The sequence below is a fragment of the Vanessa cardui genome, chromosome 3 (genome assembly GCF_905220365.1).
Source record: "Vanessa cardui chromosome 3, ilVanCard2.1, whole genome shotgun sequence".
NCBI lineage: Eukaryota > Metazoa > Arthropoda > Insecta > Lepidoptera > Nymphalidae > Vanessa > Vanessa cardui.
The window spans coordinates 10,334,587-10,478,765 of NC_061125.1; the positions used below are offsets into that span (position 1 = coordinate 10,334,587).

At 31.6% G+C, this 144,179-nt stretch overlaps 3 protein-coding genes across 3 annotated transcripts; 2 read left to right on the top strand and 1 right to left on the bottom strand.

Moving 5' to 3' along the window:
- The first annotated feature begins 10,563 nt into the window (after positions 1-10,563).
- Positions 10,564-75,922, top strand: LOC124543766 (spondin-2). Its single transcript, XM_047122064.1, has 8 exons — positions 10,564-10,768; positions 47,312-47,581; positions 67,148-67,347; positions 70,539-70,643; positions 71,975-72,154; positions 72,482-72,699; positions 73,093-73,277; positions 73,756-75,922. The coding sequence occupies exons 2-8, from the start codon at positions 47,395-47,397 to the stop codon at positions 73,965-73,967; spliced, it is 1,287 nt and encodes a 428-aa protein (XP_046978020.1). The 5' UTR covers positions 10,564-10,768; positions 47,312-47,394; the 3' UTR covers positions 73,968-75,922.
- Positions 75,923-92,894: 16,972 nt separating this feature from the next.
- Positions 92,895-95,997, top strand: LOC124543812 (trans-1,2-dihydrobenzene-1,2-diol dehydrogenase-like). The gene is made up of 5 exons (XM_047122116.1): positions 92,895-93,100; positions 93,408-93,699; positions 93,926-94,172; positions 94,812-94,965; positions 95,489-95,997. Exons 1-5 carry the CDS (start codon positions 92,896-92,898, stop codon positions 95,590-95,592), a joined length of 1,002 nt encoding a protein of 333 aa, XP_046978072.1. The 5' UTR covers position 92,895; the 3' UTR covers positions 95,593-95,997.
- Positions 95,998-100,890: 4,893 nt separating this feature from the next.
- Positions 100,891-105,676, bottom strand: LOC124543727 (trans-1,2-dihydrobenzene-1,2-diol dehydrogenase-like). Its single transcript, XM_047122002.1, has 6 exons — positions 105,498-105,676; positions 104,353-104,557; positions 103,834-104,125; positions 103,503-103,749; positions 102,491-102,644; positions 100,891-101,062 (listed from the first exon to the last, which is right to left on the bottom strand). The coding sequence occupies exons 2-6, from the start codon at positions 104,555-104,557 to the stop codon at positions 100,959-100,961; spliced, it is 1,002 nt and encodes a 333-aa protein (XP_046977958.1). The 5' UTR covers positions 105,498-105,676; the 3' UTR covers positions 100,891-100,958.
- Positions 105,677-144,179: the final 38,503 nt, after the last annotated feature.

Here is a 144,179-nt window from a genome sequence, read left to right on the forward strand (position 1 = left end):
TGGGTGAATTTTTTCAGAAGAATAAAACACCATGGTTTGCGTGAGTACTAGTCGGTAATTCCGCAAAACTATTGTTAATCAATACCAGAATAGGATACCAGGTAATACAAGAATAGGATCATGAATGATACTCGCCAATATTACTACCCATTACCTAATTAAATTATGTCTGGGTTGTGTTAGCACATGAAATATTGTTGTAAAACATTTATCAAAGTCGAATATATTACGAGTAGGAACTTTTGAGAGACTATGTTTAATAAAGTTCTTAGAAGCTAGTTCTTTTTTTTGTAGTATTGTGTAATGTATGGGATAAGAAATCGCTAAAAAGGTTGTTTTTAGTAGCCTTGAGACGCACTACAGACTGCGTCCTGTTTTAAATGGGATAAGGGTCAGTAAATAAAGAAAAATGTCTAATATTGAGCTGACATATTGGAACAAAGAGAGGTCAAGAATTTTATTTCAGTAGGTATTGTAGTGGTTTTAGTAGTTAGGTAAGAATCCTATGGTACCAGGTCAACGAGCCTGGTAAACAGTCTTTGATACGTAGATGACTGGTCTCTGCTTATACTGTGTTCAGTCGTCAAAATTTGTTTAAGGAAACATAACATTGTCGTACATTTTATTAATCTATATTTTAGGGTAAAGCCACAGGTTCAATGTAAATGAACCTCTGTAAGAATATAGATCATATTTTTTGCCTGACAGTCGTAAAAAATCTGTCTGGATAAATTATATTTAGTCACGATTACAACATTTCTGCTATTTTACGATTTCGCTTTCTACATTATTTATTTACAATGTTTTTCTGTACAAAATTTCTTACTTTTCTGATTTTTCTTCAGGAAATTGCTCATGAAGTTCATATTGTAAATCAGTTTAAAACCAGTCTTAGATTTGTAAATAAATATAAATATGTTATAATTGAAATGTGCTTGAAATTATTGCACTTATTTATATAAATAAATATACAGGGTTATTGGTAACTCGACGTATATCCGTTAGGAGGTGATAGAGCTGACTATTTGCAATAATTTAAAAAAAAAACTAAAAAACGTGATAACTCAAAAGTGGTTCACTTTTGCACTATGCACATGGGGGTTTAAATTATTGCAAATAGTCGCCCCTATCACCTCCTAACGGATATACGTCGAATTACCAATAACCCTGTATATATTTTATTATAGTTTAATAAACACATAATAACATCAACATACTCTTAATAAAGTTTTTATATTTGAAGTAATTACACAATCTTTAAACGAAATAAAGAATTTTGTTATAAAATTAGATACGATACATTGATATGGAGTGTCTGCATATGTTCGCTGGTGTGATTACTATTTACCAATTGGCGACTACAATTTATTGTAACAACTCTTTATTCAATGCTAGTTTGTAATGTCGCTATTAGGTCACCCATTAACATGTATATATATACACCTATGTGCAATATCCAACAGATGCTATTGTCAATAGTACGCAGCCTAAAATACTTCCAATACACAAACATTTAAATGAAATTGTTATAAACGACAACGATTGTTACAAACGAATCGCATATGTTACAACAACGTAATTAAGTCGCTTTGAAATATTGTACGCGATCGCTACATAAATAAAAGGAAAAAATGTACGTGAAAAAATGTGTCAATTGTTTTCAACAACAATGTCCCTGTTCATGGTGGTGACGTGCTCCGAATGAAACAAAGGATTTCGTGTAAAATGCATTACTGGAACGACTCTTTATCTATTTGTAAATTATATAGCTGCAGGCATGTAATTGGCAAGTTTGTTGCAACTGCTTCATTGGTCTATCGACTTGTTTTGCTGTTGGTTATGAGGTTCCTGGTTTTATCCTTATTACATAGACATTGATAGTTATCAGAAGACCTCAAGATGTACCTTCAGAGAAGATGTTCCATTTTTAAATTTTGATAAAGAAGATTTAAGTATAAAATAACATGCTTGACGGTGAGGATAATTTGCGAGTGTTGGTAATAATACCATTTGTAACCATCAATACTTATTTGAGTTGTGTGTTAGAAAATGCTCCAAACCTTCTTTGGCCCGGGGAGAGGAGGCGTTTTTACAGCTGTTGCTGTTTTGGAATAGAGCACTAATAACACTTATGATTTATTTGTTATTAAGATACGTGAGCTATATACATTAATTTTATATGGACTTTCTGCTAGTTCGTGTTTAAGTCATACATCATACATATATCCTATCGTCAAACAATGATACTTAGTATTCTTGCGTTCTAATTTAAGGATGTGTTAACCAGAGTAACTACAGGCTCAAGAGACATAATAGATTACTATAGGTGGCGCATTAGCAATGTAAGGAATGGTTCAAATATTTACGTTGCCAATGTCTATGGGCACTTGCCATCAGATAGCCCATTTGTACATCCACCTACCAATGTTATTAATATATGTATATGTATCAGAGGTAGAAGCAAAACGATAGCCTTTAGATTACTCTAACAATTTTCTTTCAATCATGTATTATGACGTCACGATACAGATGTATCTTGTCTATAGTATTTTAAGCGATTGATATTTTCCTTACAAATAAATTATAATTCATTTATTACAAACTTACTGTGTATTCAATACATATGTATTTGTATTTTGTAATATATACAAATCATAATAATTAATACTGAGATAAGCCTCCTTAGATCATATTCCACTGCATTGTATTTACAAACCCTTCGACTGAAGCAAAATATGTTTACACAGGCAGAAAGTGGATTGCTCGTTCCTAATTACTAAATTACACACCAAGCTAAACAGGCATGTTCCTACTGAAACGGAACTATCTCCTAAATAAACATAGACAATATAAACAAGTCTCGATTCATTCAATTAACGTTGCCAAGCAACGGATCGACTCGTGAAGGTGTTCATTTACTTTAAACGTATGGGTTACATGGCAATTCATTAGCCGTTTGCAGAGAAAGTTGCCTGTGAGCGAGGTAACAGTATTTAAGGTCTTCGTACAATGCACTGGATACTCATGTAAACTATTGCTAGGAAAATAGTCTTTGGTTCATTAGAGTTATTTATGACACTGTAAACTAAAAATACAACGTGTTATTCAATAACTGTTAGAATATTTAGACATGTTTTTAATGAAAACGTGTGTCAAATATTGTATTTATATCAGAATTAACTTTAATTCTTGTTCTTTAAATATAGCCATATTTATATAATAATGATTATTTATTCTATGGCTGTGTTTTTTTCGTTGTTTTTTTAAGGTATATTGATACAATATTAAAAGCTTAAAATATCTTACATGCAATTGTTGGCCGCGTATTGTACCTATTTTCTGAGAATTAGGCTTCACTTACGATAAAGTTGCTCATTTGATGGTCTGATGTTTTTTTGTCAACTTACCTAGCATTCGTTGAGTTTTATTTTGAAAACATCATCGGTATTGAAAAGAATGGTCTTATTTTTATATTTGGAATCAAAATCAAAAGTAATATGTTTATGTAGGCTTTATAAAAAAATAAATTAAAAATTTTAAAAACCCCCGACACAAAAACATAAGCTACATTTAAAAAGAATAAAATTATAAAAGAAAATTAATCCTAAAGTACCTATATGTATAAGTATGTATTAATATTAAAAAAAGTGCACGTTTAGTTTAAACGGCTCAATCGATTTTCATCAAACACGTCTAAGAACACTCGCCCGTAAAACGCCTGTAATACAAAAAAACTAAATTGAAATCAGTTCATTCGTTCGGGAACTATGATGCCACAGACAGACAGACACGTCAAACTTATAACACCCCTCTTTTTGCGTCGGGGGTTAAAAAGATGATGAAATTTGTCAGCCAATATAGGAATACAACCACACCTAAATTCAATAATAATATGAACACAAAATTTAGATATTTTTGAACAAAGAAATTAAATATGAATTAAAAAATTTTTAGAACGATCTTTCATAAATTTATATCATACATTTTATTCAGAATATAATAATAAAATAAACCAGTTTAAACTAGTTAGAAGCGTATATGTATAGAACAATATGTATGGAATATTGTATCCTTTGCAATATTCCTCTTAATTATCAAAGCCTCAGTATTAGGCGCAGTATACCTGACCAGTGCAATTAATGTGACAATCAAGTGGGCATTTAAATGCATATGTCCTGCTCTTTGTAAATTTATTGCATTAACTGTCCAAAGTTAAATACCATCATGTAGATTATTAATTTCAAAAGAAAAAGACCTTTCTATAAAGTCGCATATTAATTTAAGATACTTAACTGAAAATTGTAGTATTTTCTTTTTAAAAATATGTAAATTAAGCTTCTTAAAAGTATTAATATTTAACTACACATTCCGAAATCCCGTAGGTTAAATTATTTCATCGCATTATATATGTTTTTTTTTTGATATAAGTAGTTATGATCAACTATCTGTACTATAATTATGAAGATATATACTAATACATTTTCGTATATATTTTTCCATGTTATTATTTAAATCTTGTCTATTTAAAATGACTAATCCGAAGAACAAACTTTAAACGATATTAATTTGTTGATTATTTATAAAAAACAAAATCATTCAGCGTTGATTTCCCAGTTCAAGCTCTCTAGCGTGGATTTTATAGAAATATATGTATACTGAAGTTTATAAGTCGGTTTTAATCTAATCCGATACTTGCACGCGTTGCGGGAAAATCGAATTTACGTACTCCCACACGCACACTACATACTACGGGCGCTGATAATAATTGATCATGATGGAATCCAGCAGATATATATCCTAGTGATATTCATTTGTTTTATAAGATTAAAAAGCAAGCGACAATTTGATTTGAATGAATCGTCCATTGAAACTGACACTGCAGCTTGGTTTACTTGATGGGATTTGAGCAAACCCTTTGTAGGTATATACAACCTATTTATCATTTAGCAACTGTATTTAGAGAATTATTGTGTTCTCAGTTTAAAGGGTGAGTTAGGCAGTAAAACTTCAGTTAGATAGCAAGGGCCGTGATGCATTGGTAATGTAGATAATTGATGATGATTTATATGACACATAATATCTCTACGGGCTGTCGTAACCATTTACCATCGTGTTATCCGTTCGTCTACTTTGTCTACCGTTTTGTATTGCATTGATATTGGTGGTAGAATATATGTGTTAGCTATCCAGATGGCAGAGCGCATAAAATATAAAGAATATGAATTTGAGTTCTACATGAAATTCATTGTTATTTCATAGATAAAGCTGTTGCAATAATTTGCTTACATTCCATGGCCATAAACAAACTATATTGTTCATAGCACGTTCTGAACCTAGAAAATTTCCCCACGGACAGCACTGGACGGTGCATATAAATTCTAATCCCAACAAATGAGCGGTACACACAATTTTAATTCTTATACCTAATGCAATTCAGATCATAATAAGTTGAAAATATTTGTATATAACAATTCTTAGTTTAGTTGTACAAATCTTGTTGACGGCCGTGCTTTTTGTCATTTCGTTACTTTGTCTAAATATTTATTAAGATTTATATAGCAATATTCGTGCGAATCAAAAAAAAAAATCAATACAATTAAAAAAAATTAAACCACGATTAAGTTTAAATGTAAGGTCTCCTTGCATTCGAAGTTTGAAAGAACGTTGACAGATAATACCAAAACCTTTTTATCAGTCGTATCTGGAATTCGAACCCAAAACATCGGTCTTGTAAGCTAGCCACGTCAACAATGAAACAGTTTCATCAAATATTTTCGAAACAAAAGTTTCAAAGATATTATGCGATATTCTTTTATTCAGAAAAATTTTACTCACGGGACGCGTAACTTCATTTTCATATCTAAATTTCTTGCTAACGAGTTCGCTTTCATAGCATTTTTAATATATTTCAAATAGAAACAAACACATTCAATCATCTTTTATCAAAGCAAATGAAAATATGTACATAATAATCGAGACTGTATTTGATCAAAACACATTACCATAAGAGCTTGTAGGTTTCGGGAGTAATTTGCATGAAAAATTTTTCAACGTATTCACAGACGACAATGAACTGCGGTGCTATTCTGTAAGAATTGTTTTCGAATACGATCCTAAAATGACAGTATATGATATGCAACATTGACTACAATAAATATTATGTTACAAGTACATACGCATCAAAATAGCGTAACAATGTCGATATGCTTATAACATTTTGTAATGCGATCGGGAATCGAATGCTTGTTTCATACAGAAGAATTTTGCATATGTATAATCAGTTCATAAATTAGTGACATTTGTTTCTACTGACATCAATATATATTATTAATAATCAAGAGCTGATCACTGGTAAAGTTTGTGTGCAATTGTTTTGAATCAATTTTGCGTAGTGGTAAGTGAGCCAGTGTAACTAAAGGCACACGAATCATAACATCGTAGTGCCCAATGTTGGCGGCACATTGGTGTTGTGGAGATTGGTGTATATTTCTTACAGCGCCAATATCTTTGTTGATGATGACCACTAATCAACAGATAGGTATCATCCGTATAATTATTAAAAAAAGAAGAAAAAGAAAAATATAGTTTAAATTGTTCAATATCATAATAATGTAATTTATCGTTAACACCAAAAAATAATGTTACTGTTACTGTTATTGTACATAAAAATAATCAAGTTATAAACCGTGTGGTTGTTACAAAAAGAAAATTGGCTTATTTTAAAAGATCTAGTTCTGAGTAATAATTGTAAAAGTGACAACGAGACAGGCAAAGCCATTTTATAACTACGCTACTTGATAATAAGTGTAATATCGCGTACTTACTGACAATTATATGGACTAAGTAATTTACATATACCTCGTGCAATTAATTTCTATCTCGCCTGATTGCTTTTAAATCGTAACACAGCAAAGTTTTTTGCGGTTATATATATGTAGACTTATATATATTTCTAAGTGCTTCGTTACCAGCAATTCTGTAACCGCATTCCCTTTCAAAACTTTTAAATGCTTTGTTCTTTTGAAGGTGTGATGTAATTGCTGTTACAAATGACATTATATATAACACTTCTGATCGGCAGAACATTGTGTCCAAGAAGTTTGTATTTCTCGTAATATTTTAGTGTTTAGGTTACATTGATTAATGTAAGTATTCAATTTGCTTGATTGAATTGCTTAAAAATGATTGCTTAAAATAAATTAAGAAAAAAATTTGAACGCCTAAAGTCACAACAATGAAGCAGATAATTTTGTTGAGATTTTATATGTTTTTTTTTCATCCGTTCAAATAATAATATCTCATAAATATAACTATATATATTTTTTATAGGTTTGATACTTCTGCGCATATAATGACTGATCCTTTTCACTTTCATAATCTTAAGGCAATAGAACGCAATCTAAGTCACGACCAAATTCCCTATCGCCGCTTTTTAAAAACAAAAAAGTCATCAGTTTAGTATTTTTGACGGAAAAACTATCCAAAAAGGTTTTGCTGTCTCGAGATTTGCAAACATTATTAATATTTTTTTATGTGTAGGAAAACAAAGACATTTGCAAGTAAGTGGTCTCCTACCGCCGCAGTAAAAAACATTCGTAATTTTTTACATCACCAATTCTCTATTAAACTTTGTTATGTATCATAGGTCTGGTTACAGTGGTTTACTCATTTCAAATCAGAATACATAGATACTAAGTATTGCATTTTGTAGAATTTATTATGAGTGACACACAGACTTGCACAAAGCACAATACCGTGTATAGCTAGCTACTTAAATTAAATAAGCAACGTTTATAATTATGATGATTGTTTCAATAATAATTCGTGAAATTGTTAACTAAATGAAACTAAAAGTTTACACCTCACGGCTCTCCTTTCTTGTAGGCATGATACTTTATGCTTCGATAAAAACACTGTGCACGTTTTCGCCTTTCATTAATATGCATGTAATTCAGACCGTATTGAACTTGACTTAGATGTTGGTAGTGAGAATTTTTAAGCAGTCTTTTTCGTGTTGTGTTAATGAACTTTATTTCGAGAATTTTCTATGATTCACAGATAATAATGACATCCAAACAAAAAAAATGTCACATTCGCACAATTACTTGGTGGTGGTACGCGCTCTTCAGATATTCAACCATCAAGAAACAATACTCAGTTTTGCTGTATGCCATTTTGAAGCGCGAATGAGCCAGTGTAACAACAGGCACAATAAATATAAAATTATAGTTCTCAAGGTCATTGTTGATCTAAAGAATGATAAAAATAAAAATTTAATATTTTTTACAGCATCATTGTATTTGAACGGTGTTAAATAATTACCACCAGGCGGTTCGTTTTACTCATCCAAAAAATCACAAAGAAAAAATGTATGTAAATACACAACTAAAAAAACTATAAAGTTAGTGAATTTACAATAGTGAGGAATACATCAGAAAATTATCACATAAGACCAATAATAGATTCCATTTCAATGATTTCAAATTATACAGCATAATAAATAATATTAAGTACATAATTACCTTTGAATATTCGCTACATTAAACGGACTACCATTATGTATTATTACATTTACTAGCCAATAAAACCATTCGCACCCAACACTGAACATATAAACATTTAAAGAGTAACAGTAGTAGTGAATAAAATTTTATACGAACGATTATCGTAGCGGATTCGGCGTCAGAATGAATAAAATAATCCCAGCCTCTGATCCAAGGTTACCAGATGATCCGAACATCCGGGATTGTCCCGACCTCTTTTGTCTTAGATTTAGAGTTCCCTGAAATTGTATTTCGTTTTAATTCTCACTTTGTTAAAATATTGAAACGTCAGTTTAACACTGGAAAATCGAAAAGCATATCAACCAGTGAATGATGCCACTCAGACAAGTAACATTTAAATACGGTAAGGGAAATCAATAGCAAGACAAATACCACGAGGAAACCTGAATATTGAACTTAGGTATTAAGACCATTAAAATCTATTTAATGAATCGCTAAAATTGAGTTACCGACTGGCAGACAGTACACATCTTAAGCTGGGTGCATAAATTGCATAAAATGCTTAACCTTTTCCTCGTAATATTAGGCGAGTATTAAAAAAGTTTTTCTGCAAAAAATTTGAAATAGGAATATAAGTTGTGTATGGCTCTTCACTTTTGGGGACATTAGTATGGAAAGTGGTTTTCAGTTAAGTTAAACGAATATAAGAGTAGCTAGATTAAACTATTAAATATGGATATTAAAATGATCTCGTCTGTTTCTTATTTTCATAGAATGAAATCCTTGTCGTTACCAATTGGTAAAAATAGGGCAATTATACCATGATACAGAAAAAAATTCAATAATTGAGCAAAATCTGATGGATTTTGAGATTTTGCCGATTGAAAATCTCATAAGCATACCCCTACAATGATTATGTAATCAACAGTCATTTGTCCTTAAAATACCTCACTAAATATGCAAACCCTATCCTCCTCTATTTACTTTATGCATTCCACACGAATGATTTTCGCTCCAAGTTAATTTACTGTCCATTATATTAATGCTGGGCTCGGATGGATTCCAATGGTATCTTTTGTTTTAAAATTAAATTTCTTTTATTGAATTTGTCAACTCCTACCCGAAAAATCGGTAAATTAATTTTAAATTTGGAAGGCGTTTAGAAGCTTTTCGTTCTCAATATTTTCCTTCTCTTGGAACTACTTACCGTATAGTCAACCGCCAGATACTTGGTATTAGTAGTATTACTTGTTCCGATTTGTAAAGAGAGTAAGCCAGTGTAGCGATAGGTATTGCTTATGCAAGGAATAATAAAAAAAAAATTACATTTTTTACAGGTTGTGATTTGTGTACCATTTATCTTGGTCTGTCTGCTTACCTATAAAAAATATTTATTCACATTTTATACTCAGAAGTAAAAATCCTTTATAGCAATTAATGATTAGAATCACTAGAAATCAACTTACTAGGAAATTAAGTCGTTTATCAGAGCAATGGTTATTCAATACTAAAAAAAATGTGTATGAAAAATATATCTTACTGGTTTTTCATTGGAATCTTTAATATTCTAGAAATGTTAAAAAACCTTTTTGATTAAAAAAAAATATTACGATGACAAAGCATTGTACATGTTAAAATGATGTCATACAAAGCCTTTAACGACCAGCGAAATAAAATAGGCCACAGAGATTTTTATTTCAATAAAACGAAACCTAGAACTGTAATGTGGCTTTCATATTCATAAATAATTTATTAATAACTGCTTAACGGGACAGCGAGATAAAACAAACAAAAGATAATGTCTGTATGTAAACGAGCTATTGTACTAGGATAATATGAAGTGGAAGAGCTAACAAAAACAAGAGATTGACACTCGAAACTACTAAAAAGCTCTCACACACAGCTTCTGTTATCCTATTACACGTAGCCCACAATAAACATCTAATTCTTTTCTGCGCACCTCTGCACCCGTTTCCGTCCTTTTCTTTCGTATATTTTCTTCCCTTTCTAATAGAGTTCGGATTCGGAGCACAGTGAGCTCCCTTCCCAGTTTTGCCCGTGAGCTCGTGACGAGTGGACGTGGGGCTTGCGCACGGTGTTACCGATAACACGTATCGGGCGTGTTTTTGCCGGGCACCTTAATGAAAAATTGATGAAAAAGCGGTCCTAACGATCCATCCTCGGTCCTGGGGTGTATGTAGACTGTGTTCTAATTAAACATTGTGAGAAGGATATTGGTAATGTTACCGGCTACGATATGACTGGTGAGTGTTACGTTACGGTGCCAATTACAGGTGGATGTTGTATTTTTATTCGGGATATCGTAAAACAGACACATTTTAAATTACTGCAGCTTTACAATTATATTCTATATTTAAATTTATAGCATTATTTTTTTTGATACCAGTTCTTTTATTTTAAAAATAAACACGTTCTTTTTTTAAATGAACCTTAAATTTTTGACTTACTACTTCGATTTGTTTAGTATTTAAATATTGATGATATGTATGTAATTTAAATAACGAGATTTTACCTGACGCTTTACTTTTGTCAGTATTCATTATTTAAGCGTAGACAGTGCATTGATGTAATTTATCAATGTTAAAGCCGCAACATTGTTAGGTGTTCAGACAAAAATATAGGGCATAAGCCTAAAAGTTACGTTAAATTTATTAAATTTATTACAGTAATTTAAAGTTTTAATAATTTTTGATTCGCTTGAAATTTTACTTTAATCACTAGTCTAAAAATTAAAACACAAAGAATTTTAAGCTTAAATTATAAATATGCTTCAGACCTTCTCAGAAAAAAGGGATTGGATATTTTCTAGCTACTTTTTGTATGCTGTATATTTTGCAATAAACTAAACAGTTATGTGGATATACCTTTATCTATACATTAGTCATGTCAAAATAATGTTTGTTGCATTCAAATAAGTTATTATGTAATAATAAAAATTATATTAAAAATGTAATGTTATGGAAACGTTTTACATAATATAGTGTTTCAATCAAAATCAAAATCAAAGTATACTTTATTCAAGTGGGCTTTTACAAGCACTTTTGAATCGTCATTTAACAATTAAGTGAAGCTACCTAATAATAATAGAAATAAGTGATTCATTTAAACACACCGTATGATATTGTAATCACATTTTTTATCAAATTCCAATGTACATTGAACTACATAAGCAGGAACGAACAATATTTACCGCGTAATATGTATTTTTATATTAATATAATTGTAAAGCTATATGTTTGAGGAATCTGCGATTAATATTTTTATTATTCATATTTATTATTCATAAATATAAATTCGTACAAAAAGCAATTATCATTTATATAAAACAAATCTTATATAGTATAATAGTAGGTTACAAGTTACGTAGACATATTTTATTTATACTATAATATTAAAGATATAAAGAACAAAGTTGTGTACACAGTACAACAATAGAAAGAAAATAATACATTTATTTATTTTATACGTATAAAAACCAAATTTGAAATATGAATTATTACTGACATTATCAGTATTTTATTAAAATATTATCTATTTACATTTTAGCATGGAAACGTGTACGATTTTTTAAATATGGAGACAAGGATTTTGAAAAATCAGAGAAGTAGGCGTCAAAAATTTAAAAGTCACGTTTCAAATTAAAACAATATACTATTATGATATTTATAAAACTAGGAAATAATTTATTTGTTGTGCTATTAATTAATTGCATACATAATAAAAAATATTGCAAAGTTTAAGTCGAATCAGTACCCAAAAATAATAATATATTCTCAGAAAACGTAAACTACATTCCCTGTATTTTAAAATTGAAGTATATTATATTTATATATTTTTTAATTATCGTAGCATTAAGTTCGTATATGTTTGCAGCAATGTCTTCATAGGTGATTTCTGTATATCTGGGGAGACGTTTTAATGGTACATTTAGAACTTTATTTATTAAGGCTTTAATACGTAAATATTGATCGCTCATAATATGTACTCCATTTTATATTTACAATATATAAGCATTGAAATACAAGTTAGTAAAACTTGTGTATCTTAATAAAAAAAAATCGAATCTTATGAAAGAAGAAAACCGCTTAAATCTCCTAAGATTCCTATTACAATGGGATTATATCATATGATACTCTTCATTTTGATTTTCAAAGAGTCTATTTAAATGCAATTGTATTTTATCAACATATATTTTTTTAGAATGATTGGCCACATTAAATTAATTGATTGCCTTGCGTATAACCCAGGCAAGAACCTCTATATATATGTGCTTAAATTGTGTTTATAATACATCTCGTGCTCGGCGGTGAGGGAAAACATCGTGAGGAAACCTGCATGTGCCTAATTTTATTGAAATTCTGCCACATGTGAATTCCACCAACCTGCAGCGTGGTGGCATATGTTCCAAGCCCTCTCCTTAATGGGAGAGGAGACCATTAGCCCAACAGTGGGAAATTTACAGGCTGTTACTTTACATTCTGCGTATATAGTGGTTAGTTTATAAGGCTGCAGATCCCGTAGTGCTGTCTTCAAACTGAATTTTCCATAGATTAATTCTTACTATGTCATACAGATTATGTCCAGAGTCAATTTACATTCCGTTGGTGCTGCACCTGAACTCTTTCTGACTTAGTTCCAGAATAGAAGTATATGTATGCACATTGCAATAACTAGATTCATTTGAGAGTGAACACTTTCATCGATATCGATCAATAAGACTTCATTGTTCATCAATTGAATTGGTGTAAAAGAGTAACATATAGAAACATTGAGCGTTTTCTATCGACTGTATCACGGCGAGTGCTCTGAGGAATTATTCTCTCTAATTCCTGCTTCCCCTTTCCTTCAGAGATCCACGCGTGCTGGCTCGCGATGTCACCGTTTAACTAATCTATCCCAAAGCGCACAAAGAAATTTGGCAACTCTTTTATTTTTCGCACCGCCAAAAAATGGAACTCTTTACCAGCACACGTATTCCCCTCCTCTTATAACGTGGGTGCTTTCAAACGAGGCGTGAAAGGCGTCTTGCATGGCGAGGGTGACTAGTGCAGCTCATTCTTGCTGTGCGTACTAGCCTTCTTCGCGTGTGGATTCCATTTCCACTTACCATCTGGTGGAGTGGAGTCATATGCCTAACCGGATATTATAAAAAAAAACATACCATAAGTTTTCCACTGATGAGAAAAGACTTGTTTTCACTCTTGAGGAAAAGGTATTGGCGCTTATTTCAGTCTTACATACATGCAGGTTTCCTCAAGATATTTTTCTTCGTCACTGAGCGTGGATTCATTGACGATGACGATAATGACACGCATAAATTAAGATCAAGGAGACTCAGTGAAGCTAAGCGAAGCTAAATCCTGGCGGGATTTGAAGCTGCAATCAAATAGTACTTTTTGAATAAATACCTCCCGATAAGATTCTGATTCCAACACAGGATTGATTAAGTAATAATTGTGAATATTGTCTATGAGCATCTTGCTGTTTTTTATTCGAGGCTGCATTTCAAAGCAGTAGAGCTAAAACATTGTATTTAGTTGTTACAGAAAATTGATGTAACATATTTGCAAAATAGTAATGAAAAATACGTGTCCTTTTTTACTAAGATAATATTATTAGTAATAACAGAGAAATAAACAAAATTACATATAAATACTGATATAAGTAGTACTTGGAGACAAATATTTTCTGTCATGAGATAGAGTACGTTAATAGAAAAATATAAACCCCTGTTACATTTAGACAGATAGATAAACCTTTAAAATAACGTCATCGATATGGTTATATATGTATCTGGCTCAAAAGATGGATAAATATGTAAATGTTTCATTTATTTCTTAAAACGACTTCTTTTATACCAATGAATTTTACTTTAGCAAAAGTTATCCATTTCCTGGTTTCTTTTGTCAAACGATTTAAATCCTAAATTAGATTCGTAAAATGGGTTAAAAAAACTATCTCACTATTTTACAGATAAAAAGTCGCTAGTAGAAATAATTTGTCGGATTAAATTCTCACACGTGTATCCGCTAGCCCGTAAAGTAGGGCAGTTGATTAGGCTTGTAATCGTTAAGCTTAACAAGAATAGAGAATTTCATTAAACAGAAGAATAACAAGGATTGTTTCTTGTTGCAAGACAGACCACATGTGTTACGTTTGATAAACACTTCAGATTAAAAAACGAATTTCCGACTGCGTCCGTCTGACTGTATGTTAGCGATAATCTCCAAAACTACTGAACGGATTTTAATGCGGCTTTCATTAATAGATAGAGGGATTCGTAAGGAAGGTTTAGATGTATAATTTATTAAAGTTTTTGTGTAAATAAGTTGAAATAGAAAGACAATTGTTAAAAATATAGGAAAAAAGCAACCAAAAAATATAAATAAAAGGTAAATAAAAATATTTAAAAAAATAAACTTATGTCATCCCTACAAAGCCGGGTCAGACCGCTAGTCTCTTGATAAGATAATGTCTTAAATGCCAATCTTTAGCATTTGATAATCCGATCATTGTAGATGGTGTTAAAAATTAAGCTTAAAGTTGTAACTTAAGCAATATGATTATATTTTACTTTCGCGTACAAAAATATTTGCCACTGCTTACGTGAAATGTATATTTTTTATCCATTCGAAAAACAAAATATTGATCTTGAGAAAATAAACTTCTCATAATATTTTTCATACACTCGAAGTTCTGAAAACATCTAAAAAAATAAATGAAACAAAACTATTCCATTTAATAATAAAATAGCTGAGTAAACCCAAGCAACTGGAGCATAAATTTCATCACCCCACCTGTCGTAGCCGCCGGTACCGTAGAATTTGTTCATTCTACGTCGCTACGTCATAGCTACGAGGTTAACGTTCGTTCACAGTGTGAAAAAAAAGACGACGTTTTCTCTGTAGCATTTATTAGACTTTTTATACACTTTATACCTTCGCTTGTAACAATTGTGTGACTAACAAAGTTCGAATGTATACAAATCTGCAAAGTCGACTTTATTCTATTCTCATATTGTATTATACATATATACTACATGTATATGTTTGAAGAACTTTCAAGTAACGATACAATCATATTGTTCTATTGACCTGATCGGGTAACTAATTAGTAGATGTTGCTTGTCGCTTCTTAGGAATTAAATTTTGAACCGGCTTTAATTATAGAATAATTTAAAATAACAACTAAAATACGGTGTTTTATTATATTTGGAAGAGTATTAACGCTATGAATTTCTGCGATAAGAATAATTTAAGATAAAATAAAACAAATATTATTTTATTAACTCGAAGAAATATTGACCTTGCATTAAATGAACTGTTTATATTAAATATATTTGTAAACATAATATTAACATGTGCAAACCACAACTATCAATTTAACTTTACTATTTTTACATGTCTTATAACATAATAATAATAATATGAGACAACATCACATACATTACTCTGATCCCAATGTAAGTAGCCGAAGCACTTGTGTTATGGAAATCAGAAGTAACGACGGTACCACATAATATATAATATAACAGAGAAGTATTAAAAAGTATAGTTTCAGTTGATAAAACTATCGTAAGAGCCTACTAGAAATTCCCCAAGTCTATTAATCTATTGAATATATAATATACACAACCACATGTATTTTGAAGGGGAACCCACCAACAAAAGGATGCCTAATGACAATCATCGTCAGGCAGGCTGCCGACCGTTAATACCTGTCAAATCCTTATTCATAAAGCTTATTAAGTTTGTCGCAGATATAATGATGGTTATGTAATATGGTACTCATGTCCTATGTATGCTTTAAACGGTTTTAAATATATTGTAAGATAAATAAAAAAAAATAGATGATATGAACGCACCTCAATATTCTTGTAACATAACTATTTCCATTGAATTTCTTCGCGTGCAATGTATTTATTTCAGTATGAGGCATTTATTAATTCTTCATATAAATACATGGTATTTAAAAAGAGTATAATTTTTATATCAAATTCTAGATATTGGATAATAATAAATGTTGAAACACGACACCAATTCAGTAGTATGTATTAATAAAGTATAGGATATTTTAAATTCCATGTTTAATTTAATATGTATATGTAATAGTGGTATCTTGTGAGTACTATGGATTTTTTGCTATTATATATTTGATGTATGAAGAATGAAATATAGTAATTCAGTCGGCTATTTATGGTAAATATAAGACTACTTCATTACATTGCAATGTGAATGTCTTGACAGATACGTCCAATTACTTTCTACTGACTCGATTCCATGTCGAAATCTGAATCTTTAAATTCCCAGTCTTATAAACCAAGTAATAAATCAAAATGATAAATATGCTTTAATGGACGGTTAATGTTTTTATTAATATGATTCAGAAATTCAAATAATTTGTAAAAAACGTTAATAAAAATACCTATTGATATGTCATAAAAAAGCGTGGTATGTGTTGACTTACCTATGTAATTCTATTTAACTAACAAAACTTTGTATTTTAAATATTAAAAAGAGTTTCTAGCCGGTTCGGTTCCTGCGGAATCTGTTTTCCGAACCGGTGTTAGCTTTACTTAATGTATTTTGTAAATTTAAATGATGATTCAAATGTTTATGTCTAGGTCAAATTAACTTTCAGTATTGCGTGGGCCACATATACGTAAAAGAGGCCAGACTAAGCGATACCCGAAGTTTTGAACTAGAGAACCCTAATTAACAAGAACCCGGACTTCGAACAACTGTTATACTAAACTAAAAAACATTGGGGTTTTAGACGCCCGTCATTCATTATACAGTCATAAACTATTTACCAATTAATTAAGCCAGCCCTATATGGATATACTTGCTATATCCTGCGGTTTTACCCGCTTTAAATTTGGTTTATACATGTATATCTTATACAGTTTGATTACAAAATTGGTTTATGTTTATGGTTAACGCTACACTCCTATGCTACGACGCGTAGCGTGAAATTATATAACCATAAAACTATGTCAATAAACGGAATACTAAGGCAAAAGAGTTATTAAAATCGGACTAGTATGTCCTGAGGCTAGTGAGCTCCAGAATAATCTGGCTTAAATTGTGTAAGTTCGTAATTTCACTGTATGTTATGATTATATTCTGTTTGTGTACCTATGGATAAACAAATAAAATAAAAGAATACATGGTGTTCAGTTTTTAACATTAAATATAAATTAGTAGCAGACGGGATATTATATATTTGGTAATTCCAATTTCAAAACTTGGAATAGTATCGAAAATCACAATAGGATAGCAATATTTTAGTGAAATACTATGAAAGAATTGCATACAATTCAATGCATGAAAATATCACATTAATCTCTTGGGGAACAAAGAGCGAACATTCCGCATCGCGTTTTTGTTCATAAAAATTTACGTCCTTTGAAATATTTTTTTCAATTGAGCGAAAAAATGTTTAAACGCGCCCACTTTCCATTAGCTTCTGCCATGTACAGTGATTTAAGGTTGCCAGCCGTTGAATTATTGTCATCATAATCTTTTTATTTCGCAACGCCATTCGAGAGGAACTTTATTGTTATTTTATTACGCGAAAACCCTAATCTGACTACTAAAAATATTATATAAATTAATGCTGCGTTCCTTATTATACGTCATTAACCGTTTTTGAATTATGAGCAACGAACTGTGGAAGTACTAGTTCTAAACTTACGTAAAGATTAATTTAGAGAATTCTACAATTCGTAAACAAAATATATGTTTTTTTGTTATATTATCCGGGTAGCCACGTGACTCCATTCCACCTAGTGGCAAGTGGAAGTGGAGTCCAAACGCGAAGACGACTAGTACGGACAGCAAGAATGAGCTGCACTAGTCACCCTCACCATGCCAGCCCGCAAGATGCCTCTTCACGTCTCGTTTTAAAGCACCCAGCTTATAAGAGAAGGGGAACACGTGTGCTGGTAAAGAGTTCCATTTAGTGACGGTGCCATAAAGAAAATACTTGCCAAATTTGTTTGTCGATTTGTCAAAATTTCAAAAATAATATAAAAATCTGTAATCTGTAAAATATATTTGTTATTTAATATAGTGATCGTTATGTCTGCAGTAATATTTAATCGAACTATTTACATGTTTGTAGAGCTGCTTCATTGCTCACTTGCTTCTACGATAACTATCTTTATGTTAGTATTAAATATGAATTTGTACATGACGATCATTGCCGGTTCACTGACAGTTCAGCTTGCGGCGGGCCTGGTAGTTTGAAACGTAGTTAAATACAAGCTCCGAGAAATTCGTATTTTAACAATTCGCTATGGCGTGTAATTCGAAACAAACCTTAATTGGCATATCAAATTAGGCGCTATCCGTCGAGATCCTAACAATTACAAATATTCTACGCTCATTTTGACTAGCTTGGAATTTGCACCGGCAGGTTTCATTTTAGTTGAGACTCAAGGTGACTGAAAATATAAAATGACCATTAAAAATTATCAGTAACAATGACATCCGTCTCAGTAGATGTCAAAATACTTTTTATCTCATTTACTGTCAAAACACTTGATTACTGGTGAAATAAGCTTCATTAAGTATATCATCTCACCTTATGGCCTTCACTGGTGTCAGGAGGGCTGGTTCGTTTTTAGCCCAGAGGATCGGAATTGTGATTCAATTCACGCGGACGAGATTTAAGACATTAATAACATTCAGTATGTTATAAAATCTTATATTAATAAAAATATTTCATAATAGTACTTAAATATTGACTATGTAATTACTTGGATAACTATAGGTAATTTACCAGAATGACAAGATCGGAATAAAATGAGGCCGGAACAACGGTTTCGATCCCAGAACTTCGTAATATGTAGTTCCACTTGGACAACTTGAGGTGTCTAAAACCACAACATTAATCTACATGAGCTTTTGACTTATAATTAGTGTTAGGGCTTTGTGCAGGCCCGCCTGAGTAGGTACCATACACTCATCAGATATTCTACCGCTAAACAACAGTATGCAGTAGTTTGAAGGGTGAGTGAGCCAGTATAACAGTATAACAGGCACAAGGGACATATCATTTTAGTTCCCAGGTACCAACCTTGGAACTAAAATTGGCGCATTGACGATGTAAGTAATAGTTAATATTTTTTAGTGTCATTTTCTATGGGTGATGGTGACCACTTACCATCAGGTGGCCCATATGCTCGTCCGCCAATCTATTTCATAAAAAAAAATTGTTTGTTAAAATCAGTAAGTTACAATTAAGCCGTTTGAAGCACGTTCGAGAGAAAATGCGGCTTCTAAACGACATAGTTATTATGAGATTATACTTCAAATACTATCTTAGATTACAGATTATATTTCTTAAATAAAGTTATTAAGAACTTGATTTTTCTTTCATTTCATTTTTAAATATTTTCGTTTGAATGACATTTACGATGACATAAAAAATGAACACAAATAATTGCTTATCTTAATTGTATAAAATCTACTTAAGAATAGAAGGCGGGTAAAATAACGACGAAAAAATACTGAAGATAAAATATATTTTATGTAAAAATTGAAATCGAAATCATGAGCGGCTTTTTCTATATTCAACCTAGTTTGCGCAAGGATTATATAAGCTTATAACATCAAGAAGAAGCACGCAGAGATATGCAACAAAAGCAGAACTAGTAAAAAGTGTTCGGTACCAAAATCTATTTAATTTTATCGTGAACTGAGTGTGAAGATTAATGTTTTCGTAATTCAATTGAAATTATTTTCGATGAAGTATAATTTATGAAAAGACAAATCTTTAATTTGTAAGTAGTACGAGTATGTTACGACTTACGGTTCCCAATATTTTAAAGGTTACTAAGGGTATGTACATTTTTACAATGTAATATATTTATAACAGACTTAATATTCTTTCAAATATTTAAAGCAATTCATACACGAGATAGGAATAATTAATTTCCCTTTTCCATAAAATAAAAGTTTTTACAATTTGTTTGAAGTCTACCTACACTATAGATTCAGTCATAAAAACGACCGACGACGACGTCAGTCATACGAAACATAACATTATTACTGTTTCAGTACTAAATATGATTTTAATGATACTGAAGAATGAGGTTGTTGACCCCTAAAAATAAAAATTCAAATAACGAATATAAGACATGGGCTGAGAAAAAGTTCGCATTTCGTTATAAACATAGTACATTCGTATGTCTGTCACGCGCAAAACAAGCAATAAAGCGCTTTCAGCTGAAAATTGAAAGTGACTGAAGCTGTAAAACGTAGGCAAATAAAAAGGCTGCATGAAGGCTCTAGACTTTGAAACTTGATAAGTAATTTAGATATTCCGTTGACGTTTCTTTTGAGGCTTAATTTTCTTTTGAAATCGTATCATCTTTTTTGTTTTGTTTATGGGCTTTAATTTAATAGAAATAATATTATGATGTCACCTACATTTGAATACAAAATAGGTTGACTAAATAAAGTTTGTACAAATTAAATTATCCTTAAAATTACTGCTTTGTATTACTAAAACATAATTTTAAGTTGAAATACAGAATATATTATTAGAATACAGAATGTAAAGTATATTAAATTTTATTAATTTAAATAACCTTTTTACCACTATAAACAAATATTAAAATACACAATATTACAGTATTGATTGAATAGACTGTAACATCAGACAATTTAAAAAAACTTTCTATCATATCTTTAACATGGATCAAGTTAATTTTACAAAGCTTTTGTAGTTAAATATCATTTTTCAGACGCAGCCTTTCAAACGCTTTGTACTAGCTAGTTATCAAAATATACCAATAAGGTATTAAATAATTCTACAAGTCTCGAACTATAAGAGCTGTTTTGTACTATACTCTTAAATGAACGACGCCAAGGGAAAAATAAATTAAAAATAATTCGCTTTTAAGATAAAATATAATACGATTATGTTAAAAGGCGAAAATTTAGAATCATATTAAACCTAATTTTAAACACAGTTCTTATCACTAAAGAGCAATCCGATTATAGCTTGGGATTCAATTATACAATTTTTTTTCTAATAAAATAATATTCTTAAACGTATACAAACTTATTATAGTCGCTTAAGTAAACTATAATTAGCCAAAGCAGACAGCTGCTGAAGTTGGCTCTGCTTTTAAGCACAATCATTCTTGTACCTTTCAAGCCTTTATATGGTTTGATTTGCGTATAAAGAAGATGCTTATTAATATTCCACTAATCGTAAAATATTACTCCTGTTACTAATAGTGTACATTCGTCACGTAAAAATATTTAACTACAACCGATGTGTTTAAAACCAATTGAAAGAACGCCTTGTAAAATAACAATTATACACCATTGTTTATTCAGATATAATAACGAAACTTTAATTTAAAATCCACTTATTCTGTCAACTGTACTTGTAATAAAAACTTTTAAAATTATTACCGCAATCGTCATAACCAGAGCGACAACTACTATTATATAATTGGAATAACTTGGAGTCCTTAAAGCTAGAATCACGAAGTGTACAGGAGTGCTCTGACGATTCTAGATTTTCGCCTCTCGACGTTAGAATATTCGGGAAACGTCGAAGAAGGGTGTTCTTTAAAACGAACCAAGTTGGATGTTCGCTTCGTTCTTGCGAAATAAGGAAACTAGATTATAAAACAAAGTTTATTTAAGAAGTACTTTAAACTTCGTAGTACAATAATTTTAATAAACAATAAAACTCATTATTAAATATTACTTATAAAGTTATATTAGCATTTTTGTATTATATCGTTTAACGTTTCCGAATATAAAGATGAAAGACCTCTTATAGATAGGCTATCAAGGTTATTATATTCATAATCAGCTTGAGGGTTCTACTTAATTTTACTGTAGCAAAATTCCGGCCTCATAGAGCTATACAAATTTAAGATCTCTCTCTTTTCGCATCGCTGATTTGACATTCGTTAGAAGAAGACGGCATTACTTAACTAATTACCACTTAAACAACATACATATATACATAAAGCTGTTACTCTCTATAACTTACTAACTTTAATTAAATCTCGCTGGCTTAATTCAACGCGTAAGTTTTTAACACAAGTAATGTATGAATTCATAAATTGTTTATTTATAACATAATAGTTATAAATAAACAAATTGCTTACGTATTTATATATTGCTTCAATTTTTTATTACTATTATATAATTATTCACTACTAATCTGTATGTTTGTCTGTTGCTCTGTCACGGATAAAACACAGAAATAAAAAAAAAATCGGGGCATTTTTGAACCCCAAAGACAAAAGATACTTTTTATGTCTAGCGCTTAGTACCATTAAAACATGAGCGAAAGGCTTGGGTGAAATCTAGTTATAAACATATACACGCTAGTGAAGATTGGCTGGCAGAAATTTACTATATGTATGTGTTTATTAAAAACAATTTAAAATCATTGTCACTAGAAGATATTTCCATCTTTCTTATATGACCATATATAAATACACTACATGCCCGTGCCTGCTCTTGTATGAGTTTTATCAAACCTATTAAAAAGAAATAAAAATATAAAAAGAAACAATTCTGCGCTTAAATTTTGTACGCCATAATTAATAAAAGTTTCCCATCTATTCTGTATATATTTTATAGAAATAACAGATTATTTCGTAGAAAATCAGGAGCGCGATTCCTTGATTCTATTTTTTTATTTATATTTCTTTTAGTTCTAATAAATTCTGATTAGTGAAAAAAACGATACTTCCGTAACTAGAAATTTATCGATTTTCTAAAATTGTTGTTTTATGAGCGTTTCGAAATTGCCTAAAGTCTAAAATGGTACATTTGTAATGTAAATGCTGTGCTTATTATAAGTCTTAATCGCATAGCAATAAGATCCGAAATTGAAAGAAAATTTACCGTGTTAAATCCTTCAGAACAACATATTGAAGCGATACTGACGTACGATGACCTACTTAATTCTATTTTTGAGCTTCACAAATATAGTGGAAAGGTTGCTTGTAATAAAGTTGAAGAGACATATTGGGCAAGACCTGTAACTTTGGAACGTAATAAACAAAAGTTTTACGTTAATATTCATATTGTTACTCATACTTTATGCAATATGCTCATCATTTAAGCTACAATAGCTCAACGCTAGCTTAGTGGCCACATGAAACTTAAATACTGTTCCCGAGCTACATCATTCTGTAGAAATTAATGAGTTTTCTTGCTTATTTATTTAGCTAATAGGACAATTTAATACAATAAAAAAAAATGAGATATCAAATAAGAATTGTAATGAATACAAACGGAAGGCTTGTTCGATATTTTTTTAATGACTAGCTTCATGCTTGCGATAAAATTTTGCGATTATGATCAAATATGTTTCAAAGCAAGTCGTTTACCTATTTATAGACTTCAAAGCTTTTTAAAATGTATGGTTGATTCTTATATCCTTTGGACATATGGATTTATTTTAGTCTGCGCTTCGATTTAAAATTCACATATTTCGAGAATACTTGACGCCATTATTCATCTCTATCGACACGTAAAATAAGAAAATATTTTAGACAGAGTTTACAATCCAGATCAATATTGAATTAAGTTTTAATTAATAAATTCAAGAAATCATTTCATTTGCATATATTAATTTATCTTTGAAACTATTTCGGTGTTATGAAGTATAACCTTATTTGTTCTTTAATTTTAAATATTGATTTATTAAAAGGTTTATTCCAATAGCAAACACTTGTAATATTTTTAATGTGTCTCTGTACACATGTAGTTGAAGTATCACGGAACTTTTTTTTAATTTCTTCGTTGTGAGAAAATTTTTGGAATTATTTTTATATTTATTTATATACGTTCGGAACTTTGTAGTTTAAAGTGCGCTACTGGGGCAGTAGAAAAATAGCGCTCGAGAAAGATTTCAATACAAAACTTTTCAGAATACATACATACGTCTTTTACATTCAATGAATGAGGCGAACATTTTTCTCTTGAACATTGAACATTAATTTGTTTTTGTAAGACAGTATGAAATGTAATTAATTGTGTATTATTTTATACTCGTACATTTAAAAGAATTTTTATTAAGTGTTTTAAAAGGAAGTTGATTAACTGCGCGATATTATTCCAGTGAAATATAAAATTCTTTATAACATTATCAGAATTACAGGCTAAACACAAATTTCTGCGAATCGAGTGATTCATAAATAGTATTTCTAAAAATATTTTTGTGTCAGTGTGTCATTACTGTATTGTCGATTTCTAACAAGGTTATTCGTTTCTAAATGATTCATTATTAGAAAATAAAACGGTGATTGCGTGTTTTGTCTCGTTGTTTTATGTTGCGTATTTGTCTCATAGGCACCGACTATTACTTCCTATGGTGAGAAAGGGAATTCATCAATATTCTACTTTTCTGTATTGCATTTTTAATATTGATTTACCCTGAAAGTCAATGGCGATATCAGGCTTTAGGTTTAACTGGAGTTTCTTTTCATTTTAGATATAATTCTTGTTGTATTAAGAGTCTGAAGAAAGAATGATACTACTTCCATTACAGTATTTGGATGAAGATACGTTAACAATTAAAAAGAAAACCTGTTTTTTTTTTATTTTCTAAGAAAATTAATAATAAAAAAGATTCTATTATCATTACTGTATGGCAATTTCTTGCTCGTATCTCTATTCTTAAACGGGCAGCTATCTCCGTATAAATCGTCCCGATTATTATCGATATTGACTAGTAATAACACACGACACTTAATTGTCCTAACCTCATAGTGTTGTCAAGCGTTGAGATGTTATGAATAAATTCTTTATCAAAATATTTTCTTAAGTATACTTTGCAAGCCTCTGAAATATAATTTACTCAAATATAAAAAAGATAATTTTGACTCCGACTAGAAGTAACATGTTACTTTTTACTTACAAGTAAGAAAAACGCAACTTTATGTTTTGTCTTGAAGGTACTACACTAAGGTTGATAAGAAAACGCAATGAATATAACCTTGAAATTGTTGTCTTAAATTTTCGCGATTATTACACATTTAAATAAAACTAATTATAACGGATTTGAATCGCGTATATTAATTATTTTTTAAACATCCCGACGTTTCGAGCACTTTGCAGTGTTCGTGGTCACGGGTAGACTAAGATGACATCTTAGTTAGTCGATTCAAATCCGTTACATTTAGTTTTATTTAAACCTTGAAATTATCGTTCGTATTTAATTATTTTTAATATTGTTAATCCAACCGCAGAGACAATACAATATTGTTAATATGGTTTGTTTTAGTAATTGTTTTCAAATGATCGATAAAATTAATGTTCATTAGAAGAATGTGTAAGGTCATGCTCAACGTGATTTTTAGATATTAATAATAAATAAGTAACGTTACACCCAAAATTCAGCCTTAAAATATCACTATTAAAGTCGAAAAACGTTTGATTAGATCATAATCTGAATATATGAACCCCTAATACAATGTATGAATTGTATTCTATATCTCGAATTTGATAAAGCACCAATCCGACAAGACATTAGTCAGTTAGAGAATTTCTAGACAGCTTATGTTTCGTCCAATACCAACATAATTTGGTAGGATTAATTTGATATAAATCCTATTCTCGATAAGTCTTTCAAACTTAGCTTCGATTATGACGTGAAACTTTACCAGACAAATAAAATATTGATGAAGTAATCGTTTTTGATATTATTGTTTGATAATGTATTTACAGAAATATCTAGTAGAGTTTATTCAACTTTATTATCCAAATTTATAATATTAAGCTATCTTAATTCTATGTTGTGCACGTAATAAATGGCGAATATTCAAAGGGTTCAGAGTTGTCTTGACTGATTTATAACGCATTAGTATGTGTGCACACAAATGCAGCCTTAATTTCTGACTTTCATTATCTGATAGGACTCACTTCTTTTTTTAGGAATGTACTAACTTCTAAAGTCTAGACCCCGGGCTATTACTGAGAATTCAAACGAAATTTTTTTTATCGACCTGCTCTGGAGTTTGGATTTCGAATCTATGGGCTTATATCAATTACTTTAATCCATTATATGATTTTAAAATTTTCAACGTTCGTTCTAAGAACATTTTTTTTTCGCATACAAATACTCAGAATATGATTTTCTGTTATTGTTATAAGTTAGTTGTTATGTAATGTTCATATGTAAGGTCGATTTACCAATTAGATTAAATATATATTATATATAACAACCGGGCGCCCACTTTTTAAAAATATTATTTGCCCGCGCTTTTACGATGTATGTAACTAGAGATGACAGATACATAACTACACAGACAATATATATTGATGTAAAATATAAATCTAATAATCAATAATATTATGTTATAGATCTGTGTACACTACGGGTTTAAAGTTTAATTAATTCGTATAAATTTAATATTTAAGGATAATAACTTTATGCTATGTATATAATATTGTTAGTGTCTATAATATATTTTGTATGCTGACTGCACCTTACAAATCGTACACCTTGCAAGCAATGCTATACTATAAACATTTTATTTATATATCTAGATGTGGTGTCCCGTTATATAAGAACAACAACAACAGCCTGTAAATTCCCACTGCTGGGCTAAAGGCCACCTCTACCTTTGAGGAGAAGGTTTGGAACATATTTTACAGCGCTGTTTCAATGCGGGTTGGTTTTCCTTCACCGCGGAGTAGGAGATGAATTATAAAAACAAATTAAGCACATGAATCAGCAGTGCTTGCCTGGGTTTGAACCCGCAATCATCAGTTAAAATGCACGCGTTCTAACCACTGGGCCATCTCGACTCTTTATATGGATATAAGAACAAACGATCCAATTTTACTATCTTAAATAGCGTGACAGTCACGCTTGACACTTGACAAACGTCATATCACATTGAACAGCGTGACTAAACTTTATTTATTTTATTTGAAAAATCGAACAATCAGACAGATAAATACATTTCATAACTATTTGCTTTTGCGATATAATAGTATGTGTATTCAGTACACCTAAATGGTCGTTTACTATAAATTTTCACTTTGTATTCATATTTTACGTTTGAATGACATACCAGAATCGGTTTCAGAGCCCCCAGCAAAGGTGGTCGTTAAGCTTCAATGACAATGGGACATTTTCTAATACAAGAATAACGTTCTCATTACAATACAAACGAAAACCGTCTCTAAATGCCATGCCATAAAGTCTATTTTCGGTGTAATTTTGAAAATCAACAGTTGTTTGTAGATGTGTAATTTATTCATAGGAAAACTCACAGTTGAATGAATTGCTCGACGCGTGGAGTATAGTGAGGCAGAACCTGAATTCTTTTCTTTTCAACTCAACTTGGTCTCGTTTTTTATAGTTTCTTGTTGTTTTATAATTGTTTTGTGTTTTTAAAAAAGGAACACTAATTACTATTTCTTATAATTTAATTATTTTTATGTAGACCTTCATTCTGCCACATGTGCATTCCACTAACCCGCATTAGAACAGGGTGGTGGAATATGTTCCAAGCACTCTCCTTAATGGAAGAGGAGGCCTTATCCCAGCAGTGGGAAATTTATAGGCTGTTACTTTACTTTACTTAATTGATATCCCAATATGAAGGTGCAGTTCTTATCGAGAGATCAATTAGTAAATAAGCATCTATCTAATATTCATACACTTTTACTTAGACCTAATTATATATAATGATACAATATGAGCGATATATTCGCGTAAGAAATATATTTAGGTCGTCTGCTGTAAGCGTGATTATTGATACAAATCTTGAAATATTTTGTCATTGATGGTTTGTTTGTTCGAGTTCAAATCACAAGATTTATTCATCAATTCAATCGTATAGGATGTTGCTTTTTCGACGCAGTCTTTTGAGTTTATAAATTTAATGAATGTTGGCTTAAAATATATCCTTCAGGAATATACAGAACATAGTAATGTAATCAGTTTGTGTTTTTTTAATATATATATTTTCGTTTAGATAAAAACAATACAATTACTCGCTATCAATACTTTTATTTAATTAAGCAATCAAAGCATTAAAGTAGGTCATATTCTAAATTCTTCTTACAATAGACAAATTATAACATGTCGAAAATAAAAGAAAAAATATACCGACTTTATTTTTTGTGTATGCTTAATCATCACCCACGCATTGACACAGATCAAATAAGATAGATTTGAATGAGCCAATTAGTATAAACGCCAATTTATAAATATTATATGGATTGTAGTAAAAAGTCTATTTAGAAAATAGGCAAGTCGATCAATAACTCAAATCAAATCCTTGTCGGTACACGACAATGCTTTTACGGACAAATGATCGACGGGCCATTATGACAAGTAGTTTTATAAATGTCGGATATTGTTTTTGTTACTGCCAAAGGATGACATATATAGACAAATATATATATAGTGGATATTGTTAATGATACCCAAACTATTATTATAAACGCTAAAGACTGTTTATTTGTTTTGTTGGTACGCTTTCGAGTCTTAATTGCTCAAATGATCATGGAATTTCTCACACATATTACAACGGTACACAGCATACATTGTACCCCTATTTATGAACATAATATATTTATCTCAAAGAGTTACTAGTGTTATTTTTCTTATGATATATGTATGTCGAAAACGAGAAGGAAGCTCGCCTGGTGGAAAATGACTAGAATCGCTTTATAATTAATGAAAGGGCTCTATTCTTGGCTGTTTCAAAGACCTATCATATAGGCTTAAAAAGATCACCCGTGATTTTATGAGAGAAAATATTAAATAAATTGTATTGTTGTGGATTTTTGAATAACGTGGTAATGTGAAAATGCGGTGCATTTCCGTCTGCGTGTGAATAAGAGGGGAGGAGGTCAATTTCATGATATTCAGTTGTGTTACTAAAATATCAAAGTATAACAAACAAACAGACTCATTCTTATTACATATTTACTGATATTACATATTAATAAAGATAATTAAAAACAAAGTTATAATACGGAAAATACTTGAGAATAAAATAAAATATAAGGTTACATAAATATAAATTAGAAACAACAAATTCTCGTATTACATTACAAAGTCGTTTAAATTTATCTCAATCGCTTCAAATTCGAGGGTTAAAGATCCCCGTTCTAATAGTGATAAGAAATACAACCCGAGAAAATAATGCTTCAAATTCACGTCCATCTATTACCAGAGGGATCAAAATATTGTCTTAAGAGACCTTCTGTACAGCGACCCTAAATAAAGTTTCCTTATCAAACACAATACGAGCCAAATCGAAATGTTGAATAAATAGATTCTACTTTGTTGCCGACACTTCTTAATATCTAACCAGCTTATCGACTTCGTTAATTAACATTTCAAAGCGTGATGGAAATGCTACGAAAATGTTTAAGATCGAAGCTTGTTGATATAACGCAAATGAAAGTCGGTACATAGTTGATTGTTTTTATCAGAAAAAATACCTATTCACCAAAGTCTACATTGTACATAAAACAATAACTACTGACTTTGTACGTGAAATTATCTGTTGTGTCTCTATCTTGAACAGCCGTAAAATACTCATGATACTATATAATATTACAAGTAATATAATTATGTAATTTAAAAATAAATTACCATAAAATTATTACGATTAATCGTAACAAATGCTTTGTGTCTAATATATTTTTATATTGAAGTAATTAATATGAATATACTATACTATACCTATACTAATAGACTTAATTAAATGTTGCATTATAATAGTTATTTCTAAAATTGAATGAAATAAATCTATAAAGTAAGATGTCTAAGATATAAGTCTCGTTTTATTAAAATAAGGTAAAATAGTACAGTAGAGTACACATTATGTGTATATGCAAATTATCGGGTTAAAATGTTACTAAAACATTTAACCCAAACTTTGAATATGTTGTAAATGAAAAGTAAACTGTTAGAATTAGTGTCTTGAATTATTTAAACTTCATTACACTCCGTAGATGAAATTCAGAAACTTCAAGTAACTTCAAGTAGCTATATTTATGAATAGAATACCAAAGTTTCTTAGTGAGCAATGACTTACGTATTTCCCTTGGTTCGTGGTTTTAATGAAATCGTTGAATAATACGAACTGTTACTAGACAATACAGTTATAGAGCAGGAAATTTAAATCTGAACTTTGTGGACAAGTCTTGAACTTACAATAAGTACATAGACTACAAGGATGTTCAAAATAAATGATTTATTTTTTAAAACATTTGTTTTATATATGTAAAAATATGGTGCACACATCCAATTGTCTTTTAAAAATACGTTTAATAAAATATATCTAGGAAACTCTTCAAATTAACATTGTTAAATTAAGCATAATATGTACAACTTCTATGTTAACCAGATACCCCTCTCAGCTTGCGTAGGTAATATAGGGAGCAACGGTAAACACTTACATAAAAATAAATATTACTATTTAATAATAAAGGGTGAAAACCTTTTTTGCTATGAACAGAACAACCACAGTTTCATTACAATTGGATAAAATATTTGTAAGCCATTAATAACAAACAAAGATATAATTTTGTGTAAACAGATGAGATGATGAGCATATACTATTTTAACAATTTCATAATGATTTCATTTAAATGCAATTATTCAAGAAAATAAAGTAATAAGATTTATATGCACTTAATATCTGAACTTGCGGCTTTATCCACGCAAAATTCGTAAAACATAAAACTTTCAACCCTCGTTTTACCCCCATAGGGGTGGAGTTTCGTAAAATCCGATCCGATTCTTAACGGATGTCTTCCCTCTATACGGAACGTACCTGATACATTTCAAGTCTGCACGTTTTATATAGTATATGAGATATCGGGATTAATCAGTGATTTTATATATGTAATAATATCGAGTATACAATAGCCTGTAAATATCCCACTGCTGGGCTAAAGCCTCCTCTCCATTTGATGAGAAAGTAAGAAGCATATTCCACTACACTGCTCCAATGTGGTTTAGTGAATTCACATGTAACACAATTTCCTTGAAATTGGCGTGCAGGCTTCCTCACGATGTTTTTCCTCCGCTGAGAACGAGATTGTAATTAATCATAAAACACAGATTAAGCACATTAAATTTCAGGGGTACATACCTAGATTTGAACTCGCCATCATCTTAATGTGATCTTCTTGTATGTCCACTAAGATATAGAGCGCACAAACTTTTAATTAATTTACACGTACAACTATTATATAAATTAAAGTAATACAAACATACAGTTGACAACGTTCGACATCAAAGCCGCCCCGTCAATTCATTGTACCCCTGGGTTTGTCTACAAAACTCCATGCTCAATGCGTGGCTGAAAAACAATGGTCTAATCGAATAATCTGCCCGGAGGGGTTCAAATGCGGTTCAACAAAGCGAGTCATGCTTACAAGGGTTTAGGGAGTAGGCTTTGTATGAAAAGTGATGGGTAAATGTATTTTCTATGATAAATTGGAATTTGTAAAACTATTTTTTTTTTCATATACTGTATCCATTTATACTACAAAATGTTAATATATGCAATTGCTACTTAATTTTAAGACAAATCTTGTAACTTTTTTTATAAATAGGCAGGCAGATGAGTCAATCGACTATCTATAATAAGGAGTCAATACAACTCATAGATTTCGCGTTGTAAGAAATATTAACCATTCTTTACACCAAAATTGGGAACTACTTACCGTAGCTTATTAACCCTTCAAACCATAACACAATAATACTAAGTATTTCTTTGGTATAACAGAAAAAATACTGATCTAAATCAATCTTCTTTAATTTGATTGTTGAATGATGGGACAATCTCTTTGATTGCGATGTCAGTACGATTCGTAAAAGTCTTATAATCTATCAACTCGCGAAGGTGCGCCCTCTACGTTAAATCATCGGTAGTCGTTAGTATGAATGACGCTCGTGCTTATAAGATATCTCAGGTGCGTGTTATGATTAGCATGATAGTTAAGAAAATAAAAAATACAAATAACAATATACGTCTATCTTTATTTTACATTTTTGCGTGACGTTTAACCCGCTCACTGCGGGTTCAAACCCAGGCAAGCAACACTATATATATATATATATATATATATATATATATATATATATATGTGCTTAATTTGTGTTTATAATTCATCTCGTGCTCGGAAAACATCGTGAGGAAACCTGCATGTGTCTAATTTCAAGGCAATTCTGCCACGTGTGCATTCCACCAACCCGCATTTTAACAGCGTGGTGGAATATGTTCCAAACCCTCTCCTTAATGGAAGAGGAGGCCTTATCTCAGCAATGGGAAAAGTACAGGCTGTTACTTTACTTTACTTTACTTACATAAGCTCTTAGACAGATTTGGAAATAATACAAGAAAATCGACAAGTCGTAATCTATCGGGATTAATTAAGTGTTAGCTTCTAAAAAGTTTAATGCGCACGTTGTACGGTTAATTTGTTGCCAAAACAATGGGATTTTCCGACTAAAAAAGGATAACTGTGTAGCTTGTTAATATTCTGTCAATTTAGCTCAAATTATTCCCATGCAGAATTAAAAGCCCAATTCGAATGTAGGCCGAGAAAATTCACACAATATTAAACGTTGAGACTACTGTAATTAATCCTATAATACTTTGCTGACGTAAACAAATTCACCCGGCTCGAATACAGTGGAAAGCTTTTAAAATATTTGTTATTCTTAACGTCAATCGAGTTTTAATTACCTTGGGAAGACAATAAAACGTTGCAACTAAATGTCTTTTCCGCGCAAATTGTGAAGTTAAAAAACATTTTCAATGCGAAGGCTTTAATTGGTGTTTTCTTTTTACAATTGCTGTAAAATAATTCGTATCGCTTTCTCTTTTTGATATTTATTGAAATTCGATTTTTAAATCGGTTCTAGCTTTTCAAAATATATTTTTATTTACTGTAAATTCAACGATATTCAAATAGTTTTTGAGATAAGCTTATATAAGCAATGAAAACAAATCAAATGTAAAAAAAACACTGTTAAATTTATCAGTTTTATCCGTGTGTTTATTACTACTTTTGACAACAAAAATATTTACTATGACTAAACATACACATTTACATATTACTAATGAATAATAATTTATAACACTTTACAACTACTTTTTTTGTCAATATGATTAGTACTTGGTACCGATCCCAGATTGCCTTCCATAAAGCCCTATCGTCAAGTGTAGTCTATAAATATTTAAAAAACTTAGTTGACATGTTTAAAATAAATTTATTATTCTAAAGTTAAATTTATATTTGTTTTTATAATTAATGAAGCTCAAATGTACACGAGCTCTTAAAGAATATGTAAAGAAACTCCTAACACGTAAGTACATCACTAGCTATTAAGCTGTTATGTCTCCTGTGTTTAAAACAACACTGGCCTACTCACTCATTTAAAATACTACTTTGAATAGAATATTAAGCCTGAGATCTTCAATATAATACCTCTTATCCTCTGGACCATTACGGCTTAGATCCTCATGATTCCATAAATTTCAATATATCTTCAGCAATTTAAACACTGATTTCCTCGTAGTGAGGATTTTTTTACATTTCAGAAGGGTACGTTTTAGTTCTTCTAACTTATTGTTTTAATTAGTTCCCCTTTAAGAGTTATACTTATACAACAACAACAACAACCTCCAAATTTCCTACTGCTGTGCTAAGGCATCCTCTCCCTTGGAGAAGGTTTAGATGTATATTCCAACACGCTGCTCCAATGCGGGGAGGGGAGTGGATTCACATTCGGTAGAATTTCTTTGAAATTAGACCCATGCAGCTTTCCTCACGATGTTTTCCTTCACCGCCGAGCACGAGATGAATTATAAACACAAATTAAGCACATGAAAATTCAGTGGTGCTTGTTTGATTTTAAGCCAGAAATCATCAGTTATCTATCTCTTATCTATTTCGTATTTATATGCGAACTGTTAAATATATTTAATTGAAATATCGCCCTATATTTTTTAAAGAATAGTACCAAAATTCCAAATTAAGTTATGATTTACTAATATTCCTATTTACCCCTCTTTTTAAGGACGACTTTGGGGACGACAATACCTTTGGGCCATTATTATCGTCCACTCCTAATAGTCAGTATTGATTCTATAAGTGCAATGTTAAGTTAAATAAGCATTAATCATTACGATCATATAAGATATATAACTCAGACCGTTTTTGTCCTATTACTTGAAGTTACTTGCGACTATTACTGTTATTTATTGCTAGATCATTGTATTATTCTATCATGAAGTCCCTTAGGTACAAAGGAATTTACTACGACCGATAAATATAACTTGAGTTTTATGAAACGAGTATAATAATATTAACAATAAAAATATTTCTTTTCTCATTAATTTGATTTGATCTGTAATTCATTATTATTCCAATTTCAATAATATTATATACAAATTTATTTATCAAAAAAATAATCGATATCAGAAATGTATTAAAATTATTTGAATGTGTATTATTTATTACGATACCTATATATGTGTGTAGTTTCATAGATACTACGAATGTAACACACACATTGAACTTTCACACGTAGCGTACCAGCACATTACTGAGACCCTCTGAACATATCTTTCTTATAGCCGAATACAAAAATAAATGATATACAGCAAAATTGACCTGCGTCAGCTGTCATTTTTCCCATCGGGTATTGTAGAGAACGAACGTGACCGGCGTTAGAAATATTCGTAATAAAAACAATGGAATGATACCTGAAGGTGATTCCCAGCGACACTCATCTCATTAAAAATTATTATTTTTTTCTTTTGATGGAAAAGTCTACAATAGAATATTGATGTTCATTTGTATTCAAAATATAATTTTATAATTTAAATTATTATTTAACATTAAGTTTTAGTTGGCATCGCTGATTAAATTTCATATTTCCATAACAACATAAATAAATAATATTTAGTAAAACATTATATACTTATAATGAGTACTGAACAATGTGGCGGTGAAAAATGTTTTTCTAGCAGTGTATACGGACTTTTTGAGCAGATTTGCTTGTCAGAACCATTCAAAATCAAGATCAAAATATTCTTTATTAAAAAAGGCTTATATATATTATTATATATATATATATATATATATATATATATATATATATATATATATATATATATATATATATATATATATATATATTTAGTAGTTACTCGATTTTAACATATTCTATATTAGAGTTTGTAACTACAGTACCACCCCGTACCATTGCCGGCGTACACAATCGATTATAAATAATTAATTCTTACAGCGGCAATGACTATGGGTGGAATCGATCGCTTGACTACCATACGGTATTTTTTAATACTATACGACGGTCATGTGAGTCACGTGATGGTAAGTGGTTAACACAGTCATAGACATAAGAAATAAAAAAAACATCCCCCATATAATCCTTCATTGTCAATCCGCATGGGATTTTTGTTATTAAGTACATATAGGAATTAATCTACAAGGTATGAAGTAGAATACTGTAACTATAGTTATTATAAATAATATAAAAAACAATGCTAAGCAACTCAAGTTCAATGAATTTTAGAGAGCTATGTCTTGTGCAAGGCATAACCAATTAAATATGTTGTGAAATTCATAGCATTTTTAACCTACACTATCAAAACCTTACACGTAGTTCCAATGTAGACAAGGCAACAGCTAAGTTATGTGAGATAATTGTTTAATAGAGGCAGTACAACGCAAGCCTGGCATTAGCTAGTAATTATATTATTGTTCTTCGTTATAAGCCTTATAAGACCAACTTGATGCCTCTCATGTTACCCACTTAACATCTCCTTTTTATTCCTCACTTATATTTATTCCTTGATAAGTATTTATGATGATGTTGTTAAGTATTTTGGAGAAATTACCTATATCTATAGTTATATAGATAATTTGTCGATGTCATCTTTATCGGTAATCTTTTTAATTTTAAAATATTTGTATTATAAAAATTTGTTAGCCCGTGTAATTGTACTTGATATCAGCATAGTATTGTGAAAATTAATTTAGTCAAATTTATTTACTAGAACAAAATGGTCACATGATAACTTGCGATCCAAAGATAATAAAATTTTGATACATTTTTACTTTCAAAAAAATACCAGTCAATGTAAAAATGTATTTCCTATCTGTATTTTATGGTATTAAAATACAGATAGCAAACATCGTAAAACGTAATACGGAAAACCCTAAATAAAACTAATACTATAGAACTCCTATCCACGCAAGTTCAACACGCATATCACCGGCTTTTTTATATAAATTATTGTGTGAAATTAAATTATTTCTAACGTGTTTTAGGGCCCTGTTTACGAACATAAAACTAAACTATACACGATGCCTTAAACTAATTTGTAAATATATATCGTTCAAAATTTGCCGATGTTCGAATATTAAGTTGTAAATTTATAGCCTGCGTTTATATTACTTCTTCTCTCTTCATTCAATACCTTCATGAATACCTTTTTGTGAACTCTTTTTTATAATATAGGTAAATGGTCAAAAGTGGATATCTCCGAAATGTACATTAGTGCTGTAAAAAGTATTAAAGATTTTCATTGACAATGCACCAACAACTTTAGGAGCTAAGAGGTTTTTTTCTTTGTCTCCATTTAAGCTGGCTTACTCACGGACACAAAAATTGGTACAGTATCAAATACGATCCTTGGTACCGTCAACACGCCTCTAACTTTTGTAAATGAGATGTTAAATGCTTTGCATCTGTAGTTATACTGACTCAATGACTATAATACTATGTCCTGCTCTTTGACAATAGAACACGTGGATGAGTGATCGATACCCAAACCCAGACACATACAGCACCCAAATAAAATATTATATAAAACAACAGCTTTCGACATAGAACAGAATTATCTCACTTTACACAAAATAAATGACGTTAATATAGTAACAAGGAAAATTTGATTAATAATGTTACGCGTGATAGCTCTGTACGAGCATTCATGTCACGATCGCTCTCGTTCCTGGCCCTTGAGTAATTGAATTGTTCCCGCGTAAAACGTATTGAGTAGCGATTGCCTATATACGCGCATACTCACGATTTAGGGAAAATTGAAACGACATAAGGTGATACGGTTCATATTTTAAATTTCTATACAAGCTGTTCTGTGAAAATAAGCTCGAATTTCACAACAGATCATTGACTTGAAAATATGAACATTGCCTAAAATAATTATAGCATTTGAAATGTTTTCGCATCAAAATAGGTTATCATCTATAGTGACATCATCATCATCACAAGTGAGAAACAAAATGAACTCACATGTGATTCTCGAATCGATTCCATTTTTGAAATTTTTACAAGTGTCCGATTTTAGTAAAAGAAAAGAAGATTATAGAAAAAAATCAAATGCGTATGTGTAGCGTATACCATTGTATACTTATTATATAAATATATAATCGTATATATACTGTATTCATCGACGTATTATTTTGCATAAATCGAATATTCACCAAATATAATATTGAATCCAATATAATTTCATCCAACTCCATTTGGCTGATGAATATCTGACCATATGTTAATGGAATATCGCCAGTTCGTATTTTCACAGTAATAACTTTATTTTAACAACAGAAAAATATTTTATTAAGATCTCAAATAATAAGTTGATAATGTCAAATAAATCATATAAAGTCCAATTAATATTTGACAAACGCCATATATGTCTAAGAGAAATCTGAATCCAATAAACGGCTCAAATATTCGTTTCTAATTTTGAATAATATCTTTTGCGCAATATGCAGTTGAAATACTTTATCTTGTAGTTGAGGAGTCGAGATGGCCCAGTGGTTAGAACGCGTGCATCTTTAACGATGATTGCGGGTTCAAACCTAGGCAAGCACCGCTGATTCATGTGCTTAATTTGTCTTTATAATTCATCTCGTGCTCAGCGGTGAAGGAAAACATCGTGAAGAAACCTGCATGTGACAAATTTCATAGAAATTCTGCCACATGTGTATTCCACCAACCCGCATTGGAACAGCGTGGTGGAATATGTTCCAAACCTTCTCCTCAAAGGCTCTCCCTTTGAGGCCTTTAGCCCAGCAGTGGGAATTTACAGGCTGCTGTTGCTGTTGCATCTTGTAGTTGTTGTGGAGCAAAACAAAATCGAAAAGCTGTAACACTTCATCTTATAGCCTCGACTGGTAACGCCGGCTAGTTCATATTTCCAAGAAAATCGCGATTCGCAGTTTAGAAAGGTATTCTGTTATTCATTTGCATTTTAAGTACGTAGATAGATGGGTTGGAAAATAGGTTACCATATGGGACGTGTAACATAAACCATTCTACCATTCCTTCGTCGCCAATACGTCCAAACCTTCGGAGCTAAGATGTTGATATTATGTCCCCTGTGGACAGTTACATTGGCCTACTCACACTCCAGACTCGAATACAACAATACGCCAACTTACACAGCACTCTACCACCAAGTTACCTATTTAGTTAAAATCTTTTATGTTAGTAATCATTAGTTTATCATTAATAGTCAACCTGAAATCTTTATTCAATATAAAAAAAATACTAATGACGAAAGATATACTTATGTTATGGAAAGCCCTTAAGCACTTTTTGTCTTTGCTAGTCATCATCAAATATTTAACTCTATTCATACTAGGATTTAAAATAAAATATATGTTAAAGAGTACCTAATACATGTTTCTTAATTATATTATGTAGCTCATTAAAAATATGTTAAAACTCGGTGCGCCGTACAATGCTGATAGAGCTAAGGTATATTTTAACATTTTATATTTTGCATGTTTACATACCCGTATGCAACTATGAGCTAATATGCACTTTATATCGTGGATCAGTTACTTTTTATCTAGTAGTTTGATAATAAGGCTCCGAGGTCAAGCTTTAAATCCTGGGTTGGATAATAAAACGGTACTTGTTTTATATTTTGGATACAATTTCTCTGTAGTAGTCCGAAATTTGACAGTGTATACACTCTTATGCCAGTTTAAAATTTGTATTTGCGCCTGAATTTGATTGAATCTTTCTAGTTGTATTATTGTACATTATAATTATGATCACAGAGTAAGGTGAAAAATAATTAGTTAAAGGGACTATACCTGTGTTTGCACTTTGATCTTTAAGCTAGTTTGAGGTTTGAAAGGTCAACGTAACCAAAGTGGGTCAAACCAAAGAAGATAATCATTATCATAGTAAAGCTTAATTATAATTTTAAACCATAATAATAAAAATATTTGAACTCTCACCACACTACTCGGATTATTAATTAATAATTAATTATTGCGTGTTTAAGCGACCGCATTATATACGAAATTAATGGTTAATTTACTAAAATCAACTGGCCTCATAAATTAAATTTTACTATATTATAACACTGTATTTTTATTTTGATCGGGTTATGAACAAAAAGTTATATATGATCTATACTAATATGATAAATGCGAGAGTTACGCTAAATGTCTGTATGTTACATTTTTATAGCCAAACCACAAAAATATTTTTTTTATGGTAAAGGTTGGCGGACGAGCGTATGGGCCACCTGATGGTAAGTGGTCACCAACAAACATAGACAATGACGCTGTAAGAAATATTTACTATTCCTTACTACGTCAATGTGCCACCAATCTTGGGAACTAAGATATTCCATTGTGTCTGTAGTTACACTGGCTCACTCACCCTTCAAACCGGAACACAACAATACTGAGTAGTGTTATTTGACGGTAGAATAACTGACGAGTGGGTGGTACCTACCCAGACGGGCTTACACAAAGCCCTACCACCAAGAAATGAGAAACAAGCTATAATTACAAGAAAGGATATACATTTCTGTTTTATATAAAACACCTGACAACCTCTAAAATCGAGAAAAGTGGACAATTAATTCCATTTATTATTAGACAGTTTATATACATTATATAAAATTTGTTGAGAACATAACATAAGATTAAGTTAAATACACATCATACTTGTCAAGAGCAGAGTTTTGAGAGCGAATTATAATTTGATAGGATGTTTTATCATCTTAAAGATGAGAAATTTATTTTTAACCCAGGCAAGCACCACTATGTATATATGTGCTTAATTGGTGTTAATAATTCATCTCGTGCTCGCCGGTGAAGGAAAACATCGTGAGGAAACCTGCATGTGTATAATTCCATCGAAATTCAGCCACATGTGCATTCCACCAACCCGCTTTAGAACAGTGAGGTGGAATCTGTTCCAAACCCTCTCCTTAATGAGAGAGGAGGCCTTAGCCCAGCAGTGGAAAATTTACCAGGCTGTTACTTTACTTTACTACACAGGGAGTAAAGAGGGCCGTTGGAGAGAAAGAATGACATTAATTAGAGAACGTGATGTTTACCGTTAAGTCATACGATAAGATCGATTGTAGAGTAAAATCCCAGGACTTTCAGACCTACGTCATTTTAGCCATGCTGTAATTTTGAGGATTTCTAGTCTTACAAACGAGATCGCGGGGCTTTTCACAGGTAGCGCGAATTAAAGATGTATAAAACGTTTACTTACTTTCTTTAGTAAAAACGCCCATATTTTAATATGTTTTTAAAAATATTATCAAAAAACATTAATTATTATTTTACTCCCACCAGACGAAATAAAGATTGTTCCGTATTTCACGGTAGACTAATACTATTTATGTTGAAAGTTTTTGATCATTGAATTATCAACGATGAAGACGAAATAAGAATTCGGTGAATTACAAAAGAGAGGCTAAGTCATGGGCATATGCTAGTATTACACTTTGTATTTCCAATTAAAATAAAAAATATCTCGAATGCCAAACTATGAGATTATTTAAAAGCTTATGAATTTGTTAAAAAGTTGAACACGTGTTTGGGTAAAACATATTTTTCGAGAAATAGTTACTTAACACGATACTTCGGAATAAATATAAACGTACTTCAAGCTATTTTCAATGTAACATTATATAACAAATGGTGTTTTAAGCAGTTGTAGGTGTTTACTTATAAGATTTATTCTTATGATATAAAGGGAATTATTAAGCGACTAAAAATGAGTTGACTTTTTTAATTTCAAAGTGTTGAATTTTTTCACTATTTCTCGTTTATGACGCGATTTATATATTTATATACTGGTACATATATATCCTATGGAGATTCCCTCGCGTTAATATTAATGTTCCATTGTACGTAATTATTTAGAAACTTATAAACTATATTTTATTTGCTATCCATTATTAATCTTTTTAAATTAGGTATAATGTATTCAAAATTTTCTCTTGTAATAAAAATATGACTAACTATAAAATTACAACTCTTAATTTGTACTATAAAGACGTAGATTATAAATCCCAATTCATGATCACCTCAACATTGATGTTCGCACAGAATATTATACTGAATACAAAGTCAAAAGCAAAGGCAAATTAACGCTAGTGTGTGCGCGCGTGGCAGCTTTAACTCATTTACAAAAAGATACCGTCGTTTCGCACGTGTCCGAAAATATTACAATTTAATTTAAGAATATGGCCATGAAATAAAGTTATGTGGGGCGGATAAATCTAAAAGTTATGATAATATCGAAGTTCTGATATAAATGTCTTTGGATGTTAGTTCCACTCAGATTGTACAATATTATTTTATTAACAAGAACAAGGTCGTAAGACAAATCATACCTTTTTTATACTACTTGTGCTTTAACACAATAAGATGTGGTAATAAGTATTGATGCACTAGAAGAAAGATTATAACTCAGGAAACAGAGAAGGAAATTCCTTACCTTGAATATGCTTAAGAAAAAAGAGACAAATGAGCATCGCAAGTAGCGTTTTCTTTCAAGGGCTGCCGATGTCGAAGAGCTGGCCTAATTGTACGTATGTACAGAACTATCCGCTACGAGTACTTTATATGTACCGTTAAATTATGACCAAATTACGTACAATCATAATAAATTGTAGTTTACGTGTTTTTCTGATGTATATCCTATATTATTGTAAGATTACATTCAAATCCGTCCAGTAGGTTTTTTCGTGAAAGAACAACAAATATACAAACATACATCCCTACAAACATTCGCATTTAAAATATTAGTAGGATTAGTAGTATAAATAATAACTTTACAAATGTAACATACATTTATTAAAACGAAATACATTTAATCATTTAATAGTAATTAATAAAATATGCAATCGAATTGATTGATCGGCCAGAATGAACTCTAATTTACTAACAAAATAATTTTAAGTGAATTATGTATTTTTGGAGTGAAATATTATTAACATAAAAATGACAATCTGCCCATCAGCCTTTCAGGGGCAGACACGAGGACGGACCGGATAATTTATGACGCATTTCAGTTTCCTAAGGGTCGTAGTTTATACTTATAAAGTAGTAAGAGTGTATCTGGCAAGCGATTATTTAGGGCGAGTATGTTCTACGACTTAGTTTGTTTGCATCTTGAATATGGTGTGTTCTCTGTGGAAATCTACGTATACTCATTCGTATAATTCATTTTCATCTATATAATTTTCATTGAATATTATAAAACAAGGTCACTTTCCGCTGTCGGCCCCTATGTATGCATAGATCTTTAAAATTACGCAACTGATTTTGATAAGGTTTTTTTTAATAGATAGAGTGATTTGAGAGGAAAGTTTTCGTATATAATACATACATGGACAATATAGTAAAGTAACACTGATCATTTTAGAATTTTCTAATGTGATGTCGTAAATAAAAAAAAACTGTAGTATATTTAGTATGAGCATTGCATCGTGCGAATTGTACGAAGCCAGGCCGGGTCGTTAATTTATCATGTTATATGACGTATTTATAAGCTTTAAATTTATTTATTGGCGAATAAACTCTTAACATTCGGCACTTAAAGCTCGCGGCTACACAATGAGGGTTTATTTGGCGAACTCTTAAGTTTCGATTGTTTCCAGCTTTGACCTAAATATTAAGGAGCTCAGTATGAATAAAACGAATATATTTAGTACCTCTTTTTTTTAAATTGGTTCTTACACTTGGTGATAATGCCTTTTCATACCTATTTTCTACCACCAAAAATCATCTCCTTTTCTTAAAGTCGGTTCCTAAAAAGAGGCCCACTTACTCGTTCCCAAAAATCTTTATGACTTATGATCTCGACGTTAAACCAACATATATCTCCATTAATAGTATTTCTTAATAACCTAACAGTATATTAAATATGCTTCGATAAATATAACGTTAATGTATAACTGTTTTATTTCGAGAGCTCAGAAGAAGCTCCTTTACATAAATAAAATCGCCGCTTTAAGACCGATATCAATGGAACGATTCCCAATTAAAATGTCTTATTCTGAAACCTTATTGAAATGTAAGACGTTTAATTTTAACTTCCGACAGAGAGACATACTTCACCGACTTGGATGAGCTTCAGCTGACACTGTTGATTCAAACGATTTTGCACCTCAAAGGGACTGAAATAGACAAGGATCGTTGACCCCAAGAAACGTCATAAGATATTTGACTTACGTTCTCATTCACAGCTTTCAATACGATCATATTTTAATAGTAAATAGTTACGTTATTCTAACTGAATTAAAATTAACATTTCATTTTATTTGGCACTGAAGTGAAGGCGTTTTTCTTTTGAAGATTGAATAAAATTAGTACACTACACTAGATAATACACCGGCTCCAAATATACCAATAACTATAACTACATTATATAATCGTAAATCGACTTTTAAGTAGTCTAATATTTTTCATTTCATTTAACTTAGGAAGACTCTAAAAAATATGTTGAATACGCAATTATTCTTATTACTTTTTAGTGCATATTCATTTGTTTTAAAATAGTGTTTTGTTTGAAGTCGGTTTTACTTTTCAACCGACTTCCAAAAGGAGGAGGTTATCAATTCGTCTGTATTTTTTTTTTTTTTTTTTTTTTTTTTTTTTTTTTTTATGTTTGTTACCTCATAACTTTTCACTGGGTGGACCGATTTTGATAATTTTTTTTTTGTTTGAAAGGTAGTGCTTCCCGTGGGGTCCCATTTTTTTTATTTATTTTTCCGATGATGGTATCCATGTGAAAACGACATAAGTCTTAAATTTGCATTATGTATATGCGCGACAAATAGGTGAATAACTGAAAATCACGTTAACCAATTTTGATAATTGTTTTTTTATTATAAAATATATAATTCAAGGGTAATTTGGTGAAAGTTTGGTAAGGTTCTGAGCACAGGATCCATGACAAAGTGACGGAACGGAAGGGAACGGAACAATTCTGAGGAGCACGTTAGCGATACTCGGTCGAATCTTTTATTTATAGGTTATTTGGATATTTGAGTCACCTTCCGTAATGTGGTTATGTTTATGTAATTATCATAGTCGAATATTATAATCAACTAGCTACCCACCCCGGCTTCGCACGGGTGCAATACTGATACTAAATATACTACAGAATTTGTTTATATACGACATCACATCGCAAACTTCTAAAATTATCAGTGTTTCTTTACTATACTGTTCATGTTTTATATACACAAACATTCCCCTTGAATCACACTATCTTTTAAAAAAAACCGCATCAAAATCCGTTGCGTAGATTTAAAGATATAGGGACAGAGAAAGCGACTTTGTTTTATACTATGTAGTGATGGAACTCCTATACGGCTCGCAGTTAGGGTGCGATATGGGGCAGAATTTCTTACTATCTTTTATCAAATTTTGTGTATGTGATGTGATGTCATATGATGTACGAAATATAGTTGGTCTTTTTCAAAGTTTTTTTGCTGAGTTCGATTACAGCTCTTTCGAGGAATCCTTGTAGTTTACGCCGCGTGACGTATTAAATCCGCATTTTCGAAAGTCTATTTTTGTTTTATTCGCAAGTTTCCTTTGAAATTGTCCTCGAAGTAGTTTCTGACTCATATAAACGGAACGTTTAATCTATCCATATTAAAAAAAAATTAGTTAGTCAACATCAGCTTCACTTAAAATCAAAAAATAAATAAAATTTTAACAAAAAGAAAAACCGACTTCAAACAAAACACTATTTTAAAACAAATGAATATGCACGAAAAAGTAATAAAAATAATTGCGTATTCAACATATTTTTTAGAGTCTTCCTAAGTTAAATGAAATGAAAAATATTAGACTACTTAAAAGTCGATTAACGATTATATCATGTAGTTATAATTATTGTTATATTTGGAGTCGGTGTCAGCCAATAAAACCCTACAGTATATCTATCAAAAAACAATACGAGAATACTTTAACAAATATGTTTTTTACAAATTACCTTTTACACAATAATATACTGAATCAATCAAGGGGCTCGTATCGCTTCTTTCTTTTGATTGTTGGGGCAAGGGCACCGTGGCTGACACCGGCTCCAAATATACCAATAATTATAACTACATGATATAATCGTTAATCGACTTTTAAGTAGTCTAATATTTTTCATTTCATTTAACTTAGGAAGACTCTAAAAATATGTTGAATACGCAATTATTTTTATTACTTTTTCGTGCATATTCATTTGTTTTAAAATAGTGTTTTGTTTGAAGTCGGTTTTTCTTTTTGTTAAAATTTTATTTATTGTTAAAATTTTTTTTTATTTTTTGATTTTAAGTGAAGCTGATGTTGACTAACTATTTTTTTTAATATGGATAGATTAAGCGTTCCGTTTATATGAGTCAGAAACTACTTCGAGGACAATTTCAAAGGAAACTTGCGAATAAAGCAAAAATAGACTTTCGAAAATGCGGATTTAATACGTCACGCGGCGTAAACTACAAGGATCCCTCGAAAGAGCTGTAATCGAACTCAGCAAAAAAACTTTGAAAAAGACCAACTATATTTCGTACATCATATGACATCACATCACATACACAAAATTTGATTAAAGATAGTAAGAAATTCTGCCCCATATCGCACCCTAACTGCGAGCCGTATAGGAGTTCCATCACTACATAGTATAAAACAAAGTTGCTTTCTCTGTCCCTATATCTTTAAATCTACGCAACGGATTTTGATGCGGTTTTTTTTAAAAGATAGTGTGATTCAAGGGGAAGGTTTGTGTATATAATACATGAACGATATAGTAAAGAAACACTGATAATTTTAGAAGTTTGCGATGTGATGTCGTAAATAAACAAATTCTGTAGTATATTTAGTATCAGTATTGCACCCGTGCGAAGCCGAGGTAAGTAGCTAGTTGATTATAATATTCGACTATGATAATTACATAAACATAACCACATTACGGAAGGTGACTCAAATATCCAAATAACCTATAAATAAAAGATTCGACTGAGTATCGCTAACGTGCTCCTCAGAATTGTTCCGTTCCCTTCTGTTCCGTTACTTTGTCATAGATCCTGTGCTCAGAACCTTACCAAACTTTCACTAAATTACTATTGAAGTATATGTTTTAAAAAAAAAAAAAGAATTATCAAAATTGGTTAACGTGATTTTCAGTTATTCACCTATTTGTCGCGCATATACAAAATGCAAATTTAAGACTTATGTCGTTTTCATATGGATACCATCATTGGAAAAAAAAAATGGGACCCCACGGGAAGCACTACCTTTCAAACAAAAAAAAAATTATCAAAATCGGTCCACCCAGTCAAAAGTTATGAGGTAACAAACATAAAAAAAAAAAAAAAAAAAAAAAAAAATACAGACGAATTGATAACCTCCTCCTTTTGGAAGTCGGTTGAAAAATTATACGATTTCTTTGAATACTAAAATAGTTTTTTATTGTTTCAGATTAAAAGCCGCGCGTGTGTAACACCACTATGACTGTGAATACCTAGTGTTGGACAGTGTTGTGTTTATCGATTATCGACATAATGGCTTGGTTGGTGTTGATGTTGCTTCCGCTCGTCGCGGCAGCTCTGCCGGCGACTGACACGGATGCATGCAACCCCGACAAAATGACCGTTTATCGGATGGTTTTACATACTTACTGGACGAGGGAAAAATTTCCGAAACATTACCCCGACTGGAGGCCGCCAGCTCAGTGGTCGAGAATATACGGTAAGTGATTATATTCAATGTAACAAAATCATTACGATACGATTACATACATTTATTAAGAATCATTGTTAAACAATTTTGAATGTCATTAAACTATTCATTCATGTAATCCAAACAGTTATTTATTAAATAATAAAACGTCTTATACCTTTTTCGTATTATTTATAAGTACGTTCTTATTTAAAATTATACACTGTATTTAATAGAGCGTTGATCGTATACGTTCAGAAAAAGCAAAGGAAACATTAGCTATTTATATAACAGTATTCGTTTGTGCGTCTCGTCACAGAAGAATGCTAAAAATAACACATCTAGTGGCAGTTTCGACTTCAATAGCTATTTATGATTGGTGTATTTTAAATAAGGGGAAATCCTCCTTGCTTCTTTATAATACATTCATATAAACTTTAGAAACTTATTTTAGTCGTACACTAATATAATTAGAACTTTATGTAAACTATCTTTAACACCGATTATTAATATTATAGTCTTGAATATTATTTTCTCGCACAGTTACTTCTATACTGTGTTTATCAGAACTAATGTAGATTCTATCTCGAAGAACCGGCATGCATCTCAGTATATTACTTTTTACCAACTTCAAATGTTGGAAGTTAGCAGTCGTCGTTTTATGTTTATTACAATTCTGTGAAATGACGACTTAAAAAGTGTTGTGAAAGCATATGTGAATAAAGTACATTTTGATTTGTATTCATTCGAATTAAATCACTAGTTCCGTGCTTCTTTCTTTAAATGTATGCAGTCACGATTGTAAGATATACCAATTAGGTATATCTTAATTTGGAATTGAATATAGTGATGATAAAAAAAATCCCTGATAGTGGTACAAATCCAAGAGGTTGGGTTCACCATGATCAATGATTTAACAAACGAATCGAAATCACGGCAACAAAACTCTGTAAAAAAGTGACTCAAAATTAAAGAATGAGCGCGCATACAACCGCAGTGACGTAGTCATATGAAGAAATAAGATATTAATCGTGTTTCAAATAAACTTATAGAGTGAATGTATGAATACTCTTTTGCTTGTAATATTGTTAATAGAGATTCTAAGACGACTTACGTTTTTTTTTTTTTTTTTTTATAAATATAATGTGTGATAGACTTGTACCTGAAAACAAAACAGAACAACAATACAAACTGTTGCTGTTTGATAGTAAAGTGTGTGATGAAGGATTGGTGCATATCCAGATGGATTTGTACAAAGCTCTACACCAAGTTTAGTCTAGTCCACTTAATTAGTCATTAAACAGATAACCCGTTTGCCAGGGCTTGAGCCCGTGTTGTTCATTTACAATGCACGTATTTCTAATAGGCAAAGTAGGTTCTACCATGAAATATCGGTCAGATTTGTATAAATGTTTTGACATTAGCTAACTTACTTTTTAATGTGATTGTTTAATCAACTTCCTTTTACGTACGTAAGGAGTGGAGCAGTAAGCATTATAACAACTGTAAATTTACCACTGGTGGGCTAAGCCTCCTCTCCCTTTAAGGAAAAGGTTTGCCACGTATACCACAATGCTGTTTCAGTGCGGATTGGTGGAATACAAATGTGGCAGAATTTCTATGAAATTATATACCTGCAGGTTTTCTCGCGATGTTTTCCTTCACTGCTGAACATAAGATGAATTATAAACACTAATTAAGCACATAAATATTCAGTGGCGCTTGCTTAGGTTTGAACCTATATTCATCGACTAAGATCCACACGTTCTAACCACTGGGCCATCAATCAATCCAGTAATTGTAGCTATGTCGATATTACGCCTGTATTATTCAATTGCATAAGGAAAAGTCAAGTAGAATTCAAAAGAATCATACTTATCAAACATTTTTGCGATATTCAAATAGCGACATTCGGAACTTTTTACAGAAACATCAATTACAATACTTAAACATTTATTTAAGTAGTAATATACTTAAACATCCTTGAAATATCTGAAAGCATTGCCGTACATTTTTAATTATACCTTTTTTCTACTAAAATCTGATCTACATTTACAACGCGACCTAAAAACTCAAATGCAAAGAAAACGATAAAAATACTGTCGGTAATATTTCGTGATAGTTAAATTACAACGTTCGAGATCTAAAGAATTATAAAGACTAAAAATAATGCTTTAAATGTCTTCTTCTAATAAATACGCTACTAAAAAAAAAAAAAACATTTAATTTGGTGCAATTTCTCTAGCAATAACTTATTAATATTGAATGATCCAAAAAGAACATTGTGTTAGATATTAATAAGATTGATTTTCCAATTGAAAGCAATTTTACTTGTGATACTTTTTTAAAATGTATAATCAATATTTATATAAATAAAACTATTTTCAATATTTGTATCAATCAGGATTCAATATTTTCATCTCAACGTTACTGGATCAAGTCGAATAATAACTGGATAGTTTTCATATTAACAAAGTCTGGCACCGCGCTAGTATTGAGTGTGGAAATAGACAGTCATCGATAGAAACAGGAAACTCGACTGTCACAACACTATTGTTTGAGAAGTGTTATTCGGAAACATTTCTTTGATCACTATATAAATTATCCGTCCAGAATTTTCGTTTCGTTTTAAACATAATTACGTAATGTTTTATTTATGAAATTTGATAACGAATACACTTTTCCTGTAGCAAAGGATAATGCAACTATTATATTCATGACAATATATTTAAAATATTTTTATTTTTAATCAACACGAGAAATAAATATGAAGTTGTAACACTAAGTTCCCGACTCAGCAAACTCAATACAACTTTCCTGGGGCAAGGTGTTTGCGTCTGTAGTAAAGTAATACGTTATTCAAACTATTATTTAATACAAGGAACTTGTAACTATTGTTAAGCAAATTAAATTATAAATATGTAGTTGCGTTCATGTTAGGTGTCAATTAACACAAAATTAAGAATTTTATTTTGAGTTCTATTTTTGAACATGGTCACTGTCAAAAAAAATCTACAACGATGTATAGGTGAATTAATATAAACTGCAGTAGGGTTATTTAATTTTTGTGTATTACAAAAACACCTCTGAACGATTAATAGATCATTTTTTAAAACGATTTATAATAGTATATATATATATATAATATGTGAGTAAATTATTTTGAAACTACATCTAGCTGTAATTTATAGCAGTAGTCATAATAACAGTATATTTTATTCTAACAAATCTCAAATAACAAGTCAGTCATTGATAGTTATAGCCTTTCTATAAGTCTTCAGATACCTATTTTAATTGTCTAAGTGCATATTATTATTACTCACTCACGATTTACGCTATAGGCGGTCTGACAAATGCAACCTTGTAGTAAATCACTGTAAAAAAATTCACCATTCCTTCCAAGGTCAATGAACCACCAAAATTGGGCGGGAAGTTCTAATATCTGTAGTTACATTGACTCACACATACATAAAAACAATAATACTAAGTATTTCAGTTTGATGACATATGTGATTTATATTTACAATGTATATTCAGTGGGTGGTACCTACGCAGGGATCGTTCAAAGCTCCACCGCTAAGAAAGTCACTCATATTGTGTATATATATTACAGTATTGTTGAATGAAAACGTATTACTGTTTTATTTTCATTAGAATTAATTTAGGATTAGGATTATCGAGATGTATATTGATGTAGACAACACAATACGTACAGGTTTCGTGTTTATTGTACGCATATTTACTATTATTGTTTACTTTTGAATTAATCAGAATAAAATAACACATTGGTTATTAAAACAAACACATCGATTGGATAATATAATGAGAATATCGACAAAGCTAAGCTCAGTATAATGCCTTAAAGACATTTTGTATGTAATCTGTAAAAAGTATTACCTTAGTTATGATTATTTTTAAACAAATTTGAATCCAGAGTAATAGAACATGATCTCATATTATTAGAGTAAATTTCAAAGATCAACAGTCACTTGTTTATTAAAAGCGCATAAAATACTTATTGGTGAATCCGTGTGTATATACTAGTACTATTATGTAATATAATACTAGTGATTTGTTAAATAAAACGATGTTATAAAATAACCTTTTTCTCGATTTTTATTCAACCGTATAATTTTCAATGAAAGGTTCACGTAAGCGAATGAACAATCATGTATTAAAATAACATCTGTCATAGAAATTATTCAATACTTTCATGCTATGTTTAAAAATAATAAAACATAAATTTACTCATAACGACTACACATGCATGTGTGTGTGGCATACATTCGTAGATATGTATGTATATGTATATTTCTTTATAATAATTTCATTTTTTGTTCGCAATTTTCAGTTTGCTTTTAATATTTAATTTCGTATTCCATATTTAAAATCAATTTCCTGGAATCGCTCATTTTGTTAAAAAAAGGATATTACCAAATTTGTTTATTTATCATGTTAAAACTCTAATAAAATTAGTATCAAAGATAAGCGAAAATATCTTCATTGAAAATCCCATGAACGGTTAAAAGCTTTGAAGTTCCACGAAATATTTTTAATTACTGTCAGAAATTCGTCTAACGTCGCTTTTGAAGTAATCTTAATATTTCATTAAACCGCTTAACAATTTATAAAGGGAAGCTTATATATTTATATATCTATTCGAAATTTATATAGCGTAACGTAATATATATTATATAAACAAAGTAATTAATTTTAGTATCGAAAACAGTACACCGTGTAGCCGTAATGGTTTAGGAATTAGAACGCTTGAATCTTAGTTATTGCCGGTTCAATCAAGAAAGTAGCAATGAATCTTTAAGTACATGTATATAATTCATATCATACTTGGTGGTGGTAAGGAATACTGCAAATATCGGATGATATTGTTCCACACGTGAGTTCATCTATCCTCTCTGTACCAGCAAGAATTTGGTCTTGACTCATCAATGCAAACTCAATCCATTGCTCACCAATAACATATACATTTTCAACTTTCTAAAATGACCCATCAATGTATTGTAAGTAATGTTAATCATCCTTTACAGTGACAATGCGCCAAATACCTTTGAAATGGTGCGTCCTTTATGCCTGAACTAACGCATCACTCACATTAAACCCTTCTTGCTGTACCTACTATGTTTTCCCAGTTTCCAAGGATAGTACAATTTATTATTCATTTTACGACCTAACGTACTACTGATTATATTGTACATTGGTACACCTATATACAGTATCATGTATGAAGCGTCCACCAGTGAAATTACGGACGCAAGTCGTAAAATTTACGAACCAACGGCTAGTAGCACAGTTACAATATAAGAAACGGCTTATAACTTCTTAGGCGCGTCCAACGAGGCGTGTCTCGAACGAATAAACAGACGGGTCATGCGTCAATCCCGAGCTGGCTCTACTCCATACATACAATGTCAATGTTTATGGAGAGCTACCTACAACCACGTATTATAATCCATCTTCATATTTTATATACTAAACAAAACTAGGTTCGCCTGTGACTTCGAATTAAACTGAAATTTTATATCTAAATCTAACATAAAAGTCACTCCTTATTATGTAAGCTATCTGCCAGTTAAAGTCGTGTCTTAATTCGTCCAGCCTTTCCAGAGATTAGCCTTAACAAATAGACATACAGTACGACACACAAAAATGGTAAAAAATGTTATTTACAGTATATGTGTATATAACCATTGTAGAAAACGTTTATAAGATAAACGTTTTCTACAATGGTTATATATAATATTACGAACACTCCATTTTATTATATGTAAAGATAAAATGAGGAGTCAAAATCATATACTAGCATATGGTCTAGCTTACATTTCACCAAGAATTTGTTCTCTTAAATTTTCGCGATTATTACACATTTGAATAAAACTAGTTATAACGGATTTGAATCGTGTATATTCATGTCTGGATATCAAAAATCTGTCTGTCATGGATGTCAAAAATAATTAATATACGCGATTTAAATCCGTTATAACTAGTTTTATTTAAATAAAGAATTTGTTCGTTAAGGGATACGAGAAATTCGTACAAAAGAGCTATGAAATGTTTATGATAACGTAAGTCTTGAAATTAATTTGAAAATGAAACAAGCCTATAACAGCTGGCAGTTTCTTGTTCTCAAATAATTCATTTAAAGACCGGATGACGAAAATAGTATTAAGCGGAAACAAATAATAGACTTAGCTTATAATAGTTAGATGATCTTAATTGAATACTTGGATTATTTTGACAAAGCAACCTTCAGTAGGTTAAATTTGAAATAATTTTGAAATCATTGCCAATTGTATATCTACTGTAATAAATGTTATAAATATCCTACACGTGAACTGATTAAATTATATATAAAGCAAGTTTAAACTCCAAGGTACAGGGACTACTTATTTATGCTTAACATCTAACGACTAGTGTATTTTTAATAAAATATGTTTATTGTTCTGTTGCCTACATCTATTTTTTTAATAAAATGTTTTTTAGTATAATAAAACTAACGTTAAAATAGCATTAATAAAATACAGACATAAATAAATCCATGTCATATTAGACACGACATAAAAATAAATAATTATTTGAATCGCTTGAAAAGAATAGTCCTTAAAGAAATAAACGATATAAATAATATTAAATCCGTAGATAAGTAAGCCGTATAATTTCGATTTGTAAGGCTTAGTTATTATTAGATAGAAAGAATTACTGAAAAAAATAAATAGAGAAATATTTCAATTGTACAACAGCATTATAATATGCCATGGAATATGTTCCAAACCCTCTCCTTAATGAAAGAGGAGGCCTTAGCCCAGCAATGGATTATTTACTGGCTGTTAATACTTTACTTTATTATAGTTTACTTGTAGTCACTCGTGACTTGGCTTGCGTTTTAGGGTGTTGCTTGGCACGTGTCAGGCAAATAAAGTAGACTACGTCCTTTTTTGGAGTTAAAGTTTGCTTCGTACCAAATTTCATCAAATTCGGTTGGTTCAGTGGCTTGGTCGTGAAAGAGCGACTTACAGAGTTACTTTCACATTTATAATATCAATACAGATATATATTATCTATATTTTTATGTACATCATCGCTTCTAATATTATAAATGTAATAGTGACTATGTTTTATCTCTTCAATCTTAAACCACTGAACCTATTTAGATAAAATTATATATGGATATACTTTGAGACCCAGAGAAGGTTCTTAATATGGTGTCAAAATTGGGATGGAATATTATATGAAGAATCAATTAAGGTATTTATGAGGTAAAATGGGGGTGAAGGTTAGCGTTCTATAAAGGTTTCATATTTTTTGGCAAGTGTAGAATAATTATGATCTTTGAGTAATATAATACCGGATTATATATAGATTTATTTGTAGTTTAGCCAAGAAAACACAAACAATATTGTACCTGAAAAAAATAGATTTTTTAATACATCTTATAACTGTATGTAATTAGTTAAATTTTGATGCTGTCTGGTGATAAAATATTCATTATAATATAATATATCTGTATAGATGCAGATTGAACAATAAAAAAAGTTTCTAATTAATGTATATAAGCGTCCTTAAAGAAGCTCTCTATATTTAATGTACACCTGCCGAGTTCGTTTTTCGTCACAAGCGCCACTACGTTGGTTTAAAATTAGCAAAATATACTATGCCTTAGTCATATTGCTTTCGATATATTATTCATATCAGAACTTGGCACGGCCTCAACTCCGACTAGTTGAATCTCGTATCCCATTTGGAACGATCTCTTAGCGACCACTAAAAAATACACTATTCTATTGTATAAGTGTTTACCATTTTGACAACTGGTTAACACGTTTATTTAGTTGTTTATTAAACAGCAATTGAGTTGCTAAAAAGTCAGCTAATTTAGTGATAAATAAAAACCAAAACAAAAAAGATATGTAAAAGGAAATTCATCACTGTATAACAGTTTTAATTTTTATAAATTGCTCAAATAAACATTAAAGGTACCATTTGAAATTTTGTCATTTTTATAAGATTCTGGTAAATATATTTTTTATGATATAGGTAGGACGACAGGTAAATGAGCCACCTGGTAAGTGACCTTCATCACCCATAAACGTTAGCACTGTAAAAAATTATTATATTACATCAACAGCGTAACATTGACCTTGGAAGGTTACACTGGCTCACTCAGCATTCAAACCGGAAAACAACAAAACTACTCACTTACTACTGGTACTAGACTGTACGGTAGTAGATATCTTTCTATAAAATACCTTCTACCGATTAGATTGCATATTAAATTCGAAAATATAATATATTTTACAATTTTAAATTAAACAAATTATATTATTTGCGAAAATATAATTAAAATCATTCATGACACTTTTTAACAAAAATTACGAGCGAGAAAAAAATCCTTATCTTTCTCCACCAGACTGTCTTGCATTAAAAGTTTTAACGCTTTCAGTAATATCTTACGAACCTTCGTCACAAGATTTTAATACGTGGATGTGATTTATTACACTCTTATCAATTACGTTGCATAAGTTATACAATTGAATGTCTAGTTATCATTAAATCAATTTTAAGTTACAAACAGATCCCAGTGGTTAGAACGCATGCACCTTAACCAATGATCGCGGGTTCGAACCCAGGCAAGCACCATTGAATATGCATGTGCTTAATTTGAGTTGATAATACATATCTTGCTCGGCGGTGAAGGAAAACGTCGTGAGGAAACCAGCATGAGTCTTATTTCATAGAAATTCTGTCACATGTGTATTCCGCCAACCCGCATTGGAATAGCGTGAAATATGTTCCAATACTTCTTCTCAAAAGGAGGCCTTAGTCCAGTAGAGGGAAATTTACAGGCTGTTGTTGTTGTTTTTTGTAAAGGTTACAAATTAAAAAAGAAACAATAATTACAATTAAGACCCAATAACCAAACCATTCAAAGGGAGAACCAGGGACTATACATTTACAGTTAAAAAAAATGTACAAAATAAAATAAATATATTCATTACTTCACAACTTACTAGGCCTTTTGCGAATGCAGTTCTTATTGCTAAAGTTCTCAGAGGTCTTTTTTCGTAAGCAATATGTTAAAGTCTGTTTTAGTTGCCTCATCTTTCATCGAATTTCACGTATAAATGTTGGTGGCCTGTTTTAAAAAAAAATCTTTCTTGGTACTTAAATACGTTTTGTTAGAAAAATGTAAAAGCTTTTAGACTTTCTAGGACAAGTTGTGAGCGGCCTATCAATCAGTCAATGTTGGATTGTTTCTAGGTAGATTTAGGTTAGGTAGATTTATCATGGTTATCCTGAATAAACCTTTAACCTTTGAAAGGGGATTGTTTTCAATTACTTCATTGAATTAATATTAAAAAAAAAAAAATAATCATATCTTTTCAACCGACTTCCAAAAGGAGGAGGTTATCAATTCGTCTGTATTTTTTTTTTTTTTTTTTTTTTTTTTTTTTTTTTTTTATGTTTGTTACCTCATAACTTTTCACTGGGTGGACCGATTTTGATAATTTTTTTTTTGTTTGAAAGGTAGTGCTTCCCGTGGGGTCCCATTTTTTTTATTTATTTTTCCGATGATGGTATCCATGTGAAAACGACATAAGTCTTAAATTTGCATTATGTATATGCGCGACAAATAGGTGAATAACTGAAAATCACGTTAACCAATTTTGATAATTGTTTTTTTATTATAAAATATATAATTCAAGGGTAATTTGGTGAAAGTTTGGTAAGGTTCTGAGCACAGGATCCATGACAAAGTGACGGAACGGAAGGGAACGGAACAATTCTGAGGAGCACGTTAGCGATACTCGGTCGAATCTTTTATTTATAGGTTATTTGGATATTTGAGTCACCTTCCGTAATGTGGTTATGTTTATGTAATTATCATAGTCGAATATTATAATCAACTAGCTACCCACCCCGGCTTCGCACGGGTGCAATACTGATACTAAATATACTACAGAATTTGTTTATATACGACATCACATCGCAAACTTCTAAAATTATCAGTGTTTCTTTACTATACTGTTCATGTTTTATATACACAAACATTCCCCTTGAATCACACTATCTTTTAAAAAAAACCGCATCAAAATCCGTTGCGTAGATTTAAAGATATAGGGACAGAGAAAGCGACTTTGTTTTATACTATGTAGTGATGGAACTCCTATACGGCTCGCAGTTAGGGTGCGATATGGGGCAGAATTTCTTACTATCTTTTATCAAATTTTGTGTATGTGATGTGATGTCATATGATGTACGAAATATAGTTGGTCTTTTTCAAAGTTTTTTTGCTGAGTTCGATTACAGCTCTTTCGAGGAATCCTTGTAGTTTACGCCGCGTGACGTATTAAATCCGCATTTTCGAAAGTCTATTTTTGTTTTATTCGCAAGTTTCCTTTGAAATTGTCCTCGAAGTAGTTTCTGACTCATATAAACGGAACGTTTAATCTATCCATATTAAAAAAAAATTAGTTAGTCAACATCAGCTTCACTTAAAATCAAAAAATAAATAAAATTTTAACAAAAAGAAAAACCGACTTCAAACAAAACACTATTTTAAAACAAATGAATATGCACGAAAAAGTAATAAAAATAATTGCGTATTCAACATATTTTTTAGAGTCTTCCTAAGTTAAATGAAATGAAAAATATTAGACTACTTAAAAGTCGATTAACGATTATATCATGTAGTTATAATTATTGTTATATTTGGAGTCGGTGTCAGCCAATAAAACCCTACAGTATATCTATCAAAAAACAATACGAGAATACTTTAACAAATATGTTTTTTACAAATTACCTTTTACACAATAATATACTGAATCAATCAAGGGGCTCGTATCGCTTCTTTCTTTTGATTGTTGGGGCAAGGGCACCGTGGCTGACACCGGCTCCAAATATACCAATAATTATAACTACATGATATAATCGTTAATCGACTTTTAAGTAGTCTAATATTTTTCATTTCATTTAACTTAGGAAGACTCTAAAAATATGTTGAATACGCAATTATTTTTATTACTTTTTCGTGCATATTCATTTGTTTTAAAATAGTGTTTTGTTTGAAGTCGGTTTTTCTTTTTGTTAAAATTTTATTTATGATACTTCATATTTCTTATATACTTCACATTTGATACAATTGGATAGTCTGTTTTTAATATTCAGATAACCGCTTTTTTTCTAAATGCTATATGTATTCACGGTACATATACCAAAAAATATATAATTTTTAGTTGTCCATCTGTCTGCTCGTTCCGGTTAATCTCTGGAACTGCTGGACCGACTTTAACGGGACTTTTACTCTCAGTTATGCGATGTAATAAAGAGTAAGTTAGGCTACATGAATATATTTTCTTTGACAAATTTAATCGCGCTCGATGTCGCAAACATAGCTGGTTATTTATATAGCAAAGGTATAAGATTGTGTACATTACAAATTATTATTTGATTTTTTTGCATGAAAATGAAACTCTGGTCTGAAAAGCCTCTCAATTACATAACTATTTGACGAAAACAACAAAAGCATTTGAAACAAAACGCCCCAGTGTTCAGATAAGGGGAGGCGAAATGAATGTCCTTGCTAGATTGTGGTATTTTTCTTAGAAAAGAGGAAATTAAGGAGACGCCACTTTGAGAAAACAACACCATTACTTTAAGGTGTGCCTGTACTTAATTGCGATCGTTAGCGCGCGATACGTACAAATAGTGTCCTTAAGTCTCGAAAAGTAGTTACTAGTAGTTATCTAACTGTATAAATGTGTATTCACTATGTTAATACAACAAAAGTACTATTCAATGGATCTGTAGTATCGAATGTGGAACTCTATCTAACTAATAACAAGTATAATCTCAAAAGATGATACTGTTTTTCTTTATAATATTTTTTAAGTCAGTCCAGTAGCTTACAATAAATTACTTTTAATAAATATATTTCAGTCGATATTCAATTGTTTCATATCCAAACTAATCAATGATAATTATAATATATACAGAAAGTTTAATGTATAATACGAATCCTTCCTCGCAAATATAAATATTATGAATTTGTATCAAATGTGTTTTGCGTTGGAGTAAAATCATTTGCACACTTTGAGCATACGAATGCATTCACCACTTTAGCAAAGGAAGGAGCACATAGAAGTAGGAGTTTGCAATCATATTAAATAAAATATTCTATTTAATACAATATGATCTTAATTTTTTTTAAATAATGTTAGAAAGACAATTCGGTGCAATAATTTTGACGTTATGTTACAGATAAGTGATTAATTAATATATGCGTAAAAAGATTATATGAAATCATTTTTTTTTCGATATTTTAAAGTCAAAGTTAATATAAATAAAATATTCCATTTATTTTAAACACAACAAACACCTTTTTTATTATGTAATTTATTTATTATGGTGACAAATGAGACAATTTATGTTAAGTGGTCAGCATCACCATAGACCCTAGAAGTACGCTGTAAAAAATATTAACCTATCCTTACATCGTCAATGCGCCACCAATCTTGGGAACTAAGATTGATTGCATTTGTACAAGTGCTCAATGCGCTTGTTGCACTGACCCACCCACAAAACACAACAACTCGAAGTATTACTTCTTAGCGGTAGAATATATTCTGAGTGATACTTACTGAGACGGGCTTACACAATAAAGTAAAGTAACACCATGTAAATTACCCACTGCTGGGCTATTCCACCACGCTGTTATAATGCGTGTTGGTGGAATGCACATGTGGCAGAATTTCGATGAAATTAGACACATGCAGGTTTCCTCACGATGTTTTCCTTCACCGCCGAGCACGAGATGAATTATAAACACAAATAAAGCACATATATATATAGTGGTGCTTGTCTGGGTTTGAACTCAATATCATCGATTAAGATGCACGCATTCTAACCACTGGGCCATCTCAGCTCATGCTTACACAATATCAAGCATCAAGTTTTATATAAATAAAAAAAGTGATCCTTTTAATATATTAATATTTTTAAAATTTATATCCTTTGATGCGGTATGTTTGTACATATTTAATCATTCATTCATTCATCAATCATTAATTGAATATGAAGTTTGAGAAACTTTTACTAGTAAGTTACTTACCCGTTCATCTTGGTAGCATGCATATTATATTTATTTAAATATTCAGAAATTCAAATATGAGTCGAAATGTTAGAACGCGTGCATCTTAACCGATGATTGCGGGTTCAAACCCAGGCAAGCACCGCTGATTCATATGCTTAATAAGTCTTTATAATTCATCTCGTGCTCAGCGGTGAAGGAAAACATCGTGAGGAAACCTGCATGTGACAAATTTCATAGAAATTCTATCACATGTGTATTCCACCAACCCGCATTGGAACAGCGTGGTGGAATATGTTCCAAACCTTATCTTTAAAGGGAAAGAGGCCTTTAGCCCAGCAGTGGGAATTTACAGGCTGTTGTTGTTGTTGTAAATATTCAGAAATTATTCAGATCCTTTTTATATAAAGTGTACTTTATGTGACACTATCTATCTATTGGTGCACCTATGGAATCAAAGTGACTCGTGTGTCTTGTTTGGCGTAGAAAGAGAACATCGTGAGGATACCTGCATGTGTCAGATGAAGTTCTACCAACCGCTTTAGGAACGTGGAATAAACTCCAAGCTCCTTCAAGATGCGATGAGCCATTTACAGGCCGTCCTTTTTTTAACCTAACCTTTTTTTAGTACCCCGATACTCGTCAACCTATATTAATACGAAACATTGTGGACAATTCAGTTTGCGTGAGTAAAACAATTATTTATCCGTGCATTTATTCTCGTTCTGTATCGCGGCCAATTGGCAGCGCTGGAGTTCAACAGACTCGTATCGGGTGAGTCACGCTTATGTAAACACTGACGCTTCTTAGGTCAGATGAATTTACTTGAATTATATTTATTACAACCAGGCCCGTGACTTTGAATGTTTAAGTATTCTTAGAATACCTAGCAATGCTTTCCGGGTTCAAATTTGTTAAGCTCGTGTGTCGAATATGGAAACCATCACAGTTGCTATGAAATTATTATGCTTGATAATTTGATATTGTAATTTCTATTATTATTATTTGATGAACTCCGTAGTCGAGTGGTGTGTAAACCGGTTTTCATGGGTACGCCACCTGAGGTCCCGGATTCGATTATCAGTAATTTTCTACGTTGTCTTGGGTCTGGGTGTTTGTGGTACCGTCGTTACTTCTGATTTTCCATAATACAAGTGCTTTAGCTTCTTACATTGGGATCAGAGATGAAGCTGAGATGGCCCAGTGGTTAGAACGCGTGCATCTTAACCGATGATTGCGGGTTCAAACCCAGGCAAGCACCACTATATATATGTGCTTAATTGTGTTTATAATTCATCTCGTGCTCGGCGGTGAAGGAAAACATCGTGAGGAAACCTGCATGTGTCTAATTTCATCGAAATTCTGTCACATGTGCATTCCACCAACCCGCATTGGAACAGCGTGGTGGAATATGTTCCGATATCTCTCCTTAATGGAAGAGGAGCCCTTATCTCAGCAGTGGGAAATTTACAGGCTGTTACTTTACTTTTTTTTTTTTTATTGGGATCAGAGTAATTAATGTATGTGATGTTGTCTCATATTTATTTTTTAATTTCACCTGGCAGAGTCGAGACAAACAACTAGTTAATAAACAACTAATTTTAACAAAGTATTACTCGTCATTGGATAATTTGTTATTATGACAATTGTTAGATAAAACTTTTAATTTTTATATTAATAAAATTTATTTAAACATAAATAGTTAAAATAAATTAAAAAACTTTTATTCTCACATAATCTAGATTCATTATACAGTAAACATATTTAGTAAATAGTAGAATGGAAAATGAAATGTTTATATAGTTATCATTAAAAAGAATATTCTATATAAAGTAAGACAGTCAATACTCAATTAAATCACCCAATCGATGAGGTCGATTGATTAAACTAGTAAGTGAATTTCAAGGTTCATCGTTTGCTCGGGGTCGGCTCAGTGTGTTTTTTCTTCCATTCATCTTTATCTTTACCCATATCCCCAGTCCCTTCACATGTCATCCTTCACGGAGTCCATCTATCTTTTTTTGGGTCTTCCTTTTACCGATCTACTTTCTTAAACTTGTAATATGACCTATAATGATGTCACAATGAATTTATACGTAAATAAATATATATCTATATATTACATAATAAATTGAATACTTTATTGACATCTCTATGTTAATGGATTCACGTTGTTTCTCTATCTATATAATAACCTCTTTGGAATTTTTAATAATTATTAAAGTCGAATTTCAATCGATGGGTGAATTTTTCCTTATATAGTACAAAACAAAGTCTATTACAGCAATCTGTCCCTATGTATGCTTAGATCTTTAAAATTACGCAATGGATTTTGATGCGGTTTGTTTTAATAGATCGAGAGATTCCAGATACATATTTTTGTATATAATACATAGACACTATAATAAAGAATCACTTATAATATTAGAATTTTCTAATAGTCGTAAATAGTCAAATTCTGTAGTATATGTAGTATCTGTATTGCACCGGTGCGAAGCCGGGGCGCGTCGCTAGTGTATAAATAAAAGTCATATGTTATTCGTCATGTTATGTAAGACATCAGTGTGCCGTGAAAGAATTTACGCGTGAGTAACATCTCTTGCGGTTGAGATTATAAATAAATTTTACAAAATACATATTTCAGGCTATCGCGTCGTAAAAGTTCAATACTCTCATACAGTCATATGTAAACAAACGTGTCGGTAATCCCAAATCATGATTCGTGTATATCACGTGAAATCTTTAAACAAATTGCTTTACGACGTTTGAGTAATTGTTTATTTATTTTATATTCTAAATCGCTTGAAATACGTTCAAAAACGTCTCGTGTAAATAAAGTGATATTCATAAGACGATAATATTATTGGCAATGACAAAAGTGTAAACTGAAATAAAAAATATTTTTTAAACAAGTTTTCAGGTAAAGTTGCCTTTTTTAATAAAGTGATTTTATAACACTTAGTTGTGATGTTAAATGAAACTGTTCAAAAAGTTGGATCTTTACTTAGAAAAGGAGGCTAATTGATCAATTTATTTTAAAAACTTACTTTATTAGAATAATACTATTATGAATTGAAAAATTCATATATTGAGTCAGTTTTAGCTAAACGTAGACTAATAATTTTACCAAAACAAACGGTCATTGCAACGTCAATTAAATTTTGAACTAAAACATCTCCTTTGGCAAAAATAACATAATACTGGTATTAACACATTCAGCGAAGACTTATAAAATAGTATCCCACTTATATGTATTTTTTCTCAGATAGTAACGACGGATGCTTATTTTTTTATAACAGATAAATAAAAACAAAATAATCCAACAAGATAATCTTTTCGTATATACGTTTATAAAAAGTGTCCTTCATAATTTTCAAACAAGAATTAAAAACATATCCTTATTTATATCTCTGTATGAAGCTTTAAGATACAAGAACACTCGTAGATATATTAGTGGAGCTAATTGTTTTATTTCGATGTCAGACTTGACTTTTACCGACATTATGCGTCATTCTTTCTTGAATCATTCTCAAAATCTGTGAATTATTATTTAGTGGTAAAATGGAGCAATCTTACAATTAGATCGGGGTTGATCTATTTCATGCGCATTAAATAAAGTTTATTTTGGACTAAACATAAAATATTTTTATGTAGCCACAAAGTGGAAATTCCAGTGCTTTATTAATTAAAGCCGCGTCTGCTTATTATATTAGAATTTTTAGCTAAGAACATTAATTACTTTAGTCCAATGAGTCTCATTAGCGACTTATTTTCTATCAACGATAATGAAATGAAAAAATTAAATAATTTCATTTAGCCTCGTGGAAAATTAACCTCATTGCAAAATACACATTGCCAATATATTTTTTCAAATACTAGATAATATGTGTCTATATTTTTTTATACTAATTTTTAGCTTTTCGGTAATTACCAAAATGATAAGTATTTATAATTCGTTCATTTGTTATCAAATATAAAACATTATCATATACTACTATTTGCTTTATACTAAGTAGATACTATCCTGAGTAGTGATTGCTTTTTATAAACAATTTTCTCTTACTTCTAATATATTTACCAGAAAATTAAACATAAATGGAAATACAGGAAAAAGTTGACCAAAGTCAATGTAAGTTCTTCTCAAGAAATGATTTACTAAACAAACGAAACAGAATGAACTTATAAACTCGAGAATCCGATTATATGAGTGCTGGAACTTTATCCAATCAAAAAATATTTTCTTTAATTTGAGGTTTTTCACAATTTGAGATAGACGTATATGGATAGACGATTTGACGACTTCCCATTAGAGAAATGAATTTAATACAATAATACAAACATATAATTATATTAATATAAATTTAAGCGTTAACTAACTTAATCGTACTAATAAATACAGCACACGTACAACTATAGAGAAAGTTTTTAATAAAATTATAGAACTTGTTATTCAATCAATTTCAGAATTAAGCAAATACTTACAGGGCGGATTGCTTGCGACGAACGTCTTAATAAATTGTATATTTTTTTTCTCGAATTTGTTTACAAAAGTAATTTGCTATCCTTTTTCTCGTCTCGCGGTTCATCTAAGATTTAATAAACCTTCATTAAAGAAACACCCGCCGAGGATTTTCATTTTCCTCCTATTATAAATCAACAGTGAAAAGTTATTTGAAAATTTTGTAATACAAGATGTTATGTTTGATTTAAGTAATAATAGTAAAACGTAAATATAGATGTTGTGTTCTTATTTATTATTTTATTTTACTTTAAATGAAGAACGAAATCGAAATAATTCAATAATCCGTATATATAATAGACGTAAATAAATAACAGATACGTTATCAGATCCACGTGGGTTATAACATTTATTTTAATATTAAAAAGCAATGAAAATCATTGCTTAAGTTAAACATTTTATAACAAATAATTTTAACAATCTAAACAAAATTTAAAATATATACATACGAACTCTTTGGATACTTATATTTTTTGTAAAGCTTTAGATAGGACACTAAAATGTTTTAAAAATTAAACGTAGGTGAAAAATTAAATTGGATGAATGAAGAAAGAAGTACCTATCACGTAAACTCAATATAGTTTTTATCCTGAAGCATGACCAACGCCATTTTCTCACTTTGTGCAAACTAGAGTACTCATGTACCTGCATATTGTATTTATGAAACCTCGAAAAGAACGAATGAATTGAATTATGACCGAATGCAGCGAGGTATAGCGTGATCAGCCCTAAAATAAATACTGAATGAATTCGGTAATTATGTTCAGTTGGATAAATAAAAAGATGAAAAAATACAACACGTAATAAAAAGATAATAAGTAAAAAAAAAAACATGTAATCATCATCATTCAAAAGAGAGGGTTTCCGTGAAAGGATTAGTGTCATATTACAATTAAATGAAGATTAATTCTTAAATAATTAAAAGTCCGTGCAGTAAAGGTGAAAAAACCTTCATTAAAAGTATAACACCTCGCCTTATTGCCACCGCTGGTGACAGGGTTTATGTTTTGTCCATAATTATTATTTTTTGAGATAAAAACTCTTTTGTACTTAATTATTATCCTTGTTAATTTTAATATACTCTATAATTAATGTCAATAAGTTGCTTGCAAAGGTATATACGAGTATGGTCGGAGTTGTTTGATAAATGAAAAATCCTCAGGGGTTTAAGCTTTATGTGTGTTCCATTAACTTTGAGTTCCCTTTAATGTATACTTTGATTTCATTCGTGACATACGATTAACGGAAATGTCGAAAAAATACGTCAATACGAACACGACATATTGACGTCTGTGTTTTTGATCAAAGCAACTCAAAAATTTGTTTCATAGTTTCCGTTATATTTTTGTAGCTACATATAACCCTCGTTTTTATAAATATGCTGGAACGAATCAAAAGTACATACCTACATATTACCACTATCACATTTATTTAGCACGATTTACTTTGGTTCAAATGGGCAATATGAGTTAAATATACTCGTACATATAACTGAGACGGTCAGATAGGCTGCGTTTTTGATCAGAGTGACTCAAAAATGTTGTTCCATAGTCTCCGATATATTTTTGGAGCTACATATAACCCTCATTTTTATAAATGCGGTGAAAGGAATCGAAAGTACTATATACTTACATTGACGTACCACCATCACATTAATATTTATTACTATCTGGTTAAAACACGGACATCTTAATCGATGATTGGGGGTTCCAAGCCAGGCAAGCACCACTGAATATTCATTTGCTTAATTTGTGTTTATAATTAATCTCTTGCTCGGCGCTGAAGGAAAACATCGTGAGGAAACCTGCATGTGTCTAATTTCATAGTAAATCTGCCACACGTGTATTCCACCAACAGCGTGGAATATGTTCCAAAACCTTCTCAAAGGGAGAGAAGGCTTTAGCCCAACAATGGGAAATTTACAGGCAGTTCTTGTTGTTAAGCTACATTGCTTATTATTTATTTTTGTTCCCAGGAGTGTCCCACAGTCGGTCATATGTTTTGTTCCGCTTGGGTCGGCGAGTTTCGGCTCCCGTACGACAATTCGCCGAATCAGGACGATCTGACAGCCTCGGTTCGAGTCCAGGAACCCTCGACGTGTTCGGCGCGCCCGCGATCAGTCAGGGCGCTGGCAGAACTGAAGCGGAATTCTTTGTAGACGGGAATCATTCACGGGTAAGTATTTCTCGTATTACCAAGACTTACTATCATAGACCAAGAAACACTTTCGTTAACAGAATTTTCTTTAACAACTAGCCGTATGCCGATTTCCATGTTATGTTATGCTATACATGTAATGTAAAAAAATACAAATTTCCACACAAATTTTATCATCCCCAAATCTTTTTGTCATCAGAAACTAATCTTTATAATTAATATTCCGACTTTTACTCACACTGAATAATGACGAACTTCAAAAGAAACATATCCAATTTCTCTGTCACGGAGGACGAATTTTCACAAACGCTATTTTTAACTCATAAGAATAATACAAGCACAGCTTAAATACAAATATTTCATTTTTCTAATTCTTAAATATGACGATTGTCCATATAAGATTTTATCCCCAAATGGCTTCTTAAGGGACGATACTTCATGAATGTCTTAACTTAGTAACTAAAACTTAAATACTCGTTTTCATATTTCTAACAGAGTGAACGAAAAGGAAATGAATTTTTAATTTCTTCGATTAGCTCAACTCAACTCAAATTGCTTTATTCAATATAGTAGTATAACACTTAATTATTGATGGTCAATTGAAACAGTCCGGAAAAAAAATACATAAATATACAATACCTGAGAAGAACCGGCGAAAGGCGGCCAAATTTAAAAAATATATTAAGGAACGCTTATGTGCAAAAGGTTATTATACAATTAATGAGTTTATGATCGATAGCACACCTTGGGAATGAAACGATCGCCTCCTGGCTATTTCATCTCATATTAAATTGTTTATTTATATAATACATAAGACAAAAAAAAAACCCGCTGAGTTTCTTTCGCCGGTTCTTCTCAGGTCAGGGTATTTTCTTTCCGAACCGGTGGTAGTGTTTCAATTGACCATCAATAAGAAAGTGTAATGCTTCTATATTGAATAAAGTTATTTGAGTTTGAGTTTGAGTTTGAAAGAAGCTCAGCGATTAGTGTTACATTACCATAAGGGATGCCAAAAATTTCATACATTTCCACGCTCCTGCTTATTCTTTCATTGTATGTGGACCAGTCATTTCAAAAATATTATCAAGTAGTAAAATACCATATTATTGTTGAGGAAAATAGTCTGTGTCAATGTTCAAATATGAAGCTGAACAGATTTATTTATTTCTATATTTTTTGTCCTATTTGTTTAGATTTTTTTAGCTTAGTAATCTCTTTGTTAAAAGAGATTTTCTATCAGTCAATGCGTTATGCGTTGGTTGGATATTTGAATTCGAATAAACTTTTTACTCGAACCAAATGCGTACATTTTTCGCCTTTCATTTTCAACTTTTATACATGTTTTATTTTTAAATTTTAGCAGATACAAATTGATGAATATATTTTTACTAACATTTTTGTTTATTGCTAAATAACAGTTTGTAAATACTATGTCCAGGGATATCTAAATCCTCTTCTTAATAGAAATTATCAAAAATTAGCACAATAATATCCAACAGGAATACCACCAAATTTACCAGGATTTGAGCCAACAATCTTCCGCTCAGGTTCACGTGACCTTCTTACTAAGTTATTTGAGTTTTTCGATGATTGTATTATTTAAATGTTTAGCTCAAATATACTTAATGAAGCTGACCTATTTAGCTATCTAAACTTAAGACCTCGGGCTATACGTAAGATATTTTGTGCTATGTTAAACTGTTTATAAGTAATTGTACAAAATACTTTGAATTGTATGTTTTTAACGATTTCAATATTCAAAGTGAGACGTCACACTTCCAGATAAATTAACACACAATTATTAAAAAAAAAACACAAGTTTATACGATAGCGAGTTTCCGCGAAACGATTGCAATAAACAGACAACAATGAGAGAGCACCGACAATTTCACAATCAAATTGGCGATACGTAAAGCAAGCGTTTCGGTCCCCTCGAAAATATCGTATTTCAACACTAATTAATGCCCGAGAGCAAACAACAATTACGATACGTCAGACGCGAACAAATAAAAAACCGTAGACAATTCAAATCGAGCCGTAATAAAAGGGGAATTAATCGTAGCTACAGCGGCCATTTTATTGTCAGTTGAGACTAATTTCGGTTGTTTACCGCTTTACAGCGGAGTTTTTATGTGGGTTCATTTATCAGACGCACTATTAGGAGGTCAAGAGGTCGAACGATAGGTCAACATTTGAAGTCTTGTAGGATATATCGTTTGAAGTACGCACGATTAAATTGTTTAATCTTCGATTTATGTAGCGTCTATTAAGCGTTATGTCTAAATTGAAACGTTTTAAAACACTTTGTTTGATTCTGAAACTAAAATATACGTCCAATAACTGTTATCTATGTAATATTGCTATCAATGACATTTAGGTTTCAATTTTAACGATAACTTATAAAAATAATTAAATAAAGAAACTAATATTAATTATTTTGTTAAATTATGTTCTACTAAATTTGATTACAAAACATGAAAGAAAAATGTTTTTATAATGTGAGCGATATACTTTATTATAACTACAGATAATACGGTACAATGAACTATATCCCTTGGGCATTACAAATAACTTTATTTTATACAAACTAGGTACATACACATTACAATACAATTCATACACATTATTTTTAATGTAATACTTTTAAGGAATTGACTTTTACAATCAAATAAAAGGTTCAAAAGTAATACAGTACTTGTATTTTTTGTTGGTAGTGTAATTTTTATTTGAGTTATTTGCCACCACTTTGTAAGTTATTTGCTGGGAAATGTCAATACTTTGAATTATCGAAAGGCGCGAGCCATAATAATTACAGGCACAAAGGACAGCTCATTAGTTCCGTTGGGTGGTGACTGGTGTATACAGGCAACCTTTTGATATGGTATTAATGTAAGGTACAAAATAAAGAATAAAAATAGGATAAACGCGTTGTATTAAATTTGATTACTTATCATGAAAAAAAATGTTTATATAATTACAGCTATACACTTAATAGATAATAATAATAAGTCCAGATTCATATTGAAAATTTAACAAATATACGCGGTCATGATTTGTACAGTTACTGTGTTTGATTTATATTTGTGTTAATAATTAATATGTAGATAATAATACTAAATTATTATATAATTAAAATAAAGTCAGTAATAATATTAAGTTTTAATTTTACACTATAGAGGACTAAATGCTTTAATTTTCTATACTCATAGGTATCAGTAATGGCACGAATGGTTCCGTCTCCGGATTGGTTCATCGGAGTAGACAGCTTTGATCTCTGCGTCGACGGCAACTGGATAGACAGCATCACTATAGAGGTAATTGTATACGGTTACTTGGATGAAACTTATATCAATAACGTCAAGATTGTTTTGAGCTGGGATTATATTAGCTGAGTAACTGTTTACGGATACATGGACGAATGTCAAACACGAGTAATTAAAAATTCAAAAACTTTAATTGGAATTTTTAGACAAATAATTTTGATTTAAAAAAATACAAAGCCTTACCTTATATAAATATTTATCATTGTGAATCTTATCCGTGTTTGAGGTTATGCCCAAACTTCATTAATTAATTATCAGATATTGATTTGAGTAGGTACCACCTCGTCTAAGCATGTACCACCCATCTACCGCCAAACAACAGTACCATTGTGTTTTGGTTTGAATTATGAGTGCAACAATGTAACAAGTATAAGAGTCGTGACATCTTAATTATCAATGTTGACGTAGGAAGAATGTAAGAAATGGTTTATGGTGTGCATATAATTAAAAACAAAAGTTTCGCTTTGATAACTTACAAATAGCCAAATAAACTTCTGAAAAGTATATTTTACATCACAATCAAACAATAATATGATATATTTGTATATATTTATCCTTAAATATTGCTAAGTTACAAGGCAAGTTACTAAATTAATTAATTAATGTTTTCCGTTAAGACAAATGCTTTTGATTTTGTATCGTGAACATTAATAAGTCTAAGCAATTGAACACATTTATAAAGAAGCGGTTGCTTGCTAATTTTGTCGGATTTTACTCTGATTAATAACATTAAAATTAATTAAATAAAATCAGAAGTATATCTCTATTGAATACGAATAGAAAATGCAATCATAAATAACGTATATATACATAGTAAAATTACTCGACAAAGAAAATATTTCACTTACAAATATATATATATATATATATATATATATATATATATATATATATATATATATATATACTTACTATTATATCAGAAATAAGAATAAAGTAAAGTAGTAAAGTGAAGTAACAGCCTGTAAATTTCCCACTGCTGGGCCAATGGCCTCCTCTCGCATTAAGGAGAGGGCTTGGAACATATTCCACCACGCTGTTCCAATGCGGGTTGGTGGAATGCACATGTGGCAGAATTTCAATGAAATTAGACACATGCAGGTTTCCTCACGATATTTCCTTCACCGCCGAGCACGAGATGAATTATAAACACAAATTAAGCACATATTTATAGTGGTGCTTGCCTGGGTTTGAACCCGAAATCATCGATTAATATGCACGTGTTCTAGCCACTGGGCCATCTCGGCTCTCTAAAAGAATGTGATATGTATGAGTAATGTGTAAGAATGTGACATGACATTAAATGTAAGTCAATTTTCTAGGTGGATCCATTAGACGCTGGTACCGATAATGGTTTTACATTCACGGCACCCAACTGGCCGACAGCACCGCAGGGGGTAGCGTATCGCATCACATCCAAATACCCCTCACATCCCGCTGGTTCGTTCTTCTACCCACATCTCAGAAGGCTGCCTCCGATCGCCACATTTCAATTCATAAAGGTATTATGTCGCTTTTGATATTTATAAGTTGATAAGTTGTAATTCTTATTATATTAATTTAAATCATATAATTTTCGGTGTTCGTCTATAATTCTATACTAATATATAAATGTGAAAGTAATTATGTATGTCTGTCTGTTGGTCTTTTACTACCAAAACCATTGAAGCAAATTTGAACTCCAATTCTAAGCTATTTTTTTGCCAAACCTCCAAAAAAGGGAGCGAATGATGATAACTTATTATAATCTGACATATGAAAATAAAAATCTTAATAATTTTACGGTTTTTTCATGATTTATTAATAACATTTATCAAACTTCTACCTAGCTCCGCGAATACGAACTCTCGGAAGTATTTCACCGAGACAGCGACGATCGACGTTACGATGTGCTCCAGCTCGACAAACTCAGCCACAACAGCATTGACGTGCTCGACGGGAACAGGGCCCTCTCCATCGCTGAGGAAGTAGAACGGGCTGAGGCACCCAGGATTTACTCAGACGGATCTCTTACTACACCCGATAACGCTTATTCCTACTATTCAATGTGAGCAACTAGTTATCCTAGACTTATTATTCTCCCTTCTTCTTTTTCGTATGCTTCATTACTGAAGGTCGTGCTTGTCCTGAAATGTTTTTACCGATAAATCGACTAGCTTCCTCCACACCACTCTGTTCTGTTCTATTCTCAGGGCAGTCGGAATATTGAGTCCGACTTGAGATTTATTATTACTATTTTTTAAATTCTTATTTCATTTTGAATTTAGTAATCATACATGATTATTGTCAATATTGTATTACTGTTTTATCTAGATTAAAATTAACTGTGACTTTCAGAAATAGGTATATCATGTGAAGCGTTTCTATGTTCGTCTTATATTTCGATCTTAACTTCCATTCTTCATATGGATATTTTAATAAATTCTGATCATTCAATCAGTACAAACAACACAGCGAGTACAACCGAAGAGCCTCGATCAGCGAACGAGTTGCCAACGTCAGGACCGACAGCCAGCGAGCGGTCAGCTCTGAGAAGTCTCGCGCGACGATACCGCGCGAGGAGACGCCGCAAGCTGCGCGCAGACAACACGGACCCAGCCGAGCGTAGGAAGCGGAAAAGAGCGAGTAAGTTTCTTTATAAATTTAATATTCCATTTTCAAAAATCAGATGTAAGGTACAAATACAAAATAAAATAAAAAAAAAGAAATGCAAACTTCAATAATAGTAACGTCCAGTAAAATCAAAATGACTTAAGTGACCATGTTAAGTTAATCATGACCAACACTCCTTGTCATCGTCCGTACAATACAATCAATGACTAGCAAATGTCAGGTTACTTCTGAGTTAGTTTTCGTCGTGTAGTTAATGACAATGCATGAAAACTCCTTACAGTATGTATTTTAAAAGTAGAATGTCAACTTAGAAATAAAACACAACAGTGGATTATAAATCAGTACTTCTTTAATATAAATAAGTTTAAGCATATTTATATATTATTCATCAACGAATAGTTCAAATTCGTGATTTTTCTGTAAAATTCCATTAGCATGCAGTGAATAACTATAGAATTTGCATAACGTATTTTTTTTTTTCATCCAATAGAGCTTCTAGACTGCCGCGTATCGGATTGGGGTGAATGGAGTCCCTGCAGAAATGATGGCGGTTGTGTTGGATCGGCATTACGAACACGAAGGATCTTACGTCGCCAACGACCTGGTGGCAAACCCTGCCCTCCTACAGCACAATCTCGGTGGTGTGCCACCAACTGTACGACGCCAGTACCCCACGACGACTGGCGAAATAACCTGACGTAATCCACATTTAAAACGAAATTATTCCATTTTTGAAATTATCTTTGTCTCATTTTAACGACCAGTATTTTGAACACTATTTACTTCTTTAATTTCCTTTCGTTGGCATCTGTCCGTCCGTCCAATAAAATTGATTTTGATTCCAAACGTAACTGACATTTATATCTTTTTAATGTAAATTCGTGGTGTGTAAAAATATTGGATAAAATTTCTGTATAAAATAATTTATTAAGAGACGACTGTCCGTGTTCGGTGATGGTAGACTTTGATTGTTTGCCGCTGTACCTAATAACTGCTTTTTCTTTTTTATTTCTCTATTGGTTTCGTCAATTATCATTAGGGATAAACTTAAGTACTGAGATGGGATTTAGAAGTGTTCTAATTTTAAATTTAAGTTACCCGATGTCTTTCAGATTTATTTCTTATTTATATTGTTTTAAATAAATGAAACGTTCATTTGATTGCGACTATTAAACATTTTTCTGAAGTAATATCATCCACGCACTAAGCTAAATCATACTGACTAATACTGACCGCACACAGCAATCGCTAGCGATTGTCTTGGATATACAAACACTTAAGATATTTTGAATAATTTTGTTAGATGATTATTTCATTAACTAGGTACTAAGTATTTGATAGCTACGTAGATATACGAAGACTTTAAAGCCACCTCATCTGCCTTCTCCGTGTAAACTGTCGCGTTTCCTGAGCGACATAGAAATGTTGTAACATTATCAATAGTCTGCGTGTGGTTAGTCAATTAGTAGTGTACTCGTTTCATCACTAAAATATACATATCGCTTAAGTATTCAAGTTTGTGACAGTAATTCAATAAATAATAGAATTGTTTTAGGAAATAAAAACTCCAAAGATGCAGCTTTTATTTTTAATACTCGTAAGTGTAAAAATTATATGAATAAGTCTGTATTTAGAGATTAAGGTTGAATTAACGTTCGATAACTTTTTTTTTGTTACGATTATTACTTTTTTTATTTATTTTATTATTATCATAAAATTCAATAATATTGTTTTTTCAGGATTAGTATGCATGTTTTCATTACGTATTAATTATATTTAAATATAGAATTACGATATAATTGTTTAGACATTCTTTAACTTAATTAAAAAATAATAAATGGTAAATGGTTTAATAGCTTTATAATATAACAAAAAAATGTTTTTGCTTCGATATGCCAAAGAATGACTAGGCTTAATTTCGAAACCCAGATATACTCAATTCAATTGCAAAGAATCTCAAAACTCAATTAAAAATAAATGTTGTAGTTATATATATGTTAACGATTCGTACACATATTATAAATCTTTTTTTATATTCAAATTGGTGAAAAAAACAGAAAGGAACTTTACAATCTTAAGTAATACATTATAACAACCAAAGAACGCACCCATATTGATTTTACAATAAATACACAAACTTAAAAATGTTATTTTTTTTCTCAAATTGAACAGTTTCCTTAAATATACTGGAAACTATTTTGTGACGTCTAAGCAGTTTGTGAAATACCGTTGTCAAAAGACAGTTTGTCTTCAATCTGAATTGTCATTGGTTGATGGTAACTTATGTCGTAATAAACAACCAATAATCGTTCAAATAAAAGGTTAAATAGTAGATCTGACCAATGATTCACAAACTGGAAATTCACAAAATTCCCAAATTATTTTCCTAAAATCATGGCGAATTTAGCCAATGTTTTTCAATAATTTTTCGTCAAATTCCGAGAACCTTTAACGTTTGGGAAAATTGTATAATTTAAGTAGCAACAAGAGATCACTATAAATAAAGTTTTATCTCGAAATAGTAATAAAGTTTAATAAAAAAAACTGGCATTGTAAAATAGATACAAAAATTGTTAACCTTAGCGTAATGATTACTGAGTATGTGTATTTTTTACAATGTAAATTATTCTGATTTCAATAATAAAACATAATGACGATATTGGCGTTTCATTTATTATTTTAGTTCAAAGATTACAAGGTATCCCATACCATCGTAATACGTATCCAACAACCGGACAACAATATACTTATTATGGTTGTGTTACGTTTTGAAGTGTGAGTCAGTGTAATGAAAATTATTCAGGGTGCTTTAATTATTTATTTATTTCCTTTCTTATTTCATTTTGGGACTTTTCTCCTACAAAAGTACGTCAGTCCCAAGCTCAAGATGTTATTTATTTGTTACCAGATTTTTTTCTATTTTTTATTGAATTAATTTTTGTTCTATAATTTCTTTTAACAGTACTAGTGTGATATGCATATAACTAAATAAAATCTCTACGTTATATATTTAATAAAATATTTAACTTTTTACACATGCGGTAGTTTCATAAAAACACTCGCAATTACCTTCTGTGTTGCACAGCATCATTAACCACTTTCATTAGCAGCACGGGGTTCCAGCGTGCCTCTAAAGCCCACTTCAAGTTCTTAATTCGCTATTCAAAACGTAACACAATTTTGACGCTGTGTTACAGTTGGAAAGTGCCTCTAGAATCCTACATTTATTTAACATCGTGACCTATTACGAATTGGGTCGGGTTACATTTAAGTGACACAGCTTTTTGTGTGAACTGAATTACTGTGTAACATGATTGTAGAGGTGTTTTTTAAACTGTGAAACAAGGTCATATTATGTATTAATGTGTGTGATTATTTTCACACGCATACATAAATAATATGACCTTGTTTAACAGTTCAATAACACCCCCATTGGACTTACTAAGTCGTTTTTTTTTTACAAAATTAATATGGTCTTAAATAAATTCGAAAGGAAAATTGAAAGACATTAACATTGTTTTATTTGGTCTTGTTAGTTAATGTGTCCAATCGGACTGCAGTAATATATCATGCATAGCTGGCTAGTCCTTTATTAGTCGTGGCTGCAATCAATCACGACATTCACAATTGCGTCACAAATATTTTAATTCACAAATATTAATGGGCATTGCACGTCAGTAATTATAGCGCTAAATTTATATTATTTTTCAAAACCTAAAATACAACAAGTGCATAAACTTTTGGTCGCACTTGAGGAAATTATAACTAAATTAAAGGGAACATACGTATAATTCAAGTAAGCGAGCTAAATTATTAGTCTAGCTATTGTAATCTCTAGGTGTGCTACAAGATAATCCGTCTATAAACATTGTTTTAAATACTAGAAGACTGTAGAACTAGAATATCGGAATTGTATATAAAATTGCCAATTTCGATATAATTCAATTGTGTAACTGAATTATGTATTGTGTTCCCTTATATCATAAGCTGAAGCGGAAACAATTTTCTACGGGTGACAAATCCGTGTAGCCATGATTCAAGATTATATACAATAAAATGGAGAATATGATTGGAGTTAACAATATCAAGGCCAAATGTCAAAATCTATGTTGATTTTCTCTTAATTACACCAATTACGTTTAAGAAAGATGATCAAGAGCCTTATCGCTAAAACAGCGACCTCTTCCCTTCAACCTTAAGGCAGAGGTAAGAAAAAAAGATAAAAATTGATCCATTAATTATATATATAAACAAAATACGATTAATCCCACCCATATCTGTATCATTTCATTATAAATTTTCATTTAAAATAACGCAATTACTCATCAAATTTTGTTAAATCATGAGTTCCAAAAGATTGGAACAAGACTCTTAATAATAAAAAGTTATGAGAACATTCTCGTTCCTCGTACAGTGGTTGCGTTTGTTCCTCCAAAGTGAGTTATTGGAGTAGCTTAGTCATGCTATCTCCAGGTGGGAAAACTTCCGTTCTCGTATACAATGTAGTCGCCATATTTAACTTTAGAAGATTGAAACGTTTTTATTAAACTTTAGTCATACGGTATGTGTATATATGTTCCAAAAATATATTTATTGGAAACAGGGTTGAAAGATAATATTAATGTAAATTTGAAAAAATGTAATTTTGGTTTCACACTATCAATCATCAACTAGCCTATACAATTTCAATTTTCAATTATTATAATAAGCGTTTCATTGCATAATATGTACCTAAGTACTGGTATTTGTAAGTCTCCAAACACAATAGTAAAACAAAATATATGAATCAATTAGTTTACTGCAATTAACGCATAACTTCCCGGAAGAAGGATAAAATTGTTTTTCCAAAATTAAACTTTAATCTATACGGAATAAGATAGAAATTTGACCGGTAATTTATATTATTTCGTTTGATAGATAAAAGAGTTGCACAGGTATAATCTTTAATTTTCCACGTTTGACAAATATATTTGACAGTAAGATATTATTCCTGAACTTCTTGGTATTTTTAGGCATGCAGATAAAACATCCAATTGAAGACCAAAATTTTGTTGTGTTAATAGTTTTATAGTTTTAATTGGTGGTAGGGCTTTGTGCAAGCCCGCCTGGGTAGGTACCACCCACTCATCAGATATTCTACAGCTAAACAACAGTACGCAGTATCGTTGTGCTCCGGTTTGAAGGGTGAGTAAGGCAGAGTAACTACAGGCACAAGGGACATAGCATCTTAGTTCACAAGGTTGGTGGCGCATTGACGATGTAAGGAATAGTTAATATTTCTTACAGCGTCAGTCTATGGGTGATGGTGACCACTAACCATCAGGTGCCCCATATGCTCGTCCGCCAACCGTTCAAAAAAATTGAAGTTTAAAATTTTCAACGTTTTGCTATAACTACACTTAAAAACTAATTTATATGTAAATAACATAAAACAAAAATCGTTACAACAAAATGTTATTTCATTGACAAGAGGTGTACTCTTGTCAATAATATATAACGTGCAATGGTTGTAAATTCGAAACTGAGCAAATACTACTAGGTATTTAAAATCCTGGGTGTGTATTTAACCGTGAAGACAGAATTTCAGATACAATTTGAACTCACAAGCTCGGTTTTGGATTAAATTACAAGTTATTTTTCTTGAGAGGCTATATCAATAAAAACAGGCAATTTCCGGGGCGTGGCTGTACGGGAGCTCTTAATTACACTCTTTACTAACTTTTACACAGACACTTCTCTTTAGATTACGTTTACACAATTATGGATTTGTATCCTTTTTTTTTTAATAAAGTAATTTATACAGAAAAAATTACGACTGTATTTTTTTACACGTGAAAACGATTACTGTCGAACCATACAAGCGCAGGTCAGTCGTCAATAAAGTTCACGGATTAAACGAATTTGAAAATGACAGTTACGCAATTACTTCATGTATAGTACGACATAAATTAGATGTAGCATCGAAAAATGCAATGGAATGAAAATAAAACCGATTACTGCCGATTCACACAACCAATAGAAATAGCTCCCTATCGCACCATTCGACGCTATTCGTCGCTATAGATTCACGCGTCAGAGAACGCAAGTGCATGTAAATCGACGAGTCAAAATGACGAATATATTAGGTCATATGATAGTAATATCATAATATTATAATAACTTGTAAAAGTTATTACGTTTGTGCAAAGATCATATTCGCGTGAGAAATAAATATAGATAGCGTACTCAATTCGGATATGATCGGTTTTACAAATTTTGCCGATGCGACATCTAAGTTGTGTCATACTATACCTACGTGAAATATTTTCTATATATGTCATCGTAAAATTGTAAATGTCGTTAGATTATAATATTTTTGACGAGATGGTGCATTTTCAAAACATCGAATACTGTGTGTTTCTTTCAACGTAATGTGCAAATTTTTAGATGCAACCCGAGCCTTAACTACAGAGGCCTTCTACCCACTAAAAATTCTATGACAGATCAGCACAGATAAGAGAAGCTTCGTGGTCGGATCTTCTCTCGTGATCAGTAATAATCATTCAACACGAGACGTTTCCAAGATTTCGACTCTGAAAGTCAATAAATCCTTCTTGAGTCAAGATTTTAGTTTCTAGGATCAAACCCCGTAGATAAACGTTGCTGATTCATAAATTCGAATAATTTGTTAAAAAAAAAATACCAAAGAGGATTAAATAATATACCTTATTTACACAAGATCATCTGTATAGGACGGTAAAAAAGCATAAAGCCACTACTTGTTGACAGGATCAAGTCAGATAGGATTTAAGCATCATTGACGACCTCCATGGTCGAGTGGTGTGTACACCGGTTTTCATGGGTACGCCACTCTGAGGTCCCGGGTTCAATTCCCGGCCGAGTCGATGTAGATTACCATTAATTTTCTATGTTGTCTTGGGTCTGGGTGTTTGTGGTACCGTCGTTACTTCTGATTTCCATAACACAAGTGCTTCAGCTACTTACATTGGGATCAGAGTAATGTATGTGATGTTGTCTCATATATATATATATATATATATATTTATATCAGGCCGGATGATATATGATTGTGTATACCTAATATTACGTATTTTAGATGTTGGACAGAGTACTACCTTATTTCTTGTCGGTGGGTCTCGGTTAAATCTACATTCCCACCCAGTGGTATATTTTAATTATAATACAAAAGTTATCTGAACTAAAACATCTTTTAACATTTTTGGTGAGAATTGGAAATGGCTTTTGTAAGAATCCACCTTAACGAAAATACAAACGAACATTATACTCGATAGTTATACGTTAATAAGTATGGTAAGTTATGTTAAACAGCTAACTCATAAGTGGTCATTTTCAAGAAACTAATTTTATATTTTTACATTTTCACACATTATTCATAACTCACACTGTATCTATTCAAATTAACATAATACTCAACAGACATCTCGTCTCCACGGTAGCCTCGCAGTTAGAATTGAAAGACAATTTACTATTTTTTTTTTAAATACATTATTAATATGCGATTACATACGGTACTATTAACAGTAATATATTCAGGGTTATTGGTAATTCGACGTATCCCCGTTAGAAGATAATAGGGGGGGACTATTTGCGATAATTCTAACCCATATACAAAAGTGAACTTTTTTTGAGTTATCATGTTTAAGATTTTTTAAAAATAAATAAAATTTTCAACTTCAAAGATTTATTTAAAAAAATTATCAATTATAATTTTTTTTTCTATTGATTTATAGAAACGATTAAACAGCAGTTGTTTGTCCAGATTTCAAAATTCCAGACAGAGAACGATATTAAACGACATTATTTATTCATATAAGTACATGGTCGCTCAAAAGTTTTCTCTCTTTATTTTACAGGCGAATAATATTGTCACTTGGTGGTAGGTATTTGTGCACGCCAGCCTGGGTACACCCACCTACTCATCAGACAAAATCTACCATAAAACAGCAATACTTACTATTGTTGTGTTCCGATTTCAAGGGTGAGTGAGTGTTAATAAAAGTGCAAGAGTCATAATATCATAGTTCCAAAAGTTGGTGGCGCATTGGCAATGTAAGGAATGATCAATATTTCTTACTGTGCCATCATCTATAACGGAGGTGACTTATCATCAAATGACATTTACTCATCTACCTAGCTATATAATTTAAAAACTATAAACGAACTGAACTTAAAATATTTTATCATTTTCAAGAACTTCCATAAAATAATAAATGTATTTAAATAAATACGTTAGAACGGAGAGTTAATCTCGTTTACCCTAATTAAAGTTGCTTTCATTAATTTATTTTATTTTACGTTTTCAAGTAATATTATTAATTACTTTTTTATTTATTGACTAAAATTTTGACGTCACAATGATTTAATATATAGGACCATAAAAGAATTGTAATAAGTTTAAATGCGTGCACCTAACAACAACAACAGCCTGTACATTTCCCACTGCTGGGCTAAGGCCTCCCTTTTCAGAAGAAGGTTCGGAACATATTCCACCACGCTGCTCCAATGCGGGGTTGCTGGAATACACATGTGGCAGAATTTCTATGAAAGTAAACACATGCAGGTTTCCTCACGATAATTTCCTTAACACTTAAATTATGCACATGAATATTCAGTGGTGCTTGCCTGGTTTTGAATCTGCAATCATCGGTTAAGATGCACACGTTCTAACCAATGAGCCATCAGAGCTAGTTTAAATGCATCAACATGCAGAATTTTTAAATCAATTTGTATTTTATAAAACTGTAACCACATTAAACTTTATGTTGTATCATCGCGTATCTCATTACGTTTGTTACTAATTAAGCAATTTTTCTCATTGCCCGACAATTTATCGTATTCCATAATGAAAACAATAATTGGGTCGCTTTGCGTTGTTCAATTAAAATTAATAAGAGTTAATTAATTTATGAAGTTGCTTTTGTTCGTTTAATATCGATACACTGGACATTGGTGTTTTGTTATTTTTTGCGAGTAATTGAACGTTTTTACATAATTATCGATGTTTATCACATTACACCTTAGCATTTAAAATATGTAAGTATATAAATGCCATTTGACTAGATGCATTTGTTTTCTGTTTATAAATTATACGAAAATTTGAGCCTAATACAGACTATTTGCAAAAGTGTAATAAATTTTATTGTTCTTCAGAAATTTGAAAAAAGAATGTTCTTTAAAAACCATTCGGTTTTCATACTATTGTATACTATTAAATAGCTGTCAAAGTGATATATATATATATGTGTGTGTGTGTGTGTGTGTATGTGTGTGTGTGTATGTGTGCGTGTGTGTGTGTGTGTGTGTGTGTGTGTGTGTGTGTGTGTGTGTGTGTGTGTGTGTGTGTGTGTTTAATTTATGCTATTAATATGCTAAAAAAGTTGTAAAAATTAGGGATTAGAGATGCAACTGTTTTTTGTTTCGTGTATTGTAATGATGTGGTTTTGATTGTCAACTATCACTGGTGTTTATTAAGAAGGATTTTATTATAAAGTGCAAAGGATCTAACTTCATATTCAACATCTTCATAAAGTTGAATCATAATTTTTTTTTAATTTTAATATTTTCCCAATTATTAAACGATAAGGTCGAAATCTGACGGAACTCGCTCTTTTAAACAATCAAAGCTTCCTGTACCTACTATTGCGTGATGTATTTCTAAGAATTTTAGAACATTGTCCTTGTGATAAGAATACACATATTTTAAATCAAACAAAAAAAAACATTCAGCTGATTAATTTCACAACTAAAATTCAAATTCACATATATTATATGTGAATTTGAATTTTAGTTGAATTCAATCGAAGGAATGAATGATGATTATAGTATGCACCTTTTCGATTTATCAAGTGATCCAAAATTATCACGTCGTATTGAATTATTTAGAACGAAAGCGAATACGAAGTAAATTCGTCAAATTGAACTCAAAATAAATTTCATTTAATGGTTTGCATGCATGAAATGATAACAATAATGAATTCACATAATTAATCGATAAGAACATAAAAAAGGTTTATCAGACTCATTTGTATTATACATTACATGAAACGTTTGAAATTCGACTATTTTTTTTAAGCTGACACAGCCATTTGAATTATTTCTAAAAAAAATTACCTTTTAAAAATACTTGATTCAAATGTTCGTAATATCGCAACATTTGTGAAGGTATTGTTACAGAATATTCATCAAGTCACCTTTCCACTTACGCAGATAATGATCGGTCACTGTCGTTTTGAAAATATACAGATAACAGACAGTCACCACTGGCACGGACCCAGTTATTGCCCAGAAGCCGCTGTTGACGTAGAATACGTTTGATGCGAAGAAACAGATCCTGGTAATCTTGGATGCGAGCATGTCAACTAGGCAGGGAATCAGCGTGGTGGGTCATAGTCTCATTCTGTGAGCCCATAAAATTAAAGAAGATCCCTACGGCCCTGACGCCTGAGGTTTAAAAAATAGAGTGTAGACCTGAGCATGGTATCGTGTTTCAGATTTCAAACGGTCCTGTGATAGACGGGAGTCAAGGTTTCTTGGTGGTAGGGCTTTGTGCAAGTCCGTCTGGGTAGGTACCACCCACGCATCAGTTATTCTACCGCCAAACAACAGTACGCAGAATTGTTGTGTTCCGGTTTGAAGGGTGAGTGAGCCAGTGTAACTACAGGCACAAGGGACATAACATCTTAGTTCCCAAGGTTGGTGGCGCATTGACGATGTAAGGAATACTTAATATTTCTTACAGCTTTATTGTCTATGGGTGATGGTGACCACTTACCATCAGGTGGCCCATATGTTCGTCCGCCAATCTATAACATAAAAACAAAATCTTTTCACCCACTTTAGAATATTTACAAACAAGACCAAGTAAACCTCTCGTTCTTGTAATGAAAAAAATTATAAATACACGTCATATTTGAATGTTTAATGAATAGTGTTAGAGCCAACCATAGAAAGCCAAGTAAAGTAGTGGATTACCAACTATACGTTGTTTATAATTTATGAGTAACAAGAATTAACAAATTACTTCAAAGGTTAAACTTCGATTAACGTCATTCTGAAGGAAAAATAGCCGATCAATAAGCATTAATACTCCATGTGACACGATTCTGCCGCGCGCTTATATATGTTGTATATTTTATATTCTATACAACATCGTATACTATTAATTAAGAGATATGCAGTCTTCCTAATTATATTATTCTTACTGCACCTTTTTAAAAATATTTAAGAATTTAAAAAGAGCTTGCATGACTTCTAACTCTTTTTATTCTTATTTTTAAAACTTTGTCTAACAACCGATTTTTAAAAGTGATCATGATCTCAAATGACTTGGTTCTATAGAGAATACTTCTAAATTTGCCCTGATTATAATTTCTGACAGTGTATGACAATGTTCTTCAATTAATTACTTAGTAGGTACATTATGAGATTGAAATTAAGTCATATGAGACATTAATTGGAGTTTGTAACAACTACATTCATGATTCGTCTAATTAACTATGAATAATTAGTAACTTCCTATATCTTGTCATTAATATTAAGGGGAATTATTAACTATATCACTGAGATAGTTTTATTGTTGACGTAATGTGACGTCACGTTCATGACGTAATGTTTTGAAATTACTTTCTCAAAGGAATTAGGCATAATATCTCTGTACCAATTAATTAATTATGATTTGTAATTAAAATAAATGTAGCTAACTTCAGGTTAGAGTGCGATCAAGAACACATAACACAATATTTGAAAAGGTTTTTGTTGCATAATTGAGGACATCCGCTAATTTATTATCTGTGTATTTTGTGTTATATTTGGTAACAAACTTGGTAGAGGATTATTCACGGTACATTTTCTATTACACGTTTTAATTTAATCGAATCATAATGATGATTTTTAAGTTATACAAATAATGCAATTTAACATGAACGCACAGTCATCCTTTCCAAACTACTCTATGCAATATTATGTCTATCGTTTTATTAATGACAAAAAATGTTGCTCTTTAAATAGTGAATTTAATAGGCCATTAACAATACTATTTTATCTTCAAATCATTCTTTCCCTAGTTACAGTCAAATTTTACAGCTGTATACATAAACATATATTAATACAGATCTTTGATAGTAGTAGTATATGTATCTTTGATAGTAGTAGAAGTTAGATAAATTACAACAACAACAACAGCCTGTAAATTCCCACTAAAAGCCAGGCTAAAAGCCTCCTCTCCCTTTGAGGAGAAGGTTTGGAACATATTCCATCACGCTGTTCCAATGCGGGTTGGTGGAATACACACGTGTCAGAATTTCTATGAAATTTGTCACATGCAGGTATTTTTTATTTCCTCACGATGTTTTCCTTCACCGCTGAGCACGAGATGAATTATAAAGACAAATTAAGCACATGAATCAGCGGTGCTTGCCTGGGTTTGAACCCGCAATCATCGGTTAAGATGCACGCGTTCTAACCGATGGGCCATCTCAGCTAGATAAATTAAAAAATGTATGAATAGTTTTTATATTCTATATATTTCTATATTCTCTAAATTTGATTTTCTTAGTAATAATAATACAATAGCCCCGTAACCAAGGACCAGTCGCTAACAAAGCCGATATAATACGTGTACATACGTATAAATTACAAAAGGATTTATTCCGTAAACCCACAGAGAACAATTCGGCTTGTAGTACAATCCTACGCGCCACTAATTAGTTCTTCCATCTGTCGCTGGCCCTTATCACGATCGTTACCGTTAATGATTGTTTTAGTTAATTGCTCGCTACAATGTTTCAAGATCGGTACGATCGTGAATATTCGTATATATTTAAAGATTATATCGTTTTTATTACACTGAGTTATTTACGTTTCGTCCATTTAAAAAATATATAAATATTTGGCGCTTTTGAAACTGTAAACGGCAAAATTATTATTTACATTTACATTTTATATTTATCGTATTTAATTCCACCTTTATAACTTTACTTGGTGTTTATGCAAGCCGTGGTGTTTTTTCGACCAATAACAATGTTTTGTATTGTTTGTCCTAGTCTTTTAAGTCTTCCAGTGTCATTCAGCGTCAGTTTCCAAGGTAGTGCACATAAGTGGTGGTTATATTTTTTATCACGGCCAATACCCAATGTCCAATTGTCCAATGTTTATGACAACCATTTTAAATAAAGAAGAATTTTAAAAAGTATTTTGGGTAAAATATGTAAGTATCCCCCGTAAATTAATTTATGCATATTAATTTGAAGTCCCGGTTTAAATATTACATTAAATTAATTACTGTTGATTTATTGGCTAAGTCAAGCTGGAGTAATTGACAGATAAATTTATTTTCTTTCATATAATTAAGTTTGCTAATTACTCAATAAAAATAATTGCAAATTAGAAGAAGAGTGTCGGAAAAATAGTTGGTTTTAAATAATAGACAACAATCCATTAGTGAAAGAGTGAAATTACAATAAATAGTTAGTACTTTAAATCTTAGTATTTAGATGTCTGTAAATACATGCATATTAAAGATTGTAGCTCATATACATATATACTATTGTAGATTAAAGGTTTGAATTTAACAAATCATCAATAAAAAATCATGCTTTTTTTACTATTATGTCGGCTGTTAGGATAATGAACCTGTTCACAAATAAAATTATAGGCTTCTTGCTCTGAATTACTGGATAATTTTCTGTCGTTTGTTTTTGTACCACAATCCAAACATTTTATTTAACAAACAAATATTACTCTTTGCAACTTATTAACAACACTTAAACGATAAAAATTGAAAAGAGCCTAATTTAATTTTTTCTAAAAAACGAAACGTAATAAAAAAAAAAAAAAACATTCATTTTTTCGCAACTTGAATCTCAATGTACACTCCTCTTCAGCCTTCGCTTGCAAAGTTTGCAGTTTTTCCTCTCATTTAAAAAAAAGTATCACGAGTACACTACGATGGTCCGCGACCTATTTCTCTAGAGGCTAAAGAATCCTCTAATTAATGAGGTAACCGTGCCAGCCTTTTTGCTGCATTCATATTTCGTTCGAACTATTCCCTATAGAGAAAATATTGTTTGATTATATTTAAATCTATATATAAAAAGTCTTAAGTGGTAGTTATTATTTTATTCTCATGTTTGTATCACTGCTTATTGTCTTTCCTTCTCTTTCTAATTTGTTACAAGTGGAATGAAGTATGTTTTATTTATTATTATTTGTTGGTATTGTTAGACTAACATTAGAAAGAGAACTAACCTAACCAACAAATAATAATAAATAAAACATACTTCATTCCACTTGTAACAACCTACATTTCAAAATTATGTCATTTAATTGGACGTAAATATGTCGTACGTTCATAATTATAGCTCTGTTCTTTTCTATCAACAATATATAGCAGTTAATAATGGTCGCTTATAAAGCGAGCGAGTATCCAACAATGTTTATAATTTTTTTTAAATCTAAGCGAATGATAGAATCTAGATGTTGATCGTACAGTTTACCTTTGACGAAGCCGACCTAATTTATGGCGCGGTAATTGCCTACATACTTCAGTTGGGAATTATCACATAAATAAATATATTTAAAATGTTTAAAGTTAGAAAGATTGATGATTTGATGCAAGCGGTTCTGGGTACATAAGAACTGCTGTATATATCTTACGGTACTGTCAGTTTATGGACTAAATCTTCAAACTAAATGAAGATTTAAACGGTGTTATGGATTTGATGTGACTCTGAATACTCTATACTGAATACTTCTAATACTTAGATGAAATTGCAAGTAATTCAAAATCTTATTTATAATATAAAATGACGACCTCCGTGGTCGATTGGTGTGTACACCGTGTTCATGGGTCCGCCACTCCTAGGTCCCGGATTCGATTGCCGGCCGAGTCATATCATCAAAATTATCATTAGTTTTCTATGTTGTCTTGGTCTGAGTGTTTGTGGTATCTTCGTTACATTTGATTTTCCATAACACAAGAGCTTTAGTTACTTACATTGGGATCAGAGTAATGTATGTGATGTTATCTCTTGTTTATTTATTAAATATATTTTATGTAAATAGGCTCTTGCAAGCTTATTGACTCATTTCAGGTATTTAAATTAAATTTAAAGCTACCACCGGTTCGAAGTGAAGATTCTACTGTGGAGAACCGGCAAGTCACTTAGTACCTAGTTATTCTTACACGGCAATCAAAGTAAATATGAATGATAATAATTATTGCCTGCAGTGATATAATAAGTATTATTCTTTATTTATATAATTAATACGAACGTTCAATCGTATCGTTGTCGAGGCATAAGATTTTAATTCCACTAATTAACCATAATGGTTAGCGATTAAATGAAGTACTTATTTATTTATTACCAATGGATATAGCATTTAATTGGGATGGCAATTAAATTTTCCAGTGATGTCAACTGCATTGAATTTTACTTTAAATTTAGATGATTATTTTAACCACAATTGTTAAATGTTTTTCAAATAAATCAATACTAATATTACAAATTAGAAAGTAACTCTGTTTGTCTGACTCTCGCTCTCTCACAAAAAAAAAACTCTAAATTTGTTGCAATTTGGTATGAAGCAAAGTTGAACTCCACTGAAGCACATAGGCTTCTTTACCTAACACGTGACAACCAAAACCTTAAAATACGAGCGAAACCGCGGACAATAATTAGTACTACATATATAGTAATTAGTAACTATACAAGTTGCTATTTGACTTAAGATAAATATTTTAATAGACAAAAGGCAAGAACACAAATGGACAATTACTTGGTGGTAGGGCTTTGTGCAAGCCCGTCTAGGTAGGTACCACCCACACATCAGTTATTCTACCGCCAAATAACAGTACTTAGTATTGTTGTGTTCCGGTTTGAAGGGTGAGTGAGCCAGTGTAACTACAGGCACAAGGGACATAACATCTTAGTTCCTAAGGTTGGTGGCACATTGACGATGTAATGAATAGTTAATATTTCTTACAGCTTCATTGTTTATGGGTGATGGTGACCACTTACCATCAGGTGGCCATAACCATAACATAAAAAAAAAACAAATAAAATGTAAGATGATAAATTATAAAAGCTTATCTTTATAACTTTATTCAAGTAAATAAAGTTGAGCAAGACTTTCATACGATATTATCCTTTACCAACAGAGACGAATTCCTTGTATGATCTACAAACATACAATTAAGGAGAAAAAGTCGGTACTTGCTCGAATGTCAACCTACGGTTTCAGAGAAGGTCTTCATCTATTCTACACTACGTTATCGGATCTCTTTAGCTATTGAGATAAGATACAATAAGCAAATAACGTGACCATTTTGTGTATATAGACTATAAGTACTATGTTGTGTATTCTACGATTATGTATCGCTTAATTACACCAGTAGTATAATTATCCACAGTGAAAATATTATTTTATAGTTTATATTATTATCATTCCTTGAATTCGTTATTATCAATCAGTAATGAGAATTTCGATTTTTATTTTTTTTTTTTTGATTTGATAGAATTGATTTCTTCTTGTAATATTTAATAAACCCTTTTTACCTTCATTTTTTATTTTTGTCCTTACCTTGTGTACTATTACGAAATTATATATTTTTTAATCATGGCTATTGTTTGATTGTAAATGATAATATTTTAATTAAAATAATAAAATAATGGATGTAATGATACATTTGTTTAATTATTAAATACATTACTTTCAAATTCAAAACCGGACATGTTTAAAATACAATCAATGACTTATTATTTAGATAATATATAGTACATAAATAGTTTAATTCATATTCAGGAAACGTAAAATAAAATCATAGTCACGCTTAAAACAATCAAACTATATCCTATTCATTATTAATATATATTGTGGGATCTTCCACAATTTTATCATCTCCATTATCATATGCAGCAGGGAGGGGTTGTGGTGATGGTACGACAGCTTGCAAATATATATTGTGTAATACACAACTTGCCATTGTAATATTACTAGCTACATGAGGTTGATAGTGAAACACCCTGTCTCTGAGCAAAGATCTCCACTGTTCTATAAGTAATCCAAAACAGCACTCAATACAGTTATGAGTTTGCACATGCATTTGATTGTATCAGTCTTCCCTAAAACCATGAACTGCACTGAGGATAGGTGACATAGACATGGCGTGGGCTTGGGCGTTGTGGATATCCAGAGTCACCTGAAAATTTGGTTAGTCAGTATTAACCTACTATAGATTAGATCTATTACACCGGAAGAGCCAAATCTTGTTAGCAACTTCGTAAATTAAAATGTTATGTTATGTGAATTTAGTACTTCATATTTAAAATTTTGTAATGTCAAGTGTTCAATCTTGTGTTATAAATGTCTTGATGTGTTGGGGTGAAAGGGGGCGCTAACTGTTATCGCCAACCCGCCCTACAGCGTGTCACCTACGAGCAATTCCTACACATGCAGATCACAAATTGCATCAACATTAATGGCGAATACATCTCTCAATTTAGATTCGCAAACGACATCGTCAGCATGGCAGAAACGCTGCAAGACCTACAACAAATGCTGAATGAGCTAGCTGATTCTTCGATCAATCGAATTCAGCTAGGTTTTAGAAGTTAGCGTTTGGGAAGTTACGTCGAATCTTTACATCGTCAGTGCCTTAAGACGAAAGTCTTCAACCATTGCGTCCTACCCTTCATGACATACGGAGCCGAAACGTGGATACTCGTGCTCTGCGTTTCTTTGAGGGATCGCATCAGAAATGAGGCGATCCAAAGGAGCTTTGTCTAGCCGAAATTGCTGCCAAAATATAGTTGCAGGCATTACGCTTATTTTCTCCATGCACTGATGATTTAAGTCACTTTTTCGGTGCCTAAGCCGCACTCCTTCATCAGCACACAACAACGTATTTAAAATATGCATTTAAAAGTTAATAATGATCCAAAATTTGATTTAATAAACACTTGTCAGTTATAAGACACAATTTTTTAGCATTTTCATTTGAGTTTCTAAGATTGCTATTAATCGTTTAAAAATTTCGACATCGTTTCATCAGCGCTTGTCAAAACTGTAACTTGGCTACCTGGAGTTAGCGATTATCGCGATAGAAACGAATACATTCAATACTATTAGTTAATGAACGGTTGTCAACTTGTCTACGTCTTTTCTATTCGTTTGTTTTGACCACGTGACTTCGCCTCGATATGACGTCATGCTCATACATTTGTTTAGTTTTCTATTAGCGATTACGATTGTAAAATGTAAATTTGGCTAAGCCCTCTGATAATTTATTTTGTCATTTGTGATCGCGCAGACGCAGAAACTAAACGTAAGAACATTTATGATATTAATTGCTTTCGACTGTACATTAAAACCATCAATAAGTATTATTGAACTGTTATGACATTAATTGCTTTCGACTGTACATTAAAACCATCAATAAGTAGTATTATTTCTTTAAAATGTAATTTTTGATTATTTTTATGCATCATAGTTTTGTAATATCCACCGCTTAACTACGTTAGATTTTCGTGTTCATATCATATCCAGCCTACTAATTTGAATGAATCCTTATATTTTTGTTGTTTAGATATCATAAAATGACAGAGAAAAGGTTGAATATTTGAATTAGGTATATATATATTAATCATTTTCTTTCCGTTGAGTACATATTGTTTAAACGTTGGTTGATGTTAATAATAGTTTTTGTTGATGTATGATGTACTAAAAAAAAGTTCTTTTAATCAATAAAAGACTAAATATAATGAGCAAAGATGACCCAGTATTGTTATGGTTATGCATGATAATCGATGTTTGTGGGCTCAAACCCAGGCCAGCACCTCTGCATTTTCATTTACTTAATTTACATTTATAATTAATGTTGTGCTCGGCGTTGATTGATATTATTGCAAGGAAACCTGCATGTGCAATCCACCAAGTGATGCCACATGTCAATCCACCAACCCGCATTAGAGCAGCGGGGTGAAATATTCTCCTAACCTTTTCCTCAAAGGGAGAGGTGGTCTCAGCCCAAAAGTGAGAAATATACAATCCGTTACTGTTATATTAAAATTAATGTTATCAATTCTCGAAATAAAGCGTGTAGCCTTATTTTAACAAGATAGCGATTTACCAGACTTTCAAAAAACTATAGCAATTGTTTACTTGTCATTTTTAACCTCACTGTAATCTAGACGTATTCAATTAATTAGCTAATCTTAAAATATGTAAACAACAAATTGGGTTTAATTTCAATAATAATAGCTTTTTATATTCAAATATTGGTTAGAAAACATTCATATATTTTTTTAAGTATTTTAAATAATTTCGTAGTAAATATAATATAAGATATTTCCAAATGTTTATTGTTTATAAATATAATAAATTATTATATTATGTTTAAACAACAAAAAAATCTATACAACCCGATCGATTACCAAATTTCCTAAAACTTTTGGAAAGAAATCTCTAATAATCGATAAGATTGATTTATATGCTCCATATAGTTTTGATTTATCATTTCCGCAAATTTTTAAGTTAAATAAAATAGTGAGCAATACACCAAATAGCTAATATATAAATTTATATTTTAAATTCCTTTTCACTTTTAATCCAGATGACTATTCGTTGGGGCATTGTCAGTGCTGGTAAGATTGCGCATGACTTTGTCAATGCTGTCAACTCTTACCCCAAAAAAGGAGATCAGGTAATAGCTGCTGTTGCTGCACGAAATAAATCGAGGGCAGAAGAGTTCGCTAAATTGCACAAAATTGCCAAAGTTTATGACTCTTACGAAGATATGGCAAAGAGAAACGAGATCGGTAACAACGTAATTGTTATTATATTAAGAAATAATAGTCGAAGGATTATATACTCTGAACGAATTAGAAATGGTCATTGACAAAATAGATACGTGACGTTGAAAAAAAGTCACTAAATATTTTTAATAATTATTATGGACGCATTGTCATGACACACGCAAGAATTATATAATTTTGGCTTATTCTTTTAGGCCGAACGGTTTAATTTAGCTGTTACAGTTCGAGTTATAGAAACAATAAGGGTATCGTGCTAAGAAGCATTTGAAATAAAATTAACAATCGAATAATGTACCATTGACTTTTTCAGATATTGCCTACATTGGGGCTTTAAATCCAGATCACTATCGACTTTCTAAATTGTTTCTCGAATCTGGTAAACACGTACTTTGCGAAAAACCATTATGTTTAAACTACAAAGAAACCGAAAGCTTAATCAGTATTGCAAGAGAGAAAAACCTCTTTCTAATGGAAGCTATTTGGTCACGGTTTAATCCACTATACATGTCATTGGAAAAAGAAATGCAGTCCAAAAATCTAGGAGATTTGCAGTTTGTTGACGTAAACTTTGGAGTTTTAATTGCAGATTTAGAAAGAATAAGGTACTTAATAAATATTTACCAAATCAAATAAAAATATACTTTATTCAAGTAGGATTTTACAAGCACCTTTGAATCGTCATTAACAACTATTTTTTTGGAAACTACCACCGGTTCGGTGGTAGATTCTACTGAGAAGAACCGGCAAGAAAATCAGAAGAAACTCAGAAGAAATATATCAGAATGATAATATATTAATAGTTGTTACATTGATTTATTTATTTTTCAGTAAAAGGCAACTCGGTGGTGGTGCTGTTCTTAATCTTGGTATTTATGCATTACAATTTGCACAATTCATTTTCAAAGATGAACCAATTAAAACAACTGCAGTTGGAGAATTGAATGATGATGGAGTGGATCTAATTGATACGATTGTTCTTGAATATAAAGGCGGAAGGCGTGCTGTTATCAATTTACATACAAAAGCTAAACTTTGGAATAAAGCAACAGTTGTTGGTACCAAAGGAAGAGTCACAGTACGTTTCCATTTAAATCTATCATAACCACTTAATGTATCTCTAACTTACGCAAAACAAATAACAATCTTTGAATGTCAAAAACCTTCTTTCTTCATTAGAAGAAGTTTTCTTGAGCTCTACTCCGGATTATTGGATTGGCATGCGTCACCAGCAATAACCACTACTGCAGAGCTTATGATTTAAAAAAAATGCGTATTCGTATTTAGGGAGCTCGAAATCGTGTTATTCTGGTTAAATTTTACATACTTGTACTTGAACATCTCGTCTTGGCAACTGATAATACACATAGGTACGTTGATTAATTATCGTTGATTAGGAATGGAAAATTTTATTGAAGAGTGTTATTATTATCTATTGAAAAGCTGAGATGGTCCAGTGGTTAGAATGCGTGCATCTTAACCTATGATTCCGGGTCCAAACCCAGGCAAATTGGGAATTTGCCTGGGTTTAGGGTTAGCTCTATAAGATGATCTTCGAATGCAGTTAACATTAAGAATAGAAACATCGTGCTCGTTTTCGTTTCCTCAGAAAATGCCTGGTTTTTATCTTTAGTATTAAGATGTATCTCCGAAAACATATTAATATGCAAGCAGTTGTCCAATTTAATTTTAATATACTTTCTGTTGCAATTTTTAGATAGAAGAGCCTTTCCACTTTCCCCTAACTTTGACACATGTCGATGGTAAACAAGAAAAAATAACGCTACATTCTTCAAAAATTGAATACAATTTCGAAAATAGTGCCGGCCTTGTTTACGAAGCTATAGAGGCGGCACGTTGTATTAAGGAAGGTATGGCAAAATTAGTTAAGTGATAGAATATACTCAAAAACTTCTCCTCCAAGGGAGAGGAAGCCATAACCCAGCAGTGGGAAATTTCTAGGCTGTTAATGTATGTTTATGTAGGCATTGTTTTCCATTAGAAATTCATATGAAGCAACACGAGGTAAAAGTATATAGAGTAAAATTGAGTAATTTATCTTTTAAAGTTTTCAAAATGAAGGTAAGGATTTACGCCTAACACTGATAAATTGATGATATGACTTTGCTTTTTTGTTTTTTTAAGATCTCGAATTATTTCATAGTCCCCTTGTTCTCATCGATTTATTGTGTGTGACCAGCATAATAAAAAAAAATGTCAGTCTTTAACTCCTTAAAAAGTTATACCTAAGCGTATATGGACTTATAATTTGTAAGGCTTAGTTCTATCAATTAAATCATAGACCAAACGTTTTACGTAAAGTAATAAACGCAATATAGTTGTTAATAAACAAAAATATTTATACAAAGTTCGATAAATTATTTGACGTTTCAGGTTTAATAGAATCGCCGAGCCTGACTCACCACGATACCTTGATTCTTGCCAAGCTCAGAGATATTGTTCGGAAACAAGTTGGGGTACACTTTGATGTCGATTAGAATCGACATCATAATACATAGAATTGAAATCGAATATTTAGTAATTGTTATATCTTATATAATTAATATTTAAACTTCGCAATAAATCAATTTTATAGAAATATCGCTTAATAAATCTAAGAAGTTCCAATTGTTATAAAATATCAATACATATAATATTTATCCACTTTGTAATGTACTTTTTAAAAAAAATTGTTTTATAAGATTTGTGATTGACTTTGAGTGCAAAAGACATTTTTTATATTAGCTTTAAACGACAGCATTTCGATATATTTATATTTCAATAAAAATGAAAATCAACTCATATCCGCTGACTGACTCCACGTTTTTTAACTTCTACATTAATATGAATACAGCGAAAACATTGGATACCTACTAACGAATGCAAAAATAAGGCTAAATGAATAAATTACACAGGAAATAATAATAACATGAAAATTATTGACATTTTATCATTGCATAGTATTAAAATAAAGTTGCTTTCAGCTGTCTATTCCTATGATTAGATCTTTAAAATTGCAAAATAGAATTTGATGTGATTTTTTTGAATAAATAGATTGATTCAAGATGAAATTCAATATACGTAATACATGTACAATATATTAGAGAAATACTGATAAATTTAAATGTTTCTAAAGTGATGTAGAAAAAAACACATTATGTAGTATATTAAGTATCAGAACTGCACCCGTGCAAAACCGGGGCGATTAGCTATTATATAGGCGGGCGATTACTACTAAGTAAATATATATTAGTTATAAGCATAAGTACATATGATTAAATGCATTTATTTGTGAGCATTACTGTCGTCTTTTATTTCAGAGAACACTAAATTATGTATTTAACAACAAATTTATTCGACACATAGTATCTATCAAAACCGCTGCAACCTGTTTTTGTAATAAGTAATTACATATGTAGATTAATATGTACTATCAATGAAAAGCGATTGTATTGATTTTGTAAACATAATTACCGAAATTATATCGAACAATATTGTCATTAGTTTTTACAAAATTAAAATGCGGTTTATTTGTGAACGTTAAAATTTTACTTTTCGAATTCAATATGTTATATTACCTTTTTATAACGTTTTGGTTAAACGTAAAATAATCATGAATAACGATGACAAGTATGTAATTGAAATACCGTTGAACCAAACAGTTCGTTATAAAACGGAAACCATAAAACAGTGTTGTATTATCCACAAATCAACGGCGGCTTTCTTTACCCTCATCACATAGTTAACAAATAAACCATTTTGAACTTTATCTCGTTAAGATTAGGCCCAATTTTACATGGGAGGCCTCTGACTAAAGAAGCACAGAGGTATATTTTGGTTTGTCATAATGTAGTTTATGGATCATTGTCTTGTTCCGAGTGTTTTTATTTTGGCGATGTTAATTTCTTATATAAAATATGATATTACATAAATAACATTTGCTAAAAAGTTTTTTTACCACCAATATGTTCTTGATAATAACTTGGTATAACATAAAATGCTTTTAAAAATACAAGTCGACTGTTGGATTTTGATTCTTAGCCCATAGTCACTCTCACACATAGTATTCACTAGGAATTTAGTTTAAGTGAAAATAAAAATATGAATGATGGAATGGATAAGCTTATCATTTAAATTGAATTAAAGGTTATTAAAATTAAGTAACGTGACAATATTGTATCACAAAAGGGTTAACAAAACACACATAAACAAGAACTCTAGTGTTAAGTAAAATCGTAAAAGATGTTCGTAATTCACGTGATGTTTTAAAAATAACAATTTAAGAAAACAATTAAAACTAGTTATTAAAATGTGTGTGTACTAAGACACGCGTCTTTGTAAAATGTGTGTATGTGTATTAATTGGAGATTGTTCGGAGACAGACTGCCTTATTGACTCAGCTACACAGCTAGCTAAGGCGCAAGGAGGAGCATTTGTTCTTCAGATTGCCTTTAGACTTAAAAAAATAAAACAATCAAAATCATAGAGAAGGTGCTTTATCTTCATTTGATAGTGAAAACGTCAAATTACATCTGTGAAGATGTGTGTACTCAAAAAAATATGCTCAGAATTTTTTACAACATATTGAGGAAATGAAAAACCTTGGTTGCACAATGCTTTGCGTCGGAGCGTGTCCATATTAAAACAAGTATGTGAGTGGCCCTCGAACCTGACCCGTTTCTGAACCGAACGCACCTTAGGAGATTAAACTTTTAGGCGCGCGGCAAAATCAGCCCATACCCGAAGATAAGACGTTTTTTATTTATTGAAAACTAGGAGAGCAAAGATTGACCAGTAATTGAAACACTTGAAAGTTAATCGATGAATGTGGATTTGCAGCAAGTATTTCTATTATTTATGTTACACTCGTTAGTGACGGAAAAACATTGAACGAAACCGAAATACATCAGATATAAGATATATTTTTGTCTACAAAACCATATTAGATATGATATCCGTAGTGGAATAAATACCAAGCCTCCTCTTCAAGAGGGAAGAAGACCTTATTATGACAATCACAGACAGTTACTTTATTCTTAAGTAATAATTAAAATTCTAAGAATCCTCGTGATAAATTTATTTTAAAAATATTAATTTTATTTAATGTCCAGTAACATACCAATGATTTGACACAGATACATTTAAATACATGATTATTATACCATTCACAAGAATTAACATTAACCTAGGATAGGAGGATAATTTATGTTCAAATCTTTGTATTTAGAGCGTCACTTAAGTTTTACGTGGGTATGTTGACGATAAATTTGTATTTTGGAAGACTGTGGCAGTAGCCAGGATTAATAAATGGCACATAGAAGAAGATATTGTATTTCGAGGACTTTAGTGAGTACCAAACACAATATATGTATGTTATACGTACGAAGCATTAATTAAGTCATACATTACAAACGTGCTGGTAACCAATCTTACTTTCTATTCAAATGAGTATGGACAAACTTTCTTTATTGCTGAAAAAACATGATAATATTTACCCTTCTTGTTATTGCAATTATTGCTATTGAAGTACACAAGGCACTCTTCCTTTTGTAAGACTAATTATGATCCGAAGTAGTCATGACATCGTCGGCGCCAATGGAATAATTTGAAAGTGTAAATCTCTCTCATGAAAGGATCTTTAACAAACAAAGCGTGTCACAGATCGCCCAAAGCACAACGCAGTCAAAGGGCGTGTGTAACGCGCACTAGTTTCTCTCAATGCAACCAAAGACGTGTCACCTTTTCAGAAGCAAGCTGAAAGAAACGACTTCATTATCATTTCCTTTTCAGATTCCACACCTGTGATTTACCTCGGAGATATTATGCGAAAATGGGCCATAATTCGAATTCACAAAAGACGAGTTTCCCGTCCCTTCACGCTTAGGGGTTTCACGTTCCCATTATGGAAGCAACCTCTCGAAATTTCACGATCAAACGTACTAGAAATGTAGGCTCGAGTAAAGTCTAAAGGGACATCTACTCGAATATTCTTTTGATTGTCCGGTTGTGTAAATTTCGTTCGGTGTAATAACGAATGGTTGAACTCGTTTAAATATTTTTCGTTTGAGTTGACAGGATAGAAGGGCTTAAGTAAATAAACGGTCCGTTTGAATAGGTACACCTTAAAATGCAAACGTCATGTTTGAAATGTAGGACGTTTTTTGTCTTCCTTAGAACTTGCTATTATTATACGTCCATTTACAGATATTTATATAACATAACATTGCAGTGTTTTTTTCAGAGTAGGTTCTATTTCCTACTAATCTTTAAGTGTTTTAAAGATGGGAATGAATATTTATCGTTCAATAGCTTCATAATATATAATTTCATAAGAGCAAATGATTTAAAATATTGCAAACTTAATCCTGAGATAAGTAGAATGAAAAATTGACTTAGCTTCAAAAACAATGACAATTAAATGAGGTGTTATATTACTTCCACGAAACTCGACTTTCCTTTAAAAATATTTGATCAAACAAAGTGAAAAAAAAACCAAATGAAATCCCGGTCGCTAACTAAGTCGTCCTTGGACTGGACAGCGCTTTACATTTTCAGCTTTAAAGAAAAAAATGTACTCTAATTTTAAGTGTTATTTTTTTATGAAAAATATTTTTATTATAAGACGTTTTAAACGGATAGAATAATTTATACAACACAGGCACAGGCACACACTCTCACGATATTTTGACACGATGGGAGAAATCAGATTCAAGGCTTCATGTACTTTAGGCAATGTAACTTCGGAACGATTTTGAGAATTTAATTAATAAGAATCTATCTACTTCCCGTATTTGTGGTAAAATTGTCTTTTGACACTTTGGATTCAAAAAGACATTTATCAATGATAAGGATGATGAAGAAGAGTAGAAAACAACGTAATCTTAATGCTGTCGGTAAGGTTGACTAGATACTGTTGAAACAAAGGACGGTTGAAACAACGAGTATCTCGGAAACGGTTGCTCGGGGAGTGAAGGATTCATAGAAGAAAAGGAGTGGACAGCTGGTCCAAAGATGAAATCAGTACCACGCTGCTTCCCGCGCGCTGTTGTTGTGTGCGGGATGTCTCCTTGTTTTTTATCAGTCAACAGTATTATTATTCTGACGTTGACGGTTATGTTACTTGTTCATTTAAAGTGAATGTGTTGAGCGTTTGCGATTAGTATGACGCCTGTAGAATAAGGGATAGTCCCTTAATCTTAATGTATTATTATTAGTGTTTCAATTATAAAGTACATTTTATCAAAAGTTTGGGGACGATGGAAACATTTTTTATGGGTACGGTTGAAACAGAAAATAAATGGATGGTTATTTTGTGAGGAAGACCTCACACTGACTCTCTGCACCTTTAAGAGGGAAAATTCACTTGCTAAGCTAAATGTAATGGTTATGAGAAGGTAAAAGCTGAAAATTCACTAGGGAAAGCAGCCGCCTGTGTTAATCTACGATTTATCTAAGGTCGTATTAGTATTACATTATTTTGCACGAAGTAAAAAAATGTAGACTCAGTCAGTGAATATGCGTTTATATTCATACAGTATCTTGAAATTCAACGGATATTGAAATATTATTGTCTAAAGCTTATCAAATATTGTTCATTGCACATTTTATAATTTAGGAATCTACGTTTTATCTGAGTAATATCTTATTTCAGGAATAAATTTTATAATTTTATAAAACAATTTTTCACAAAAACTATGTTTCAAAGTAAATAAACATGTATTGATATTTTATAACAATTGGAACTATAATTTAGATTTTCTAAGCAATGATATATTGCTAAAATAAAACACATAAAATAGAGTTACTGTACAGTTTTATTATTAAATATATAAGATATCAAATAAGACATAATAATAAGTATTTTTTAATCGACATCAAAGCGTACCCCAACTTGTTTCCGAACAATGTCTCTGAGCTTGGCAAGAACCAAGGTATCGTGATGAGTTAGGCGCGGCGATTCTATTAAGCCTGAAACATCAAATAATTTATAGAAGTTTGTTAAGATATTTTGGTTTATTAACAACTATATCCATATATGTATAAATAAAATTTTAACAAAAAGAAAAACCGACTTCAAACAAATCACTATTTTAAAACAAATAAAAATTCACTCAAAAGTAATAAAAATAATTGCATATTTAACATATTTTTAGAGTCCTCCTAGGTAAAATGAAATGAAAAATATTTGACTACTTAAAAGTCGATTTACGATTATATAATGTAGTTATAATTATTGCTATATTTGGAGTCGGTGTCAGCCACGGGCACTGAACTGACAATGAAGCTGATGTAGACTAACATCTTTTTCTTAATATGGATAGATTAAGGGTTCCGTTTATATGAATCAGAAACTACTTCGGGGACAATTTCAAAAGAAACTTTCTAATAAAGCAAAAATAGACTTTCGAAAATGCGGCTTTAATACGTCATGCGGCATAAACTACAAGGTACCACCCTCGAAAGAGCTGTAATCGACCTGAGTAAAAAACTTTGCAAAAGAGCCATTATATGTCTTACATCATATGACATCACATCATATACACAAAATTTGATTAAAAACAGTAAGAAATTCTGTATAGGAGTTCCATCACTACATAGTATAAAACAAAGTCTCTTTATCTGTCCCTATATCTTTAAATCTACGCTACGGATTTTGAAGCGGTTTTTTTTAATAGATTCAAGGGGAAGGTTTGTGTATATAAAACATGAATAATATAGTAAAGAAACACTGATAATTTTAGAAGTTTGCGATATGATGTTGTAAATAAACAAATTCTGTAATATATTTAGTATCACTTTTGCACCCCTGCGAAGCCGGGGTGGGTAGCTTGTTGATTATAATATTCGACTATGATAATTATGTATGTAAACATAACCACATTACGGAAGGTGACTCAAATATCCAAATAACCTATAAATAAAAGATTCGACCGAGTATCGCTAACGTGCTCCTCAGAATTGTTCCGTTCCCTTCCGTTCCATTACTTTGTCGTGGATCCTATGCTCAGAACCTTACCAAACTTTCACCAAACTACCCTTGAAGTATATATTGTATAATAAAAAAAGAATTATCAAAATTGGTTAACGTAATTTTCAGTTATTCACCTATTTGTCGCGCATATACATAATGCAAATTTAAGACTTATGTCGTTTTCATATGGATACCATCATCGGAAAAAAATAAAATTAAAATGGGATCCCACGGGAAGCACTACCTTTCAAACAAAAAAAAAATATCAAAATCGGTCCACCGAGTGAAAAGTTATGAGGTAACAAACATAAAAAAAAATACAGACGAATTGATAACCTCCTCCATTTTGAAGTCGGTTGAAAACCAATGTACATCGGTCCACGTTTTAAATGCCGAAAAATAATCTAGAACAATTTTTGTCTTACCTTCTTTAATACAACGTGCGGCCTCTACAGCTTCGTAAACAAGGCCGGCACTATTTTCGAAATTGTATTCAATTTTTGAAGAATGTAGCGTTATTTTTTCTTGTTTCCCATCGACATGTGTCAAAGTTAGAGGAAAGTGGAATGGTTCCTCTATCTACAAATTGCAACATAAAGTATATTAAAATTAAAATAAACAAATGCTTGCATATTATATTTTCGGACATCTTAGTACTAGTAGTACTAGATAGTAAATACCAGGCTAAATAATTCAGGTATTAGAGATATGAGCATCGATCATACGAAACTAACAATTGTAAAATGGTGCAAATTATTATGGTGTAAAATAATTGACACAGAGACGCACCTGTCTTGATATAATTAAACTTATAATACAATTCAATATCTAACATATCTTTTAATTCTAAATGTAAAATACATTCGAAGACCACCATATATTACTTTTTATACAACTTATTTTAATCGTAGGTACATATGTATAAACTTTTTTCGAAGAGAAATTAAAAACGTACATATTTTACGTACGTAAATATTTTAATACTAATTGATTACCTATTCAACGTTAACATCTGAAACGATTGTGATAAAATATATTCCAGAGACAAAACTACAGTGAATCAATAATTTTATTTCACATGAATTTGTCAAATTAGATTTAAATCTAAACGAACATTGTCACTATTATTAAATAGGTATTCAAGTCTTCAGTAGATAACAACAACAGTCAACAAGTTCCCAAACAACGACAATTCATCAATATACCTATGTGTATAATCAGTTGCCAAGACGAGATGTTTAAGTATATATGTATGTATCAGTAAGTAAAATTTAACCATAATAACACGGTTTCAAGTTCATTAGATACTCATGCCCAATTTGTTTCAACTCAACTTTCTGCAACTCCTATACCCATGCTAATTCAACAATCTGGAGAACAAGAAACCTTTTTCTTATCAATATTAAGTGACTATGATGTATTTAAATTTAAACATACCGTGACTCTTCCTTTGCTACCAACAACTGTGGCCTTATTCCAAAGTTTAGCTTTTGTATGTAAATTGATAACAGCACGTCTTCCGCCTTTATATTCAAGAATAATCGTATCAATTAGATCCACTCCATCATCATTCAATTCTCCAACTGCAGTTGTTTTAATTGGTTCATCTTTGAAAATGAATTGTGCAAATTGTAATGCATAAACACCAATATCAAGAACAGCACCACCTCCGAGTTCTCTTTTTCTGAAAAAATAATAAAATAATGTAACAACTATTGATATATTATTAACATATTTAAAATATATTTGTTAAATATTTATGAAGTACCTTAATCTGCTAACATCTGCAATTATAACTCCAAAGTTTACTTCAACGAATTGCAAATCTCCTAGCTTATTTGACTGGATTTCTTTTTCCAATGACATGTATAGTGGATTAAACCGTGACCAAATAGCTTCCATTAGAAAGAGTTTTTTCTCTCTTGCAATACTGATTAAGCTGGCAGTTTCTTCGAAGTTCAAGCATAATGGTTTTTCGCAAAGTACGTGTTTACCATATTCGAGAAACATTTTGGAAAGGCGATAGTGATCTGGATTTAACGCTCCGATGTAGGCAATATCTGAAAAAACAATAGTGCATAATTCGTTTGTGAATTTTATTTTATGTCAAATCATATATATCTATGCGTTGATAACAGATATTTAAAATATTTAAATTATTTTTCATTGACTTATATTTTATCAATAACAATTTCCAGTTCGTTAAAAGGAAATATTTAGTACTATTAATTAATACTTCAATTTGAATTTCTTAACACAATTAATATTATAATTATTATAATACTACCGATCTCGTTTCCCTTTGCCATATCTTCGTAAGAGTCATAAACTTTGGCAATATTGTGCAATTTAGCGAACTCTTCTGCCCTCGATTTATTTCGTGCAGCAACAGCAGCTATTACCTGATCTCCTTTTTTGGGGTAAGAGTTGACAGCATTGACAAAGTCATGCGCAATCTTACCAGCACTGACAATGCCCCAACGAATAGTCATCTGGATTAAAAATACATGAATTAATTTAAAATATAAATTTATATTTAGCTATTTGTTGTATGGGTCATTAATTTATTTAAGTTCAAAATTTACCAAAATTGTAAACAAATCTATATATAGCATCTAAATCAGTCTTATCGCTTACGAGAGATTTCCTAGCACGAGATTAATTATTAATATAAATTTAGCAGACGTTAATGCTGTGGTGGTGTATGCGGTCTCAACATTTGGCCATCTCGGCTTATTCTATTCAGGTTTTAATTAATAAAATAATTGCCACCACATGATTTAATTTTTTTATTAAAGTCATAAAAAACTACTATTAATACCAATCAACGTTCAAATTAGAAATATTATTTTTAAAGCTTCAGCGTGTCGTATTTTATGCTTAAACAACAAAAATATAAGGATGCATTCCAATTAGTAGTTTAGATATGAATATGAAAATCTTATCAAATTTAATGAGTGTCGACGTAGTTAGGCGGAATAAGAACTATACAACTATAACCATAACTATAACTAAATATAACTTATAATAAAAAAATATCAAAGTTACGTTAAGCGAATGGATAGAGTAAGGAATGAGTATATAAGAGGAAGTTTGAAAGTGACACCGATAGCCGAGAAGTTATGTGAAAGGCGGCTATCATGGTATGGGCATGTAATGCGGAGGAATGAGGAACATATTGTGAGGAAGGCCTTGAGCATGGATGTGGATTGATATAGAGGTAGAGGACGACCAAGGAAACGATGGATGGATTGTGTGAAAGACGATAGAGTTAGAAAGAATGTTACTTGTGAGATGACGTCTGACAGAGAAGTATGGAAGGAGAAGACATGCTGCGCCGACCCCAAATACAATTGGGATAAGGGCAGGCACACTATTTATTAATGTTTTTAATGTACAGTCGATAGCAATTAATATCAAAACAGTCCTTACGTTTATTCTCTTCGTCTGCCCGATCACAAATGACACAATATAATTATCAGCTCATTCACTTCTTTATCTGTATACTGAGTGTACTCATGTTAGAGTACTTGTATTATAATTGTCTGTGTTATTGATTATAGTTTGTAATATAACTAGCAACTATCGCATTATATATGCACTTAAGCGACCTTCAAAATAGATATTCTTATTAATAGGCGAACTTGCACTGGAACAGTATAAACAAATCGCAATTTTGCATAGATACTTGTTTGAATATACATATCTTAGATATTGTTTACGTTGCTTTTTCTTTTTTAACATATGGGACACTTGATGATAAATGAATCATGTAAATAATACACAATTCCACAAAATGTCTTAAAAATCGCGAATTTAAATTTAAATTAAAAATGTTATGGTTTTTCGGACATCAAGGTGGGTCGGGTGAAACTTCGAATTTAGACGAAATGTTCGAAGGTGACATTAAATAATTTCATCTACATCATTTAATTCAATAAGATGAGCTTCGAGTAATACTACAGTTATTTTTCTATGTCTACTACATCTGCAACACCGCTGGGCTGGCAGGCGCGTTACCTGCCTTTAAGGATAGCAGAGTGGTAGTGCAAGGTAGAAAGTATCATAAAACCGCGCTGGTGTGGATTTTGAGACATCAAGGTGCTGTGGTATTTTCACATACATTTTAAGTAAATTTTATAAAATTGCAACACTTAATTGAATATATTATAATGCATGGTCATGTGTTATATGTAGGTGACGTTTTGTCGTGTGGAATTACTCTTGGTACTATTTTGTGAAGCTCTTTGCCTGTGTCAATTTTCTTAAATTCTAACACGAAACATTATGTGAATAATAGTCTTGTGAAAGTTGTTTATCTTTAGCGTTACAGATTTGTAAATTAAATGTTACATCATAGTACCTTCCCACATTGCAGCTAGAAAGTTACGAAAATTTTCAACCGACGTGGTTTTAGCTTGAGAATTTCTAGTATATTTACATGTGTCACAAGTACCGACAGCGGTAACGTTGTTTTCAGCGCATCTTAATCATTAATAAATTTCTATTTTGAATCCAAAATATTTTATCAATTTACTACGAGTTGAGTCCAAATAAAACTTTAAAGGGAGAAGATATGGATAGATTCTTATTAAATAAATTCTCAAAAGTGGTTATAATGCCGTTGATCTTGAATCTGATTTCCTTCCTATCGTCTCAGAATATCGTGAGAGCGTATGAACTATGTTTCCACAAAAACTAAGTAGGTTAGTCCTTCTAATTAACTATCGCTGCCGAGGTCAGGATGTAATTCTCAGACAATACTAGAAAGGGTGCTTCTACGTCACACATTCATGAAAAATGTAATTGAATATTTCTTATCTTAAAAACAATACTAAGTAAGATAGTCCGCTGAAGGGATAATGATAAATTTCTTCATCCGTCTTAAGTTATTTTCAACCGACTTCAAAAAGGAGGAGGTTATCAATTCGTCTGAATTTTTTTTTTATGTTTGTACCTCATAACTTTTCACTGGGTAGACCGATTTTGATAATTTTTATAGATAGATATACCATGGGTTTCCATGGCTGACACCGGCTCAAAATATAACAATAACTATAACTACGTTATATAGTCGTAAATCGACTTTTAAGTAGTCTAATATTTTTCATTTAATTTAACCTAGGAGGACTCTAAAAAATATGTTAAATATGTAATTATTTATATTACTTTTTAGTGCATTTTTATTTATTTAAAAATATTGTTTTGTTTGAAGTCGGTTTTTCTTTTTGTTAAAATTTTTATCTATATAATAAAAATATTCATAAAAAATAACACTTAAAATTAGAATAATTTTTTTTTCTTTAAAGCTGAAAATGTAAAGCGCTGTCCTGTCCAAGGTCGACTTAGTTAGCGACCGGGATTTCATTTGGGCTTTTTTTTTCACTTTGTTTGATCATATATTTTTAAAGGAAAGTCGAGTTCTCGGGAAGTAATACCTCATTTAATTGTCATTGTTTTTGATGCTAAGTCAATTTTTCATTCTACTTATCTCAATTGCGATATTGGATTAAGTTTGCGATATTTTAAATCATTTGCTCTTATGAACTTATATATTATGAAGCTATTGAGCGATAAATATTAATTCCCACCTTTAAAACACTTAAAGATTAGTAGGAAATAGAACCTACTATGAAAAAAAACACTACAATTTAATGTTATATAAATATCTGTAAATGGACGTATCATAATAGCAAGTTCTATGGAAGACAAAAAACGTCCTATATTTCAAACATGACGTTTGCATTTTAAGGTGTATTCAAACGGACCATTTATTTACTTAAGCCCTTCTATCCTGTCAACTCAAACGAAAAATATTTAAACGAGTTCAACCATTCGTTATTACACCGAACGAAATTTACACAACCGGACAATCAAAAGAATATTCGAGTAGATGTCCCTTTAGACTTTACTCGAGCCTACATTTCTAGTACGTTTGATCGTGAAATTTCGAGAGGTTGCTTCCATAATGGGAACGTGAAACCCCTAAGCGTGAAGGGACGGGAAATTCGTCTCTTGTAAATTCGAATTATGGCCCATTTTCGCATAATATCTCCGAGGTAAATCACAGGTGTGGAATCTGAAAAGGAAATGATAATGAAGTCGTTTCTTTCAGCTTGCTTCTGAAAAGGTGACACGTCTTTGCTTGCATTGAGAGAAACTAGTGCGCGTTACACACGCCCTTTGACTGCGTTGTGCTTTGGGCGATCTGTGACACGCTTTGTTTGTTAAAGATCCTTTCATGAAAGAGATTTACACTTTCAAATTATTCCATTGACGTCGACGATGTCATGACTACTTCGAATCATAATTAGTCCTACAAAAGAAAGAGTGCCTGGTGTACTTCAATAGTAATAATTGCAATAACAAGAAGGGTAAATATTAACATGTTTTTTCAGCAATAAAGAAACTTTGTCTGTAAGCATTTAAGTAGAAAGAAATAATCATTATACACTAAATATGAAACCGCAAAACTGGTAACTAACGCTAGAATTGGTTTACGTTTGTAATGTATGACTTAATGAATGCTTCAAACTGCAACTCAAATGAGTAAGCACGTACCATTCCAGCCAGCTATTGCTGGCATGGCATGGGACTGGCCATTTAATGCTATATTAATATCAATACTCTTATGCGATTATAAAACCTCTTAATGTTTTAGTTTTGGTACTCACTGGGGGTATTGAAGTACTATATCTCCTTCTACATTTTTGGCTATCGACAGAGTCTTCAAAATATAAATTAGTGGTGTACATACGAACGTTATTATTCTGGTATTATAATCGTCTATTTAAATCTACGTAAAATCCTTGGGATGTTACTGGGCATTAAATAAAAAGAATATGTTTTTAAAATGTATCGAGGATCGTATGAATCAAAGCAAGGAAATCAGATTCAAGATCAATGGCAGAGTATTACAATACTCATGAACGTACCAAACGAAACTTCGATCCGCTTTTGATAATTTATTTAATAAGAATCTATCAATATCTTTTTCCCTTAGTCTCTTCCTACTTGAAGTTTGATTTGGACTCAAATCGCAGTGTATTTGACTTTCAAAAATAAATTTATTGGAAACAACGTAACCTCATCCGCTGTCGGTATGCGTGGGATAAGTACATACGCTAGAAACTCCCAAGCTAAAACTACCTGGGTTGATATTTTCGTAACTTTCTAGCTGCACTGCGGGAAGGTACCATGATGTGACATTTAATTTACAATTCTGAAACGCTAATGATAAGAAACTTTCACGAAACTATTATTCATATAATATTTCGTGTTAGAATTTAGGAAAATGGGTACAAGCAGAGAGCGTTAGACTTCACAAACTAGTACCAAGAACAATCCACACGATAAAACGTCACCGTAATAACACATGAGCAAATATTATATATGTAATTAAGTACATACTATGCATGAAGTCATAAAATATTACTAATTGTAAAAAATACTTCAAATGTATGTATGTGAAAATTCTGTAAAAAATGTATGAATTCGAACGTTACGTTTCACCTGCACCACTTCGATGTCCAAAAATCCACAACATCGTGATTTTTGAGACTTTTTCAATCTCTGTGGGACCAACTTTCAAGGGCGGTTTTCAGAATACGTCATACGACCGTCTTGGGAACCATCGAGAAAAGTGCGTACTCGTTAATAAACTTATAAACCGGAAATATGTAGCATACCTTATGGAAAACTTAATGCAAGTAACATTCTGAATGTAAAGGAACAAATTGGTTTATAAACACAATTTGAATCTCGACGATAATAGACCCAATCTCCATGTAACAGCTCCTAAATCTTAATTATTTCGTAATTAATTACACCGTCTTAGGAATGAATGATAAATTATAATTATGATTAATGAATCAGGAGTACGCACTCCAAAGCGTAAGGGTTATTTTCAATAAAATAATCGTTTACAAATGTTAATATACTTTATTTTTAATATTACCTTTACGTGGAATGCTATAAATGCTTTATATTCTTAATTTCCAGGAATCGATTTAATAACACTAGAGGAATTGTTATTCTTGATATTTTTAGTGGTGCTGCAAAATTAAGATCGAATTGTAATATTATTATTATATTGAATAAAGATGAGAATATATCAAGAATCAATTTAGTAGCTACGCTATATAATAAAATATAAATTACATCTCAACAAAAAATGCAATTTGTTATTTCTTGTTGTTAGTTCTCTAACGAGAAATAATTATGCGAAATAAAAAAATACGTTTTGGAATTTAACGTAACGTAAAAGTAATGTAAAGTAACAGCCTGTAAGTTTCCCACTGCTGGGATAAGGCCTCCTCTTCCATTAAGGAGAGGGCTTGGAACATATTCCACCATGCTGTTCCAATGCGGGTTGGTGGAATGCACATGTGGCAGAATTTTGATGAAATTAGACACATGCAGGTTTCTTCATGATGTTTTCCTTCACCGCCGAGCACGAGATGAATTATAAACACAAATTAAGCACATATATATAAAGTGGTGCTTGCCTGGGTTTGAACACGCAATCATTGGTTATGATGCACGCGTTCTAACCACTGAGCCATCTCAGCTCTATATCAGGGTGTATTTTACATCAAATAAACGACAAGAAATAAAAGAGTTATCCTTTCTACTAATTCATATTATCAATAGAATGTTCATAATAAATTCTCTTATAAAATGCATCTTTATAATATTCTATACATCAATATGACTCGTCTATTGATTTTTCTATACAGTATTATCGGTTAATGCCTACAAACGAACCAATGGCAACAATTACCAGCTGTAACATCACTAACAATGATCTGATATGATTGCACTACACAATGGTATTCAGTTGTGTGCAATTCGTGTCTTGATTGGAAATATACATATATCCAAGTGTATTCGAACAGACACATATGTACCTACTTATAGAGCAAGCATTCAATGACGGGTTACAACTTAAGTCTTAGTAGGTCACGTGACAATAGTCTGAACTATAAATAATATGAAGTTAAAAACTTGAATAATAAAACATTTTATTAGAATCTAGTCTCGCGTTTCATGTGTGACAGATATAAAAACAAGAATTTGTTATCCGGTGAGGAATTTATTTCCAAACGTAATAAATGCTTAAAAATGGAAAATGATATACATATCAACGGCCAACAGTTCATTTCATTTCCTCCCAATCAAGTCAGTGCTGATAAAACATTTTGCTATTTTTTTCATGGCATAGGTTGGCGGACGAGCATATGGGCCACTTGATGGTAAGTAGTCACTATCACCCATAGACAATGACGCTTAAAGAAATATTAACTATTCCTTACATCGTCAATGTGCCTGTAGTTACACTGGCTTACGCACCCTTCAAACCGGAACATAACAATACAGAGTACTGAGTATTTGGCGGTAAAATAACTGATGAGTGGGTGTTACCTACCCAGACGAGCTTGTACAAAGCCCTACCACCAAGTGAATCATATAATGGATTTTTCATCTCATTTTTTTTTAAATATTCTAAAATAAGCCTTCACTTAGTATGAATATATATCAGTGACTAGTACTTATAAATTAAAAAAAAAGAATAAAACGTTTTACACTTTTTAGAGGACACTAAATAAATAATGTCATTCTAATTCAATTATGCAGTTCTATGCAATTCAGCTTCGTATCTCGTCAGTAAAATTATAACAGTTGACTTACAGTGTTACACGATTTTGATACGTGCATCCTGAACATTTTATAATTACTTTAATCAATGATATAATTGTCATATCAAATTCTGATATCAGTCGTGTTCTGCGGTGAGATTCGAGTTTCTTCTTGCAGAATACCTCTGCAATTTGGCCGGATCGAAATAAGAAGCCAATGTTATATTACCGAAGTGACACATAAGGATTATTTTTGTCAGTTAGATTTCGAAGCGTATGCCTTTGTGATACGTCTGGTGTCAAAATTTATTCAAAGCAATACAGGTTATGTTCCTATCAATTTGTAATCGTCAAACGTAAAATATTTTATAAAAACGAATAAACCGCATGAAACGTTAATGGTTAACCTGGATTCGAAACGTCATTTCCGGCTATCAATAGTGCTAAACTGAGCTTCGAAATAAAAACCAAAACATATTATATTTTTCGATAAAAAACTTTTAATTATTGGAAAATCAATCAAAAAAATTATTATTTACAATTTTCAGTGGGAGCGGAATCAATCGGACGCCAGCGCAAAAATTAATCTACGTTGCTTCGTACAATGTAACTTCGAAACTTGAGAAGACATTAATATTAAAATCGGGTACACATCAAACTGGATATAAATTAAACTGCAAAACGATACCGTCACAATTTCCCATGCAAAGATTACGATATTTTCTTAATATAACAATAAACTATATAATTTAAAAGAAACCCCTCGAAACGATTAACAATTTAATTCGTTGTCATTTTACGAGTACATTTGATCATGTGTGCTTCGAATTATAAATGAGAAAAGTTTGATGATTTGATAAAAAATTAATGTATCAAGTAGCGAATTCCATTACAAATATAATTATTTATTTATACGTAAATTTCGTATAAATGTTGACAGCTGTTCAAATTTCCTCAAAAGTTATTTGTTTGCTAAGTTTTTAACGATAAAACTTGGTCTTTCAGTCCCGATTTTACTGAGACTATATTCATGTATGTTTTGCGATTTATTGATATTAAGGTATGTGATACATTCATAATTACGTACAATAACAAATCTCCCCCCCCCCCCCCAATATACTTATAGGACGATATGCAATGAAGTTATACAATTAATTTGTGAATTAATCACTGTGTATTAGAAAGCGCTAATCTCAGAAACTACCCTTTTCATTATTTTGATTCAACAACGACTGACGCAATGTACATAATACATATAGGTACTAAGTATATAAATAATCCAGTTATTAAAATTCATACTTTACAATTGAGAAATGAGACTTCTATCAGTCGGATTTATTTTTCTGTAAACTAATTTATAGAACGTAAACTCAATAAGTTCACATACGCTCTAGGCTCGTAACGACCTTAAATGTAAGCCAATCTGAAGACCTTCTATCATCCATCAAGCTATAATAATTTTGTAGTCCAACGGTTTCATCCGTTCGTTCATTTATATTACGTAATTCATAAATTATTAATAATACTACGAAAACCCAAAAATTCCTCGACCTCTCATAGAAATATCTGTGCGTCCAATAATAATTTCATAGCAAGAAATTCCTTTCCGTAATTGAAAATAACGTCTATAAGCCGGTATCCAAAAGTAAATGTTGAATAATTGAACGGTATCCGATATTGTGATTGTCATGATGTTTGATGTTACATTTCTTATAACATTTGACTTTTTAAAATTGATGTTGAGCAGAATATAATAAAAAATATTCAATTTTATATTTCCGTGAGAGATATATTCAATAATTCACTGTCAAAGAGAACGTTGTAAGGATTTATACAAATACTAGGAAACCTCGTCCCAGTTTCGCTTGCAAAGCTGAAAGCTTGATTACAGCGTTAACCATTGAATCATAAAATTAAATTCCCTCCACTAAAGATATAATAATATGAATTATTAGTACTCGTTTATAGATTCATTACGGCCGTTCCATTATATTATTAAAAAGCATGAAAAGTGTAAACTGAAATATCTGTGGGAGAGAATGAGTAAATTTATTATTATCAATTTGGAATATGTATCTTTAATGAATATTTTCGAAGATATTACAGATTTAAAAAGCGGAATATAGCGAGTTGTATAGTCTGAAGACTGTAAATCTGTGAACGTTGTTAGACAGTCTATAGTATATTTAGAATCAGTGTTGTAGCCGTGCGATGCCGGCGCGGGTCGCTAGTTCATTATAGCTCAGACTGTCGCTGAAATATCGATGTTCCAAAAACCTTCTCCTCAAAAGGGGAGAGGGGGGAGGTCTTAGCCCAGCAGTAGGAAATTTACAGGCTGTTGTTATTGTTGTTGTTGTTATCGATGAAAACTAAGTCAATACTTTATTTTTTAATTTTATTCAATGTACAAACAAATTATATTAAATATTCTTATATATAAATCGCCCTGAGAGTAAGTTGTTAGTAATTTGATAAGGCAAAGAGAATTTGTTTGTGAAAGCAATATTTAATTGCCGTTTCGGATTCCAGAGTTCGCGTTTTATAGAAATTTACCAATTTATACACGATCTGTTGACTCGCTTAATTTTCGATTTTATTATTTAATATTTTGACAGTGAAAAGATTCATAATATAATTAAAAATCAGTTAAATTTTTAATATATGTAATAAATATTTTTTAATACAATTAAGTCATTTGTATTGATTTAAAATTAGATAAAGTCAAGACAAGCGAATGATGAAACACTCATCTTATGACAGTGTCACCGTCTACAGTTATTAGCACTGTAATATATCAAATATACATCGAATTAAAACATAATAAGAAATTAAACAAGAATAATTAAGGAAAACAAATTCCATCAATTCACATACACATATTACTTACTGAAATTTTGATCAGTTTAACAAAAAGCGAGTCACTTTCCGACCTATGCAGAAAATTAATGGTAACAAAAATTTTGGAGAATACTTACTTGCGTCAGATGCGTCACCACTGTGGTGCGGACCACTCATAATAGGTACGTAGAAGGCATGCTTGTATGGAATGGGACGAGGCATTCCTCTATCCCCGAGATTGGACGAAAACCGAAAACTTACGATATTTATTTGAAGTGTAGAATTAGCAATATAGTCAACACGATTTACAAGTAAATAAAAACAGGACTTAGAATATAACTGTTTAACACATGTGTGAACATTATGTCTTGAAAAGCTATTGACTTAACATAATAAAATTTGTTAGTAACATAAAAATATATTTATTACGTGTTTGTGCAAACTATTATCGCGTGCGGTCGTAATACGTCCATTTATTTTTATGTACATGTATGGCGCTGTTCATTTTGAATGATAAATGTTTCATTTCTCTCCATTTGTAATAAATACTACAAAGTGTGCGAGAATTTTCAATTATCATGTATCGTATGTTTCATGACAAACACAGGTCCAGTTAGTAGGTATATCCAGGTAATATCATTTTGTTGTCATGATTTTAATTTGTGTTTTAAATTCATCCCATTAACATGCACTGGCATGTAGTCTGATATTAACAAACTGTTATGGATATAATATGTTATGCATTGTTTGGGTGTGTACTGTGTATGTTACTTTACTTGTTGATAGCAAGCCCGGCCCGTGATACTGGGTATCTTACATCTAGTCTACCGCAAATAAGCAATATTAAAATGGTTTTGTATGAAAAATAATCATTGACATTTAAAACTTAAATGTTAATGAGATGGTCTGAAATCGATAAACTCAAACGTCACAAAGCCAACTTCGAATTGTAACAAGCAACTATTCACAGCGACTGTTGTTAAGCAACATTACATTGCTAGTGATGTGATCATTAATCGATAAAAAATGTATGAAATATTCTGCTAATGAACCTTGGCCAACTGTTTACAGATACAATATACTTGATATATAGACGATTTAGATTTTCAAAAAGCATAATAATTGGCACACTATGGGAAATTGGTAATGACTATACTTTATCAGTTCGACGACTAAGAGTACATTACAAATTAATTATGAATATAATGTAATTATATCAATAGAATATAATTTTATTATAATGTATATTACTATTTTGCTACGTCTTATTGAAATGAACCAATAATTTCCCTCTTTAATTTTAATATTGTAATAGATAAATATAATTAATCTAACTCAAACAATTCCATTTAATAGAAATTGTTTACAATTAATAAGTAAAACTTTATCTATTACTAAAGTCGAATTTATTTTTATTTATTTTATTTCTCGAAAGTTCAAAAATGAAGTATAGGTTTCTTATTGTTTAATGTATAAAATTGAAGATGGCGTTGAGTATTTATTTGTGTCTGTATGATTTAAATTCAGAATATATGCAATAAATTTGATTTATTGCGTAATATTCTGAATGCCGATGAAGTCAACTTTGATAAAAAATGAGTATTTACCTATAAAGCCAAGTTAATTGTCATATATTAACTTTGGGTATCTTGAGAGCGTTTAAATAAAACTAGTTATAGCGGTGAATCGCGTATATTAATTATTTTTGACATCCCGACGTTGCGAGCACTTTACAGCGTTACTGGTCATGGGTAGACTAACCCGTCTATCTTGAGACTACCTTAGTCTACCTTGACTACCTTAGTCTATCTTGAGAGCGCTTATTACAGCTTCGTTCTCAACAAATTGCTGATTGAAAAAATAATCAAATGTAATATGTATAAATTATTCACCGAAAACATTATTACATAACAACATAACATTATGCCTCATGTCAAAGAGATATTACTGGGTATTTTAAATTGGAAATCTGGAGTTGATACTACTACTGGAGTGTAATATTATTAGATCTCTCGTCGTTGATGAATAGTAGCATCAAAAACTTACACCACTTAAATAAATACCTTAAATCACTTAATAATAGGTATGTGTATTATCGATATCGATTTAAAATTATAAGTGTATCACTATAGCATAAGTAATGACTTCCTTTATTAAACGAGCTAGCTCATTGCGACATGAATAATATTGTCCTTTTGCAACTTTGCTTATAATCATTCCGTGGTTTTATCGGACCGTGTACTTTTAACCGAAATTTCCAAATAGTTTACTATATTACAATAAAGTTTGAGCATAAAATATTATTCGATGTAATAACTAAAAATTAAATTGAATTGAAAAATTGTAATGTTTAAATCGAACGATTTATGTGTAATAGTCAAATCAGTATGTGTAAAAAAGCGAGATGGTGTAACAAACGTAAAAAAATATTTAATCCAATAAAAATAATGAGTAGCCACAGTCGGACAGAGCATTTTAGCCCGACGTCTTTCATTACGCTATATTACTGTGACATTAATGTCACGCTATTTATAACACGGTGACACGGATATCACCAACTATTTAAATTTTTAATTGGTTTAGTGTTTTTTGCTGCCAATATTTATTTTAATATATCCAAGATAATAAAATACAATTAAACTTAAAGCGGTAACTGCGAAGTACAGCTTATTGTTAAGATAAAACAAAACCTGCATCTAAACGCGCTGAACTGTTAGATGTAATATGTATTTTTTTATGTTATAGGTTGGCGGACGAGCAAATGGGTCACCTGATGGTAAGTAATTACCATTACCCATAGACAATAACGCTGTAAGAAATATTAACTATTCCTTACATCGTCAATGTGCCACCAACCTTGGGAACTAAGATTTTATGTTCCATGTGCCTGTAGTTACACTGGCTCACTCACCCTTCAAACCGGAACACAACAATACTGAGTACTGTTGTTTGGCGGTAGAATAACTGGTGAGTGGGTGGTACCTACCCAGACGAGCTTGCACAAGTGGTAGTAGTGACCAGATGCACGAGAGTAATGCTAGACGACAGGATACTCGTGATGGCAAAGCCCGTTTTAGAAGGTCCGGGCAGCTCTCGTGGGTTGGGAGCTGCCACAGATATCGTGGATAAACGGGGTACCAGGATGCGGAAAGACGACTCACATTGTCAGGAATTTTGATGAGGATAACGAAGTGGTAATCACCTCAACAATCGAAGCCGCCAAAGATCTGAAAGAACAACTTACACGTCGATTTGGCGAAAAAGCTAAATCAAGGGTACGAACTATGGCATCCGTGCTAGTAAACGGGTTCAACGAGAGCACAAAGTGCAACCGAATGACGGTCGACGAAGCCCTCATGAACCACTTCGGAGCCATAGTAATGGCGGCACAGCTGTCTGGAGCTAGTGAGGTGGTCCTTATCGGAGACATCAACCAGTTGCCTTATATCGACAGAGAAAATCTGTTCGAAATGAGGTACTGCCGGCCAAGCCTGACAACAAACATCACCCGCGAGTTATCCTGTACGCACCGAAACCCCCTGGACGTCGCATACGCCATTAGTGAGGTTTACCGTACCATCTACTCTGCAAGCTCTATAATCCACTCCCTCAAAATGAAGAGATTCACTGACGCCAACATACCATCCGACCAAACCGAAACCCTATATCTGGTCCATACGCAGGAGGAAAAGAAACTCCTGATGGACCAGGGATATGGAAAAGGAGAAGGAGCAGGCGTCATGACCATCCACGAATCTCAGGGACAGACCTACGGCGACGTTATCATAGTCCAATCGAAAAATGTGAGGCTCCGTATTCACGAAAGTGTTCCTCACGCAGTTGTGGCAATTACTAGACACACTAACACCTGTGTCTACTACACGGACGATGGTGACGACGCTATCGGCAGATTCATCGGCCGAGCGGCGGGTGCTTCAGAAAGGACCATCCTAGAGCACAGCCTCAAGACATCTATACATAACATCAGAGCGGCGACATCAGAGTCGCCGAGGCCGTGCTCTCTCTGATCAAACGCGGACCAGGACCCGCTGGATTGTAGTAATTCGAACACATATACTGCTATATATTTTTAATTATATATTATTTATTATAGTTTATATATTATTTATTATACATTAGTATATATTATTTAATAATAATAAAAAAAAAATCAGTGTGGGCCACGTCTCCCAAGAAGACGACAAAAATGATTTCCAGCGAAGATCTGCTGATGTTTAGTATAAATATAAAACGCCAAAATGTAATTGAATAAAAAATGTAAAAAAAAGGCACGGGCATCTGCGAGCCTGTGGATGTTGTATTTTAAATTTAAAAAAAAAGAGCTTGCACAAAGCCCTACCACCAAGAACAAATAACGAATTCTATTGATTTATCTTTTATTTCAGTTAATCAAAATAAAAAACGCTTCTTATTGATTGATTTAGATAAGCATAATTATATTATATGCAGTAATTTTTTAAAACTAAATTATCAATTTATCGACACTCAACAGATACATCACTAAAACGTTTATTGTGCAATAATTACTGCGGTTATTAAACGCGCTACTTGCACTGTGACATGAACATTCCAATGTTGGCTGGCAAACGATGTATCACAAAGTTATGCCGTTCTCTACGAATAGCTTAACATTTAATATGACGATATAAAGGGATTCTGACTTACCAGTTATCTGCTTATCGATACTTAATACGGCCATCCCTAACATATGTATTGGTAACAACTGTGATCATTAAAAGCTAATTGCACTGTGACACGAATGCCACTGATCACTAGCAAATCATGTCTTGACAAAGGGATAATATCACAACCCTCACGAATAGCTGTGTATATATGAATATCGATACTTAATAGGGGCAACACTAGACCTTTAGTATTTGGTAACAACTGCGCTCATTAAAGCCTAGTTGCACTGCGACATGAGCATTCCAATGGCCGCTGGCAAACGCCGTAGCCATCGTGTCACCGTGATACAATCTTTAATTTTATTTTATTGTTACATAATATATTGTTATTACCTTCATATACTTTTAATACGTTTTTAAATGAGTTTTTATTAAAAATAATTTTATGTATGTAAAAAAGGGTAACTACTGAGTTTCTTGTCGGTTCTTTTCGGTAGAATCTAAATTCCGAATCGGCAGTAGCTTCACTTAATATAGCTGTTAAATGACGATTCAAAAGTGCTTGTAAAAGTCAACTTGAAAAAGTATATTTTGATTTTGTAACTCGCTGTTGATTTTAACGTGATAGTACTCGTAGTCAAGAGTTCTTGTTCGAGCTCTTATCTAAACAAAAAATATTTAAAGGATTTTTTTCCATGATGGAATGATTGATCTGGAGTAAAACTGTTCAGATGTATCTTACTGGATTACCCCTTCATCAACTATTGCAAGAATACCCAATCAGGATCTCAAAAACGGTACCTTACTTCTTTCTTTTTTTTTCCAGAACCCCGTGACCACTTACGTGGTCACCTACCTAATACCGTGATGCTATGATAAGTTTATTTATTCAGAAAAGTTTACAAAACAAAATTGTTATTGGTAGCATTAGCGGGTTCATTCGGACAAAATCTAAATCTAGATCTGTAATAAACACTAACGAAGAGTTAAACCTATCCACAGAATAATACATTACATACATATATTAATGGCAGTTGAATACATTGTGTAATTAACAATTTTTAAATCAGTTATGATTATTTATCATTAATATTAATAAATTGTGTAATTTCAGTAGTTCGGGATGGCCATAATAATATTATTGTTTTACAATGATGGGGCCTCATCTCCCTATCTTTTGTTACAATCCCCGCTGCCGTCGAATTGTTTTCTAATGACAGCTCAATCATATTTAAAATAAGAAATAGTGTTATATGCCAGTATTAAATGCTATGCCATATAAAATAATATTCATTACAGTTTTACATATTATTGATCAATTTATTACAATAATAAGTGTATATAATAAAGTAAACTCAATATCCCCTTCTATATTCATAATATGCAATAATAATGTCATACAAATTATGATATAGAATCAAATGTCATAACACCGTATTGAAGGCTAAGGTTACTCTTGTAACAATATTTAAAATGTATGATTTCATTCCTTTCTTAATGTTACGAGGAGTGTGAAACCATAATGGTTTCATACATCAGTTTTGTTTAAATAGTTTCATTATGGACATTTTAATCTGGAAATCACACCGCCGCTGAAAATTCGTCTCATTTATTTACGAAATTTTATCTCGCACAGTCTTTCTCGGTTAGAATATTCATAAGTATAAACTTATTATTCGAATTTATGGACTAAATGTTTGATCATCTCACCAATTATTGGACCAATTTAAATGGCTACAGATTCGACGTTATGATTTATGTAAATACGCTTTCAAATCTTGTACTTTTGTTTGTCTTAAAGAACGGCTCATCTATCTTGATTCTGTAATTCTTATATACCTATTATAAAAACTTATTATACCCGTACCCATAATATTAATAAATAATGATAGTAACAACTTGTAAATTTCTAACTTCTAGGCTAAGGGCCTTCTGTCCCTTTGAGGCGAATGTTAGAAGAATATTCCACCACGCTGTCCCTGGGTTGATCCAAGGTCACGCTGGACAGAATCTCGTTGAAATTAGACACATCCAAGTATCAGCAGCGAGGCAAAGTGCTGATATTAGCCATATACGGTTCTATTGTGTGTTGTACTATGGAATTTGTAAAGTTATGGAATATCTTACCAAGCATTCATGAGTGATGCCAATGGTCAAATTTGAAATTACAGTAAATTTTTTTTTAATCATTACCTGTACATGTTTTATTCTTTGATTTTTACCTTTAAGTTTATTATAATCTGATTTATTACATTATCTTTGTATTATGATAGGTTTTTTTACTATTTATTGCTATCAGAATTATAATTAACAATACCAATTTTTTTCTAATTCCTACAGTTAAATTCCATTCTCAAACATTAAAAAAAATATAACGTCTACATTTATAAAAACGATATGGTGTTGCCAGTATATATTTTTAATTATATATATTTTTAAGTTTGTCATAATGCTATTCCGCCTTAAACTCCTTGATGGCAGCTAATAAAACCATATCAAATATTAAAATTCACTCGGGCGTACTAAATCAAAATCCGCTTGACAAAAGCTAATAAAATTATCACAATAAATTTCGTTCACAAAACATCGTTTCCCCAAACGTTGGTGTAGAAAATTAAAATCAGTACGATTTAATTAAATCCTTTGTTCCACGCTATAATATTCGGGTCCATTGCACCCACCGGACCCCCTTTAATTAATTATTCGTTATCAAATCGAGAAGACATCCGACAGGTCGTGTTTATTATTAATCGAGTATACTCCTGATGGGACTGTGCATGAATTGATCCTACAGATTAAACGGCGTTTTGAAGTGTTTGTCATCTCAGTTCATACACATAACATTAATTCTAAATAGCTTTAAGAGCTTACCGAATAACCGATATGAAATGAGAATTTATTTAATTATGATCATTAATTATACACGAATGTGCTTTTCATATGTATGTAAATGCTTTACTTTTCCTATGTACGTAGTTTAATCGAATACGCTTGAAGCATTTGGTGTCCGGTGTCAATTTTTGCATTATATTGTTAAATTTTATGAGATATTGTAAGACTGTTGGATTGCCATATGAAAACAATAAATAAATAAATATATTTTTTACATTTGATACCTTATAAAGTAAAATGTGTATCGCAGTATTTAATCTGAAAGTTGTAAATTAAAAATGTGTTCAAATCGGCCTTTAATTAAGTTTAAATTAAAGAAACTTCGGCTAACTATCAAAGCTACTCCATAGTATAATCCGCTGGATAAAACATGATTGTAGTCGTCTCTTCGGGTACTTGAAACACAACAGGCGTCTTTTAAATAGCGAAGTGCCGTCTCGTGCCATGCCTTGTCGCTCCTGTCACCAGTGGGTCTCGACGTGACGCCGCCAGAGTTGGATTCGTCATCAATAAACCAGACCGAGGCGTCTTCAGTCTCCATATCTGTACCCATATCTACTATACTCATTAGCTTAAGAAGCGGCTTGCCTTTGGAAATACTTAAGTGTATTTTAAGGCACCATTTCTGACCTTCAGAGTCTATCAGGCTTACGATTTAGCGAATTTTTTTTTTGTGTAATGTTGGCTCTTTCTCACACTCTCTCTCTCTCTCTCTGTCTCTCTCTCGCTCTCAGTGGGTTTATTTTCATCAATACCCAATAAAACAATTGAAATTGGAACGTTGGTATACATACGTAGTCGGTCCCAAAGTTCTGTCATATATGAAAATAGTGATAAAAAGAAAAGTACCAATCCGTTTTTTATAAATTATATATTATATGAAAGAACATTTAATAAGGAATTATATTAACTTAAAATTATTCAAAATAGTCGCCAAAATAGTCAATATAGTCGCCGCAGCCAGTCGTCTATCGCAGCACGCACCATATTCATGTCTATTTCAGCGACTGCTTTTATTATAGCTGATTTTAGACTGTCCAAATTTTTATGGGGCTTAGCACACACCTTCCTCTCTAAGACTTGCCAAATTTTATAGTCCAGAGGATTAAGGTCCGGACTGGAGGAAGGCCAATCTTCATGTCTTATGAAGTCGATGTTTTGACGCTCGAACCAGCCTTGAGTGGTCTTGGCTTTATGTGCAGGTGCAGAATCTTGCTGGAACACAAAGTGATGTCCTGAAAATAACGTGTTGGGCAGGTTTTTGACATGCTGATCCAAAATCGTCTCTTGGTACACTTTTGCACTGGTTTTGACCCCTTTTTCGCAAAAATGAACCTTAGTTGGTCCGTAGTAGGAGACTCCTAACCAGACATCACTGAAGATGGATGATGCCCATGTTGCACCCGCGGACCTCTTTTTGCTGCTTCTTCAGAGCTCCCAGCATACACTCTATCATTCTGTTTATTGTACTTTTCTTCTATATCGAAATTTTTTTCGTCCGTAAAGAGTATATCACGATGTCGATTTTTCGCGTACCGTTTCAACAACACCCGGGATCTTTTGAGTCTTATTGCTTTTAGACGAGCATTAAGTAGGTGTCCACTCTTTTTTTTGTAAGCTCGCAACTTAAGGTCTTCGTTTAACACCTTTTTGATAGTTTTTCTACTGACCCCCATCTGCAATGCCATCAGCTTCTGTTTTCGGACAGGATTCCTTCGTATGCGTGCCTTGATTGCTTTGATCACTGCTGGTGTCCTTGCGGAGCGTGGCCGGCCAGTTCTTTTCTTATCCTCAACACTTGAAACTTCGTTGTACCTATTTATAGTACGATACACAAACCTAAGCGATATTTTTAAATTTTTGAGCAACTTGAAAATGGTATTCGGCGAGTGCCCACAGCGGTGCAACGCTAAAACTGCTATTCGGTTTTCTTTCACGGTCCACTCCATCGTGAAAAATCGCGGCAAATGATAACTTTTTGTTTTTTAATAATTGACAAAAATTCAAAAATGGAATGCAATTAAACTTTTTTTAAATCGTCTTCGAAATTGGAAAATAATGTGCCAGGGACAGAACTTTGGGACCAACTACGTACATTGCAAACATTATTTTTATTTCAATCTAGATTTATACTTACAAAGTAATATATTAAAATGTTCATAAAACGATTTATTTTTTAATAATGATATTAAGAATGATTAAAATATATTATTGGCAATTTACTTAAACGAAGCCACATAACAATCTTTATAAAACCTGAATTGTTCAAGGATAGGGGTCCTCATAGAATCTAATTACTGAAACCCTTCCAAACCTTTTGACCTAACCCCGTTAAGGGTCCTCAGACACTAAGCGTGTGGCCACAGTTTGCACATTACTTTCTTGAATACCGTCTGTTTCAATGAAATCTCTCTTCAACGTTTAAGAATACCATAATAATGAACATTTTTTAACCATAATATATCATTAAAGAAAGTTTCTTTGTTTATTTCCATTTAAAAAAGTACAATAGTGTCATGTTATTTACATTGATAATGGCTTCAAAAGAGGAATTAATATGAATACGTCTGAAACTCACTAATCTTTAAAAATTATTGTTAAAAACATTTCAGTAATAATTTTCAAAAATTATATTAAAATTAATAATAATAACTAGAAACAACCAGCAAGACTCTTTACTGGCAATTAAAATATAAATGTATGTACATTGGGTCCAATTAATTATTATTATGTATCCTTCATGAAAATCAAAATCGTATATATTGTTTAAGTCGACGTATATTATTATTTCCATGAGCCCAGCAAAGCCTCACGTCATTTTAGACATTTGGAAATGCAAATGAAGCGAAAAGACTGACTTTTGGATGTCTTGTAGGAGGAGACCTGAATTTTCTTCTGTGCGTTTCCGCCATCTTGAAACGGGACTGAATGTTGTTTCTTTTGCAATAACTCAGCTGTACATCACGATGTAAGAATTATAAGATACTTTTTTGTTGCATCATTTACGCTCTTCAATTTAGGTCCTATACTTTCTTAATCTACAGTTGATGGTTATATCAAGGGCGAAACTGGAAAATAAAATCATTGACCTAGGACCTAATATAAATAATATAATAGGACCTAAATATTCTAAATTCGTACCTCCTACAACATATCCAAAAACCAGCCTTTCCGGTTCATTTGCATTTCTCGGCCTGTTTTCTGTTGAATATCTAACTCAAAAAGATTTATAAAAGTCGTACTAGTCTCTTAGCTCTTTAGGTAAGCGTATTAAGCATTGGAACCTTCGAGCTTCATAGTATATATAAATAACGGTTATATATAATAAATTAAAGAAAAAATCCTGACTACTTATGACGGCTATTGTTAGCAAAACTATAACCGTAAATACCCCTAAACTGTATGTACTAACTGTAATAATTTATAAATTTCAAAAAGTCAACAAAAAATATTCGTCAGTTTATAACTCAGAAATAAGCTCGTAAATCGTTCAATGAAAAAGGTGTCGGTCGGCTTGCGGTAAAATGTTTTAGCATTAGTTCAGTTCGGAGAGGTCATTGTACTATAGATACAATAATAATAATATGTCTTCTTTATTTAAAAATATGCTTCATATTAATTTAAAAATTTTCTCTCCCGATTTTGTTTCTATATCATAAAATAGTCTTCACGCTGGTGTTGGACCCATAGCCTTACTAGGTCGGTACAAGATATTTAATATATTTTTCTATATAACATTACGATAAAAAAATTAAAAAATAACATGGAAAGTCTAGAAATAGTTTTTTTTATAAAAGACAATAATGGATTAATATAAAGAAAATATTTAAAAAATTGCTATAAAACTTATAATTATAATTAATTTAATTTCACAGTTAATTGAGGAATATAGTAAAATGTCACAGCTGGACTAAGACCACTCTTCGTGCTCTTCTCAAAGGACACGTTGCTCTTAATATGATAGAATTTCATCCATACGATGAGTTCCACTCAGTCAGTCACTCACTCACTCGGATGGTCAGTGAAAGAAGACGACTAGGACGACGACGAGGTCCACTTTCACTGACGAGTACAAAATGAATCATAAAAATCAGTGCTGGCTTAAAAATGTATTCAGCCGAAATTGAAAAAAATAAACGCTTAAAAACCGCTGGACCAACTCGGCTTTCAAATCTTTTTTTATGGTATAGGTTGGCGGACGACCATATGGGCCACCTGATGGAAAGTAGTCACTAACATCCATAGACAATGACCAATGCCACCAACCTTGGGAACTAGGATGTTATGTTTCTTGTGCCTGTAGTTACACTGACTCACGCACCCCAAAACCGGAACACAACAATACTGAGTACTGTTATTTGGCGGTAGAATACAAATATAAAGAACACAAATATGTAATAGAAACAAAAAAAAAATGTAAACCTATGCCATTGTCAGTATGCAATATTAACACTATACGTAGTACGTATATTTAATAAAAGTAATAAATAATAAATAAGCATTAATAGTGCCAAATAAGATAATTTTAATAAAAGAAGATAGATTTCAAGAAGCGCATAAAAACGTCAAATACTCGTAACAAGTGAAGATACTTACTAACAAAGGCCTTTAGTGCATAATGTATACCCTCATTAGACTCGCCTTCAAATGGAACAAATACCTTCCTCGTAGGCCCCTAATTGGCCCCATTGAGAGGGGCCCCGACGTGACCTGAACACGAAATTTTTACCTAAAGTATTTAAATATCTAGATAAAAAAATCAGAAATGATGTAACACATTACGTTTATGTATTCATATGCAATTGTTTTACAATTAAAATATTATTCTTTCAAATGAATAAGAGACAATTGTTATGACAATGAAATAATACTATATGTAGATATTAATTAACGAAACCGCGTTTTTTTGTTTTAATAACAGCACAACTATTTCTATAAATTACAAATTTACTATGTTAAATTAAACATATTTTAAAATAACATGTCACATTATTTTAAAATATGTTTTTTTATTAAAACTTTATAAATTAATAATAATAATAATAATAATATTCTTTATTGTACACCAAGACAAGTATAACACACCTATATATTAATTACCTTTGATTTAATTTTACATTGTTATTTTTTAATTATATGACGTAACTATTATTGTTAAAAAAAGATTACTTCGTCTTTTTCATGCGGTACAATTTTTTATAAAGAGAAAACAAAACAAAAAAATAATTACATTTAATAAAATTTAATTTAGATTTAATAAATTGTTTTATTTTTAATTTATCCGGTACGTAGACAAACAATTGGTTTACCTTAATATCACATTCGCGACATGGCCTTTGATTATAAATTTATATAAGGATAAAGTGTCAAACAAAAGAACTAAAATAAAGGAGGCAACATTATTAATTGTATATCATTGCTACGCTTCAAATGTCATACTATTTTACAAGTGAAAGTAAATCTAGATATATAAATAATCAAAGGTACCTATTTGTATTGTTAAACAATAATTAATGTAATACCGTCATACGCTGAAAACCATGGAAACGAAAATGGTAAGTTCTTGTACCTGAAAATACACAAAGATACAACATACAATAATACGGTAAGAAACGATTTTGAAATACAAAGTCATTTCAGTTTAAAAAGTCATATATGATATGTACCGATATCTTGTCTCAAATATAACTTATTATTTAGCTTCACTATCTTTAATCATCTATATAATTTCGGGCGTGAGGCTTTTTACCCAACAATTAGAATAGGTAAAGTTAAAAAAAAAAACAACAGACTTCGCACCAAGAAGGATTTATTGATTTTACAGAATCGGAAACTACTAAACATTATATCGAGTAAAAATACTTTATAAAAGTAACTAGTTATTTTCAATAAACATTTTACGATTAAATGAGAAAAATTTTGTTACCGTATATTTTAATTAATGACAACACTATTCACTAGAGACGAAAAAAAAAATAGCAACACCTTAAAACCTTTTTGCTTTGCTAATCTATGAAGATACGATCATAACTTTCCACGTGACCGAACAAAAAACTTCCAATCGTTCACATTTATGATATTAATATTGCTTTTGAATCATTCAGTATGGAATCCGGAATGCGACATATTTCTCCATCTTCAGTATTTTTATAACATCGTTATTCTCATTCAACTTTATCGTATAAAGAAAATAAATTCTGAAATGAAACTCGTATTTTCTTTCTAGAAATATTATAGTTGATGAACTTAAGCTACACACAAAGTTTAAGAAGAGTGTAGGAATAAACTTATCAACGGCCTTTGTGCTTGGCATCTCTCAAGCAAATATAAAGTAAATAAATAATACTACCAGTAAGTACGTTCGCCTGAAAAACTTTACAATCATATCATGTTTTTTTCATAATACAATATATTTTTTCTAAATAAAAATTAATTTTAATTTTAAATATAGAAATAGAATCTATATCTAAATTTACTGACCATATCATTAAAAGCGATTGTTTGATAGAACTTTTTGTAATGACACATTTGCATGTGTATGTTTGATGTGATCATATGAAAATACTTTGTATGTGTTTATAGTGTGAGTGTGTGGAAATGTTTTATTGTAGTTACCTCGTTTTTAATTTTATATGCTAGCTGCAGCTTAATTAATGAATAGTTTAGTAGTGTAATGTCTGTAAAAAAATGATGTACCAACGTAAAATGTGACACATAATTTCTGAGTCGATACGACCTGGGAACCTTCAAGGCCTAATTCCTCAAAGGCCGTCAACACAACTGCAAGCCCCGCGGCTTTGCAGATTAGCATGGGCATTGGTAACTATCGTAAATCAGGTGAACCTCCATCTGGTTTTCCACCTTTAAAAATATATATGAAATATATGTATATAATTTTGAAATTTCATTTTGATGTTTTTGTCAATGGTGCTTTCCACGATTAGAATCGGTGATCTTAAGCATTAGCCCAAGTTTTCGTCTAGTGGGTTATATTGTTTTTGAGATAGTTCATATAAATACTTTTTGATCAACTACTATAATATCAAGAACATTATCTGATGATATTTGTTGTGATCATACCGAAGTGCTCAGATACGTTCTGACTTCCAGACCATTCAATTTAAAAGCAAAATGCTTTATTTGTTGCCGAGTTATATTCAGTAGCACCATGTTTACCTCACAATCATAAAAGAGATTGCATCTTGTTGGTATTTTCGAAGTAAATAACATAAACTTATAACAAGGTAACTTGTAATATCTTTAACGAAAAGACACGAAAATTTCGAAGAAAAAGTTACTCATCCCATTTATTAGCTTGATTTTAGTTCGTGAGCATTTTAGTGATTAATGTATGTGATTTTTTTTTAACCTTCATTATCCACTGACATCCTCATTGTGTTTACATGATATATATAAACCAACAACAACAACAACAGCCTATAAATTTCCCACTGCTGGGCTAAGGCCTCCTCTCCCATTAAGGAGAGGGTTTGGAACATATTCCACCACGCTGTTCCAATGCGGGTTGCTGGAATACACATGTGGCAGAATTTCAATGAAATTAGACACATGCAGGTTTGCTCACGATGTTTTCGTTCACCGTCGAGCGCGAGATGAATTACAAACACAAATTAAGCACATATATATAGCTTACCTGGGTTTGAACCCGTAATCATCGGTTAAAATACACGCATTCTAACTACTGGGCCATCTCGGCTCCATATATACACCGACTTATTATTTTTTTTAAATACTTTATTGACCACCACAAAGGACTTATTACCTGTATTCAGGTCAACCTTGAGATCTAACAGAAAACCATGAATCGTAATTTATAATTGGAAAAAACATATCAGGTATACATGTATAAAACTATGAAAAAAAATTACCATGTATCGTATCTACAAAATACATATTGATCTGTATTAACTATAGTAAAAACATATGAATAATAAATAATAATAGTATTAAGTTAGAGGGCTTATTGGTTGGGCTTTGTTCAACCCGTCTGAGTAGGTAGCATTCAAGAATCTTATTCTACCGCTAAGCAGCAATACATGTTTCAAGGGAGTGGAATTATTAAATGCAAACTGCTTATACTTCTTAGTACCCAAGATTGCCACATTGGTGATGTAAGGAATGGTTAATAGGTATTTCAATGCCAGTTTCTACTGTCGATTGTAACAACTTATGGTAAGTTGGGCCAGAGTGATTGCCGGAACGTCTAGATATAAAATAAAAAAATAATGGAAACTTCATTATATACTGTGCCAAATATTAAAATATTTTGTAAATTTGAAGTCTTCTTTCATAACAAAATTAGTTACAATCATTCCACTAATCACACACAACTAAGCGACATAAACTGCAAAAACTGTAACATTTTCTGAAAGGCCTGCCAGCATCAGTTTGGCGGTCTTGGCTCAGATCTGGCACGCTGTACTAATTGTACTCCACTGCTAGGCCTCGACACTTCAGATGAATATTGCTTTCGAATCATAATTATTTATCTAGAGCTGTCGAAATCAGTCGTAAAAATCGAATGTAATTTTATAATATTAAAAAAATATATTTTATATAAAATTAAAAAAGGTTATATATATTTAATTTTCGACGTAAATGTTTCCAATTTTAATTAAATTTACTAAGCGTGGGCGTTAGATTAAAAGATAACTTTATGCAATTATAATAATGTTAATATTCAGCAGAACAAATAACTAATAATTTAAAAAGCTGAAATAAAGGAACGCGACTAGTGCATCATTTAAGAATACAATTCGTATGACATTCGTGAAATGTTGACAACCGAAGCAATTTTGATACATGTACAGTCGGGGTAAGAAAAGTTTCGTCACCTTAAGATCTATTTTCGTATGCTCAGTCTGAATAGTTAATCTTCTTAACCGATCGAGAATGACATTGCATCGCAATGATTCGATGTTTAGATTCAAAAGGTACTAAGAGCTTAAGACTTAATAAAGGAATGAAATTGAAAACTGACGAAGGTTTTCTTACCCTGACTGTACATATCATATAGTATAAAGGAAAAGTTGCTCACCGCTGTCTATCTGTCTGTCCCTGTCTATGCTCTGATCTTTGATTACATAACGGGTATTCAATCCATAATACCCTAAATACATTGTGCATTAAATGATAATATATTTTTTAATAATTTAAACATGGCATTTTACAGCACGTTATTTGAGTATATATGTTTAAAGATATTATAGACTTAAAACGCTGGGACACAGCCGTTTGTATTGACTATGAACTTTGTATATAATAACATTATGTAGTATATTTGGTATCCGTATCCGTATGCACCCATGCGAAGCCAGGGCTCGTCGCGAGTTACTCTTATAACTATTAAAACCAATTTCGTACATCGCAACCTGACATTTCTTGCTCATGTTGTTCAGTAAATTGCTTTCTTGCCGGAAGTATTTCCTTCAGTTTGTATAAACTTTGGACCAGAATAGCAAAGAATAAGAATCAGCGTACATTCAGAGACGAAAGCTTTGTGGTTAACCCAGTTCTGTTGGCCCAGGCAAGCACCTCTGAATATTCATGGGCTTAATTTGTGTTTACAATTCATTTCGTCCTGAAACATCCCGAGGAAACCTGCATGTGTTTAATTCCAACAATGCCACATGTGCATCCATCAACATGCATTAGAGCGTGGTGGAATATGCCTCAAACTTTCACCTCAAAGGGAGATACTTAGCCCAGGAGCGAAAATTTTATAGGCTATTACTATTGTACAGTTCACTGTTCAAATCAATTTTAATGTTCCTTTTAAGAATGTACTTTTAAACATTAAGCGCATAACATTGACATGAAAACATTTTGCGAGGAAATAACGACGATTACTAAAGAGTTTCTTGAATCTTTTAAAGACTTCCTTGTTACTTAAAACTTAAGAGAATTTTGCACCCGGCATATTATTTCAAATTATTTTTAGATTTTTATATATTTGAACGTTTTTGAATATGTACATCTCGTATGTAGCTTCAACTGCTAGTTGATAGTGAGATTTATCGGCCCGACTTGAGGTTTGAACTCAGAACTCTTATAAATGACACTAGAGCAACAAGACTATCTACAACAATAGTTAATATACTCATACATGTATACTGTTGGAATAAACAAGCAACATCTGCGTCAAGTCACACAACTTCCCTTAAAAAAAGGCAGAAGTATTGTGGCTGACACTGAGATTGCGATTATAATTATGACCATGGCCGTAGGCAGGCGGGGGTTTTGGGGGTTCAAACCCCCCCCGAAATTTTTTCACTAACTGCTATCGTATTATCAAAAAAATATGTTGCGCTAATTAAACATACAAAATGTAAGTATTTATTGATTTCTTCAGAAAATTAAGCCGTTTTGTCTAGATACTACAATAAATCTAAACAAAATGAATCATTTTACGCAAAGACTAGAGGCAATATAATCATACCCTTATTCACATTTTATTAAGATACTAATTTTTGATGTCATAATGTCACGTTCGTAATTTTAGATACTAAAGAAGATAAACCTTTTACAGAGTGCCATTACAGTTTGAAATGTGTAAGACAGATTGTAAAATTTCTGATACATTCTATGTACAGGATTATTGGTAATTCGACGTACATCCGTTAGGAGGTGATAGGGGTGACTATTTGCAATAATTTTAACCCCCATAAGCATGATCCAAAAGTGAACCATTTTTGACTTATCATGTTTTTGAGCTTTTTTCAATTTATTTAAAAAAAGCATCATTAAAATCGAAAATTATTTCAATATTTTTTTGATTTTATTCCTCAAAAATGCCTTAAAAACTAAAAAAATCATTATAATAAATCTTGGCAAGCAGATTATTTTAAAAACATAACCGATTTCTTAGCTTTCCAAAAAATTATAAAAAGAAGGAAATGATTTCAAATCAATCGAAATAAAATAATCAGAAAGGACGCTGGTGGAAATTCGTAGTCGAAGAAAAACGAATTCGTACTAAAGGTCGCTCTTTAAAATTCCCTCAAACCTTAACTAAAAATAACAACCAATGAAAAAAAACTTACTTAATAGAAATTTAAAATAACATTTAGGAACAGAAACAATTCAATAGCTAAGTTATAAATAAGACATTTTGTGACATTTAATTTAATATAGCTTGAATAAAATATTAATAATCGAATCCGAGAAACTCTATAAAAGAGCACAGCACACACACCATGTTCTACAGTGTATAATGCAGAATCCTATCCTTACTATCCTCACGAAGAAGTCCCTGACGAATAGTCGCCGACTACGAAAGCAGCCGAACTCCTGGAAGACTACTTTGGTGCATCCTATCCCTAAAAAGAGCAACCGCCCAGACCCGTCCAATTGTAGGCCAATCCTTCTTGTTTCGTTTCCATCGGGGTCGTTCAGCCAGTGATCTTCTAGATTACCTTAGTCATAGATGGGCGGAAGCAGTTGAGAGCAAGTGGGAGGCATTGACGGCCAGTCTGGACATAACGAAGGCTTTCGATAGCGTATGGCACAAAGCGCTTCTTTCGAAGCTCCCTTCCTACGAGCTTACCGGGAAAATATGCAATTGGATCACCAGCTTTTTGGTTGATCGGAACTTTAAAGTCGTTATATGGTGCATGCTCTGATTTAAAATTCGTTATTGCCTGTGTTGCACAAGGCTGCGTTCTATCACCCACTCTGTTTCTTCTGCATATCAGTGAATTGTTGCAAATCTGTAACATTAACTGCTATCCAGATGACAGTACTGTAGACACCTTATACACCGGCCGGGCTAATATTTCTCGGGAAAACTTCGAAGAAAACCGGAACAAACTTGTGCCTGAAATCGAGTCTTCATTAAACAAAGTCTCTAACTGGGGCCGGCTAAGCTTAGGCCATTTATGATTGCTATTTTGCTATTAAAATATCTGATGGCGGGGAAGTACTCTCCCTTAGTAGTCCCTTAGGCTCACTTAGTAGTTTCGGACCCCCTGGCTGAAATTAGTCCACTTCAACCCCAAAGAGAGGCAAGTTTGCGCGTTAGCTGCTAAAAATTACCATTTCCGCGTATCTCTACGATTTCAGAAGATTCCAATAGCCACCACAGCTAGTATTGGAATACTTGACGTGGATATTTCGAGCCTCGTTCAGTTCCGCGGTCAATTGGAACGCAAAGCCAAATTGGCATCAAAAAAGCTCGGTGTGCTCAGCAAGCCATGACAGTATTTCACTTTGGGCGGGTTCCCCAACACCAGCTTCTTCCATTTGTCCGTATCCAACGCAGTGCGGCTCGAATTATTGACTATCAAGCCCTTTTCGACCTGCTTGATCCTTTAGCTTTGCGTAGAGATGTTAGATCACACTGCATCTTCTACTTTCGAATATTTCACGGAAAATGTTCGGACGCATTGTTTGGATTAATCCCGGCTGCGGAATCTCACCTTCGGATATCTCGTCAAAATTCTAAGTTTCACCCGCACCACCATAATGTTCGAAAATCCACAACATCATGATTTTTAAAACATTTTCTACCTTGCACAACCACTCTGTTGCACCAGCATTCGCCGACGCTTTTTCCGAACCGATACGATTTCGTAACCTTAAAAAAAGAGCGTACCCCTTCCTTAAAGGCCGGTAACGCACCTGCAAGCCCCACAGATGTCCATGGGCAATGGTAATCATTTTCCATCAGGTGAGCCTCATGCTCGTTTGCCCTCTATAACATAAAATAAACCATCGGTTGTCTTTAAAATACATGTGTATAAATTATGTCTAATTTTAATATACCTACTTATGCTTATTTTAAAAAAACCTGTTGTTTTTTTCCTGGAGCACGAACCCCCCCCGAAATGAAATCCTGGCTACGGCCCTGATTATGACGGTGTACTGTGATTATTGATGGTTATTTGTGTTGTAGACTAAATGTTTTTCTTTTAAGGTAGATTAATTGTTATTTTAAATTAAAGATAATTGTTCCTACTTCGTACTTCTGCTTCTAAATTACATTAATAGAAAATTTTTTAATCACTAAGACAATTAACGAGTTGAACAAACGAACAATTTTCCAAGATTTATTTTTAAGACCGTATTCAATGATAGAATTATGAAATTTGTACCTTAGTAAAACATTATTATGGATAGTCGGCGAAACAACGAAATCAATTGTAAATACAAAATTTACATGTAATATATTCAAAAGTGCTTATTCAATTTCAGCGTGTTTGTTTGCAAACGATTTGAGTATTTACGACTAATAAACCAACTCAGCTTATATAATACTAATAGTTAAGAGGTTAATATGAGAAAACAAATATTATTGTTTTAAGCACTATGTTTTAAGACACGAATTCTCTTATGGAATAAGCGTACTTTGCTTTATGGTAATACTGCTTTTGAAAGCAATTTCTAGTTTCGAATTATTCCTATTTGTTCCTATAAAACTTCAAATGAACTTTCCAAGTATCGTACTATCGTAAAAAGTTTAACAATTAATCCATAAGATAAGAATATATGACCACACCGACTTTAGTAAGAATAAAGAGCAGTAGAATTATTCTGGAAGAACTCACTTTTTATATCACATGAAAAGCTTTGAAAATCGACTTACGATGTTACTCTATTTCGATGCGTATCATTAAATGCTATAATTTTTTAAACAGGCAGAGTTACTTTCGCATTTATAATATTAGTAGAATAGTATGGATGACGTCATTACACAATGGGCAGCACCCTTTACTTATCATCTCTAGTGTATTTGTCTATTATATGAATAATATAAAAACGCTTTATATTAGTTTAGTTGCGCAGTACACAGTTTCTGCCAAGGAAGGAATCTCTGGGAACTTAATGATTCCTTCAAAATTAATGTCGTTCAACTTTTAAGTTTAATTCATTTCAGTACATAATTGGCATTAAATTCAGCAATATTTTTTTTATATTTTAGAGTTTAATTTTTGTTTAAAACATTTAATTATATAACTTGACTAGATAGATTTTATATATAACTTGACTAGATAGATAGATACATTTTATATATATTTTGTTAATATGCAAAACAAATTAATATTATAATAATAACTTCGTGAAACAATGTCCAATCTTAAAATAATTTTTTAGCACCTTAATTCCTAGAATACTTAGAAGCATTATAAATGCACCCTAACATAGGCTTTTACAGAATTAGCTGACATTTACCGGAAAAACATGGTGTCTGAATTTTACACCAGGGAACGCAATCAGCTAAGTGCATTGCCATTACTGAACGTAGACACGGGAAAGTGTTTCTTATGAACTCAAACAAACGTGGGTTGTAATTTGTTTCGTTAATGATTTTATTTTATTAAGTAACACGGTACACATTATATCAATCAAAGTATACTTAATTCAAGTAGGCTTTATAAGCACCTTTGAATCGTCAATTTACAAAATTCACAAAATCTGCGGCTTTTCTTTGAGAGATCAGTAAGTCTTGTAATAAGAATAAGTATATTCTGCACCTATTCAAAGTGAATTAATTAAAAATAAAAATGATGACTTAACTAATAATAATATTTATCAAAAAATCAAGATACAAACGTAAATAAAAACTTTAAGTATTTTAAAATAAAAATACATTGTTTTAGTTCACAAACAATCTAGTCTCTTTGTAACTAAATGATATTCTCACCCGAAAGCAATGACATTACAAAGTATTTCACTAAAATAATCTGAATTAGACACACTCTCTCTCACTCTCACATAACACACAGGTGATAATTTTAAACAACACACATATATTATAAATATAGTAGATAAATAAAATCTACTTTTTACGGTTACGAGTATATGACTCATGTTACTTAGTGGTTTTGTGCAAACTCGTGTATGGTGTATGTTACCCCTTCATTATGTTTTTTACAGCCAAGCAGCAATAGCTGTGTACCAATGAAACACTGTAACATAACATCTTCTTTCCCAATGTTGGTGGCGCTTTGATAATGTAAGGAATGGTTAATATTTCTTAATGTTAATATAATAATTCTATAGACTAATTAAGTATAAATTATTTGAAAAAAAGAACATTTTTAAAAGAAAATTATTATCGTATCGACACAATTTTATTCACAAATATAATCTATCTATAGCAACAGGTGGCATGTTCGCCCGAGGCAAACTATCATAAAAAATAAGCTCTCACTGCAAGAAATAATAACTACTTCTAGAACCGTCAACGTGACGCTCAATTAGGAACATGAATAAATTTATGTTAAAAATTGAAGTGAGTATTCGTTGCTACCCAAGATTAATAACAATTCGATGACATTTATTAGCAAAGTAATCTAGTTGTCAGAAAATTATACCTTCTGAGTTTTTCACCACTCTCTCCACAGTAGAATGTAAATTCATACATATTAAAGACATACGTATGTATATATATCATTGGTAACAATCGATTAAGACATATTGTCTCCGTGCGGTTATATTGACCTATTGACCTGAAGACTATTCGTCGGCCGTCTATTTGTCTAACTGTCTGACATATTATCTAGTGTGTTTTTTATAACGCATAAATAAATTTTGTATCATTAAAAGAGATGAAATATTGCTTGGTACGACGTTATACTAGTAGCAAATCAGCGATCCTTAAACTTCCAGGTTTCCTTTAAATCAAGACACATCGACACAAATACATAGCATTAGTTTTTTTCCAATTACAATATTTTTAGTCCCACGTGTACATAAGAAAAAGACGTTGAGGAACCAAACGCAATCTATAACCTGGGAGCCAAGGAATCATTAAGGTATAGATTTAAAGAAATTAAGAATTTGTGCCTTGTAAAGTTTAAGGCGATGGGCCGACGTGAAATACTGTCTCGCCTTGCTGAGCACGCCCAGCTTTTTTGAAGTCAATTTGGCTTTGCCTTCCAATTGACCGCGGAACTGAACGAGGCTCGAAATATCAACGCCAAGTATTCCGATACTACCTGTAGCGGCTATCGGAATGTTCTCAAATCGTGGGAATACGACAAATGGTGTTTTTTTAGCGGTTAACAGGCAAACTTGCGTCTTTTTGGGGTTGAAATGGACTAGATTTAGCCGGTCCCAATTCGAGACTTCGTTTAATGAAGACTCGATTTCAGGCACAAGTTTGTTCCGGTTCTCTTCGACGTTTTCCCGAGAAATATTAACGCGGCCGGTGTATAAGGTGCCAACGGTACTGTCGTCTTGTCTGTGGTACAAGTAACAAACACAATCTTGTTACTCCTGTTACTCGACTGCAAAGAGTCAGTAACTCTTTTGTGGGGCAATGTATACGCTTCTACAACAGGATCCCAGAAAGCGTTCAAAATGCTTCTGTTGCCAAATTTAAAAAAAATTGTTAAGGAACGCTTATGTGCAAAAGGTTACTATACAATTAGCGAGTTTATGTTTGATAGCACACCTTGGGAATGAAACGATCGCCTCCTGGCTATTTCTAATCATATGCTACTATGTATCTTATTAATTTGACAAAAAAAAAATAACAAAAAAAAGACCCGCTGAGTTTCTTTCGCCGGTTCTTCTCAGGTCAGGGTATTCCTTTTCCGAACCGGTGGTAGTGTTTATTTGACAATCAATAAGTAAGTGTAATGCTTCTATATTGAATAAAGGAATTTGAGTTTGAGTTTGAAACCAATGCCAGCAGCACTAGGCGACTCAAACTCAAACTCAAATTGCTTTATTCAATTTAGAAGCATTACACTATCTTATTGATGGTCAACTGAAATAGTACCACCGGTTCGGAAAAGAAAATACCCTGACCTGAGAAGAATCGGCAAAAGAAACTCAGCTATTTTTTTGTCTCATGTATTATATAAACAATTTAAATGAAATGAAATAGCCAGGAAGCGATCGTTTCATTCCCAAGGTCTGCTATCAATCACTCGTTGTATAAGTCTGTCAAAAATTCTTTATACACAAGGGCATAGGTGCGATCACCACTAACTGTTTTAAGAAATTTCTTCAAATATATGTACACTTAACTATTTCCAGAAAACTTTTTAAATATTCTTTGTATTATAAACTAATATTAATTAGCAATGTAATTCTATTCAGTCCCGATAACAATGTACAGTATACCGTTTAATTATTAATTCAGTAAAAACAAAGTAACTCGTCTGACGGTTTCAATACCTATGGAAGGTTAAGGCTAAAATAAGCCCTTCTGTTGTTGATTTTATAGCAATATCTTTAAATTATAAATCTACAATATTGACTGTCAGAAACAAATCAAACGTCATGTAACATGAGAAGAAGAGATAAACTTATAACACCAAGTTTCCGATTTCGTGAAGTCAATTCATCCTTCCAGGGGCATGATATTTGATTCTTTAATAAAATTTGACGAAGATTCCTTTCAGTGGCCATTTAAAGATAAGATTTATTTAATATGTTATTGAACTAACTAACTAACTTTTGAATACTTAGTACATATTGTCTAAAATATTAATTGAGAGCTCGGGTGAGAGCAACACCTCGTCATACTCAAGAGCTTCATATCATGGAGATGAAAATGCTGAGGTATCATCCAAGGTAGATCGAGGTCGTTGACGCAGCGGATAAGTTCAAAGGGTGTCGTCGGAGGAGGTGTACCTATGTTGCCCCAACGGGCTACACCTAAGGACCGTGTCGGAAGAAAGTGCCTTGATATCTTTGTACCCGGAACTATGCCTCTTAGTCTGGGTATCTTGGAAAAAGACCCAATGTTAAGTTCATTGACTTTCCTTTTTCGCGACAACGTTAAAGATCGTGCCAATCGTATTAGACTTAGTTAGAAGGCAGACCCTAGAAATAGCCGAAATAAATAAATGCCAGTCAGAAAAAGAAGAAGATGGATTCAATTTGGTTGGATTTTTTTGAAAATCCATTAACACCTGAACCAATTAATATGGATCTTAATAGTAATTGCGGGAACCGGCTTGCAGTATGTTTATGGACTGTACCATACCTTTCTATACGAGTACATTCACGTCCACATAATCAGTGTCTATTTAATTAAAGAAAAAAAAAGAAAGGTAAACATATTTACCAAATTTTTATTCGCATGACATATTCATATAAATATTCATAAAAGATTTTTCTAAAAATTGTAACATACATACGGATAATACTAGGAACAGACATAAGCTAGTTATGCCTGATACCCGACTTTATACAATGTATGCGTTTTTAAGGTATAATATATGGATTATAGAAGTTATAAAAGTAATGACTTTTGAGATTATGACTTTGGAAATGAAAAGAATGAATGAGTATCTAATTCCGCAAAGGTTTTCTGCAAGCTCATCATAAGAATAGATCTTATCTAAGAATCGATCTTAATTCTACAATTAACATATTTTAAGTCTGTCTTAATTATGATTCCATCATTTGATAATTTGAAAATGTATTCATAATTTATAATTAAAAGTTTAAACATAATAAATTATTACTTCAAATATTTTGTATCATCGCCTGAAATGATAATTTTAATGAAACTTCAAGTATAATTTATTTACTTATAACTGAGCTTCATCGCATGTGAATAAGATGTCTACTGGAGATAACTCAAGACGCTTGAATAATTTATGAATACCGCAATTTTTCATACTTATCTAGCTTTTCACTTAGAGTTATAATCAATTTTAATTCACTTAATTTTTTACGTGTTTGTAAAATCTTTATTTTTTGCAAAATCTATTCTCTTAAAATATTTTTTTCCTAAACGTGCCAATCTAATATCAGTATGTCAATAAAGTACAATTAAATTTATATAGGTATATCCTGCCTAGAAATCAACAAAATATCAAGGCCATCTTAATTATTAATGTTATTTTGAGCTTCAAATTCATTAATAGATTGAGTGAAAAAATAACCGCGGGATCTTATATAGAAACGAATACCGTAGCCCAAAAATGATGTAATAACTTTGCGAAGTTGGAAACTAAGTGTCAGTAGTTCATCTTTCCTGCTCGTATTTATGTATAAATGTAACCGTTTTCAAGGTATTTATATAATTATGAACATAAAGATTATAATTGTAAATATATTTAGAAGCAGCTGAAAATATACCTACTATATGAAAAATGCCCTGAACAGTATTTATAATACTTAGCTTGAGTATGATAATAAGCACCCTCACACAATAATAAGCACCTACATATGTATATCAAACGCACACCTTTCTTTCTTAGTAAATTAATGTCTATGTTTCTGGTTCACTTTTCTATTTACACGTCAGTGTTGGCAAAATTGGTCTTACTGATTTGCTAATGTATTTTTTTTTTATAATTTCATAATCATCGTGTATTTGTATTTTCCGACACGGCTTTTAACGATTCTAGTCAACCCTGTATATTGTCAAATTTGTTTATGAGTTTTATTTTATTTGTCTTGACCAATTTGGCTTTGGCTACCATTCTCATGAGACTGCCAAACCTACTGCAATGTAAGTACGCAAATACGGATGCACTCTTTATTCGCTCTCTCGTAACCCAATGGGACTGCATTTCAACTCGACTGATGGCTTATTTGCTGTACGAGCCTTAAGATAGAATCAATACTAACTACAAAAAACCGACTACAAAAAATTACTGAAAACAGGGCTTGTTTTGTATTTGCTCAAACCATTGGTGCCAAAAATCTCGGAACCTTGCAGATTTAGCCTGTTAATTAAGATAGACCATTGAAACAGGTGAACCAAACTTAATAATTATGTAATATAATGATAATGCCCGTGAAAAGTATCAGCATGCATTAGTATGTGTAACGCTCGTACTGAAAAGTGTTTTCGTGTGAGTGAGATGACGAACGTAAGAGTAAGGACAACAAAAAAATACTAACTGGATTATATTTGTTATGTAAAAATATCTATATGACATGTATTTACCAGGGTGTTGGTTATCATTTTGACTCGACCTTCAACTGTTTTTTTTTTTTTGATTGAGTTACCATTTTTCCTAATGTTTTTTGAAGCAATTTATGACACGCAGAATATTATTTGAAATATTTCGACACAGATTACAGTGTGATGATAAATTTACAAGATTATTGAGAATCCACTGAATTGTCAGTTTGAGATACGTCAGATTCCTTGTCAGGGGATTTATCATAAATGTTTATTTTCTTTTAATAAATGTTTATTTTAACTTACTAAAACTTCAAAAAATTCAAAAAAAAATTCAACTATAAAGAACAATATGGACAAATGTCATATCACATAAATTTTATACTAAATTAAATTACACAAAACGTATTTTCTAAAAAAAAAATTTGCTGTCTTTATTCTTCTGTGAGAACAAGCATCGCTCATTCCACTATTAATATAAACGATTTTTCATTGCACACGCATTAAAAAAACCTGTTTTAAAATATTTTTACAGATGACTACTTTTTCATTAGAACGCGAGGAGCATTTATATCTGATTAATTTGGACCACCTAATTTTGTTCGTAAAAAATATATACATCACTAACAATAATACTTATGACATTTAAGTTTCGATATAATTTATAATTAAAGTAACTGTCTAGGTAACAATGACAGCAAATTTTTAAAAAGTGATGAACTTTTGTACTCTATGTGAAAATGGAATAATACAATAAAAAGCGTGGTTTACTACGCTGCTTTATGTAGGCCCTTAATTTATCAATAATTATAAAGTTGGCAATTTTGGTACGTTCAGTTTCATTAAGATTACCATATACTTCTAATAAGTGTCACTATGAACAGAAATCATTTCTTTGACCTGGAATGTACATTTATATAAAAACTAACGATAATTACTGTGATGTTTAATGAGATTCACTTTATATCACGTTGATAAGGGTCACTGAGACAAAAAAACTCGATTGATGGCCAATTAACATTAATTGCACTATTAAGTACAAGAATCGTTTATCGACAGCAATCTGCTTAAATTTGGTTAATTGCCTCAAATGCCAATTTAGTTAAAAATATGATAGCAAAATCAAAATCAAAATAATCTTTATTCAAGTGGCCTTTTACAAGCACTTTTGAATCGTCAATTAACAATTAAGTGAAACTACCACCGGTTCGGAAAGTAGATTCTACCGAGAAGAACCGGCAAGAAACTCAGTATTTACTCTTTTTTAACATTTACAAAAAACAAAGTCATGTTATTTAATACAATTGTTTAAATTATTAATATATATTATTATTAATAGCTCGGTAAAAACCTTATTATGTGTTTAGCGGTGCAGGTAATGGTAAATCACAATCGCCACTAGACATTGACCCAATATTAACCATTCCTTACATCACCAATGCGCTACCAACCTTGGGAACAAAGATTTTATATTCCTTGAGCCTATCACTCTGACTCAATAACCGTTTAAACTGGAACACAACTGAGAATTGGTATATGTGATGAGTTTGTGATGATAATATTTTTTATAATTTAATTAAATTAACAATATCAATTTTGTTTTAATACCATACGGGAGTTAAATATATTTTTGGTTAATTTTTAAGCGACTTCAGAAAAAGGAGTGCTCTCAATTCGATCGGTATATATATATTTTTTTAGTAAAATATGAGTGAAAAATAAAAATAATTTGCCGTGTTCAGTATTATAATTATAAATATTTTTCATAAATAAGAGATTTTTCTAAACAAACGCAGGCGTCTACTTCATTATTCTTATAGATGAAGACGAGTATAATTATCTTATCATACTAATAATATTATGATTTTGGCCGTGGCAGATTGTACTGCTTCTTAATGCTTATTAAATGTTAATTAACGTCATCCTAAAAGGAAAATTTGTGATGTTAACATCAATTTTTAACCAAAAAGTATACAATACATTTTTGACAAAATATAGCCCACTTTCCCGAAAATTAAATTTTCAACTGTTTAAATGGTAACTCATAATTATTTTGATTAAGTTAATATTTCGTTACGATTAAATCTTTTATTAATACTCATAAATCAGACAATACCCGTACGAGTCGTGAGTTAGACTGATTTAATCAAGTAACTCATCGAGGGGCGACATCTTACGTCTCGCCTGTGAGTAATTACATTTGCCTACGCATTTAAGCATACTTCACGAAAATGTGCAAACGTCGCGTCTAATTTTCTAC

What these genes read in the sequence shown, in the direction of transcription:
- LOC124543766 (XM_047122064.1), top strand. Translation starts at nt 47,395, where the DNA reads ATGGCTTGGTTGGTGTTGATGTTGCTTCCGCTCGTCGCGGCAGCTCTG. An exon ending in TAGACAGCATCACTATAGAG is followed by an intron (nt 70,644 to 71,974) that starts GTAATTGTATAC and finishes TCAATTTTCTAG; the next exon opens with GTGGATCCATTAGACGCTGG. An exon ending in TAGGAAGCGGAAAAGAGCGA is followed by an intron (nt 73,278 to 73,755) that starts GTAAGTTTCTTT and finishes TTCATCCAATAG; the next exon opens with AGCTTCTAGACTGCCGCGTA.
- LOC124543812 (XM_047122116.1), top strand. Translation starts at nt 92,896, where the DNA reads ATGACTATTCGTTGGGGCATTGTCAGTGCTGGTAAGATTGCGCATGAC. An exon ending in GGCAAAGAGAAACGAGATCG is followed by an intron (nt 93,101 to 93,407) that starts GTAACAACGTAA and finishes TGACTTTTTCAG; the next exon opens with ATATTGCCTACATTGGGGCT. An exon ending in GCAGATTTAGAAAGAATAAG is followed by an intron (nt 93,700 to 93,925) that starts GTACTTAATAAA and finishes TTTATTTTTCAG; the next exon opens with TAAAAGGCAACTCGGTGGTG.
- LOC124543727 (XM_047122002.1), bottom strand. Translation starts at nt 104,557, where the DNA reads ATGACTATTCGTTGGGGCATTGTCAGTGCTGGTAAGATTGCGCATGAC. An exon ending in GGCAAAGGGAAACGAGATCG is followed by an intron (nt 104,126 to 104,352) that starts GTAGTATTATAA and finishes TTGTTTTTTCAG; the next exon opens with ATATTGCCTACATCGGAGCG. An exon ending in GTAGCAAAGGAAGAGTCACG is followed by an intron (nt 102,645 to 103,502) that starts GTATGTTTAAAT and finishes TGCAATTTGTAG; the next exon opens with ATAGAGGAACCATTCCACTT.